At 46.9% G+C, this 115,388-nt stretch overlaps 6 protein-coding genes and 1 pseudogene across 8 annotated transcripts; 2 read left to right on the top strand and 5 right to left on the bottom strand.

The window, feature by feature from the left end:
• Positions 1-5,886: 5,886 nt before the first annotated feature.
• Positions 5,887-27,836, bottom strand: CCDC47 (coiled-coil domain containing 47). Of its 2 annotated transcripts, XM_062215525.1 has the most exons (14): positions 27,665-27,836; positions 27,050-27,389; positions 21,168-21,448; positions 20,361-20,468; positions 19,702-19,876; positions 18,237-18,358; positions 17,953-18,018; positions 16,689-16,790; positions 16,366-16,476; positions 15,229-15,314; positions 11,479-11,537; positions 10,927-11,036; positions 10,519-10,686; positions 5,887-6,641 (listed from the first exon to the last, which is right to left on the bottom strand). In XM_062215525.1, exons 3-14 carry the CDS (start codon positions 21,429-21,431, stop codon positions 6,561-6,563), a joined length of 1,452 nt encoding a protein of 483 aa, XP_062071509.1. In that variant the 5' UTR covers positions 21,432-21,448; positions 27,050-27,389; positions 27,665-27,836; the 3' UTR covers positions 5,887-6,560. The 2 variants fall into 2 exon arrangements, with proteins under 2 accessions (XP_062071509.1, XP_062071508.1); XM_062215524.1 differs by lacking the exon at positions 27,050-27,389 and having other exon boundaries at positions 27,665-27,835.
• Positions 27,837-28,466: 630 nt separating this feature from the next.
• Positions 28,467-78,277, top strand: DDX42 (DEAD-box helicase 42). Of its 2 annotated transcripts, XM_062175452.1 has the most exons (18): positions 28,467-28,590; positions 43,469-43,703; positions 46,531-46,681; positions 57,730-57,791; positions 59,109-59,145; positions 59,981-60,130; positions 62,790-62,894; positions 64,921-65,040; positions 65,834-66,010; positions 66,574-66,702; positions 67,273-67,372; positions 67,947-67,994; positions 69,393-69,490; positions 70,402-70,678; positions 70,961-71,187; positions 74,327-74,437; positions 75,621-75,722; positions 76,729-78,277. In XM_062175452.1, the coding sequence occupies exons 2-18, from the start codon at positions 43,483-43,485 to the stop codon at positions 77,446-77,448; spliced, it is 2,835 nt and encodes a 944-aa protein (XP_062031436.1). In that variant the 5' UTR covers positions 28,467-28,590; positions 43,469-43,482; the 3' UTR covers positions 77,449-78,277. The 2 variants fall into 2 exon arrangements, with proteins under 2 accessions (XP_062031436.1, XP_062031437.1); XM_062175453.1 differs by lacking the exons at positions 28,467-28,590; positions 43,469-43,703; positions 46,531-46,681; positions 59,109-59,145 and having other exon boundaries at positions 57,739-57,791.
• On the bottom strand, positions 34,391-35,149 carry LOC133746788 (elongation factor 1-beta-like; annotated as a pseudogene).
• On the bottom strand, positions 42,381-42,998 carry LOC133776856 (large ribosomal subunit protein uL6-like). Its single transcript, XM_062216129.1, has one exon. The coding sequence runs from the start codon at positions 42,978-42,980 to the stop codon at positions 42,402-42,404; it is 579 nt and encodes a 192-aa protein (XP_062072113.1). The 5' UTR covers positions 42,981-42,998; the 3' UTR covers positions 42,381-42,401.
• Positions 78,278-78,379: 102 nt separating the features above from the next.
• FTSJ3 (FtsJ RNA 2'-O-methyltransferase 3) lies at positions 78,380-86,300 on the bottom strand. The gene is made up of 20 exons (XM_062175454.1): positions 86,055-86,300; positions 85,792-85,897; positions 85,494-85,540; positions 85,276-85,355; positions 84,814-84,913; positions 84,533-84,727; positions 84,037-84,152; positions 83,828-83,932; positions 83,644-83,744; positions 83,384-83,464; positions 83,143-83,295; positions 82,694-82,829; positions 80,374-80,555; positions 80,159-80,276; positions 79,820-80,085; positions 79,550-79,635; positions 79,368-79,467; positions 79,091-79,274; positions 78,914-79,008; positions 78,380-78,831 (listed from the first exon to the last, which is right to left on the bottom strand). The coding sequence occupies exons 1-20, from the start codon at positions 86,119-86,121 to the stop codon at positions 78,639-78,641; spliced, it is 2,511 nt and encodes an 836-aa protein (XP_062031438.1). The 5' UTR covers positions 86,122-86,300; the 3' UTR covers positions 78,380-78,638.
• A 324-nt stretch (positions 86,301-86,624) lies between these two features.
• On the top strand, positions 86,625-92,441 carry PSMC5 (proteasome 26S subunit, ATPase 5). Its single transcript, XM_062175456.1, has 12 exons — positions 86,625-86,731; positions 87,275-87,346; positions 89,985-90,054; positions 90,290-90,387; positions 90,521-90,577; positions 90,656-90,886; positions 91,316-91,442; positions 91,524-91,714; positions 91,796-91,894; positions 91,971-92,081; positions 92,162-92,248; positions 92,338-92,441. The coding sequence occupies exons 1-12, from the start codon at positions 86,708-86,710 to the stop codon at positions 92,389-92,391; spliced, it is 1,221 nt and encodes a 406-aa protein (XP_062031440.1). The 5' UTR covers positions 86,625-86,707; the 3' UTR covers positions 92,392-92,441.
• Positions 92,442-92,482: 41 nt separating this feature from the next.
• Positions 92,483-101,148, bottom strand: SMARCD2 (SWI/SNF related, matrix associated, actin dependent regulator of chromatin, subfamily d, member 2). Its single transcript, XM_062175455.1, has 13 exons — positions 100,680-101,148; positions 96,610-96,794; positions 96,389-96,431; positions 96,156-96,278; positions 95,343-95,498; positions 94,892-94,987; positions 94,673-94,774; positions 94,368-94,529; positions 94,141-94,238; positions 93,848-93,983; positions 93,552-93,674; positions 93,328-93,429; positions 92,483-93,255 (listed from the first exon to the last, which is right to left on the bottom strand). Exons 1-13 carry the CDS (start codon positions 100,896-100,898, stop codon positions 93,202-93,204), a joined length of 1,599 nt encoding a protein of 532 aa, XP_062031439.1. The 5' UTR covers positions 100,899-101,148; the 3' UTR covers positions 92,483-93,201.
• Between the last annotated feature and the right edge of the window lie 14,240 nt (positions 101,149-115,388).

Here is a 115,388-nt window from a genome sequence, read left to right as displayed (position 1 = left end):
CGAGGCTATTTCCGCTTCCTTTTGTGTGGTAGGGCTTCAGTGAGAAACACATCTCCAACGACACATCTCCAACGCCCTTCCCTTTGACCTCTCCGGCCCCAAATAGCTGTAAAGAGGAAGCCCACCTTTTCTCTGTGCCCCAGAGCTCAACTAATGAGAACCATCATCCCCCCCCCCCCACCTTTTTAGATCTTCTCGTCCCTGTACCCTTACTCATTCACAACGCTAGAGGCATGCTGTTTGCAGAAAAAGGTTTGCCTTGATGGGCAGCCTAGCGCCAGCCAAGGCCTGCGGAGCTTTGAAGCAATCAAGCGATGGAGCTAGACTCTGCTGTGACTGGGTTCTCAGTGACAAACTGACTGATGGAAATACATCTCTGAAAATGGATTGCCTGGGACCCCACCGACACACACCTGAGGGCCTCCTGCAATTTCCCATGCACCACTTTACCTGTTGCTTTAACATTCTGCAACACAATCACATTCCCTCATACATTTTGAGATTTATTTATATACTTATTTGAAAGGCAGAGTTAGAGAGAGAGGGAGGGAGAGACAGAGATCTTCCACCTGCTGGTTCACGCCCCAAATGGCCGCAATAGCCAGGGCTGGGCCAGGCCAAAGCCAGCAGCCAGGAGCTTCACCAAGGTCTCACACGGGTGCAGGGGCCCAATGTTTGGGTCATCTTCTGCTGCCTTCTCAGGTGCATTAGCAGCAAGCTGGGTTGAAAGTGGAGCAGCCAGGACTAGAACCAGCACCCATACAGGATGCTGGTGCCACAGATGGTGGCTTTACCTGCTGCGTCACAGCAGTGGCTCCTGGATGGCATACTTTTTAAGTTGGCCAAAGCTAAAAGATCATTCCAACTTCATGACTACCCTCAATGTCTCAATGAGCAACTTTTGTTTTTCTTGCAACAGTGGCAGTGTCTTCCACATACCAATCCAAATACCTTAGATCAAGTGGTAGGATGAAAGGTCAACTTTCAGAGTTTACAAAATGTCTTTTCCTGCTTGCTTTTAGCTTATGAGCCCTGGAATGCACAAACTCGGTATGGGTTAAGACTCTCCAAGATTTCCGGAGTCTTCTACAACTGGCTTAAAGCCTAAAAAGGAATGGAGATGCTGGGTTTTTGTTTTTAAATCTCTGAGTATCCATTTTAAATGAAGTACACTAGCTCCTTTATTATATATATTGCATACTGTATATATTGCATGTATATTAACTATGCAAAACTAATAGCCTATAATACTCAAGTGAGAAATACATATGATATAAACAAATTGAACAAGACTAATTTACATTTCAAAGGCAGCCTTTAGAGAACAGGGGAGAAAATAATGCCCACATACAAAGCACTAGGACAGCACCTGGGTCTCTGCCCACAAACCTGGGACTCCTTTCTGGAGCAGAAAACTGGCTTCCATTCTACCTTTGCTACAACCCTGTAAGTGACAGAGCTACAAACAAGAAAAATATGCAGAGAAAGCTATAGAAGTACTTAAAATGTAATGGAAAGGAAGTTAAGAGTTCTTCCCTAAGCAAAACTGATACAACTATAACCCAGGCAGATGTACAACTGATTTCCAAATAGCTCCCATGAAAGTGAATATTTAAGAAGGCCGGAGTGTCTTTTAAATAAAAAGTTATACTTTTGGCCGGCGCCGTGGCTTAACAGGCTAATCCTCCACCTTGCAGCGCCGGCACACCGGGTTCTAGTCCCGGTTAGGGTGCCGGATTCTATCCCGGTTGCCCCTCTTCCAGGCCAGCTCTCTGCTATGGCCCGGGAAGGCAGTGGAGGATGGCCCAAGTGCTTGGGCCCTGCACCCGCATGGGAGACCAGGAGAAGCACCTGGCTCCTGGCTTCGGATCAGTGAGATGTGCTGGCCGCAGCGACCATTGGAGGGTGAACCAACGGCAAAAAGGAAGACCTTTCTCTCTGTCTCTCTCTCTCTCACTGTCCACTCTGTCAAAAAATAAAAAATAAAATAAAAAAAAAAAACAGGAAGACCTTTCTCTCTGTCTCTCTCTCACTATCCACTCTGCCTGTCCAAAAATAAATAAATAAATAAATAAAATAAAATAAAAAAAGTTAGACTTTTTGGGTAGGTTAAATTATGTGAATTTAAAGAGGATGGTTGGAACTGACATTGGGGTGCAGGGGGCTAAGCGGCTGCTTGGGATGCCCAGATTCAATACTGGAGTGCTTCTGATCCAGCTTCCTGCTAAATGCACCATGGGAGGCAGCAGATGATGGCTCAAGTGCTGAGGCCCTGCCTGACACGGAGAGTCCTGGCTCCTGGTCCAGAGACCTGGCCCAGTCCTGGCTGTCGTGGGCATTTGGAGGATGGAACCAGTGGCTAGAAGAACTCTGAAATTCTGCCTTTCAAATAAATAAGCTTTTTTTTTTTTTTTTAAAGATTTATTTATTTACTCGAAAGTCAGAGTTACACAGAAAGAGGAGAAGCAGAGAGAGAGAGAGGTTTTCCATCCGCTGGTTCACTACCCAGATGGCTGCAATGGCCATCTGGAGCCGATCCAAAGCCAGGAGCCAGGAGCTTCTTCCGGGTCTCCCACACAGGTACAGGGGCCCGAGGATTTGGGCCATCTTGTAATGCTTTCCCAGGCCATAGCAGAGAGCCGGATTGGAAGAGAAGCAGCCAGGACTAGAACCTGCACTCATATTGGATGCCAGCGCTTCAGGCCAGGGCATTAACCTGCTGTGCCATAGCACCGGACCCATAAATAAGCTTTAAAAACTAGTAATAGTCACTTAAAAGTAGCATAGCGGTATATACACATCCTTTTGAGAAAAATCCCACATCAGTTTTCTTCTGAAATTTGTATTATTTTTCAGTTCATGGAGCTGAGAAGATGGCATTTAACTTTCATCCTTATGTATTTAAATCTCTGGCTGATCAGTAAACACCAGAAACTGAGAGAGATGTTTTTGCTCTTCGGTTTCAGTAATCTCAGATGGAGGCCACTTCTATAGGTATATTTGTTTTCTGTCTCATATCCTTTCACATCACTCAAAATGAGAGAGGGCAGGAGTAGCAAGGAAACCAGAGAGGGCAAGTCTTTCACTCCTCCCCACACCATGATTCTAAATAATGTTCATATTGCCAGTTTCCATAGGGTGGATGGAAAGAGACTATCAATGTTGCTCTTTGTTCCAAGCCCCATTTAAAGAAACAGGGGGCCAGCGCCATGGCTCAACAGACTAATCCTCCGCCTAGCGGCGCTGGCACACCAGGTTCTAGTCCTGGTTGTCCCTCTTCCAGGCCAGCTCTCTGCTATGGCCCGGGAAGGTAGTGGAGGATGGCCCAAGTGCTTGGGCCCTGCACCCGCATGGGAGGCCAGGAGAAGCACCTGGCTCCTGGCTTTGGATCAGCGCGATGAGCCAGCCGCAGCAGCCATTGGAGGGTGAACCAACGGCAAAGGAAGACCTTTCTCTCTGTCTCTCTCTCTCACTGTCCACTCTACCTGTCCAAAAAAAAAAAAAAAAAAAAAGAAAAGAAAAGAAACAGGGAAAGTAATAGAAAAGGTTTCCTATTATTAAGGAAACAGCACCAGGGGCCAGCTTTGTGGCACAGTGGGTAAAATTGCTGCCTGTGATGCCAGCATCCCAGATGGGTACCAGTTTGAGTCCCGTTTGTTCCACTCCAGCTCCCTGCTAATGTACCTGGGAGGGCAGTAGAAGATGGCTTAAGTGCCTGGGCCCTTGTATCCATGTGGGAGACCCAGAAGAAGCTCTGGGCTCCTGGCTTTGGCCTGGCTCAGCCCTGATCATTCCAGATTTGGGGAGTGATCCAGTGAATGGAGGACCTATCTGTCTCTAACTCTGCCTTTCAAATAAATAAAATAAATCTTAAAAAAATAAATAAATAGGCCGGCGCCGTGGCTCACTAGGCTAATCCTCTGCCTTGCGGCGCCAGCACACCAGGTTCTAGTCCCGGTTGGGGCACCGATCCTGTCCCGGTTGCCCCTCTTCCAGGCCAGCTCTCTGCTGTGGCCCGGGAAGGCAGTGGAGGATGGCCCAAGTCCTTGGGCCCTACACCCACATGAGAGACCAGGAGAAGCACCTGGCTCCTGCCATCGGATCAGCGCGGTGCGCCGGCCGCAGTGCGCCTACCGCGGCGGCCATTGGAGGGTGAACCAATGGCAAAAGGAAGACCTTTCCCTCTGTCTCTCACTGTCCACTCCGCCTGTCAAAAAAAAAAAAAAAAAAAAATTAAAAAAAATAAATAAAAGGAAACAGAACTATCAACTACTCCTCTCTTCCTCCCAAAATACCCTACCAAGTTTTGCTGACAAAGTTCGAGAACTCTGAAAGGATCTGTTTGGTGTCCATTCGGTGAAAAAAAAAGCAAAAGAGGGTAAAGTGTACCACCTGAACAGCAGTCCTAGATGACACCTGCCTATGTAAAGTGCTTAACAATTTTATAAAACAATTTTATCTGTATTCTCTCTTGGGGTTGAAGTACTTGCAAGGTAGGCAGGGAAAGCAATTACTATCCTCATTTTAAAAAAGGAGCAGAGAGCAGACTTAGAGCTTAATGACCTGCCAAAGTCAAAGGACTAGTGATTGGTTTTGCTGCACTGAAAGCCAGGTCTCTGTCTTTAAATCCAGTGCTTATTTCGGCCTTGCTGAGGGAACAGGCATTGCAGAATTGGAGGGCTCAGTGGTTTTCCAGCGCGTGCCAGCAAACAACACTCTCCTCTCTTTGTGCTCTCATTCATGGGAGAAATAATGGGGTCTTAATTCAAGATTGGGACTGCAGTGAGGAGCCCATTCTAAAAACATAAACATTCTGAAAGGGAAAGCTGGTAACAACAACGTGAATTTTCAAGATCAAGTCTTCTGAGGGAAAAGCATTTCAGTGCTGGCTTTTAACGAATAGAAAGAACTTTCTACGGGCAACTCCAGAAAAGTCAAGGCGGCACTCTGAGATTTTGTCAATCAGTTTAATATATGTCCATTCGTAGGTTCATATGAATGCTTAAAATACAAAATTAGCTGCCATGGTCCAAATGTGTGGGACTCTTAAGAAAGCTTATATTACTCAAAAGATAGCTAAGCATATCAACTTTGATTTCTAAAGTGTATTGTAAAGGTTTGTAAAACAAGGCTAATTCTAGAATTATATATAGCATTAAAGTAATTAAATTTTGTTATTTTAATAACTTACTTTCATGAACTGTTAAAAAATATTACATTTTCATCTCTCCATTTACATATTTGTTTTAACCTAGAGAAAAACTAGTGTGAACATTTTCCATGCAGTCGCAAAGGCAGCAGCACATGCTGTTTTCACAGCAACTCACTGTGATTGCCTCAGAGACAGACTTGCACGTAAAGCATCAACCAAAAATACCCAGCACCCCACCCCCACCAAAAAGCCCAACCCGGTCCCATCCCCGGCAAAAATCACCTGGTACAATCGCGACTTTAAGAAATGCTTTCTTAGTAGGAAGCATTTATAAAATGCACAGATCTGAACAAGCTAAAGGCTTGTGCAGATAGATGGGCCTCTCCCCCAAGAGTTTCTTCCTCAAGAAGCAGAACTCTCAATGGTTTAAGAAAGCTCATTTTTAAAAGTATATTTATGCATATCCATGGCTATTTCTTTGAAAGAACATACCTAGCCTCAACTGTGGAAGAGATAAAAGCAGAGAGGGAAAAGCAAAGATACACAGCCAATACGGAAAACAGAGCTTCTCCATCAACATCCAATGGGTTGCAGCAACAAAGAGAAACATTTGTTACTTCACACAGACCAATGACCTGATAGCTAATCTGACTTAGGTGAAAAAGTTAATTTTCATGCACTTGTTAAGAAAAATAAAATATTCAACCACTTAAAACACAGCATTCACATTGTCATTAGCTCATGGCATCAGGGAAGGAGAAAACTGGGCTCCTGTCCTACCTAGGATTTTCCATGTCAGTATACTAACACCTACAGATTTTTTATAATACTGTCATCAGCACCTCCTACCCACAAAACATTATGTTTTGAGTCTCCGAAATCTCACTACCACATATAGTGTTCTAAATTTTACTTTTTCACAAGTTTAATGTAGACACAGAAGAAAACACCAAGCAATGTTTATTGTGTAATTCCAGGAGTTAATTGTGAAATCTTGGTTTAGAGTCAGTCTTCATAGCTATTTCAACTGCCTTATTTAAATAAAAGCAACAATCTAATTACCCATCTCTAGATTTCATATTTCTTCAAATATCATAGTACTAAAAGCACTGATGATTCATATTATAGTTTTTAAAACACTGTAGAACTACAGATTTCAAATATCACTCCTTTTATAAAATAATCAAAAAAATTTGATTATCTGAAAGGAAATACGGAAACAGAGCCCTTGCAATGTATCTACAACTTCTGTAAAATTCCAAACCCAAAACAGAATAGAGGATGAAGTAAGGATTTCTCAGTTGTTGGGAACATCCGCACTTTAAGATGCGTAATGGACTGGTGTTGTTTGTTTCCTGTGAATTCAGAGCTTACAGATGGCACTAGGATTGCGATCTCTGGAGTGACTTTACATGGCTTTCACTTTGATTTGTTTCATTTTCATCTGCTTCTTCTCCAATTTCTTTTGCTCTCGTCTCAAGGCAGCTTCCTGGGGATGGAGGGAGAGGAGGGGAGAAAAGATAAGAGAATCCAAAGTAAGTTCTAAGAACACATTTAAACAAATCAAAACTATTAATATTCACAAACAGGGTTACACCATAAATAACACTCTAAAAAAGTTATAAAAATAACTGAAAATTAAATTAACTTGAAATGATGTAAAAGTAAATAAAAAATGAGTTCTAGTTATTTCTTTTCTGATGCAGCTTCCTGCTAATACACCTGGGAGGCAGCAGATATGGCCCAAATACTTGGGTTTCTGTCACCCATGAGGGAGACTCAGATGGAGTTCCTGGCTCCTGGTTTCAACCTGTCCCAGCCCCAGCAGTTGTGAGCATTTAGGGAGTAAACTAGCAGATGATCTCTTTCTCTCTGCCACTCTGCCTTTCGAGTATATTAATTAATTAGAAGGAGTCTTGTTATTCATTGTAAATATCTTTTTTTTTTTTTTTTTGACAGGCAGAGTGGATAGTGAGAGAGAGAGACAGAGAGAAAGGTCTTCCTTTTTGCCATTGATTCACCCTCCAATGGCCACTGCGGCCGGCGCATCGCGCTGATCCGAAGCCAGGAGCCAGGTGCTTCTCCTGGTCTCCCATGCGGGTGCAGGGCCCAAGCACTTGGGCCATCCTCCACTGCCTTCCCGGGCCATAGCAGAGAGCTGGCCTGGAAGAGAGGCAACCGGGATAGAATCCGGCACCCAAACCGGGACTAGAACCCGGTGTGCCGGCGCCGCACAAACAGCATACCTGAACACAATACTTCAACTCATAGCTTTCAATTGGGACTTTATATTTAGCAATTAGGAGGCTATCGGATTCAAGAAGAGGAAGCAGCTTCAGGTCATTACTACATGTACTGAAGGAAGCCTTAGATGCCACGTCAAATTATGACTTCACTGCTGATCATTAGTGGTCACCTGTGATTGAAATTTATTGCAGAGGCCCACACTGCGGCATAGCGGGTAAAACCACCTCCCGCAGCACTGTTATTCCACATGGGTGCCAGTTTGACTCCCAGCTGCTCCTCTCCTGCACCTGGGAAAGCAGCAGTGATGGCCCCAAGTGCTTGGGCCCTGTACCCACATGGGAGACCTAGAATAGGCTCCTGGCTCCTGACTTCGGCCTGCCTAGTCCTGGCCATTTCGGACATTTGGGGAAGAGAATTAGTGGATAGAAAATCTCTCTCTCTCTTTGCCTCTCCTTCTCTGTAACTCTGACTTTCAAAAAAATAAAAAAAAATTTAAATAATAATAATAAAATGTGTTTTAGCTACAATCTCAAATTTCCTGTGTTTAGGGAATTGTTGTGGAAACATTCTGACAAATATACTCAACTGGAGTAGGGCTGAGAAAATACAGAAGAGGAAACGCAGGAGAATACAGCATAAAGGAGAGTTCTTGATAACGTAACAGTTAAATTTCAAAGCATGATGTATAAATTCTAGATTTTGAAGCTATTGACTGTGTTAGGTTTCTATTCTAGGTAACAAAGAATGCTCCACCTATATAATAGAGTAGGCCTGAATGTCTATCCATTCATAGCTGTGCTACTGTGTAAGTGGCCTGAAGAACGCAACCACCAATATTAATGCCACTCTTGCAGGAAAATGCATTCGGAGTCTGGATTCATCTACTCTGGCAGTGCTGCGGCCTTCTGTGAGGGCCCAGTAGCAAGGAAGTAGTAAGAGCGCACATCTCAAAAGCTATCTTATTCCAGGGCAGCTACATAAAGTAGTCGAAGTATATTCCAGTGTCCTCTTGCCATCTTCCCAACTCTTACCTCTACCATATTCATTCTTTCCTTTCTAGTACTAAGGAGAGGGAGAGAGAGAAAAAGAGAAAAAGAGAGGGAGAGACGGAGAGGGGAGGGGGGAGAGGGAAGGGCGGGGGGGAGGTCCTTCCATCCGCTGGTTCACTCCCCAATTGGCCACAACAGGAGCTGTGCCAATCTGAAGCCAGGAGCCTGGAGCTTCTTCCAGGTCTCCCATGTGGGTGCAGGGGCCCAAGGACTTGGGTCATCTTCCACTGCTTTCCCAGGCCATAGCAGAGAGCTGGACAGGAAGTGGATCAGCTGGGTCTTGAATCAGCACCCATATGGGATGCCGGCACTGCAGGCAGCAGCTTAACCCACTACTTCACAGTGCCGGCCCCATTATTCATCCTTATTCTCTATACTGATACATAGAATACAGTGCCATAGCAAAGAAATATATTTATGTTAATATACTTAAGAAATATATTTATGTTAAGGCCAATACATATGAAAAATGTTCGCCTTTAATAATTAAAAAATGTAAAATGTGGGACCTGGAACTCTAATTAGGTCTCCCACATGGATGGCAATACCCAAATACTTGGGACATCATCAGCTGCTTTCTTAGGCATATTAGCAGGGAGCTGAATTGGAAACAGAGCAGCCAGGACTTGAATGCATACTTGGATATGGGATGCCAATGCTGCAAGTGGTACATTAACCAGCTGTGCCAGAATGTTGACGCTGTTCTCTTTTTAAACAGTATTAGCAAGGTAAATTAAAATTCCAGAGCTGGGGGCAGGTATTTGGCACAGTGGTTAAACGCTACCGCTGCAGGGGCACCTGCATTCCATATCAAAGTGCCTCTTTTGGAGTCCTGGCTCCACCATCATTCCAGCTTCCTGCTAATGTGTACCTTGGGAGGCAGCAGGTAATGGCCCCAGTACTTGGGCTCTGCCACTTACATGGAGACCCAGATGGAGTTCCTGGCTCCTGGCTTTGGCCTGGCTCAGGCCTGGTGGTTGTAGCCATCTGGGGAAAGAACCAGTGGATGAAAGATCACTTTCTCTCTCCTGCTGCCACCATTAATCTCGTGCTGCAGATGGTGGCTTTATTCACTATGCCACTGTGTTGGCACCACTCTGACTTTCAAATAAATAAATCATTTGTTTTAATCTAAAGACATGTAAACCTTTCTAAGAATGTTTTTAGGGGCTGGCGCTGGCACTGTGGCGTAGTTGGTAAGGCCACCGCTTGCAGTGTCGGCATCCCATGTGGACGCCGGTTTGAGTCTCGGCTGCTCCATTTCCAATCCAGCTCTCTGCTATGGCCTGGGAAGCAGTAGAAGATGGCCCAAGTCCTTGGGCCCGTGCATCAATGTGGGAGACCTGGAGGAAGCTCTTGGCTCCTGGCTTCGGATTGGCGCAGCTCCGGTCGTTGTGGCCAATTGGGGAGTGAACCAGCGGATGGAAGATCTCTCTCTCTCTCTTTCTCTCTCTCTCTCTCTCTCTGCCTCTCCTCTCTCCCTGTATAACTCTTTCAAATAAATAAATAAATCTTAAAAAAAAAAAAAGAATGTTTTTAGAGCTGGACTATGGCATCCTATTTCACAAAACAATCAGAACATGCTGAACTTTGGAACATAAAAAACTGAAGCCTAAAACGCTTTTGAGCTTTTCTAGTTATGAAAAAAAAAAAAAAAAAAAAAAAAAATTTACTCCTCTAATTCTGTAATCAAATTTTACACTTAATGTATCGAGTTTATTTAGCCCATAAGGCATATGTGCTAGTACTATTAAAATTCATAATTTCTTTCTATAGATATTTGGCTTGAAAGAGGACAGTGGAACTTTGAAAAAGAGACTATGCTGGGGCAATGGATAATTCAGAGCACTTGCCAGGTTCATAGATTTCATACATCATGGCTGAAGAGGAAGGATTATTTAACCATCTTTGTAGAGCTATCTAGTGACAAAATGTTCCAAACACTGAGAAAATGCTTAACTTTTAGGCTGTTTACATTCCTACACAGAATCACCTTAATATCCACTGTGTTACAAACAGGCCTGCGTCCAAGTTTCAGGTTCCCCCGATGGGAGGGAAAGTTTTCATTACCTCCAGCCTGCGCTGCTTCTCAGGATCTTCCTCATTCATGATTCGCTCCTTCTCTGCTCTTTTCTTCTCCTCTCGCCGGGACTGTGCAGCCTCCTGTCTCTGTACATGAGTTAGCTTCAAGAAGTTCTCTTCCACTCGAGCACGGTTCTTATCTGCTTTCTGTTTGCCCTTTCCCCAAGAAACAAAGTTTTCTATAAGAAATCCATTTTTACCCAACAATTTCCTGCTTAACATTCTTTCATAAAACTACTCCCATTTAGTACTTTCAAGTAAACTAGCAAAGATTCAATCACTGAAATCAATGACAGCCGCTTCCCACAAGGCAAAAAAATAAAGAAAGGAAAATAAAATAAAACAAAGAAAAAACAATAAAAGGTGCCAATTTATAACTCAGGCCTTGGGACTTACTTCTCTGTTGAGTCGGAACTTTTTGGCTTTGTCAATAGAATAAATCACCATGTTCATTAGGGGTAGCAAAGCCTCCATATCCTTTGGGTAAGTGTTACCTGAGCCAGGCACTGGAAAAGAAAAGCCATTTTCCCACTGAGTTAATGGCAGCATTAATACTTCTATGTCACCCAACTATTTTTTTGTTGTTAATAATAACATCCTTTTCCCTAGTTTCTTAGATAGTTAATATGCAGTAGAAAAATGGGAAATTAAAGGGAACCAGTTTAACCTGTTGAGGTACAACAGGTCAAGCTGCCGCCTATGACACTGGCACCCACATCGGAGTGCCAGTTCAAGTCCAGGCTACTCTGCTTCTGATCCAGCTCCCTGCTAGTGCACCTGGAAAAGCAGAAGAAGATGGCCCAAGTACTTGGGCCCCTGCTACTCAAGTGGGAGATGCATCACAGCCATTTGGGGAGGAAACCAGCCGATGGAAGATATCTCTGCCTTTCAAATAAATACATAAATAAATCTTAAACTTCAAACCCAAACAAGCCCAAGAATACTTACCATTAAATGTAAACAATAGTGTCCTCTTAGTGTCAGGTAGCTTTAAGGGCTGACCTTCCCTGTCATAAAAGAAAAGGCAATTAGGAAGCAACATAAGAAAGATAATTTCCATGCACACAAACCACCTAGTTCTCTTAGATGAACAATACCTACAAATCATCAGGACAGTATTTCGTTTGGCATCCTCAAGACAAACATGATCTGAGGCTGAAGGAACTTCACAGGTTACCTGGTCTACTTGTCTATCAGATGAGTGCATTCCTAAGTGATTGTTATCCTATCTTTGAACATCTCCCTGCAGGTAGGGTAAATACAATCTCATCTGGGGAGGCAGAAATGATCCTATATTTAAGAGTGAGGCACATATTTTAATTAATATTTTTGCTTATTTTGATATTTTCTAATTTTATTTTTTTAAAGATTTACTTATTTGAAAGGCAGTTACAGAGAGGCAGACCCAGAGAGAGAGACAGAGAGGTCTTCCATCCGCTGGTTCCCTTCCCAAATGGCCGCAGTGGCCAGAGCTGAGCCAATCTAAAGCCAGGAGCCAGGAGCTTCTTTCAGGTTTCCCACGCAGGTGCAGGGGCCCAAGGACTTGGGCCATCCTCCACTGCTTTTGCAGGCCTTAGCAGAACTGGACCAGAAGTGGAGCAGCCAGGACTCAAACTGGCGCCCACATGGGATGCCGGCATTGCAGGCAGTGGCTTTACACCACAGTGCCGGCCCCCATACTTTCTTATAACAAGTAATCTTATCTTAGATCTAAGACTCAGAACAAACCTACGGATAATCCACTACAGCATATGTAACTTAGTTCTGCCATAGAAGATTGCCTTTGTAGTCTTTGACCACCAACCACCCTCTCTCCAACATAAAAGGCTCTAGAAATGCCCTGATTCTCCCCTAGTGCTATTACTGAGTTTAGCAAGCAAAGGAAGCAAAGGATGATGCAACACCATACACAGGCATAACGACCTGAGTTATCTTGACATACAACTAAAATCAAGACTGGCTTTAAAAAACAATTTATTTCACTTTATTTATTTATTTGAAAGGCAGGGGCTTGGGGCCGGCGCTTTGGTGTAGTGGGTAAGGTTGCTGCCTGCAGTGCCGGCATCCCTTATGGGCACTGGTTCAAGTTTCAGCTGCTCCACTTATGATCCAGCTCTCCGCTATGGCCTGGGAAAGCAGTAGAAGATGGCCCAAGTCCTCAGGCCCTGCACCCACATGAGACCCAGAAGAAGCTCCTGGCTCCTGATCAGCGCAGCTCTGGCCGATGCGGCCGATTGGGAAGTGAACCAGCAGATGGAAGAACTCTCTCTCTCTGCCTCTCTTCTCTCTTTGTAACTCTCACTTTCAGAAAGATAAATAAATCTTTAAAAAAAAAAAAAAGAAAAAGAAAAGAAAGGCAGTGGCTGGCATTGTGGCATAACAGGTAAAGCTGCCGCCTTCAATACCAGCATCCCATATGGGTACCAGTTTGAGACCCGGCTCCTCCACTTCCGATCCAGTTCCCTGCTAATGTGCCTGGGAAAGCAATGGAAGATGGCTCAAGTGCATGGGAGATGTGGAAGAAACTCCTGGCTCCTGACTTCAGCCTGGCCCAGCCCTGGCCATTGCAGCCAATTGAAGTGTGAAATAGTAGATGGAACACCTCTTTCTATCTGATAATTCTGCATTTCAAATCAATAAATCAATAAAAATAAGGAAGAAAGGAAGAAAGGAAGAAAGGAAGAAAGGAAGAAAGGAAGGAAGGAAGGAAGGAAGGAAGGAAGGAAGGAAGGAAGGAAGGAAGGAAAGAAGGAAGGAAGGAAGGAAGGAAGGAAGGAAGGAAGGAAGGAAGGAAGGAAGGAGAAAAGAAAGAAAAAGAAAAGAAAGACCCAGATCTTCCATCTGCTAGATCACTCCCCAAATATCCACAATGGTGGCACTAGGGTCAGGCCCAAGCTAGGAGTTGAGAACGTAATCCAGGTCTCCCTCATGGGTGGCAGGGACCCAAATACTTGAGTTATCACCTGTTGCCTCTTAGAGTTGTGTCTTAGCAGGAAGCTAGAATGAAGAGGAGAGCTGGGGTTTGAACCTAGGCACTCTGATACTGGATGCAGGCATCTCAAGCAGTCTCAACCCCTATGCCAAATGCTTGCCCCAAGGCAGACTTTTAATCTCAACTCTACCATCCATGAGAAGGTAATCTTTAATTAAAATTTCAGGACACCAAGGGTAAACCTGAATAATTGGGCTCTTCTGATATAGGCTACAAATTCAAAGAAAATGTTCAAGCCCAGAATATGTACACCTGAACAATATACTACAAAGCAGAAACTATGGGCCTTGGGGACATCTGATAGTATGTTAGGAAAAATACAATCACTCAATTATTCAAAGAGAAAATCCAGGGTGGGTGCTGAGACTGGTGATTAAGATGCCTGTAGGCCGGCACCGTGGCTTAACAGGCTAATCCTCCGCCTAGCGGCACCGGCACACCGGGTTCTAGTCCCAGTCGGGGCGCCGGATTCTATCCCGGTTGCCCCTCTTCCAGGCCAGCTCTCTGCTATGGCCTGGGAAGGCAGTGGAGGATGGCCCAAGTCCTTGGGCCCTGCACCTGCATGGGAGACCAGGAGAAGCACCTGGCTCCTGGCTTCGGATCAGCAAGATGTGCTGGCCGCAACGGCCATTGGAGGGTGAACCAACGGCAAAAAGGAAGACCTTTCTCTCTGTCTCTCTCACTATCCACTCTGCCTGTCAAAAAAAAAAAAAAAAAAAAGGATGCCTGTATCTAGCTCCTGATTCCATCTTCATGATACTGCAGACCCTGGGAGACAGCAGGAGATGGCACATGTACTCTGGCCCCTGTCATGGGAGACCCATGATTGAGTTCCTGGCTCCTGGTTTCAACATGGCCCAATCCTGACTGTCACAGGCATTTGGGAAGTGAACCAGTGGATGTTAGATCACTCTTTGTCTCTCTGCCTTTTAAATAAAACAAAAATAAATTCAACATATCAAAAAAATTAAAAATTATAAGACAGATTTGCAATCAAACGCCAAGTCAAACATTGCGGACCAATGAATAACAAATAAATAAAGGAACCTAATCTACAAAGGAAAAAGGGAATAGCACTTGCATTTCTCATAGTATATCATTCTGTTAGAACCTGCTCTGCATCACTGAGTGGGTGGTACAAATGTGTAGGGACACATGCAAACTAGGGGAGGATAGGCTCATCTGTATGCCTCCCATAGGTTTCCTTTTTTAAAAAAATTTATTTATTTATTCGAGAGGAAGAGTTACATACAGAGAGGGAGAAAGAAGTTCTCCATGCACTAGTTCACTCCCCAAAATGGCTGCAACAGCCAGAGCTGAGCTGATGTGAAGCCAGGAGCCAGGAGCTTCATCCGGTTCTCCATGTTGTGCAGGGGTCCAAACACTTGGGCCATCTTCCACTGTTTTCCCAGGCCAATAGCAGACAGCTGGATTGGAAGTGGAGCAGCAGGGACACGAACCAGCACCCACATGGGATGCGGGCACCGCAGGTAGAGGCTTAACCTACTATGCCACAGCACCGGCTCCTCCCATAGGTTTTTAATGACCTCTTACCATGCATGCAGTCAAAGCAAAGGAAAATCTGGAGGCCCTTCACCAACTTCCCTCCCTCTCTGGTAAGGGAAATTGCAGAAGCACCTTGCCAGTGTTTCAACACAAAAAGCCAGCGAGGAAGATTAATTTCAATAGTTTCATCCCATACGTACTCTTGCATAATTTTTGGACCAGAGAACTGGTCTGAGAAATGAACGGATTCAATCTTGTCAGCATAATGCGTAAGAAAGTGAACCATCTGAAAAGAAGAAAACGTTCTTTTTAAAAGTACAGTCTGATGCATTTCCCTTTTTTCATAATGATATTCATCCTTTACGCTTTACTTTTACACATCATTAAAGTAAAACTTCTTAAGAATTACATTTATGTGTCTAAAATGAAACTAGTACCTGTCTTTGGTCATACCAATGATTAAATTTCTTACTGAGCAGCAGAAAATGTCTCAAAGTAACATTCTAAATAAGAATAAAAGTATAAAGATAAAAAAATCTAAAATAATTTTACGGGATTCTTTCTAAAAGGGGAAGTACTTTATTTTTTTGACAGGCAGAGTTGGACAGTGAGAGAGAGAGACAGAGAGAAAGGTCTTCCCCCCAAGTGGCTGCTACAGCTGGCGTGCTGCGCCGATCCAAAGCCAGGAGCCAGGTGCCTCTTCTTGGTCTCCCATGTGGGTGCAGGGCCCAAGGACCTGGGCCATCCTCCACTGCACTCCCAGGCCACAGCAGAGAGCTGGACTGGAAGAGGAGCAACTGGGACAGAATCCAGTGCCCCAACCAGGACTAGAACCCGGGGTGCCGGCGCCACAGGCGGAGGATTAGCCTAGTGAGCTGCGGAGCTGGCTGGGATTCTTTCTAAACATGTCACCTCGAACTTAAATTTATAATTATCATCAAGTTTTCCTGTATTTTTACGATACTGAGATGTATGTGACCACTACACAACCAATTTAAAGAAACAGCTCTTTACATCTCTCTCTCAACTAAATGAAGGTCAAAACTACGGATTATATGACATGGTAAAAAGAATTAAAGTTATCTTCCTTTCTCAAAAATCCTCAGTCATTAACAACACCAAGAACAATTTGCTCTTGATTTAGAGGGAACTTCTTGACAATCAAACTGTGCTTTTGACAAGTTAACCTACTATTTAAACGAGGTATTTTAATAACTGTGTGGGAGAGGAATATGCAAGAGTGCTTTGCCATACAATGAAGCCTCGTGCAGCAGGACTGTCGGGGAGTGCCCCATCAACACCACGGTCCGGGAAAGGACGCAGTCTACTGCACTCACCTTGGTATCCATCATCCCCTCTGTCACTTCTCCCATCTCTGACAAGATGGCCAAAGAATCGGGCAGTCCATACTTTGCTCCAGACTTAGGTTTATCACTACAAAACTCACTCTAGAAGAGGAAATAATTGGAACACTTCGTTATGCACACACTTATTTTTTTCTGAAAAGAATATGTACTGACTTATTTCAAAGTGGTTCTCAACACTTTGAAGTGATAATTTATCCGTCTATAAAGTTGAACAGCTACATAATAAAGAGGCTCTCTCTTTCTCTGCCTCTCTCTCTATATATATATATTTGGGTGGGAAACACTTGACATACCAGATCCTGCATCTCTTTCTGTAGTCGTACCAAAGCTTTCCGTGTGCCAACAGCAAACACATAGGTATCCATGTCTTCATCATTCATGGTTACTTTTATTTGCTTAAAAAAAAAAAAAAAAAAGAGAGAGAGAGAGAGAGAATTTAAAAAAAAAAAAAAAAAAAAAAAACAACCCCAACAAAACTCACTTGTTAGTTTCTGTGGCAGGAAAATTTATAAATGGCCCTTAAGATTTCCATCCTTGGGGCTAGCACTGTGGTACAACAATACTAGCATTCCACGAGCAATGGTTCAAGTCCAGCTGTTCCACTTCTGATACAGCTCCCTGCCAATGTGTCTGGGAAGGCAGCAGAAGATGGGCCCTGCCACCCACTTGGGACACCTGGATGGAGTTCCAGGTTTCTAGTTTCAGCCGGCCCAGTCCAGATCATTGTGGCCATTTGAGGAGTGAACCAGTGGATGGAAGATCTCTTTCTCTGTCTCACCCTCTCTGTAATCTGTAATTCTGCCTTTCAAATAAATAAATATTAAGAAAGAAAGAAAAAAAAAGGTTGCCATCCTCTTGTATATAAAGCATCCTCCTTAAGTGGGATATCAAGCCCATAATTGTGTTACTATATGGCAGAAAGTCTATAATCAGTTGAGTTTCCCTGAAAGGCCCACGAATTGGAGGCAATGGTCCACAAAGTCTTAATTAATGTTAACGATGGATGAATTAAGCTGGAGGCTTCCTTCCCAAGTAGCTCCTCTCAGGTATTTTGGTTTTCAATATTTACTTATTTATTTGAGAGGCAGACAGAGATAGAGCCAGAAAAGAGAGTAAGAGCTCCCATCTGCTGTTTCTTTCCCAAATGCCCACAATGGCAAGACCTGGGACTGGGACAAAGCCAGAGCTGGGAAAGCAATTCAGTTCTCCCATGTGGGTGGCAGGAACTCAACTTGCTGAGTGACAGGAATCCAATTACTTGATCCTTCACTGCTGCCTCCCGGGACCTCCACCAGCAGGAACCTGGAATCCCGAGCCAGAGCTGGTCATCAAAGTCAGGCCTCAGATGTGGGATGTGAGCATCGTAACTGCTAGGCTAAATGTCTGCCCCAAGTATTCTAGTTAGAGTAACACAAAGCTTACTAATAAAATGTCTAAACAGAAGAGTCACTTTTTGGCATAGACACAGCTACCAGAAACTCCAAACATGACGTAGCAGAAATGGAATAAGCTCTAAGAATTGTTTGTTTACAGAAAACCAACAGGAAGAATACATACCACTTGATCACTCACTGGCCTCATCATCCGGGCCAGGACATTCAGTAAGTCTTGTCTCTTGAGGAACTAAAAAAATGAGGAGGAGGAGTTAATACAGTTACATCTTCTACTTACTATGAAGAGGGGACATCAAATACCTTATATCAAATATATTCTACAACACCTTTGCCAATTAAGAGAAACAGTTTTTAGGACTCATTTGTCTGAAGCAATGAGACGCTGAATTTGGAGGATTAGGAAGAAATTGAGAGAAGATACAATTGTATCCCAACTTCCCTACTTACCCTCAGCTGGATAAGCATTCCTTCGCAGCACACCCGCCCAGAACACCACAGGTTGTAGATGTGCTCATTCTCCTGGTTTAGCTTCCCTGTGCTTGTGGCTTCTTTATTTGTTCCATCATCCCCTAGGGGTAAAACCAATCAATGGGATTCACTGAAAATGCTGGGGCCTAACTGCCACACCTCCTATGTCCTGACCTGAGAAGGACCGTAGCTTCAAGGCAGCCATACTTCACTAGTTTATAGAATTCTCATTTGGACAGAGATTAAAATAGATCAGCACTACTGCTTTTATTTTTTGAAACCCTGTTGTCCAAAAATAAAAAGATTAACTTGGCATTACTTCTATGTCCCTTTTAGTCTAATGATGATCAGCTCAGAGAATGAATCTAAGTAAATAAAAAATGAGACAAAATAAAACTTCTACCCAGTGAATAAAAAAAAGTACCATTAGTACAAACTACTCAACACTCTCTCACAGGGTCTTCAATGAGTTAACTTTAATGACATTTTCTTTCCCAACAGCAAAATGATAACTGGGACTTATCAGTGGTAGTAAGAGTTCTATTTTAGATCAATAAAAAGCTCAAATTCCAATAATTTCCTTGTTCACTTAATTCATTAACCATACAAAAGAGACTGTTTAGCCTCACCAGGTAAGGAGGCTGACAAGCCAAACGAAAACAAGCTGAGGGGAAGTGTGAGGAGCAAAGGGGGCTCCTCACTCTAAACTGACATGGTACAGGGGAGAAAGCAGGGACTTTGGAAATAGGCAGACAGGTCCTACTCTTGTGGTTGCAATTTAATAGTTTAGATAAGTTTCAACTTGTATGTTCTTCAGTTCCCTTAAGGAAAATAGAAACCATCTCCATCTAACAGTGTTGTGACAAAGAACAAATAGGAAACAAAGTATGTAAAGTAGCTAGCATAATAAACAGTCTGCTAGGGAGTGCAGCAGTAGACACGCGCTCACTCTGCAAGCCCTGAATGCCAGGCAGAGGTAAATGTGGCCTCCCTACAACACAACTACAGACATTGCTCAAAGGGCCTCAGTTCACCTCGTCAGGGGCTCCAAAACTAAAGTGCCTAGAACCTGAGGGAATTCTGAGGGAGTCCCAATTTCTAAAAGATGAACTGAAAGCATTTATCAAGCTACATAAAATATAAAAATGTCTTGGTTTTAGCCAGAATTTTGTAAATTTGTTTTGAAAACACTGATTATACTATTTTCATCAGAGGCTGTTTAGCAATTATACTGTTGATTAACAGTATAACTAGAATGAAAGATGAGGAAATAAATGTAAATTATTCAGTATATAAATCTAACAAAATGGGATCCGTGGGAGAAAAAAAATACCACCTCTCCAGCAGTCGATGAAATCAGTTAGAGGCGCATACTGAGGCATATAACTGTTCTTACCACATAATTTTTCAAGTAGGCAGCTGGACTTGCAATGGCCTAACTTACCCACTAATGTAAAGTTGCTCTCCAAAAGCTCTCTATGAGTGTTAAACCAGGCCTGTGCAAGACGACTATTTTTATTCTTTCCAATGATGTAGTTCATGATATAGGCAAGCAGACCAGTCACCATCAAAATTTCTAGATAATAACTCTCCCAACTGTTCTGGAGGTGTGCAGGAACCTAAAGAAGCAAAATCATTTATGTTGGCTGAGGCTAAAGGATGGAGTGTAACTCATGGGATGAAGAATGAGAAAACCTATAAATATAAGTGATACTTTATATAACTGCCCCAGAATATGGTTAAATTTTGAAAAATATGCCCATTTTGCTTTCCTAGGTCAGCTTTATAACAGAAAATGGAAAAACACTTGGTTGGGATGAAAAGCTGAAAAATTGTACTAAACTTGATTCTGAGTCCTATCCTAAAATAAATCCAAGGTATATCCATTTGCCTATTCCTTAGTATGAAAAATGACAAGGGCTACAATAAAAATAGAGTCACTTCTTTAGATGTGAATTTTAATCATAAGAATGGCTGTCAAGCACTTTTCCAGCTCTCACTATTGTATCAACACCAGTTCTATGTCAGCAGTTATATTTCTGGGATTAATGCCAGCAAGATATTTTGTTGATCAGTTTGGAACTCAGAATCTTGTATACGTACATCAACAATTGTTATTGGGTCTTTATTTTTGCTAGAAGTAGTATCTGGTTTGTCTTCATAACCTTCAAATTCTTCATCATCATATGGCTCGCTTTCTGTATCTCCCTCCTACAAAAATGAAGCACAATCTGTTTTGTTCCACAAATGTCACCAGCAGTCATGTCTTATTTGTGGGCAACACTTAACAAAAGAAAACATGCAGCAAGCACAGAACAAACAAATATTACATTAAAAATTGATCAAAGGCTAGAAATTTTCAGTTATAAGGTAAATAAGTTATTGAGACTCAATATACAGCCTGGTGACTACAGTGAATAATAATGTATTGGATACTTGAATTCTGCTGAGAGTAGAACTTAAGTATTCTCACCAGACACACAAAAGGCAACCATGTGAGGTGAGTTGTTACTTAGCTTGATTGTGGTAATCATTTCACATGGTGTGTGCATAGCAAAACACCATGTTGTACACCTTAGATACAAACAGTTTTTACTTGTCAATAATACCTCAGTAAAGCAGGGGCAAACAAAAACACCCAAGTGATGGCTCCCCATACTTTTGAATCCAAAGCTGTAAATGACACCGTTCTCACCCACACACAGTATCCACTCCCCAGCCCCTCTCCCAGCTAGGAGAAAAGTTTGCTCTATCAATATAAAAGGCAGGAATACGCCACCATTTAGAAGACTTGCTCTTTTCATTGAACAAAAATGAAGATTCCAGAGAGGTTTCTCTAGACCTGAGTCTTAGTTTAAATGTTTGTAAATCCTTCTGATTCCCCAGGAAATCAATAAAAAGGAACGTCACCTGAGTATCTGCATCTTCAAAGTCTCCCTCTTGGTTTTCGTCCTGGCCTTCCAATTCGACAGTTGTCTCGTCTTCATCATCTTCAGCAGTTACCACTCGTTGAGGAGACTCAGTAACTGAATCTTCCAGGACATCCTCAAATTCAGCAAAGTCGTTATCATCATACTCCACTATGTCTTCCTCATCCTCAAAATCATCAAACTTGGCTTCAGAGACACTCCCGAACACCAAGAGGACAACACAGAAAGCATGGAAGGCTTTCATTGCACCTTAAAAACAAGCTTAAGAAAAAAAAAAAAAAAGAACCCTAAAATAGATCGACTTACCATGTATACTGATCAAATTTGCAGTTAGAAAAAAAAACCTCACAAGTATCCCCTACTTTTCTCATTAATTCATATTCAATTCAGGTAACATTTATACAAAGAACAATGAAGTGAGGTCAAAAGGCTTGGGATCTAAGCTAGATTCCGTCATTAGTTTTCAGAAGAATCTTGGACAAGTCATTTACTTTCCTTACATCATGTCCTCTAAAACTGCTTCCACTTACACTGAGTATTTAAAAAGCATTTTTTGACAGCTTACAAGAGTCTTTTCATTAGAAACCAAGAAAGGGATATGATGAAGGCATAAGATGCCACCCATCCTTAGATCACCGTCATGTGGTCATTATTACCAAAAGAGCAAACACGTAAAACACTAAGTGCTAAGCGTGGTTCTAAACGCCATAGAAAGCAGCCAAACCAAACCACAAAACAAAAAACAACAACAAAAACAAACAAACAAAACCTCCTGGAGCTGGCACTGTGGCGTAGCAGGCAAAGCCATGGCTTGTGGTGCTGGCATCCCATATGGGCATTGGTTCAAGTTCTGGCTGCTCTACTTCTTCTTTTTAAGATTTATTTATTTGAAAGTCAAGAGTTACATAGAGAGAGAAGAGGCAGAGAGAAGGAGAGGTCTTCCATCCACTGGTTCAGTCCCAAATTGGCCACAACAGTCAGAGCCGAAGGCAGGCACCAGGAGCTTCTTCCGGGTTTCCCACACGGGTGCAGGGGACCAAGTACATGGGCCACCTTATACTGCTTTCCCAGGCCATAGCAGAGAGCTGGATCAGAAGTAAAGCAGCCAGTACTCAAACTGGCACCCATATAGGATGCTGGCAATGCAGGCAGAGGCTTTACCCATGATTTAGTAAAGATTTATAAATAAAGATTTATTTATTTATTTGAAAGTCAGAGTTACACAGAGAGAGGAGAGGCAGAGAGAGACAGACAGAGAGAGGTCTTTTATCCGCTGGTTCACTCCCCAAATGGCCGCAATGGCCAGAGCTGCACCAAACCGAAGCCAGAAGCCAGGAGCTTCCTCCGGGTCTCCCACGCGGGCATGCACCACTTCTGATGCAGCTCTCTTCTATGGCCTTGGAAGGCAGTGGAGGATGGCCCAAGTCCTTGGGCCCCTACACCTGCATGGGAGGCCCAGAGGAAGCTCCTGACTTTGGATAGGCTCAGCTCTGGCTTTTGTGGCCATTTGAGGAGTGAACCAGCGGACGGAAGATCTCGCTGTCTCTCCCTTTCTCTGTCTGCAATTCTACCTCTCAAATTAATAAATCTTAAAAACAAAACAAAACAAAATACCTCCTTTCATCTTCCCAACAACCCTTTGAGGAATGCAGAGTTAATATCTCCATCCCACAGATAAGGATATAAGGCCAAGAGTTGCTAAGCAGTGTAACTACCAACCAACAAAGCTGGGATCTGATTTGATTTTCACCTCAAGAAGCTACTCAGGCTGCTTCTCAAATGCAAGCTGATAACTGCAATTTTTATATCACTTACTTAAATTAGTAATTTTCTGCTATCTAACATGATAGAATTCAACATGTCAGCATTTTATAGCTTTCAGAGAACACTAAGTATTCTAATAACTGAATGAGTTTTTTAATAGATTTAATGAAATCACAACGACAAAAATATGTGCTAAATGATAACAACACGGAGGCCAATACTACCTTTTCACCAAGCAGGTAAGGAATTTGAGATGGAATTTGAAAAGAAGTCAGATTTTAATCATCAAAAAATATTTAGGCTGTATTTCTTTTTTTACATTTTTTTTTAAAGATTTATTTATTTACTTGAAAGTCAGAGTTACGGGGCCGGTGCTGTGGCGCAGCAGGTTAAAGCCCTGGCCTGAAGCGCTGGCATTCCATATGGGCGCTGGTTCTAGTCCTGGCTGCTCCTCTTCCGATCCAGCTCTTTGCTATGGCCTCCGAAAGTAGTGGAAGATGGCCCAAGTGCTTGGGCCCCTGCACCCATGTGGGAGACTCCAATGAAGCTCCTGGCTTCATCCTAATCATTGCAGTCATTTAGGGAGTGAACCAGCAGACAGAAGATATTCTCTCTGACTTTCAAGTAAATAAATAAATCTTAAAGAACAAAAAGCAAATTACATAAAGAAAAAGGTTTAGAATAAAATACTAGTATAAAATACTAGAATAAAATACTAGTTTATATGATAGGATTGTGGATATTTTGTTTTTATTTTTTTACAACATATTTTTGTAATAAAAAAATTGTAAAGTTTACTCATTTTTATTTATTTGAAAGACAGAAGGAAAGAGAAAGAACCTTCTATTTGTTGGTTCACTCCCCAAATATCCTCAACAGCTCCGGCTGGGCTAGGCCAAAGCCAGGAGCCAGGAAATCTATCCAGGTCTCCCACAAGAGTGACAGGGACTTTTCTACTTAAGCCTTCATCAGCTCTGGATGAGAAGTGGAGGCAGAGCTTGAACCCAGGTATTCCAACACGGGATACAGGTATCCCAAGCAGTGGCTTAATACACTATGCAACAATGCCCACCCATAAAAGAAACCAACTATTAAATAAAAATAAAAGTATGGCTCCTATACTAGAGAAGGGGCACTGCAGAATAAGGAACAGCTATGGCAGAGAGGTTTCCCGAAATACCACATGAGGAATTAACGGGATAGAGTACTGGGTCTGTAGACCCAAGTAGGGGAAATGAGCTTGGAAAGGCAATAGGGGCCAGATCATAATTAACCTTATTTAAATATCACACCAAGGAAGTTCATATTAATAGAACACTAAAGCATTTTTTTTAAAGTTTATTTGAGAGTCAGAGTTATACAGAGAAGGAGAGGCAGTTGGCTGCAATAGCTTGGAGCTGTGCCAATCTGAAGCCAGGGGTCAGGAGCTTCTTCTGGGCCTCCCACATGGTGCAAGGGCCCAGGGACTTGGGCCATCCTCTGCTGCTCTCCCAAGGCACATCAGCAGGGAGCTGGATCACAAGTGGAGCAGTCGGGACTCATATCAGCACCCATATGGCGCTACGCCACAGCGCCAGCATTTTTAAAAAAGATTTATTTGAAAGACAGAGTTACAGAGAGAGAGAGAAATAGAGCGCGAGAGATCTTCCATCCATTGGTTCACTCCTCAAATGGTCACAATGGCTGGGGCTGGGCCAGACTGAAACCAAGAGCCAGGAGCTTCTTTCAGGTCTCCCATGTGGGTGTAGGAGCCCAAGCACTTGGGCCTTCCTCTGCTGTTCTCCCAAGGCACATCAGCAGAGAGCTGGATCAGAAGCGGATCATGGGGCCGGCACTGTGGCATAGCCAGTAGAGCCCCTGCCTGCAGTGCCGGCATCCCATATGGGCACTGGTTCGAGTCCTGGCTGCTCCATTTCCAATCCAGCTCTCTGCTCTGGCCTGGGAAAGCAGCAGCAGATGACCCAAGTCCTTGGGCCTTTGCAGCCACATGGGAGACCTAGGAGAAGCTCTTGGTTCCTGGCTTCCCAACAGCACAGCTCCAGCAGTTGCAGCCATCTGGGGAGTGGACCAGTGGATGAAAGACTCTCTCTGCCTCTGCCTCTTTGTAACTCTGCCTTTCAAATAAATACATTTAAAAGAAGAAGAAGAAGTGGACCAACAAAGACTGGAACATTGCTCATATGGATGCCCGTGTCACAGCGGGCAGCTTAACCTACTTCACTACAATGCTGGTCCCTGCACTAAAGCATTTTAAAATACAAGAGTGACACTACCCAGTTTGTAGCTTAATCCTGACAGCTTATAAGTCGAGTGAACCTGAGAAGAATACTTGAGGCAGGCAATGTAAATGGCTAAGATAAATAGGTAAAATAGTATTAAACTGACAGTGTGGGAATGATGAGGAAAACTGATCTGACAATAGAATGATATAAAGTGACTGGAAATAGGAAACTCCGGGAAAACTTATATGAATAGGTGGATAAAGCCATCTTTTATTTATTTATTTATTTGACAGGCAGAGTGGATAGTGAGAGAGACAGACAGAGAGGAAGGTCTTCCTTTTTGCCATTGGTTCACCCTCCAATGGCAGCTGCAGACGGCGCATCTCGCTGATCCGAAGCCAGGAGCCAGGTGCTTCTCCTGGTATCCCTTGCGGGTGCAGGGCCCAAACACTTGGGCCATCCTCCACTGCCTTCCCGGGCCATAGCAGAGAGCTGGCCTGGAAGAGGGGCAACCGGGATAGAATCCAGCGCCCCAACCGGAACTAGAACCCGGTGTGCCGGCGCCGCAAGGCGGAGGATTAGCCTGTTAAGCCACGGCGCCGGCCTTTTTTTTGTTTTTGTTTTTTTTTTAAAGATTTATTTATTTATTTGAAAGAGAGTTACAGAGAGAGAAAGAGATCTTCTATCCAATGGTTCACTCCTCAACGGCCCCAACAGCCAGGGCTGGGCCAGGAGCCAGGAGCTTCTTCCAGTTCTTCCACGTGGGTGCAGGGGCCTAAGGACTTGGGCCATCTTCTTCTTTCCCAGGTGCCTTGGCAGGGAGCTGGATCGGAAGTGGTCGGTGCCCATATGGGATGCCAGCACTGCAGACGCAGCTTAACCTGCTATGCCAAAGTGACAGCCCCAAAGCCATCCTTAACAGAGATAAAGAACAATAAAGGTGGGGACCGTGTTAACAGTGGATGAAGCTGCCACCTGCTACGCTGGCATCCTCTATCCAGGCACCAGATCCAGTACTGGTTGCTCCATTTCTAATCCAGCTTCCTGCTTATGTGTCTGGAAAGGCAGCAGATGATGGTGGAAGTGCTTGGACTCCTGCCACCCATGAGGAATGGATGGTATCCCTGGCACAGACCTGGCTGTTGTGGCCGCTGGGGGAGTGAACCAGTAGATGGAAGATTCTTTCCCTCTAACTATCATTCTGACTTTCAAATAAATACGAAGAAAATAAATAAACTTAGAAGCTTTCTTTTGGGGCTGGCACTGTGGCGTACCAGGTAAAGCCGCTGCCTGCAGTGCCGGCATCCCATATGGGCACCGGTTCAAGTTCCAGCTGCTCCGCTTCCAATCCAGCTCTCTGCTATGGCCTGGGATAGCAGCAGTGGAGGACAGCCCAAGTCCTTGGGTCCCTGCAGTCACATGGGAGACCCGGAAGAAGCTCCTGGCTTTGCACTGGCCTAGCTCTCTCCAGTACGGCCAACTGAGGAGTGACCCAGCGGATGGAAGACCTTTCTTTCTCTCTGCTTGTCCTTTTCTCTCTGTGTAATTCTGACTTTAAATAAATAAATCTTAAAAAAAAAAAAAAAGCTGTCTTTTAATTTAGTGATTCCCTCTTTACAGATCCTAGTCTTAAGCTCTTCAGATAGAAGCAACAAAAGGTTAACACTGGTGTAGTCAACGTGACTAAGTCTGACGAATCAAAGGTCTGATCATTCTAACCCAGTTTCCACTTGGAATGTCCACACCACAGAAGCATTTCTAAGATAACTCAGCTCTGTACCAGGGCTCCTCCAAGGTTATTTAGGTTAAAGTTATCCACACCATCTGTGCCACGGCCTTCCCTCCTCCGTCTCTGGGGCTGCACCTGTCAACTCACTTCTCAAATGCACGACTCCCTGCCAGGCTACCCGGTCTCCAACAAGGGTGCAGGGGAACAAGTCAGGCCGAGTAGTCGCCCAGCGGCTGAGTCCGGACGAGAAGGGGAGCGCTCACTCCGTGTTGCCGTTAGAGACGAGGCCTTCCTGACAGCGGCCACAACACGGGACTCGCAGGAATCACGCTGACAATCCTGAATCCTTACACGTGCTGGATAAAAACACGACTGCTCCTGTCGTCCAGTCTCTCTCCAGCACGGAGAGTCAACTCGTCCTGATGTCGAGCTCCGACCCCGCTGCACCCTGTGAATTCCTCTACAGCTGCGGCACTGGCTCACCGCTCTGCAGGAAAGATCCCGAAAACCACCAAAATTACCCCGGCCCCTAACCGCCAACAGAAAACAGGCACGGAAAGGGGGACCCGCGACTCTCTTGCCCTTTTTTTTTTTTTTTTTTTTTTTAAATAAACGAAGACCGGAGAGGTCAGAAGGCGCGGGGTGCGGTGCTTGTTACCACCGGCCGGACTTCAGGGCCGGCCGGGCTCTGGGACGCGCAACTCAGCCACCGCTCGGCCTGGCCGGGCCGCACCTACGAAGACGTCAGAGGCCACTACCTACCTGCGCCCGAGGCTAAAACCCGGCCCGGCACTCCTGCGGCCGCCACTTCCACCCGCCTGCCTCTCAGCCTGGCCACTGTCGCTACCGCCGCTGCGGTCTTCCTTTCCGCGACGCCTCCAGGACCCTGGCGGACAAGGTAGCGCAGTCACGGCGCGCCACTCTTCACGTAGCCTCCGCCGTCCGTTACGTAGAATGCGTGCGGCCCGTCCGCGCCTGCGCGCGGCTGGGGGGCGGGCACGCGCTCTATCTCCCGCGCCCAGTTGAGATGAGGTAGGACTGCTGGGAAAAATTACATAATCCCCGCCCCTGGGCCGGAACTACCCTCTCCGGCCTTAGCCCTCTCCGCTCGGGCTCAGTCGAGTGACGGCGCTCTGAACCGGTGCTCCGGAAGCAAAAGGTGGCCATGCTGCCTTGGACCACGTGGTCACAGCCGTGTGGAAAAATGTTGCTCAAGTTGTGTCTGGAAGGGACCAGAGTGAAGGGAATCGACATTTTTATAAAAGTGTTTCCGACCAAGCCTCTTTTCACTTGGGATTTCTGGGTGGCTGTCTGGCAGTCCTACTCTTATTTCCATACCCACTTCCTAGGCAAGCCATAAGCGCTCTTCACCAAGCAGCGGTCTCCTGTCAAGGCGTGAGGAGCCGCGAGCCATGCCGGAGCTTTAAGAAGGGGAGTCAGGACGCCTTCCGGCGCCGTAGCCTCAGGCCCCGCCCTTCGGCCGCACTCTCCCCACTGCGCATGTCTGGCGAGCGTTCCCCTCCCCCTCCCCGTCAGCAACGGGCCGTGAGGCGGCGGCGGCGGCGGCTGCGAAGGGGGCGGAGAGCGCGGAGCGCGGCGGGACGGGGTCCAGCCCGCGCGCACTTGGGTCCGTCGGATTCTCTCGGCGGCGGCTGTGGTACCGGCTGCCGCTGCAGCCCTAGCAGCAGGTTTGTGCGAGCGGGGTCGGGACGCGCGGCCGCTAACCCTTGGGGGCACTGGAGGCAACTGTGGGGCCTAGCGAGAGACCTGGAGCCGCGGCCTCGCTTAACAAAGAGTCGGCGGAGCCTCGGGCAGCGGCGTGCGGGGGCCCGGGAAGGAGTGGGAGTGCGGGCTGAGGCCTTTAGGGAACCTTGCGATCCGCGTCTGCCTCCCGCGGCTCCCGCTTCTCTCTCAACTCTGAGCGAGGCCCAGTTGGCGGCTTTCCGGAGGTGGCGCCTGCCGGGAGAGGGAAGGGATTTGCAGGGTGCCGGGCTCCGAGGCGGGGAGAGCCTCGGGGAGGGTCTGCCCTAAGCAGGCGTCATTCGGACCATGCAGGTCCCCAGGTCGGGGGCTTCCGACAGACCCAGATCAGAAGACTGTGAAAGATACAGTCGGTGCTGTTTGGGCAGTCTGGAGTAGATCAGTGATTAGCATCACACAGAGTTTTTTGCGGCCTGCTTAAGATTTAGAGCCTGCCTGATGTGAGTAAATAAAGCAAGTATGTGTATAAAGAAATGTAAGAAAAACTAGTGTACCTGTTAGAGTTTGGGGAAATCGGAGGCTCCCTACCACCTTAGGGGGGCATTTTCCTCTTTGCTGCCACTCTTTTAGGCTGTCATTCACTTTCCTGTGTCTGCCTTGCATGTTCTTGTAAATGATGTTTCTGTATGGGTTCTCTCCAGTACATACGCACCCAGGAGCTCCTAAAGGGCAGGTCCTAGGTCTTAATTCCCTTAAACTTTTCAGAGCCACGCCCAGTTCTGGCACAAAGAAGGTGAGCAGTAAGTGTTTGTACAAAAAAATGATGTGGAGGCCTTAAGCTGGGTAAGAAGGTGGCATTTTGCCGTACCTAAAAGGAGTATTATTTACCTAGTCCTAATTTGTAATTCGTTAAAGGAATACTGGAATTGGTGCATAGTGTGTTCTAGGTGTTAGGGAAAGCCTCTTCCCCCATGAAAGTTACCTTCTAGTGAGGGCAAGAGAGACCTGTGTGTATCTGACGGTGCGCTAGGAACGGGATCAAAGATGGAAGTAAAGCTAGAAAGGGGGTGAGGGATGTTGCAGTTTGCAGGCTCCGTCAGGGAGCCCGTTGCAGGCTGGCTGGAGGAGGTGAGGGAATGTCTGCATCTGGGGAAGGGAGCAGGGAGCACAAGGGCCTTGGGAGGACAAGGCTGGTTTGTTGGAGGAACAGTAAAAAGATCAATGTGTTGGGAGCAGGAGATAAGGCCAAGGAAGCAGGGAAGAGGATGGACAGAACAACCAGGGCCTTTTAGGCTAATGGGAGGATTGCACCTTTCCTTGCTGCGGGATGGGAGCCATCTGAGAATTTTTGAGCAGAGGAGTGATAAGGTCTGGCTTACATTATAGTAGTAGTAGCAGAGTACTAGCATGGTTCTGTAAATTTGCACTTTATCACAATGATAGTTGTATAATCAACTCTGTATCTTTAAGCTAAGGTATACTTCTAAAATATACTTCTAAAGGTATACTTCTAAAATAACTATACTTCTAAAGTATAGTTATACTTCTAAAATAACTATAACTCAGCAATGACTTATATTCGACCTTAGGAGAAGGATGAAATTCCTAAATTTTATACAGATCCTCATTAAAGCACTGACAGCATGCCAGATGTTCTCAAGGATAACATTTTCATTATTAGGTAGAGAAGTTGCTAATCAGCTGTCACTGTGATTGTCCCAGCTATGAAAATACAGGTGATGATATGGTTGATATAATCAGATGTTTCTGGTCCACTGTTTTCTTCTTTTGATTATCAGGGAGACAGTGTGCTAGCTCTCATCTGCTGGTTCACTCCCCAAATGTCTGGGACAGCTGGTTTGGGCTGGGCCAGACCAAAGCCAGGAGGTGGAAACTCAGTTCAGATCTCTCCTACAGGTGGCAGGAACCCAACCACTGCTGCCCCTTTGGGTCTGCGTTAGTAGGAAGCTGGAGTCAGGAACCAAAGCCAAGTATAAAACACAGGTGATGCCTGTGTGGGACGTGGGTTTCTTGAACTTGGGGCTAAATGCTCACTCTAAGTCTTCTGCCTTTATCCTGTCTAATTTCCACTGTTGCCCAAAACACAGTTACCATCTTGTATTCTACTCTTAGTCTCACTTCCTAGCCCTCACTAATTCCCTCCTTTGCATATCTTTTCCTAACTTGTATATTTCTGTGCTTTGTCTGGGTTCGAGTTACCTTAAGATGGTTACCCTCACTTGTCAACTCATAGCTATCTCTAACATCTTCAGTGTTTTGTGGGACTTTGGTATGAAATTCTTGAGTTGAAAGAGGTCTGATGGAGAAACTGGCTTCCAGAGAAGTATTGATAAACATAATGGCAGCTAACATACATACTTACTATGTGCCAGGCGTTGTTAAGTGTGTTCTTGTGTGTGAACTCTGTTTCATACTCTAACCTTTTAGTTAGGGGATGGTCTCACCATTTTACAGATGAGGACACTGAGGCTCAGAGAAGTCAGTTTCCTTGGAGTTCACATTAAGTTGGTGGCTAACCCAGAGTTTGAACGGAATTAGTCTGTGCTTTACTCTTCTTCTGTTAGGCATTTTAGTGCCAAGAACTACACCAAGTAGGGCTGTTGCCTTTTTAAATTTTTCTGCTCAGCCAAGTTCTGTGTCTTGAGTCTCCTGTATATTGAAGAAACATGAATAAAGAGCACCTACTCTGGAAAACGTGCTGTACGGGATTTTTTAAAGAAGCTTGAGCCAGTTGGAGGAATAAAACAAGAACACAAATTATTAAACATCAGGTGTTTAAGACCAAAAAGGGAGTTTGAGGAAGGTGATACCATTTCTCTGGGGATATAATATTCGTGTCATGTTCTACTTGAGATAGGCTTTGAAGGATAGGACCTTAGTAGATACAGTGAGAAGGGAATCCTCACTGCATAGATAGTGAGAAGGATATGTAGAGAGCAGAACATTTCACTGAGGTGCTTGGTTTTCTTGGAATACTGAGTGCCTGTGAGAAAACCCTGGGAAACACAAATGGTAAAGCAGTTTGTTGCCAGGGTACAGGGTCTCATTCAGGCCCAATTTGTGATAGAATCAGAAATGTGGGTCTATTCTTGAAGAAGAGGGTTTCCCCTGAACATCTGACTGCTTACCTCCCTTTGGTGTGACTTTCCCTAGAACAACAATATGTTCTATTGAAGTATTGCTTAACAGAGACAGTGCTGCTATCCACCGATCTCTTCCCAGTTGCCCCCCAGTAGCTTGGGCTGGCTGGTCCAAAGCTGGGAACCAGGAACTCAATCCAGTTCTTCCACGTGGGTGACAGGGACCCAATTATCAGTTTTCCTAGAGTGTGTACTAGCAGGAAGCTGGAGTCAGGAGCCAGAGTCAGGTATTGAACCCTGGTACACAGTGTGGGATGTGAGTGTCATAACCGCCAGGCCAGATACCTTCCCTTATTTCCATGATGCTACTTTGCCGAAAGAAGTTGGAATTGATTTCCTTATTTCGTTGTTTGTCTCACTGCTATTTGTTCATCTTATACTTTGCTACGTAGAATCACTTCTCATAGGTTATGGAACGCTTGCTGCCTGTAGCTGTAGCCTCTAGATGTACATCGTCACGGCTTTTCCAGATAAACAGAATAGTGCAGTTGTGGGTAGGTGTTACCTGTCAAATGTCAGGTCATTCACCTTGGAGAGGTCTTACCTGACTGCTTTCTTGCTTTGCTGTTGTTGACCTCCTGTCCTGCTTGCTTTCATTTCGTAGTGCATTTACTACCTGAAGTGATGTGATTTGGTTTTTCTTTCTCCTGGACCAGATTGAAGTCCCTGAGGGTTGGGGTTTTTTAATTCTGTTCTAAGCACCTAGAGCAGTGCCTGGCACAATGCAGATGCATAGTACATTCTGATTTAGCTAGTCGTGACATGGAAGCTGGATGACAGTGAAGAGACTTGTTAGGAAATTATTCCAATAGTGGAGTTTGAGAGAATGGAGGGTATACATGAGGGTGTTTTCTGTACTATGGGGCACGTAACAAAGTGGTTAGTGGATTAAAATTTATATTCTGGAGCCAGTGTTGTGGCATAGCTGGTAAAGCTGCTGCCTGCGATCCCATGTGGGCACTGGTTCCAGTCCTGGCTGCTCCACTTCTGATCCAGCTCCCTGCTAATGTGCCTGGCAAAGCAGCGGAGGGTGGCTCAAGCACTTGGATCCCGGCACCCACATGGGAAACCCAGATGAAGCTCATGGTTCCTGGCTTCGGCCTGGCTCAGCCCTAGGCATTGTGGAAATTTGGGGAGTGAACCAGCAGGTGGAAATTTCTCTCTGTCTCCTTCTCTCTCTGTAAACACTGCCTTTCAAATAAATAAATACATCTTTAAAAAAATAAAATTTACATTGCAGCTGATTCTTTTCAAATTAGGTGTTTTATTTTTTAAATTTTTGTTTATTTATTTGAAAGGCAGATCTTTTCATTTTCTGGTCACTCTTCAAATGCTGTAATGGCTGTGGCTGGGCCAGACCAGAGCCAGGAGTCCCACATAGATGTCAGGGACCCAAGTACTCAAGCCATCATCTGCCTCCCAAGGTATGCATAAGCAGGAAGCTGGAATCAGAATTGAAGCCAGAATGCAAATCTAGGGGCTGGGGCTGTGGTGGGGCTGTGTTGGGGCTGTGGTGTAGGGGGTAAAGCCACCACCTGAGGTGCTGGCATCCCATATGGGCGCCGGCTCAGCTGCTCCACTTCCGATCCAGCTCTCTGCTATAGCCTGGGAAAGCAATAGAAGAGGGTCCAAGTCCTTGGGCTCCTGTACCCACATGGGAGACCCAGAAGAAGCTCCTGGCTTTGGATCGGTGCAGCTCCGGCTGTTGCGGCCATCTAGGGAGTGAACCATCGGATGGAAGACCTCTCTTTTCTCTCTCTCTCTCTTTCTCTCTCTCTCTCCCTGCCTCTCCTCTCTCTCTGTAACTGTGACTTTCAAATAAAATAAATCTTAAAAAATAAAAATTAAAAAAATGCAAATCCAGATACTCCCAACATGTGAGGAGGGTGTCCCAGGCAGGATGTAAGATGCCTACCCCAGTTTTTAAAATTTTTTTTTCAATGAATCTTTTTTTTTTTTTTTAAGAATTGTTAACTTTTACTTCAAAGTCACAGTTACACCGAGAGAGAAGGAGAGGCAGAGAGAGAGAGAGAGAGAGAGAGAGAGAGAGAGAGGTCTTCCATCTGTCGGTTCACTCCCCAGTGGGCCGCAGCAACCAGAGGTGTGCTGATCCGAAGCCAAGAGGCTTATTTCAGGTCTCCCACGCGGGTGGGTGCAAGGGCCCAGCCATTTGGACTGTCTTCCACTGCTTTCCCAGGCCATAGCAGAGAGCTGGATCAGAAGTGGAGCAGCCAGGTCTTGAACTGGTGTCCATATGGGATGCTGGCACTGCAGGCAGCAGCGGTTTTACCTGCTGCACCACAGCACCGGCCCCAAGGAATCTTCTTTAAAGAGAAAAAAATGTAGCTAGTTTTTCACAGGTATGTTTGTATTTCAAAGTAGAGACAGATCTATTCAGTCTCACAGCTCCCTCATAAATTGCACAATGTTACAGTCTAAAAATGCATGTCCAAATGGCATTCTAAATCTGTAATTTTCAGTTTTATTCTTGTTTTAAATTTATAAAATATACATGAAAATGTGAACCATTTTTAAGTGACATTGGGATCATGTTGTTCTGCTACCATTACCATCATCTAGCCAGAGAGCTCTTTTTTTTTTTTTCCTTCGTAAATCTTTCCAGCTTTTATTTAAGTAAAATGATCCAAAGTAGATTGTAGATCTTGTTGAAAGCATCCATGTCCATGGACTGCACATGGTCCTCAAAAGCAGTGATCTGTTCCTCTAACACCTATGTTCCAACGTTATCATCTTCAAGTTTAGTTTTTAAATCCCAGACCCAGTAAACTAGTTTAGTTCGAATACTATGGTTCAGTCCTTGATTTTGCCATATCTGTCTCATCTTCCCAAAGATTCACATCTAGTAAGATGGAAGACTTGGCAATAAGTGCAGGCTTTCTTTGATTTATACTGTGCAAGTTGCTCTCTTAACCTCTTCACTTTCTTCTTCAGATCTGAAGAGAGCAGAGTCATCCTTGTCTTTATTATCTGTAGCTCCATTTCCTGTGACATCTTCCATATTGGCAGGACCATACTTGGCCAAAACTTACTTTTTTTAGATTTATTTTTTATTTATTTGAGAAGGACAGACAGAATAAGCAATCTTCTATCTGCTGATTCACTCCCCATGGGGAGGCTTAACCTGCTACACCACAATGCCGGCCCCCAAAACTCTTTACTCCTGGCAGGTTGGCCTTTTCCTTCACTTAGGCTTGATGTGTTTATACCAGCTTAGGACATGACGTAAGTCATCTGGTGAAGGGCTGGAGCCTGCTTTGAATACTACATCTTGTGATGGCGCATACTCCTTGATGTAGCTTTTGTCCACCATATGATCATTGAGCACCTAGAGACCAACTGGGCTTTACATGCCTCTAAAACCCATGGTATCAGCTACATTGGGAGCTGGGAGCAATGGAGGAAAAGTGCATATATAGGGGGCTGGTGCTGTGTCTTGGTAGGCTAAGCCTCTGTCTGTAGTGCTGGCATCAAATACAGGCGCCAGTTCATGTCCTGGCTGCTCCTCTTCTGATCCAGCTCTCTGCTTGTGGCCCGGGAAAGCAAAACATGGCACAAATGCTTAGGTTCCTGCATCCAAGTGGGAGACCTAGAAGAAGCTCCTGGCTCTTGGCTTTGGATTGACGCAGCTCCGGCTATTTGGCCATTTTGGGGAGTGAACCAGTGGATGGAAGACCTTTCTGTGTCTTTCCTTCTTTCTGTCTGTAACTCTACCGCTCAAATGAAATAAAATCTTTAAAAGAAAGAAAAGTACATGTAGCTAGTACTAAGAGGGAGAAGGGCCATACAACTCTGTCTTGTGAAGTTGAAACTTTATACTTAATAAACGGTAACACATTCTCCTTTTCTCCCAGCCCCTGGCAACCAGGGTTCTACCCTCTGTCCCTGAGTTTGACTATTCTAGGTACTTCATGTAAGTGGAATCATAGAGTGTTTGTCCTTTTGTGACTGTCTTTTTTTTTTTTTTTTTGACAGGCAGAGTTAGACAGAGAGACAGAGAGACAGATCTTCCTTCCATTGGTTCACTCCACAAATGGCTGCAATGGCCAGTGCACCGCGCCGATCTGAAGCCAGGAGCCAGGTGCTTCCTCCTGGTCTCCCATGCGGGTGCAGGGGCCCAAGGACCTGGGCCATTCTCCACTGCCCTCCTGGGCCGCAGCAGAGGGCTGGACTGAAAGAGGAGTAGCCGGAACTAGAGCCCGGTGCCCATATGGGACAGTCACCTTTTGTGACTGTCTTACTTCACTTAGCATAATGTCCTCAAGGTTCATCTGTTTTACAGCACATAGCATGACTTCCTTCTTTTCTTAAGGCTGAGTAATATTCCAGTGTATGTATAAACCACATTTGGTTATTCATCCATCAGTTGACAGTTGGGTTTGTTTCTGCCTAGTGTGAATACTGCTGCCATGAATATGGGTGTACAAATACCTGTTCAAGTCTCTGCTTTCAGTTCTTCTGGTTATATATACAGAAGTGGATTTGATGGATCACATAATTAGTTTATATTTAATATTTTAAAGAGCTATCATACTGTTTTCCACAGCAGTTGAAAAATGATATATTTCTATCAGCAGTGTGTGCTGAATCAGTTTCTACAGATCTTTGCCAATTCTTACTTTCTGAATTTTTTTGTGGTAGCCATCCTAATGAATGTAAGGATGATACCTCACTGTGGTTGTGATTTGCGTTTCCATAATAATCTGTTTTGTTGAGCATCTTTTCATGGGCTTATCAGCCATTTGAATATCTTTGGAGAAATGCCTACTCAAGTTTTTTGCCTATTATAAAAATTGAGTTGTTTCTTTTTTGTTGTTGTTGAGTCTGGGTTTTTTTTTTTTTTTTTTTTTTTTTTTTTTTTAAAGATTGATTGATTTGAAAGGCAGAGTTTGAGAGAGAGGCAGAGACAGAGAAATTTTCCATCCACTGGTTCACTCTCCAAATGGCCACAACAGCCAAAGCTGGGCCGATCCAGAGCCAGGAGCTTCTCCAAGGTCTCCCATGTGGGTGCAGGGTCCCAAGCACTTGGACCATGTGCTGCTTTCCTGGGTACATTAGCAGGAGCTGGATCAGCAGTGGAGCAGCCGAGACTTGAACTGGTGCCAGTATAGGATGCCAGTGCTGCTGGCAGTGACTTCACCTGCTACACTGCAGAGTCGGCCCTTGCAGACCTATTTAAAATGAGTTTGCCAGTGTGGTGGGAAGGATGATGTTCCTGGTATATGTGAGCTTCTCTTCCCCTGCCAGTTCCTGATATTGACATACTCTAAGATTGACTTGCCCTTTTTCACCCTCTTCCTTCTCTGCTGGCTTATCTAAGCTACAACCTCAAATGCAGATGCCTTATATCCTATGAAATCTACAGTTCCACCCTAAATCCCCTTCTACAGTTTCAGACTCTACTTGGCACTACTTTGTAGCTCTCCCATAACCACTGTGACCTCATCTCACCTTCTGGTTTTCTAAGCCTGGCTTATTTCAGGTTTCTGTTTCTGTTAATGGTACCACTCTTCATCTGGTTTTTAAAGGCAGAAACTTTTTTTTTTTTTAAGATTTATTTATTTATTTGAAAATCAGAGTTATGCAGAGAGAGAGAGGTCTGCCATCCAATGCGTCACTCCCCAATTGGGCACAGTGGCTGGAGCTGTGCCGATCCAGACCCAGGAGCTTCTTCCGGGACTCCCACACGGGTACAGAGGCGCAAAGACTTGGGCCACCTTCTGCTGCTTTCCCAGGCCATGGCAGAGAGCTGGATCAGAAGTGGAGCAGTCGACTCTTGAACTGCCCATATGAGATGCCCATATGGGATGCCAGTGCTTCAGGCTAGGGCCAGCCCTAGCCCGAAACTTTCAGAGTTATTCTAGACTCTTTGTCCCTTCACCCTTTGGTCATTAATCCTGTTGATTCTTACAGATACCTAAACAAACAGTTCAGACCCTCCCCCTTCTTCCTCACAGACAACTCCTAAATTTAAGACTTATTACCTTATATTTGTAGTTCTATGATAAGTCCCTTTGACTTTTCTTGCTATCTCTTAGCCAATTCTTCTAGAACTGTGATGTGAAACAGTGGGGCCCCCCCCCTTTTCTTAAACTAATCATTTTGTGGGTGCTGGAGTATAGTTTTATATGGTATATTAGCATAGCAGGGGCTGGTGCTGTGGCGCAGCAGGTTAACGCCCTGGCTTGAAGCGTTGGCATCCCATGTGGACGCCGGTTTGAACCTGGCTGCTCCACTTCCGATCCAGTTCTCTGCTGTGGCCTGTGAAGGCAGTGGAGGATGGCCCAAGTCCTTGGGCTCCTGCACCCACATGGGAGACCCGAAAGAAGCTCCTGGCCTCGGATCGGTGCAGCTTCGGCGTTGCAGCAGACTGGGGAGTGAACCAGTGGATGGATGACCTCTCCCTCTCTCCCTCCCTCCCTCTCTCTCTCTCTCTCTCTCTCTCTGTCCTCTCTCCTTTCTCCTGTCTCTGCGTAACTCTGACTTTCAAATAAAATAAATACATCTTTAAAAAAATATTAGCATAGCAAACTAAGCTGTTCGTCTTGGCCTAGCCTGTCCTGAATGTGAGCCCTCCAGCTTTCCCGCATGGTCTCCTGTACGCTCTCTGCACTGAACTCTTCTCTGCATTAGTACTGATGGTTCCATCTAAAATACCCTCCTCTGACACTTCTATGTGTAACACTTCTTCAGATTTCAAAACTTAATTCCAGTGACAGCTTCAGGAAAACTGTGCCTTCAGCTGTACTCATCTCAGGTCAAATACCCCTTTCCTGGACAACCAAGGAAAAAAACACTTTTTATAGTGTCTGTGTTAAAAGACATCATGGTTTGTTTTGTTAAGATTTATTTCTTTGAAAGACTGATTTGCTCCCAAGATGGCTGCAACAGCTAGATCTGGACCAGGCTAAAACCAGGAGCCAATAACTCTTGGGTCCCAGGCCAGCTTCTGCTGCCTTCCCAGGCATATTAGCTGGCAGCTGAAGCTGAAGCAGAGCTAGGACTTGTACAGGCATTCTGTTATGGGATGCAGGCATGAGCTTAACCTACTCTGCCACAGCCCTGGCCCCATGTGTTTTGTTTGTTTGTTTTGTTTTTTATTTGAGAGGCATAGAGAGCCACACAGAGTTCCTATCTGCTAGTTTGCTTCCCAGATGCCTGCAATGGCTAGGGCCAGATCTGGGGGCTATTTCCCATGTGGGAGGTAGAAACCCAGTCCCTTCAGCCATCAGACTACCCTGTAGGGTCTGCATTAGTAGGAAGCTGAAGTCAGGAGCTGGAACCAGGTATTAAATTTAGGTACTTTGGCCGGCGCCGTGGCTCAACAGGCTAATCCTCTGCCTTGCGGTGCCGGCACACTGGGTTCTAATCCTGGTTGGGGTACCGGATTCTGTCCCGGTTGCCCCTCTTCCAGGCCAGCTCTCTGCTATGGCCCGGGAAGGCAGTGGAGGATAGCCCAAGTGTTTGGGCCCTGCACCCGCATGGGAGACCAGGAGAAGCACCTGGCTCCTGCCTTGGGATCAGCGCGGTGTGCCGGCCACAGTGTGCCAGCCGCGGCGGCCATTGGAGGGTGAACCAACGGCAAAGGAAGACCTTTCTGTCTCTCTCTCTCTCTCTCTCTCTCTCACTGTCCACTCTGCCTGTCCAAAAAAAAAAAAAAAATAGGTACTGTGGACATAGGGCATCTGAACCAGGTTTTTTTTTTTTTTTTTTTTTTAAGATTTATTTATTTATTTATTTATTTGAAAGTCAGAGTTACACAGGGAAAGAAAGGCAGAGATATATAAAGAGAGGTCTTCCATCCGCTGGTTCACTCCTCAATTGCCCACAACGGCCAGAGCTGTGCCAGTCCGAAGCCTGGAGCCAGGAGCTTCTTCCAGGTCTCCCGTGCAGGTACAGTGGCCCAAGGACTTGGGCTATCTTCTACTGCTTCCCAGGCCATAGCAGAGACCTGGATTGGAAGTGGTGCAGCCAAGACTCAAACTGGTGCCTACATGGGATGCTGGCACTGCAGGCCAGGGCTTTAACCAGCTACACCACAGCTCCGGCCCCCTCCTGTGATTCTTAAAATCCTGAACCAAAGTCTGTTTCCACCATCCTTCCTTTGCTTGCCTTCTGGCTTTTATGCTTGTTTATTAGCCCCTCATCATCTATATACAAGGAAAAATAAGATTAAAATTCAGAATGTAGGAGCCGGTGTTGTGGTGTGGCTTGTTAAGCCACCTCTTTCGATGCCAGAATCCCATGTGGGTGCTGTTTCAAGTCCCAGCTGCGCCACATCTGATCCAGCTCCCTGCTAATGTGCCTAGGAAAGAAGTGGAAGATGGCCCAAGACCCAGATAAAACCCCTGGCTTCGGCCTGGCCCAGCCCCTGGCTATTGCTATCATTTGGTAAATGAACTAGCTAATGGACTATCTCCTCTCCCCCCCCCCCCACCTCTCCATCTCTCCCTCCCTCTCCCTGTAACTCTACCTTTCAAATAAAATCTTTTTTTTTTTTTTTTTTTTTTGATAGGCAGAGTGGACAGTGAGAGAGAGAGACAGGGAGAAAGGTCTTCCTTTTCCGTTGGTTCACCCTCCAATGGCCGCTGCAGCCGGCGCACCATGCTGATCCGAAGCTAGGAGCCAGGTGCTTCTCCTGGTCTCCCATGCAGGTGCAGGGCCCAAGGACTTGGGCCATCCTCCACTATACTCCGGGGCCATAGCAGAGAGCTGGCCTGGAAGAGGGGCAACCGGTACTAGAACTTGGTGTGCCGGCGCCGCAGGCGGAAGATTAGCCTATTGAGCGGCGGCACCGGCCCAAATAAAATAAATCTTAAAAAAAATTCAGAGTATATAATTTTTACTGCTTAGGAAGAACTTTTGTGAAAAGACAGGCTTACCGAATAGTTGAAAACTATGATCAAATGCTACAATGTTCCTGGTTATGAATAGTCTCGTTAAGTCTCATCTCACTAAAATTGTGTTGAATCCCTGTTTGAAGGAATCCTCTTATGGGATTTCTAAAAGGAGCAGGAGGAGGTCTTAATTAAGTTCAAGTAAACTAGTGTTTATCTTAGCAATGCTCAATCACTATATGAATACTGAGTAACTAAAATTTAATACTAAGCAGACTGAACTAAGTGCTATATAACAGTTCAAAGAAAATTTACAATGTATGTATTGGTAAAGGGCATAGAACCTGAAATGTGTAGAACATGTTGTTTCTGGTCCCTTCACTGAAGCCATTGTGAAAAGCCATTTTTGGAATTGTTTTCCCATTTGTACTTTAAAGCCCATCATGGAAATGTTTCTTACTAACATAAATATTAACACAGAGAAAAAAAGTGAAATCAAATCATTGCTATTAGTATTTTCATATACAGCCCTCCAACTATCTCTGTGTATATAACATGCTTGTATATAAGCAGAATCATACTGTACTGTGTGTTTGACACAGCAATTAAGTTACCACCTGGGATGCCTGCATCCTGTATCAGAGAGCCTGGTGTGCATCCTGGCTTGAACCAGCTTCCTTCTAATGGACATCCTGGGAGGCCGCAGATAGATGGCTCAAGTACTTGGGTTCATTGAAAACCCGAATGGAGTTCCAGGCTCATGGCTTTGACCTGTTCCAGCCCTGGCTGTTGTGGGCATTTGAGGAGTAAACCAGTGGATGAAAGATCTTTGTCTGTTTGTCTCTCTCTTTGCCTTTCAAATTAAATGAAAATAAGGAAATAAAAAGTAAATTGAATCATACCACTCACCTTGATATATACCTTTCTTATTTTACCTGGTGTGTAATGGACACTTTCATAAATTTTAGAAGTAACTCACATTTTTAAAACTTAAAATGTTTCTTCTCTTGACTAAACAATTACATTTTAAAAATTGATTCTAAGGAAATTAATAAAGGTGTGAACAAAGATACCTGGTGTGATACTAGAGGTGGTTGTAATGATGCTTCACAACTTAAAACAATGATGGAGAAATATACAGACATTGAAAGATAGTGTAGTATTAGGTGAGGAAATCAGTAACTAAAGTAATGCACTTTATGGTTTTAGTTTTAGCTTTCGTGTGTTTGTGTATATGCACAAGCATAGAAAAGGATACAATGGAAGTGTATTTTCTGGGACAGGAAATTTCATGTAGTTTTTAAATTTTGTTCCATTTTGAGTTTTCTGCTTTTCTATAAGATTTCAGTAAATTTTGTCATTTAAAAAAGCTTTCTTTGAAGCTAACACTAATAAGGTATAAGGTACTGTTTGTAAACTGGTTTTCTTGATACTCAAGAAATATTTTTATAATCTTCATCTGTGGGCTAACTTCAGGCAACATATCATTGAATCATAGTTCCTTTCTGGATAAGTGTTCTGGGCAGATGCTCAACATTGCATGGCTGATAAGTGCCTTTCAAAGACAAATACGTGGATCCTTTCTGCAAATAACTGATCTTTTGAGTCTTTGATTCTTTGAGATTTGGTTACCAGACAACATCCTCTAGTTTGAGGACACTCTTGCTGATAAACACCTCAATCTTTTTTTTTTTTTCAAATCAATAGTCTTTTATTGCGTTATTAAAATACCACAAGACACAATTTGGGTTCTTGTTTCTGTAGCCGGACAACTTTTAGATCTTATTCATCAGCCTGCTGAACTGTTCCTTTTTCAGAGACATAGATACCATCCAAAAATTTTCTGATATCTTTATTTTTAACTGTTGTTGCCTGCTGAATCAAAGCAGCTGAATTTGAAACAAGTTCAATATCATTTCCTTCAAGCACTAATTCATCTTTCTGGGCTTGAGACACTGAACAGGCAACACCTGGCCTCATCCGAACCCTTCGGATGTATTTTTCACCCAAGAAATTTCTGATTTCAACAAGAGACCCGTTCTCTTGAATAACCACGTTGATGGGGAAGTGAGCATACACAGACCTCATCTTGTAACGGAAGCCCCGTGTAACCCCCTTGATCATATTCTGTACATGACTACAGATCGTGCGAACAGTTGCCAGTTCCTTTCTATTTCCCCACCATTTGTCAACCCGGAGCCTCTTCTTTTTCTTTCCCAGGAGACTGAGTTCCACATTGATGTGATTGAAGTCCCTCCGCAGGGTTCCTCTGGGCCCCTTCACAATGACTGTGCGCCCCTTCAGACTGATGTCGACATTTTCTGGAATGTCGACAGTCTGATTGCTGAGAATGGTCTTCATTCTCGCAGTAGATGCGGCAAAGGACCTCAATCTTTATTGTAGCAAGAATCATTAAAATTATGGGTTGTTCTAGTGGCCCTCTCTCTGCCCCTGGTTTAGGCTGTGAATTACCTGAGGATAAAGGTTAACAAATCAAATCATTTGGTATCTGTGATTGCCTGAAAAAATGCCTGGTACATGTCAGAGTTCCAAAAATACTTGCTTTATGAGCATTTTTGGTAGCTTAATAGGATGGTAACAAACAAATCTTTTTAAAGGGGATGATATTAAATACTGAATTCCTGTTTAGATTGTGGTCCCAATAAAATCAATAGCAATTTTATAGAAAATGTATGGCAGAAATTAGCATAATGTATATCTGGAATGCAACATTATGGTTTTAACTGAGAGGCAAAAAGTTTAGAATAAAATTATAGATAGAGGTTAAAAGAGAAAAATTGTTGAGACAAGTTTATAAAGTTTGTGTCTATGTATCTTGTGCCTACTAGATTGAATTGGCATCATGAACTGGAATAAAGGTGGCCCTGGCACTAAGCGAGGATTTGGCTTTGGAGGTTTTGCCATCAGTTCTGGGAAGAAAGAGGAACCCAAACTCCCACAACAGTCTCACAGTGCCTTTGGGGCAACCAGCTCTTCTTCTGGATTTGGAAAGTCGGCTCCACCACAGCTCCCTTCTTTTTATAAAATTGGATCTAGACGAGCCAACTTTGATGAGGAAAATGCGTAAGTGATAATCCTTGGTAATTTAGCAAAGGTTGTTTTGAGTTACTCATTCCATCAGCAAGAATTGAGGCAGCGAAACTTTGTTTTCCACATGATGACTTCATAAATTGGTTATCCTGCTGAATTGCATAGTAAGTTACCAAGTTTACTCAGTTATGAGGAATATACTACTTGACAGTGTTTACTTTTACCTTTACTAAGTCGATAAATCATGCTTGCTTCCAGTGTAAAGTTTTAGTGGGCAGTTCACTCAGTAAATGTGTAGTTGCCGGGTTTGAGTCCATTAACATTATTAAATATGAGTCAAGAGTTTTATTTAATTCATGTAGTTCTTTGTGGGCCTTACTGCAATGGTTTATTGACACCATATAAATTGTTTTATAAGCATATCCAGTGTCAGAACTGTTAGAAAACATAGTTTGCCTCAATACCTAAATCCTTAAAAAACCATTATAATATTTTATAGTGACAGAAAAATCTACTTAGATTTTTCCCCACAGTTCTCAAGAGACATATTTAGCAGTTATCATTTTACAGGTTTTTTGTTTGTTTGTTTTAATTAAATTTGGGAGAGAAAGAGAGATTGAGTCCTTCCCATCAACTAACTCACTTAACAGATGTCTTCAATGGCTGAGGCTGCACCACAGCCAGGGCCAGGAGCTGGAAACTCAATCCATGTTGTCTGCGTAGGTGGCAGGAACCCAGTTCCTTGAGCTATCACTGCCACCTCCCAGGGTCTTGCAACAGCGGGAAGCTGGAGTCAGAAGCTGGAGCTGAGTGTAGAACCTGGATTCTCCAGTATAGGATATAGGCATTTTAACTGGTAGGCTAAACATCTGCTCCTCTCTGAACTTTTTGAAGTACTCTCATGTGAACATGTATGCCTATGGGAAAGAGTATGTGCTGTGGGAAAAATAGCATGTGTATGTGCGTACACATGTGCACTAAAACTACATTAAGGTAGATTCCTATATACTGCGTAACACTATATAAGAACGTATGCGTTAGTATACATGCATGCTCTCTCTCTATATATATATATTCGCATATAGTCATCTTTCATGCAGAGAATTGGTTCCAGGACTCTGCAGATAACAAAATTTGTAGACAATCAAGTCTTTTCTGTTAAATGGCATAGTTTTTTTTAAATGTATTTATTTATTTATTATTTGACAGGTAAAGTTATAGACAGTGAGAAAGACAGAGAGGAAGGTCTTCCTTTCCGTTGGTTCACCCCCCAAATGGCCGCTATGGCCAGCACTGCGCCGATCCGAAGCTAGGAGCAAGATGCTTTTTCCTGGTCTCCCATGCGGGTGCAGGGGCCCAAACACTTGGGCCAACCTCCACTGCCGTCCCGGGCCACAGCAAAGAGCTGGACTGGAAGAGGAGCAACCGGGACTAGAACCCGACGCCCACATGGGATGCCGGCTCCACAGGAGGAGGATTAGCCAAGTGAGCCACAGCACCAGCCCCAAATGGCATAGTATTTTTATACAGTCTTTCCAGATACTTTAAGTCATTTCTGAATTACTTTTAATATCTGATATAGTGTAGTTGTTATACTGTATTGCTCTTGGCTCCTGGCTTCGGATTGGCACAGCTGCAGCCATTGCAGCCATCTAGGGAGTGAACCAGCGTATGGAAGACCTCTCTCTCTCTCTCTCTCTCTCTCTCTCTCTCTGCCTCTCTGTAACTCTGCTTAATAAATAAATAAATCTTTTAAAAAGTAAATAAAAAATGTTTCATACAAAAATCTTTTCCCAGTGCACATACTCTTTTTAATATTTGGTATATCAATTTACAATGAAATACTTAATTTGTACTGAAAACAGAACTAGGAATGTGTTTTGAACAGACACTGTCAACACAGAATCTGTTGTGACTGCTTTTTTGCAATATTAGAATTTTTTTTAAAGATTTATTTATTTATTTGAAAGTCAGAGTTACACAGAGGAGAGACAGAGAGAGAGAGGTCTCCCATCCACTGGTTCACTCCCCGATTGGCCGCAATGGCCAGAGCTGCGCCAATCTGAAGCCAGGAGCCTGGAGCTTCTTCTAGGTCTCCTACGTGGGTGCGTGAGTGCAGGGGCCCAAGGACTTGGGCCATCTTCCACTGCTTTCCCAGGCCACAGCAGAGAGCTGGATTGGAAGTGGAGCAACTGGGTCTCGAACTGGCGCCCATATGGGATGCCGGTGCTTCGGGCAGGGTGTTAATCTACTGCGCCACAGTGCTGGCTCTTGATTTTTTTTTTTTTTTTTTTTAACTTTTTAGGGGCTGCAGTTTTGTTTTTTTTTTTAATATTTATTTATTTATTTGAAAATCAGTTACACAGAGAGAGGAGAGGCAGAGAGAGAGAGAGAGAAAGAGAGAGAGAGAGAGAGGTAGGTCTTCCATCCACTGGTTCACTTCCCGATTGGCTGCAACGACCAGAGCTGCGCTGATCCGAAGCCAGGAGCTTCCTCCAGGTCTCCCGCATGGGTGCAGGGGCCCAAGGACTTGGTTCATCTTCTTCTGCTTTTCTAGGCCATAGCAGAGAGCTGGATTGGATGTGGAGCAGCTGGGACTCAATGGGATGCCAGTGCTTTAGGCCAGGGCATTAACCCACTGTGCCACAGCACCGGCCCCATTACAATATTAGAATTTTAGTTATATTAAGCAGTACTTAATTAAGTAGTTGATGTAGCCAAAGCCTTGGTGGGGTCTCTAATTTGACTAGGATAAATCTCCTGAGAGTAAAATGTAGCTTACCAAACTTTCTGTTAAATGAGAGATCCATTGACTCTATACTAAACATTTTATTTTATAAGTCTGCATTCTTAATTTCAGATATTTTGAAGATGAGGAAGAAGACTCTAGCAACGTTGACTTACCTTACATTCCTGCTGAAAACTCGCCTACCCGCCAGCAATTCCATTCCAAGCCAGTGGATTCTGACAGTGATGATGATCCCTTGGAAGCATTCATGGCTGAAGTGGAGGCATGTGCCAAATCTTTGATTCCTTAAAACATGTAGCAATTAGAAATAGATCAAGTTAGCTTAGTACTTCAGACCTTGTTCAGAATTTGTTTTTTAGCCTTAATTTTTGATTGGAGAATTTTGCTTGCTTACTCTTTAAGATTTTTTATTTGGGAGGCAGAGTTACAGAGAGATCTTCCATTTGCTGGTTCACTCCCCAGATGGCCATAACAGCCGGGGCTGGGCCTATCTGAAGCCAGCAGGAGCCAAGAGTTTCTTCTGGGTCTCTCATGTTGGTACAGGAGCCCAACCACTTAGGCCATCTTCCATTGCTTTCCCGGGCCATCAGCAGGGAGCTGAATCAGAAGTAGAGTAACTGGGTCTGGAACCAGTGCCCATATGGGATGCCTGTGCTGCAGGAAGAGGCTTATTAACCTACTGCACCACAGCGCTCATCCTTTACTTACTTATTTATTTTAATTTTATTTATTAGCGAGAGGGAACGAGATAGTTCTTATCCACTGTATACTCCCTAAGTGCCTGCAGTAGCCAGGCTGAAGCTTGGAATGAGGAACTTAGTATATGTCTCCCATATGGGTGATAGAAACCCAATTACTTGAGCTATCACCACTGCTTTCTAAGGTCTGCATTGGTGGGAAGCTGGCGTCGGGAGTTGAAACTGGGAATCTAACCCAACTATCCTGACCCATGTAGGATGAGGGCATCTTTGTCATTAGGCCAAATGCCTGTTCCCTCATCTACTTTTTTTTTTTTTTTTTTAAATTTATTTATTTGAAAGGCAGAGTTACAATGAGAGAGAAGGAGAAATAGAGAGAGAGATCTCCTATCTGCTGGTTTACTCCCCAAATGGCCACAGCGGCTGGGGCTGGACCAGGCTGAAGCCAGGAGCCAGGAGCTTCTTCTAAATCTCCCCTATGGGTGCAGGGGCCCAAGTCTTGGACCATCCTCCACTGCTTTCCCAGGTGTGTTAGCAGGGAACTAGATCAAAAGTGGAGCAGCTGGGACTTGAACTGACGCCCATATGGAATGCCAGCACTACAGGCATGGCTTAACCTTCTGTGCCACCGTTCCAGCCTCCACTTTTTTTTTTTTTTTTTAAGATTTATTTATTTATTTATTTGGAAAGTCAGAGTTAGAGATGAGAGTTTGGGAGAGAAAAATCTACCTGCAGGTTCACTGGCAGCGTCTGGCACTGGGCCAGTGTGAAGCCAGAAGCTTCATCCACGTCTCCCATTGGGTAGCAGGGGCCCAAACATTTGATCCATCTTTTGCTGCTCTACCCAGGCCATTAGCAGAGAGATGAATTGGAGGTGGAACAGCCAGGACACGAATGAGTACCTGTATGGAATGCCAGCATCACACATGGCAGCTCTCCCCAGTATACAACAATACCAGCCACTCTCATCCACTTTTAATTCAAAACTTGTGTGTGTGTAGTTCATGTTTTCAGTCTTGTACTTTAGCTTTGGTTTTAGCCCTGCTTTTCAACAAGCATGTTTATCATTTTTACATGATTGTGTCCCACTGGCACCTCAAACCCAATTCATCATCTTTCCTTCTCAACCAGCTCATTCTGTTGTCTATTTTTTATTTTAAGATGTATTTGGGGCTGGTGTTGTGGCATAGCGAGTAAGACTGCCACCTGTGATGCCAGCAATATGTGTGGCAGTTCGAGACCTGGCTGCTCCACTTCCATTCCAGTTCCCCGCTAACGTGCCTGGGAAAGGAATGGAAGATGGCCCAATTGCTTGGGCCCCTGCACACACGTTGCTTTCGCCTGGCCCAGTCCTGGCTGTTTTGACCATCTGGGGAGTGAACCAGCAGATGGAAGATCTCTCTACATATATATCTCTTCCTCTCTCTGTGTAACTCTTGACTTTCAAATAGATAAAATTTTTTAAAAGATTTATTTATTTATTTGAAAGTCAAAGTTACATAGTGAGAGGAGAGGCAGAGAGAGAGGTCTTTCATCCGCTGATTCACTCTCCAGTTGGCCCCAATTGTCAGAGCTGTGCTGATCTGAAGCCAGGAGCTTATTCCAGGTCTCCCAAGTGGGTGCAGGCACCCAAGGGCCTGAGCAATAGCAGAAAGCTGGATTGGAAGTGGAGCAGCAGGGACTTAAACTGGCGTCCATATGGGATGCTGGCACTGCAGGCGGTGGCTTTACCTGCTATGCCACAACGCTGGCCCCAATAAATCTTTTTTTTTTTTTTGACAGGCAGAGTGGACAGTGAGAGAGAGAGACAGAGAGAAAGGTCTTCCTTTGCCGTTGGTTCACCCTCCAATGGCCGCCGCAGCCGGCGCGCTGTAGCCAGCGCACCGCGCTGATCCGAAGGCAGGAGCCAGGTGCTTCTCCTGGTCCCGACCGGGACTAGAACCTGGTGTGCCAGCGCCGCTAGGCGGAGGATTAGTCTGTTGAGCCACGGCGCCGGCCCCCCAATAAATCTTTAAAAAATTTTTTTTGGGCCGGCGCCACGGCTCACTAGGCTAATCCACCGCCTTGCAGCGCCGGCACACTGGGTTCTAGTCCCGGTCAGGGCACCAGATTCTGTTCCGGTTGCCCCTCTTCCAGGCCAGCTCTCTGCTATGGCCAGGGAGTGCAGTGGAGGATGGCCCAAGTGCTTGGGCCCTGCACCCCATGGGAGACCAGGAGAAGCACCTGGCTCCTGCCATCGGATCAGTGCGGTGCGCCGGCCGCGGCGGCCATTGGAGGGTGAACCAACGGCAAAGGAAGACCTTTCTCTCTATCTCTCTCTCTCTCACTGTCCACTCTGCCTGCCAAAAAAAAAAAAATTTTTTTTTTGAAAGAATACAGAGAGAAGGAAAAAGATATTACATCTGCTGGTTCACTCCCCAGATGGGCACAGTGGCTAGACTGCCCAGATCTAAGCCAGGAACTAGGAACTTCATCCTGATCTGTCACATGGGTGGCAGGGGTCTAGACACTTGGGCCATCTTCCACTTTCTCAGGTTGTTAACAGGGAGCCAGATCGGAAGTTGCACATAAACTGGCATGCATATGGAATGCCAGCATTGCAGGCAGTGGCTTTACCTGCTGTGCCATGACACCAGCCCCCCACATTGTCTCATCTCTTAATGGCAGCAGTATTGCACAGTCCGTTTGACATGAAATCTTGGCTTTAACTTCTTTTTTTTTTTTTTTTTTAAGATTTTTATTTATTTATTTAAGAGGTAGAGTTAACAGATAGTGAGAGGAAGAGACAGAGAGAAAGGTCTTCCGTTGGTTCACTCCCCAGATGGCTGCAACAGCAGGAGCTGTGCTGATCTGAAGCCAGGAGCCAGGAGCTTCTTCCTGGTCTCCCACGCGGGTGCAGGGGCCCAAGCACTTGCGCCATCTTCTATCTACTGCTTTCCCAAGCCATAGCAGAGAGCTGGATTGAAAGAAGAGCAGCCGGCACTCGAACTGGCGCCCATATGGGATGCCGGCACTGCAGGCGGAGGATTAACCTACTGTGCCACGGTGCCAGCCCCGGCTTTAACTTCTTTTTAACACTTGCCCCTCTTTTGCTCTTGAAGCAGATTATCAAGATTGTTCCTGATACATTTCATTTAATCGTCAGAATAACTGTGGGACATAAGCACAAAAAATGTATGTGAGAAGTCATTTAAAAAGTTATGAAAAGTTATGTGGTTTTTGAAAAGCCTATACATGAATTTCAAAACTGTTCTGCACCAAAGTAAATTCATCTTTTTTTTTTAAGATTTATTTAGTTATTTGAAAGAGTTACAGAGAGAGAGAGAGAGAGAGAGAGAGAGAGAGATCCTCCATCCAATGGTTCACTCCCCAATTGGTTGCAATGTCTGAAGCTGTGCCAATCCAGAGCCAGAAGCCTCCTTGGGGTCTCCCACGTGGGTGCAGAGGCCCAAGGACCTGGGCTATCTTGTACTGCTTTCCCAGGCCATAGCAGAGAGTTGGATCGGAAGTGGAGCACCCAGGTCTCATACTGGGGCCTATGTGGGATGCTGGGGCTCCAGGCCAGGGCATTAACCTGCTGTGCCAGAGTGCCAGCCCCAGTAAATTCATCTTTTAATTCCATTTTCTCACTAACTTTTTGAAGTACCCTCATACAAATAATCATTTTTAATCAATTTTAATTGATGAAAAAATTTAATAAATTTTTAATTGATGAAAAAATTTAGCCCTGAAATAATTGCGATCACTTGCGTTGCATCATATTGATGTTATTTGGTCCACCTGGGACCTCTTTTTTTTTTTTTTTAATTATTATTTATTTATTTGACAGGTAGAGTTACAGACAGTGAGAGAGAGAGACCAAGAGAAAGGTCTTCCTTTCTGTTGGTTCACTCCCCAGGTGGCCGCAACAGCAGGAGCTATGCTGATCTGAAGCCAGGAGCCAGGTGCCTCCTCCTGGTCTCCCATGTGGGTGCAGGGGCCCAAGCACCTGGGCCATCCTCCACTGCCCTCCCAGGCCACAGCAGAGAGCTGGACTGGAAGATGAGCAACTGGGACTAGAACCTCGCACCCATATGGGATGCTGGCACCACAGGCTGAGGATTAAACTAGTGTGCCACAGCGTAGCCCCATGGGACTTTGTTTTAATTTTTCTTGAGTAATAGTCCCAAGATCCTAGCTTTTCCCAGTGCATCATGATGCATTTCGTCTTGTCATTTGCTGAGTTCTGTTCATCTTTTCTGTTGCCACTAAAGTCATCCTACTTGATATCTTCATACTTTTTGTCTGATCCAAATTCTTTCTGCTTTCTTACTTGCATGATACACAGCTATAGGTTAATTATACCAAAGTTTGTTTCTTTTGTTACTCCCTTTGCTTAAAAATTGTCACTTCATTGTTTATGAAATACAGTCCTTCCAGATTCTTTAGTTACTTTTTTTCAGCCAGAATATTTGTGTCCTCTCTCAGGAAAGAAAGAAGCAGTCTAAGATGGATGTAGGGTCTTTTTTTCTAAGAGTGACTTATTTGAAAGTCAGAGTTAACAGAGAGAGATGGAGGGAGTGAGGGAAGGAGGGAGAGAGACAGATAGCACTTCTTCTGCTGGTTCACTCCCTAGTTGGCTCCAGTGGTGAGCCCTAGGCCATGCAGAAGCCAGGAGCTTTATCCATGTCTCCCACTTGGGTGGCAAGGGTGTAGACATTTGGCCCATCTTCTGCTTTTCCCAGCCATTAGAAGAGAGCTGGATTGGAAGTGGAGCAGCCAGGACATGTTCTGGCACCCTTATGGGATGCTGGCATTGTAGGCAGTGGCTTTACTTGGTACATTACAATGGTGGCCCCTAGGCTTTGCCTTTATTTATCTATTTATTTATTTATTTATTTATTTGAGAGTCAGAGTTAACAGAGAGAGAGTTCTTCCATGTGCTGGTTTATTACCCAAATGGCCGCAATGGCCAGAGCTGGGCCAGTCTGAAGCTGGAAGCTTCCTCCAAGTCTCCTGCTTGGGTGCAGGGGCCCAAGCAACTTGGGCCATCCTACATTGCTCTCCCAGGCACATTAGCAGGGAGCTGGATCAGAAGTAGAGTAGCAGGGCTAGTGCTATGGCACAGTGGGTTAAAGCCCCAGCCTGCAGCGTCGGCATCCCATATTGGCACTGGCTTGAGTCTTGGATGCTCCTCTTCTGGTCCAGCTCTCTGCTATGGCCTGGGAAAACAGTAGAAGACGGCCCAAGTCCTTGGGCCCCTGCATCCAGGTGGGAGACCCGGAAGAAGCTCCTGGCTCCTGGCTTCGGATCAGCTGAGCTCTGGCCGTTGCAGTCATTTTGGGAGTGAATCAGTGGAATGGAAGACCTCTCTCTGTCTCTACTTTTCTCTGTAACTCTGTCTTTCAAATAAATAAAATAATTAAAAAAAAAAAAAAAGAAGTAGTGGAGTAGCTAGGGCGAGAACCAGTACCCATATGGGATTCCAGCACTGCAGGTGGAGGCAGTCACAGCACCAGCCCTTAGACATTGCTTTTAAAAAAATATGGAATGGTGGCCGGCGCCGTAGCTCAATAGGCTAATCCTCTGCCTGCGGCGCCAGCACACTAATTCTAGTCCCGGTCGGGGCGCCGGATTCTGTCCCGGTTGCCCCTCTTCCAGTCCAGCTCTCTGCTGTGGCCCGGGAGTACAGTGGAGGATGGCCCAAGTCCTTGGCCCCTGTACCTGCATGGGATACTGGGAGAAGCACCTGGCTCCTGGCTTCAGATCAGCACGGTGCGCTGGCCGCAGCACACTGGCCGCAGCGGCCATTGGGGGGTGAACCAATGGAAAAGGAAAACCTTTCTCTCTGTCTCTCTCTCTCACTGTCTACTCTGCCTGTCCAAAAAAAAAAAAAAAAAAAGGCACAGATAGATGTTCAGATGCTGGTTTAAGATTCTCACATCCGGCCGGCGCTGCTGCTGACTTGGCTAATCCTCTGCCTGTGGCGCTGCACCCCAGGTTCTGGTCCCAGTTGGGGTGCTTTATTCTGTCCAGGTTGCTTCTCTTCCAGTCCAGCTCTCTGCTGTGGCCTGGGAAGGCAGTGGAGGATGGCCCAAGTGCTTGGGCCCTGCACCTGTATGGGAGACCAGGAGGAAGCACCTGGCTCCTGGCTTCAGATTGGCACAGCGTGCCAGCCATAGCCATTTGGGGAGTGAACCAACAGAAAGGGAGACCTTTCTCTCTGTCTTTCTCTCTCACTGTCCACTCTGCCTGTCCACAAAAAAAAAAAAAAAAAAAGATTCTCGCATTCAGGACCTGGGTTAGATAACCAGCTGCAGCTCCTGATACCAGCTTGCTACTAATGTGTACTTGGGCAGGCAGTGATGATGCCTCGAGTGATTGGGTCCCTGCCACTCACATGGGAGGCCTTGGTTCAGTTACTAGCTTTCTGTTTTGTCTCAGCCCAGCCCTAGCTGTTGGAAGCATTTGGGAAGTGAAGTTTAAAAACTATCAGAACTGGAGCCGGCACTGTAACATAGTGGGTTATGCCTCTGCCTGCAGCACTGGTATCTCATATGGGTGCTGGTTGGAGACCTGGGAGCTTCATTTCACATTCAGCTCCATGCTAATGCAGCCTGGGAAAGCAGTGGAAGATGACCCGTCTTTGGGTCCCTACACCCATGTATGAGACCTGGAAGAAGCTCCTGGCCATCACAGCCATTTGGGAAGTGAACAAAGACCTTTCTCCCTCTCTGCCTCTTCCTCTCTATAACTCTGCCTTTCAAGTAAATAAATCTAAAAAAAAAAAAAAAAAACAACAACAACTTTCGGCACTTCAAAAATTCAGACTGTTGGAAAGTGAAAGATTTTTTTTTTATTTGAAAGTCAGAGTTACACAGAGAGAGGAGAGGCAGAGAGAAAGAGAGAGAGAGAGGTCTTCCATCTGCTGGTTCACTCCCCAGCTGGCCACAACAGCTGGAGCTGTGCCAGTCCGAAGCCAGGAGCCAGGAGCCTCCTCCAGGTCTCCCATGCGGTTGCAAGGGGCCCAAGCACTTGGGACACCCTCCACTGCCTTCCCAGGGCACAGTAGAGAATCGGATCAGAAGTAGAGCAGCCGAGTCTTGAACTGGCACCCATATGGGATGCTGGCACTTCAGGCCAGGGCATTAACCTGCTGTGTTACAGCACAGGCCCCAAAAGATCTTTCAATAATAAGCCAGCCTCCATACTTATGTGGTTGAGCAAATGGCTGCGTGCTTTAAACAAAGTATGTTTTTCCTCCTTCACTGTTGTTCTATCAATCCGATTATTGTCTTTTGATGTTGAGGCCACTGTTTATCATCACACTTGCTTTGTGATTTTTCTTACGATGGAGAAATATTTTTTAACTTGAGTCTTTATCAAATATTAGAAAATCAGACATAGGGTGCTAACAAGAAAAAATGAAAGTGTGTTTTAGAAGAATATGCCCACTTACTGAAGTGGAAGCAGAGCATGATTGTGTCAGAAGCATGCAACTTTTCTTATTCTAGCTGATTTCATTCGTTACCAGCTTGATACCCATCGAGCACCGTTTTCCTGTCTTTGATTTAGAGCAACTCAGGTTACTTGTTAAAGAGTATATACCTGGGGCCAGCGCTGTGATGTAGCGATTAAAGCCACTGCCTGCAGTGCTGGCATCCTACATGGATGCTGGTTCAAGTCCCGGCTGCCCCACTTCTGATCCAGCTCTCTGCTATGGCCTGAGAAAGCAGTAGAAGATGGCCCAAGGTCTTGGTCCCCTGCACCTGCATGGGAGACCTGGAAGAAGCCTTGGCTCCTGGCTTCGGATTGGCGCAGCTCCGGTCTTTGCAACCAGTTGGGGAGTAAACCAGTGGATGGAAGTTTGCTCTCTCTCTTCCTCTCCTTCTCTCTGTGTGTGTTACTCTGACATTTAAATAAATAAATAGATCTTAAAAAAAAAAAAAAAAAACGCTTAACATGTAAACAAAAAAAGAGTATAGACATAACAGAGTCAAAACTTGAATTCACCTCCAAACCCAAGTTCTTTATGCTGTATTATTCTGTGTCTTGAGTTTTTAACCCTGTGTATTCCTGCCACCTATCCTACTATACTGAACACTTACCAGAACTATCCAGGACATAGTATCATAGCAGATATTTGGAAAATACAATAAATGATTCATGGAGCTGGCGCTGTGGCATAGCGGGTAAAGCTTCTGCCTGCAGTACCAGCATCCTATATGGGTGCCAATTTGAGTCCATGCTGCTGTACTTCCAGTTCAGCTCTCTGCTATGGCCTGGGAAAGCAGAAGAAGATGGCGCAAGTCCTTGGGCCCTTGTACTCATGTGGGAGACCCAGAAGAAGCTCCCGGCTCCTGGCTTCTCATTGGCACAACTCTGGCCATTGCGGCCACCTGGGGAGTGAACCAGGGGATGCAAGGCCTTTCGCTCTGCCTCTCTGTAACTCTGCTTTTCAAATAAATAAAAAAATCTTCAAAAAACTGAATAAGTGATTCACTCTAGAAGTAAAGGCAGTTTTGTTTTTCCTTTATCTTGTTGAAATCGGGACATTTCCCACAGGGCTGTATTTTCCAAACAATGTGGTCTCATTATTTCTTGAGATCTCTAGTAATGAATTATTTATTTAAGAGGAGGAATGGCAGAGAGCTGTCTTCCATCTACTGTTTCACTCCCCAGATGGCTGCAGTGGTTGGGGCTGAGCCACACCAGAGCCAAGAGCCAGGAACTTCACCTGCATTTGCCATGTTGGTGGCAGGGGCCAAGCATTTGCCAATTTCCACTGCTTTCTCAAGGGCATTAGCAGGGATCTGGCCCAGAACCAGAGCATCTGGGCGTCAGACTGATGCTGGTGTCCCAAGCGGTACCTTAACCTGCTGTGCCACGGTGCATACACCCAGCCCTACATTTAAATTTAGTTTTTGGTAATCCAAGCTGGAGTAGCCTTTTTTGAATGAGAGTGGCCCAAATTCTCTTGCTTGGCATTTCAAAAGTTGAAGTTCTTTGGAGGTTAAAATCTGGTTTAGTCATTCTCCTGGGTATCTTTTTGGTGTAGTTTCAAGGCGGGTGGGGGTTGCTTATTTTATGACAGAGCTTATTGTCTGATCTTAGAATATTGTACCTAAGTGTTGGCATTAATTCCTGATCTCAGATATCAGCTTTTTTAGAACAAACTAACTTTCCCAGTGCTTGAACTAGGTGAGGATTTATTTTTAGGCAGTGTTCTAAAAAAAATGTATGTTGGTTTAAAAAATACATTCTGTAAGTAGAATTGTGACCTGTTTCTTATGTTATATTGCTTATGCCATCTGCAGTTTATAGTTTTAAGTATATGATCACCTAACTCAACCCCTTGAAAAGTAGATTGTGTATAATATCTTTTTTTTTTCCAGAAAAATTATTCTTTTTTTTTTTTTTGCTGCAGGGAAGCATGTGATTTGATAGAACATATGACCATGCCGTAGTATATATAGTGACATTTTTTTAAAAAAAATATTTTATTTATTTGAGAGGTAGTTACAGACAGAGGGAGAGAAAGAAAGGTTTTCCTTCTGCTGGTCCACTGCCCAAATGGCTGCAACAGCCAGAGCTGGGCCGATCAGAAGCCAGGAGTCAGGAGCTTCCTCTGGGTCTCCCATGTGCGTGGAGGAGCCCAGGCACTTGAGCCATCTTGACTTCTTTCCCTGGCCGTAGCAGAGAGCTGGATCACAAGAAGAATTGCCAGGACACGAACTTGCGCCCATATGGGATGCCGGCACTGCAGGTGGAGCCTTATTAGTCCGCGGGTAAAGCCACTGCCTGCAGTGCCAGCGTCCCATATGGGTGCTGATTTCAGTCCTGACTCCTCCACTTCCAATCCAGCTCTCTGCTATGGCCTGGGAAAGCAGTAGAAGATGGCCCAAGTCCTTGGGTCCTTGCACCCACATGGGAGACCCAGAAGAAGCTCCTGGCTCTTTCGATCCGTGCAGCTCTGGCCATTGTGGCCAGTTGGGCAGTGAACCAGTGGATGGAAGACATCTCCTTTGCCTCTTCTTCTCTCTGTGTGTAACTCTGACTTTCAAATAAATAAATAAATTTTTAAAAACAAATGAAATCCATGTTGCTTTTGTAGTAAAAAACATATGTGCAGATTGTATAGAACTTTCAGTTGTTTTGCTTTGAAAAATAATTGTCAGATTGTAATTTGTATTAAAATAGAATTGTCAAATCACAAAGCTAGAGCTACGATTGCACTGGTTTGAATCTAAAAAATTCTTCTTAGCTGGCGCCGTGGCTCAATAGGCTAATCCTCTGCCTGTGGCGCTGGCACACCGGGTTCTAGTCCCGGTCAGGGCGCCGGATTCTGTCCCGGTTGCCCCTCTTCCAGGCAAGCTCTCTGCTATGGCCCGGGAGTGCAGTGGAGGATGGCCCAAGTGCTTGGGCCCTGCACCCTCATGGCAGACCAGGAGAAGCACCTGGCTCCTGGCCTCGGCGTCCATTGGAGGGTGAACCAACGGCAAAAAGGAAGACCTTTCTCTCTGTCTCTCTCTCTCACTGTCCACTCTGTCAAAAAAAAAAAAAAAAAATCTTCTTAATTTCTCTTTAAATGTCATTAGTTAATGTCATTCTGTACGGCCTTTTGTTTCCTTAGGATCAGGCAGCTAGAGACATGAAAAGACTTGAAGAAAAGGACAAGGAAAGAAAAAACGTAAAGTAAGTTGTTTTCTTTTCCCTCACAGAGGTTACACTAAAATTGCTAAAATGTTGCAGAGCCTATTCCTCCAGTTTCTAGAGGAAAGAGATGAAAGTGTTCAAATGTCTTTACTTGAAGTTATCCCCATATCTTGAGTATTTCTGTAGGTAATAAAGATACTGCCTTTGCAGTAATTAAAAGTTTTGATTGATAGAATAGTGTTTGGTCTTTAGCTGTAAATAGTTGTTCAGTAAATACAAGGAACATATTTCATTGGGATTATGGGAGCATAATTACTGAAAGTTTGGATTCATTGTTGTGGGTTTTTTCCCTTAATTAATATAAAATAGATTGATGCTTATATGATTGATTATGAGACGCAGCAGTGATTATATTACAGAAACTGTGTTACTAGCGATCAAATTGAATTTCATTCAAGGTGTAACATGCTTTAGCGATTGTAGTTGGAACTTGAAATACTTATTTTCTGGGAAAGAGGTCTTCTCTTTCCTTTGCTGTTTTACTCCTAAGGCTTTTTCTACCAGGCATGGTTGGACTTTTTTCTCCCTTTGCTTGGCAGTCAGTGTTTCAGGCCTTTCCCAAGGTTCCTGTGACATGTGGAGGTTCAGCCCTCTTTTTGGTGCTTACTGTGTGTTGCATCCTCTCCCAGCTGCCCTATGCTGGTGGTGTTGCTTGCTGGTTGCCTTAGGAGTAGTAAGTGCGCCAAGTTAGAAAGTCTGATTAGAAAGAGATGGTTGTAGGAACTAAGCAACCATACATTTCTATTGCTCCAGAGAGATGCAGCAAGTGGCAGTGCTCCCCTTCTCTGTGTGACCTGCTTAGGGAATTTTAGTCCCAAACTCATGAAATAGTGAATGTAGTTTTCCTTTCTATCCCTGTCCCTAAGGTAATTACTCTAAAGTTAGAAATGTTGGGGAACAATAAGAAAGTTGTCAGTCTTTCTAGTATATACCAAATACAGTCTTTTTTTTTTTTTTTTTTTTTTTAAGAAATGCTTTTCACAACTGCATTGTGTTTGTGTGGGTTGACAAAGCTAGGATCCTTTGTTATCTATCTTCAGAAAGTATTTACTCTTTACATCTTTGTAAGTAATTGATGTTTCTAGGGCTACTATATTGTCTCATTCAAAAGAATTAGAAACTGCAGCTTACAGACCAAAACCACACATATTTGATGGGTTGATAGTGTGCTTATTGGTGCTTTGCTATGGTTAGTGTTGAGAGTTCCTGTGCTGTTTGGAATTCAACACTAATAAGTATGGAGCTGGGTATGTGGAACATTTGCAGGGAAGTTTGTTTCTCCGCTTGTTTTTCCAGGGGTATTCGAGATGACATTGAAGAGGAAGATGATCAAGTGAGTTCCTATGCAGTATTTCTATCTTTTATTTTTACCCCACGAAGTCTATACTGGGACAAGCTAGAGCTTGTCTGCACTGAAATGGCCATTCCTGACATTCAGCAGGGAGTGTCATTTGACTTGCTCCTTTTCTATCTTTGTGACCAATTGGCAATATAAAGATTCACATGACCTTCCCCCATGTTGAAGATGGAACTTCCAATCAGCCAACAGTAACACAAATCTGAGCTTTATTCAGCTTGCTTTTTTTAAAGTCCAAAATTAATGTTTATTCTGACAAATCAGTTAGTAGAGTAGTGTGGGATCTATCTATGGCCTCTAGCAACATCTGACCTCTACCTCTTTCTAAAGGTTCTGTTTGCGCTTCTTGTATTTCAAGATGGAACATTAGTGACTGTTGTTAGCATTTTTTTTTCCATTGTTCAGTTGTGGGATGGTGAGAACTAGAATGAGAAGTAACCCTTTCCAGGTTTGTGATCTTTCTAATTAGTATCCAGTTCCAAACTTGGATTTGCAAAGCCACAGCATGTGTTCTACAGCTCTGGGCAGGGTAGGTAGATATCCCACCCCAGGAAGGCTGTAGAACAGACAGATTTTGTAAGTCTTGGTTAAAAAGTTAAATCATTTTGTAGTACTAACTGCCTCATTAATCTCTCCTGATTGAACTTAAGAATACTGCTGTTATAAAAGGAATTGTTGCTAGTACAAGTCTTGCCTTACTTGGTAGGTATTTAAACTGTATAGATATCTGTACTCTGTGTGCACTAATTACAGGAACAGACATGTTCTCGGTTGTACTTGAGTGTGATTAGGTTCTTGTGCTTTCCTGCAGGAAGCTTATTTTCGCTACATGGCAGAAAACCCAACTGCTGGTGTGGTTCAAGAGGAGGAGGAAGACAATTTGGAGTATGATAGTGATGGAAATCCAATTGCGCCTTCTAAGAAAATCATTGATCCTCTTCCTCCTATTGATCATTCAGAGGTATGGTATTTCTTACTGAACTTGATTTTTTAATTAATTATTTTTTACTTTATTTAAAATGCCAAGAGATAGATGTCTTCCATTCACTGGTTCATACCCCAAATGCCCAAAACAAATGGGCCTGGGCCAGCCTGAAGCCAGGATCCCAGAACCCAGTCCTGGTTTCCCACATGGGTGTCAGAGCCCCAGTACTTGAGCCATCACCTGCTGCCTCCCAGGTGTGCATAAGAAGGAAGCTAGAATCTGCAGCAGAGCTGGGACCTGAACCCAGGTATTGCAATATGGAATACAGGCATTGCTATGCTGTCTTAACCACTGCACCAAATGCTTGCCCCAAGATCTGATTCTTCCTTCAAGATGATGCAGTTCTCCTGTTTAAGCGTTTTCTAAACTCTGAGTACTCCTGAGCCACGAGAGTGTTTATTTATGTTTTGGGATCGTGTCATCTCTGCTAAGTGGTTGAGTTAGAAATTCTGTGAGACTCTTCTGCAGCCTGTGTTATTGAAAGCCACAGCTCAATCACTTGCTCACTTTTAAGTTCAGAATTTTTTTCCAAGCAATTATACTTGTTTTCTAGAGCCAATACTTACCTTTTTTTTTTTTTTTTCTTCAAATGGGTTCTTGTGTCTGCATTTGTGTTTTCAGTTGCTCTAAACCTTTGTTATTGCCAGATCTGGGGCAGAGGAGAAACTGTTTTTTCAAAATGGAGCCAGGAATTATATTCCTTTAATCAGGAAATGGAAATGAGGATAACAGTGTACCCACTTGAAAAAATACTAGTTACCACCCAGGTTAAATGTCAGACTAGATCTTGTGTATGAAACAGTAAAAGTTATTCTGTCTTAAATCTTATCCTTTGGGTTATATGACTTTTATTCTGTGTGAAAAAAATGAAAAGTACATATGAAGCATTTGTGTTGCATACCAAAAAATGGAGAAGCACTTATGTGTTTGAACTGTAAAGTGAACTGTAAAGTGACCCCTTTTTTTTAATGGACCACTATTTTCACTTGAAAATAAATGATATTTCAAGGTAAAGAATCAAAGTATTGTCAGAGATAGAAATTCAATCTTTCAAGCAAAAATTAGAATTTGGAAAACATATCCAGTGAACTTGAAAGCTTCTCAATACTTGAAGACCACTGTGATAAAAATGATGATGATATTACTAACCATGATCTTTAAAATTATGTATTATGTAATAAAATATATCAACATTTGGATGATCTGTATATTACCTCAGTGAACCATTATTTTTCAAATGACCAATGCATGATGTTACAGAGTCATGCCTGAGTAAAAGCTTCATCAAAATACATGTTAGACCCATGAATTATAACTTTGAACAGAGTGCAAAATGCAATGATGTGGTTTCAGGCTATACAATGAAAATAACCGCTAGGAAATGTATAGATAGTATCAGAGAAGAATAAAAGTTCACAAGTATCAAACAAGGTATTCCAATACTTTTCCATCTACAGTTTGCAGGCCTGATTTTCTTCATGAGCTTAGGTTAAAGCAACCTATCAGAACAATTTGAATGCATTAGGAGCTATTTTCTTCTAAGTCAGTATTAGAGATTTGCAAAAATGTAAAACAATGCCATTCTCAGCAGTTGGATAGTATCCAAAATTATGAAATTTGGTTTATACTTCCCCCCAAAAATAAATTTATTAGATATTTCATGATATGTAAAAGAGAATTGTTTAGCCACATTCATGAGATGATGGGTGTGCTTGTTTTGTATCCTTGCTACAGTAAGCTAGGAAAAGAGCAGAGAAATGACTACTTTTCTCTTTGGAATTGATATTGTTTAGCTGTAAGTTTTTGTTTTTTGTTTTTTTGTTTGTTTGTTTGTTTGTTTGTTTTTGACAGGCAGAGTGGACAGTGAGAGAGAGAGACAGAGAGAAAGGTCTTCCTTTGCCGTTGGTTCACCCTCCAATGGCCACGGCGGCCGGTGCACCGCGCTGATCCGAAGGCAGGAGCCAGGTACTTATCCTGGTCTCCCATTGGGTGCAGGGCCCAGGACTTGGGCCATCCTCCACTGCACTCCCTGGCCACAGCAGAGAGCTGGCCTGGAAGAGGGGCAACCGGGACAGAATCCGGTGCCCCGACTGGGACTAGAACCCAGTGTGCCGGCGCCGCAAGGCGGAGGATTAGCCTGTTGAGCCACGGAGCCGGCCCTAGCTGTACGTTTTTTAAAGGCTGTATTAGCAGTTTCATATGTTTAAAAAAAGAATACAACTTCCTCTAAAGGCAGAGCTGTTTCCAAAGGAAATATTAAAAATATTTAGATACTTAAAGGAAGATGAACATCTTAATCTAAAATGTGCTATAGGATGAAATGCCTTATATAGAATGCTTGTCCCAGGAGGCCTTTGGCACTATAGAGATTCTTTGATTTTTTCAAAGTTCAAATTTAAGGTGTCCTTACAAGTCACTTTGGAAAATAGGTTTGCATTTGCATTAAAATAGGAATAGGGAAATGTATTGGTTATACTTTCTGAGATGTGTTTCTAGAATAAATGAGTTCCTTTGTTTTCTCTAGCTGGAATGGCTTTACTTGTATTATATTTGTAAAAGGTTATTTTGCATTAAAATCAAACTTACAAGATTGACTCTTGAATTCTAGACTAACTTTGAATAATTGGACCTGCAGATTGATTATCCACCATTTGAAAAAAATTTTTACAATGAGCATGAAGAGATAACCAACCTCACTCCACAACAGTTAATAGATCTCCGGCATAAGCTCAATCTTCGGGTAAGACAGTCATTAAATCAAGTGTTCTTATGTTAATATGAATTAGCCCAGATTTAATTGCTTATCCCAACTAACAGTATTTTTTTTTTTAATGGTTCTTGAAATGTCTTAGATAGGGTAATAATTTTATTCCTTGAGTTCGTGTGTCTGGATTCAATTCTTTTAGTCCTCCAGATGATATTTTAGAATATGATTTCTTTCATATGTTCAATTAATTTTATATGTTGTGTACTGGGTAGATCAGTGAAGAAGAAGGATAGGAGTTTGGCATCTTAAGGAAGAGGAAATGATTAATAGATGTGAACAACACATGAAATTTTTTTTTTTATTTAAAGGTATTTATTAGAATCAAAGGCCTGCAGCCAGAGCAGCATGAAGGTTTTCAAAGAGAAAACCCTGAAATCTTAAGATAGTTCGAAATCAGTTAACTTGCTTCTCTAATATATACAGTATACTTTTTTTTTTTTTAAGATTTATTTATTTTATTTGAAAGATTTACGGAGAAGGAGAGGCAGAGAGAGGTCTTCCATCTGCTGGTTGGCCACAATGGCTGGAGCCGGGCCAATAGCCAGGAACTTCTTCCGGATCTCCCATGAGGGTGCAGGGGCCCAAGGACTTGGGTCATCTTCTGCTATCCCAGGCCAAAGCAGAGAGCTAGATCGGAAATGGGGCAGCTGAGACTTGAACTGGCACCCATATGGGATGCCAGCACTTCAGGCGGCAGCTTTACCCCACTACTCCACAGCGCTGGCCCCATACAGTATACTTTTTTAAAAAAGTAAACACATTTTCAAAATATGCATGCACTAATTTCAGAATAATAGTTTCAATTGCCCACCAAAAAGTTTTGGGTTGCTCATTGCCATATTGTTTAAGATACTGCTAGATGTTCCATGAAGTACACGTAGATAGTATACTAGTATCCTTGGATATGGACAGCTTTTTAGCCTATACTCCATGATTTTTGACCTGACAGGATGTTTGGGTTTGTGGTGTATGTGCACATGCACTCCTGTCTGTTTTCCAAGAGATTATCTGCTCTACCTCCTTGGCCCCTGCCCCCAACTAATTGTAATTATCAGCCTCATTGGTGAAGCATTGTAAGATAACCAGTGTTGGACACAAAGTAGGAGTTTTTGTTTTTTTGTTGGTTTTTTTTTTTGACAGGCAGAGTGAACAGAGAGAGACAAAGAGAAAGGTCTTCCTTTACCGTTGGTTCACCCCGCAATGGCCGCTGTGGCCAGCACACCGCGCTGATCCGAAGCCGGGAGCCAGGTGCTTCTCCTGGTCTCCCATGCAGGTGCAGGGCCCAAGGACTTGGGCCAGCCTCCACTGCACTCCCGGGCCACAGCAGAGAGCTGGCCTGGAAGAGGAGCAACCAGGACAGAATCTGGCGCCCTGACCGGGACTAAAACCCAGGGTGCCGGCGCCGCAAGGCGGAGGATTAGCCTATTGAGCCACAGTGCCAGCCAAAGTAGGAGTTTTAAGTAGCACTATTCACCTGGCCACAGTTGGAGCAATATTTGCCAGTGACTGGACTATCACTAAGGGAAGACCTAACTCTTTAGAAATAACAGATATTGAAAGTGACAGATCATAATCTTTTACCAATGGTATAGACTTGTCTTATTCAGAGCTCAATGCACTTTTATTTTATATGCTTTTATTTTTTTTCTTGCCATCCAGTTAATAATTATGGCAAAAAAAGGAACATTAATGGCTTTTCCCAATTTTTTAAGTAGTTTATCTTTATTTGTTTTGAGAAAATTAATTTTGATTTAAGATATTTGTAGGTACTTAATCATTTGAAATCAAATGATAGAATTATCTCAGGAATATTTCTCATGGAGGTATTTATGGTTTTATATTTGTTATTTTAAGATTTTGGCTTTTCATTTTTGACTACAGATTTATATTTTTACTTCCTGCACAAGCTAAAATGCTAGTCTGGGTAAGTATTGTTGAACTTCAGATGCTGTGTTATATTGAAGTAAAAGTCATTCTTGGGAGTTGTCTCTATCTGTAGGTCTCTGGTGCTGCACCTCCTAGACCAGGAAGTAGTTTTGCTCACTTTGGGTTTGATGAACAACTTATGCACCAGATTCGGAAATCTGAATACACCCAGCCCACTCCAATACAGTGCCAGGTAAGTAGAATGTAATAAAAGTGAAGTAGAATGATATTCCATGACTGTTTAATTTACATGCAAATAAAGGCAGTAAGACAGTATTTGGCCTAGAATTACAGTGGTGTGGATAGAAAATTTCCACATGTTTCCTCTGTGACTTAATCTTCCACTTTTGTTTCAATTAAGAAAAAAGTATATACATGAAATCAAGAGTATTTTTGAAACCTTTAGATACTAAAGTGCAAATATGAATTATTTAGCACTTTAAGAAGTTGCTAAGTGGCTGGGGAATGTTCTGTGGTATCTGACAAATACCTTGAAAACACAATATAAAGAAAATAATTTATTAGGTCTAAACCTAACAAAAAGGATTTGTGGACAGATACATTTAGTATTGTTAGTGACTGAAATTCTTTTGCCCATGACCTCTAAAAATTCTTATTTATTACTGAAAGTAAAAGCTTCTCTTTGCCATTCATATATGAGATACTCTCTATCTTTCCAAGGAAGAATGTTCTTTAGTTTTAGCAATTATTGCCATTATAAACTGCAATTTTTATTTTCTGTATTTCAACCAAAGTAGTGTAATTCTATAAATGATATCTGATCCACATTTAGAGAATGTTATTTCCTGTAAATTTATGAGAATACCAGGGATTTCTCACTGTTTCACAGCTAGTCTTGTCTCCCAGGATATTTAGTTCCATTGGAAATGAATGTCATTAATAGTCTTTTATGCTTCCCCAGAATTTCCTTCCATACATCTTTAAGATTGAAGTTTTGAAGTGGATTTACTTTATTTTTTATATAGGGAGTGCCTGTGGCACTAAGTGGTAGAGACATGATTGGTATTGCCAAAACAGGCAGTGGGAAAACTGCAGCGTTTATATGGCCCATGCTGATTCATATAATGGACCAGAAGGAATTGGAGCCAGGTGATGGACCAATTGCAGTAATTGTGTGTCCTACTAGGGAGCTTTGCCAGCAGGTATGTGCTTTGTATAGAATACCCCCTCCTGGGTGTGGACTGCAGGGCACTAGCCAGGCATGAGTAGAATGGTCAGGAAACTTTAATTAAAATTCATTATGATAAAATACACACAGAATTGACCATTTTAACATGTACAAGCGTTAAGGATATTTAATTGTGTTACAAGGAACATTTTTGAAATTGTATGTATTATATTTTCTGTATAACCAAAACATTTCCCTGAAAACTGTTCTGAGAGGAAAAAAATATGATGCATGAATTATTTGTATATGCTCACAATGTTTTTACCAGGGTGAATTCATTTTTCCTGGTAGAAAAGAAGGAAAGATCAGGAAAAAAAGTGAGAAAATTAATAATCAAGGCAAGAATTTAGATAGCCTATGAGCTGTGTTAATGGTACTGTACAGTTACACCTTTATTATTGACATTGTGATTTTAAAGCATGTTCTAGGTTTTGGTTTTCTATGACAGCAGATGTCTTTTTCAGAACTCCTTTTCGGTTGTAATAGAGATATTTGTTAATGTCACAGTTGGTTAATACGTTATTAACAACTTTGTAGATCCATGCAGAATGTAAGCGGTTTGGGAAAGCATATAATCTTCGATCAGTGGCCGTGTATGGAGGAGGGAGCATGTGGGAACAGGCCAAGGCCCTTCAGGAAGGGGCAGAGATTGTTGTGTGCACCCCAGTAAGTATGTCTTGTGCTTCAGTGGCTTCTCAGCCTCTCTTGGTATGGAAAACATGGTTAGTTTGGAGGGAATCTTCCCCAAAATATGGTAAAGCAGGATTGAGAATACCCTAGTGAATGACAGCCTCTGGTTTTGTTTTAGTACCTACAAATTCTCTATTTCAAATAGCTTTTTACATTCTCCTGGGAAATAGATTCATAGTTATCAAGAACATCAAGAATTAGATATTTGGTGTATGGTCAGAACTTCCCAGAAGAGTGTGGGCTAAACATTAAAATCCATCAGTAAGGCTTTAAAGACCTATCAGAATGCCTCACAAAAATTTGGTGCTGACCAGTCTCCCACATAATTTGAATCACAATTAATAAAAGGGGAGAATCTAATTGAGTTTTCAAAATTTCTTTTTTCCTGGGCTAGTGGTGGTGCATAAAGTCTGGCTGTGGAACCAGTATCTGTTACAATCCAAGATAGAAGAATTAGTGCTTTTGTCAGGAGTCCTTGTGTGTGTACAAGGAAGTCCTTGTCAATGCCTCTAATTATACTGACTGTTCACTTTATGGATCCTGTAGGGTCGACTGATTGATCATGTAAAGAAGAAAGCTACCAATCTTCAAAGAGTCTCTTACCTTGTGTTTGATGAAGCAGATCGAATGTTTGACATGGGATTTGGTATGACTTGAATACCAATATCTTCTGCCCTTGTCCTTGTGATAATCCCTTCTCCATGTCTTTCTAGACTTAGCCAATCTGCTGTTTTAGCATAAGAGAAACTAAAAATACTCCTGGTTAGGGTTAAACTGTAAAGATACAATTAAGACACTAGAAGTTTTCTCAGGGAAAGTATGGCAGACTTGATTGAGTTGAAGAAATTTGAAAGTACTTTTTATATAGGGGGTATTTTCTCTATGCTTTCATTTTTATTTATATGCCTTTAATAATGTGTTCCTGGGTAGGTAAATGTCAGATCATTGAAGGCCTTGTTTCTCCGACCTCTGACATTTACCCCACTGTGTAAAAATTCAAAATAACCATTATTACTCACAGACATACTGCCAGGTCCAAGCCATAGGGAGGGAAGGGAAGTTTTTGAGTTTCATACTCAAGTGATGTGTCCAGGAATTTCAAAATTGCCTTAATTTTTTATAACTTCTTGTGAATATCTTTAATAAAATGACATTTTCCAAGCTTCTCAAGTTGTTTTATTAACAGAGTTATAATATTAATTTTACTTTTCTACTTTCAGAGTACCAGGTTCGATCCATAGCAAGTCATGTCCGTCCTGACAGACAGAGTATGTATGAAGCAACTTTATTATAAAAACACATTTTTACTCAGAGTGAATACTTATTTATTTTATGAGGGTTCATATAGTTGTGGAAACAAAAAATGGTCATATGTGTAGTGGTGAGAATCATAAAGAGAAAGACAGTGACTGTATCTAAACTGGGTAGGACCTTAGAGATCACTAGATATAACTTACTCATTTTTGTAGGTGATAAAATAAGGCCTCATATTTTGAGTGCCTCACCCCCAATTTATACAGTTTTTTTTAAAATACGTGAAACTTGTATAACTTAACAAAAAAAAATTTTTTTTGACAGGCAGAGTGGACAGAGAGAGACAGGGAGAAAGGCCTTCCTTTACCATTGGTTTACCCTCCAATGGCTGCTGCGGCTGGCGCACCGCGCTGATCCAATGGCAGGAGCCAGGTGCTTCCCCTGGTCTCCCATGCAGGTGTAGGGCCCAAGCACTTGGGCCATCCTCCACTGCACTGCCAGGCCACAGCAGAGAGCTGGCCTGGAAGAGGGGCAACCAGGACAGAATCCGGCGCCCCAACCGGGACTAGAACCCGGTGTGCTGGCGCCTCAGGCGGAGGATTAGCCTATTGAGCCGCGGTGCTGGCCACAAAAAATTTTAAAAGCAAAAACTAGAAAGCATACAATATGTTACTTTTTGATGTATAAATTCAGCTATTATTGCAAGTCATGACCACAGTCAATATAATGAACATAACTATCAACTCCAAGTTCTTTTGTACCTTGTCATCCCTCACACTCCTTTTCCCTATATTCATTTAACCAATAATCTGCTTCAGATCACTACAGATGAGTTTTCATTCTGTTTAATTTTATAAAAATAAATTATACAAAGTGTAAAAAAAAAAAAATTTATTTATTCACTTGAGAGGCAGAGTTGCAGACAGACAGATCTTCCATCTGGTAGTTCACTCCCCAAATGGCCACAACAGCCAAAGCTGAGTTGATCTGAAGCCAGGAGCTTCTTTAGGGCCCATGCAGGTGCAGGGGCCCAAGCATTCAGGCCATCAGCAGGAGGCTGGTTTGAAAGTGGAGCAGCCAGGACTAGAACCAGCATCTATGTGGGATGCCAGTGCCACAGGCACATACTTAGCCTGCTATACCACAGTGCCCGCCCCAATTTGTACAGAATTATCAGTAGGTACAGTTAATGCATGATACAGATAGACTGATTTGTGGTGAACTAATTTCTTAACTCAAAATGTAATAAAAATAAATGAAGGCAATTTTTTTCTCTAGTGAATCAATTTTTAAAGTTTTGATGGGTTTATGTTTAAAGAGAACAAGGGAATAATTTTGAATGTCAAGGAAGCTTAATGGGTGTTCAATAAAGAAGTCATACTATTTGTTTAACAGAATATTTTCCCTTCTAGCTCTCTTATTCAGTGCAACTTTTCGGAAAAAGATTGAAAAATTGGCCAGAGATATTTTGATCGACCCTATTCGAGTGGTGCAGGGAGATATTGGAGAGGTAACCCTAAGCAGGGCTGGGAGGGACCACACCCAGTAGGTTGTTTCTCATCTTACGGAGAAATAGAATTAGTTTCTCACTCTTGATAAAAAAAACATTAAAATTTTGGTATATTTACAGATGAGGCATCTTGTTTCAGATTTGCACTCAAATACACACATAGATGCAGTAAGATTTGCAAAATGTTGGCAGTTATTAGAACCGGATGGTGGATACTTAGTAATTGATTATGCTAATTCCACCATTTTTAAGCTTGAAAATTTCCATTATAAATTTTTTTATTGTAAAATTAAAAAACAAGGCTGTTTGGATGACTGACTAGCAATGAGTTAGGATGGAACTGATATATTAAATGATTGTAGAAGGAGGCCTGCAAAAGATAGAGTAGGGTGAGCTGAAAAACCTAGCAAGAAAGGTTTCATTTTCTTAGCTGTACCTATGCCCTGTGTGGAAATTTCTATTAATTGGGCTTTTGGAATTCAGTTAAAGCTGCTTAGCTTAAGTTGCTTGTCATGTTTATTGTTAAAGTCCGTGTATAGTTAATGTTTGACATTGTCTGGTTTTCACTTTTGAATGTCTCCTATGAGCAAGAATGAATTGTACTAAGAGCAGTGAGTGGGAGGGACCAAAAAGGAGTTTATTTAATTAGAAGTAATCATAGTCATATAGAAACTTTTACAAAATGTTGGGGTCTGCAAATTAGGTGGGTATGTGTACATGCCAGTGGAAGGGGAAGAACAAGATGGTTTGAGTATAGGTAAGTTGTGAGCTATACTTGCAGGGGGAAGGTCCCAGGAAGATAGGAGTTCATAATAATTCTGCATGCAGGTAGAAAATGTAAGGCCTAGTCCTTGTTTAGGTGCCCTGTGGCAACCCTGTCACAATCATTTGTTTTGTTTCTTTCCTCTCAGGCAAATGAAGATGTGACACAGATTGTGGAGATTCTCCATTCTGGGCCTAGTAAATGGAATTGGCTCACCCGGCGCCTGGTGGAGTTTACCTCCTCAGGCAGTGTCCTCCTGTTTGTCACTAAAAAAGCTAATGCTGAAGAGCTAGCCAATAACCTTAAGCAAGAAGGTCATAATCTTGGATTGCTCCATGGGGACATGGATCAGAGTGAAAGAAACAAAGTGATTTCAGACTTTAAGAAAAAGGATATTCCAGTTCTGGTGGCCACAGATGTTGCAGGTAGAGTGTGAGTTTTCAGTAACCGTTGGTCCCAAAATGCTTGTAAGGGACTTCTTTCTTACTATACAAGACTATACTAGAAGGCCTGGCATCATCAAATCGATGGTGGTAACTTTTGTTCTAAGGGAGTACCATGCGTGCCTGTATCTCAGCCCAGCAAACTCGTGCACTTTGATCAACTAGATAAGGATATGTGTGTTCTTGGAATGCTTGTGTCTCTGTTTACTTTGCTCTATTGATTCCAGATGGATCAGAAGAAAATTTGTTTGCTTTTTATTTCAGCCCGGGGTCTGGACATTCCTTCAATTAAGACTGTCATCAACTATGACGTGGCACGAGACATTGATACCCATACTCATAGGATTGGCCGCACAGGAAGAGCGGGTGAGAAGGGTGTGGCCTATACCTTACTGACCCCCAAGGACAGCAATTTTGCTGGTGACCTTGTCCGAAACTTGGAAGGAGCAAATCAACATGTTTCCAAGGAGCTCCTAGATCTGGCAATGCAGGTGAGGGTCTGGGAACACTTTAACTTATAAAGCTTAGCAAGAGATTTCAGCTAGCCTGAAGCAGATATCAGAAGCCTGGTAAGAAAGTGATGTGAGGCTTAGATACAGATTGGAATTATGGGATATTGATATTCATTTAGTCTAACACCAGTGTTGAAAAGCTGTTCTGTCCTTTATGCTAAGATCTGTCCCTGAAGTTTCTACTTGCTTACCCCATAGCACACTTATGAGTAAATTTAATCTCAAAGATGGCTGTTATTCTCCCTACAGCTCTTTTGTTTTAGGGGGCTAAAACTGTGATTTTTTTTTTTATTTAGGATTTTATTTATTTATTTGAGAGGTAGAGTTACAGGCAGTGAGAGGGAGAGACAGAAAGATCTTCCTTCTTTTGGCTCACTCCCCAAATGGCCGCAACGGCTGGAGCTGTGTCGATCCGAAGCCAGGAGCCAGGTGCTTCCTCCCGGTCTCCCATGCAGGTGCAGGGGCCCAAGCACTTGGGCCATCTTCTACTAGCTTTCCCAGGCCACGGCAGAGAGCTGGATTGGAAGAGGGGCAGCGGGAATAGATTCAGCACCCAAATGGGATGCTCCACAGGCGGAGGATTAACCTGCACCATGGCACTGGCCCCATCTGTGTGATGTTTTTAAGAACACAATTTGGGCCGGCGCCGTGGCTCATTTGGCTAATCCTCTGCCTGCGGTGCCGGCACCCCAGGTTCTAGTCCCAGTTGGGGTGCTGGTTCTGTCCGTTTGCTCCTCTTCCAGTCCAGCTCTCTGCTGTGGCCCGGGAGTGCAGTGGAGGATGGCCCAAGTCCTTGGGCCCTGCACCCGCATGGGAGACCAGGAGGAAGCACCTGGCTCCTGGCTCCAGATCAGCGCAGCACGCTGGCCATAGCAGCCATATAGGGGGGTGAACCAACGGAAGGAAGACGTTTTTCTCTGTCTCTCTCTCGCTGTCTAACTCTGCCTGTCAAAAAAATAAATAAATAAATAAACACAATTTGTAGTACCTTTTAGCCTTTCATTGCAGTTAATGATTGTCTTTCAGATGTGCTATCCAGAACTGAATGAGGCATTCTACCGAATCAAACCTTGAATTTTCCTAATACACAAAATCTCCGATCACAGATGGGTTTGATGTTTGTTAAATTCATAGGCCAACCCTCATAGTTGATAGCAGAGTTGTAGCCGATTAGCACAGTTGCGTTGTGGTGCTGCTCATCTCTGATCTTAGGAGGAAATGACTGCAGTATAGGAGGGGCAAAGAGGATAATGCTTCCATTTCCTTTTCTGGCTAGAGACTCAGTCCTAAACTAATCGTTTTCAACCTTTTGTCTTTGGCATTTTCTTTTTTTAAGATTTATTTATTTGACAGGCAAAAAGAGACAGACTGAGATCTTCCACCCACTAGTTCACTCTTCAAATGGTAACAATAGCCAGGGCTGGTACATTGACCAAAGTTAGGAGCCTGGAACTCTACCTGGATCTCTCGTATGGGTAATAGGGGCACAAGCACTTGGACTACCTTCCACTGGTTTCCCGGGTACATTAGCCGAAAGCTGGATCAGAAGCGCAGCAGCCAGGGGACTGGTGTGGCACAGCAGGTAAAGCTGCTGCCTACAATGCTGGCATCCCATATGGGTACTGATTTGTGTTCTGACTGCTCCACTTCCCAATCCAGCTCCCTGCTGATAGCCTTGGAAAAACAGCAGAAGATGGCCCAAGTTCTTGGGTCCTTGCCACCCATATGGGAGACCTGGAGGAAGCTCTTGGCTCCTTGGTTCAGCCTGGCCCAGTCCTGGCCATTGTGGCCATTTGGGGAGTGAACCAGTGGATGAAAGCTCTCTCTGTCTCTCCCTTTCTCAAACTCTGACTTTGAAATCAATAAATAAATCTTAAAAAAAAAAAAAAAAAAAAAAAGTCGGGGGGTTGGCATAGCCAGGACTTGAACTGGCTCGGCTCTCATATGGGATGTGGGTGCTGCACCACCATGCTGCTCCCTGTCTTAGGCATTTTCTTAGCTCTCTCTTTTTGTGCCTCAGGCCCTCTGCTTGGGTCTTTGCCCAAGCCTGCCTTACTTCTCACGTACTTTAATTCATGGAAAGATGGAACTTAAAAATAAGTTTGTTCTGGTGTAAAAAAAATTGCAATCCATGTATAGTTTTTTTTTTTGTTTTTTGGTTTTTTTTTTAAAGATTTATTTATTCATGTGAAAGGCAAAGGTACAGATGGAAAGAGCGATCCACTGGTTCACTCCCCAAATGGCTGCAATGGCCAGATCTGGGCCACTCAAGCCAGGAACTTCCTCCCAGTCTCCCACATGGGTGCAGGGGCCCAAGCACTTGAGCCATTCTCCACTGCTTTCCCAGGTGCATTAGCAGGGAGCTGGATCAGAAGTGGAGCAGCTGGGACTTCTACTTGCACCCGTACGCGATGCCATTGTGGAAGGCAGTGGCTTCACTCACCATGCCACAACCCCAGCCAACCATGTGCAGTCTTCGTGATAGGCATTTTCCATGAACTTTTTGAAGGCCTCCTGTATGTGATTGTCAGATAGTTTTAACCTCCCCAGAGATGTTTGCTTTCTTAAGAGAATGTGAATAAATCTGGTGAGTAGTACTTTAGTGGTGGCCAAGTTCAGTGAATACTTGTAGGCTCTGTGGGGAAATCTAGTTTTCAGTTTAGCTCCCCATCCTTTCTGGGAGTCTGCCCCTGGAGTCGTAAAAGGCTTCTCTCCGCATGCTTTTTCTTTTCTTCCACTTCTGAACCCACCAGTTCTTAAAATTTAAGTTCCAAATTTTTTTGTTCAGTGGTTTATGTAGGTTGTTTGAGAATCAAAGAATAAATTCATTTGCCTCAGGTAGAAGTGGCCAAAGGAGTCATTTCCTTTCCAGAAGAGCTTGAAGGGAAAAAGTAAATGAAGCCTTAGATAAGGATCTAGATATTTGACAAATTTCATGGATTAAACTGCCAGAAAGAAGCCATTTTATGGTTCTTGTGAACAGTACCCCGCTTGCCATAAAAACATCAGCTAAAGATGAAGCAAAAAGTTCTTCCCATTTAATTTCTACTTTAACCTTGTCCTCTGCCTCTTGCCTTCTCCCCTTCCCTGGCTTAACGTTGAATTTTGTTCAATGCAGAATGCCTGGTTTCGGAAATCACGCTTCAAAGGAGGGAAAGGCAAAAAGCTCAACATTGGCGGAGGCGGCCTAGGCTATAGGGAGCGGCCTGGCCTGGGCTCTGAGAACTCGGTGAGTTCAGACAGCTGTGAGGTTCTTAGGTTTGGTCTTGGGTCCTGAATGATGTTAGGATTATTGTGATCTATTGAAGACCTCACTGAATTCAAAACTCTGACAAGAAGGGAGCTTATATTGGATCTGTTTATTTGAGTTTTAGTGCAGTGCTGGTTCTTAATGCAACTTTCTGTTGAAGATATATTTGTGTGCTTACATCAGATGTACTCAGGAAGTTAGTCTTAGGTTAGCAGAGGTTCTCAAACTGTGTTCCCTAGACCACCAGCACATTCAAACTGGTCCTCCACCCCAGACTTGTGAATCAGAATCTCTGGAGATGGGCCTAGCAGTCTGTTTTTCACAAGCCTTCAACACTGGCTTAGATCCTGTTAGGGAAACATTGCCAGAGGGTTACTGTAAATTCTAGCCAAATCATGCCACTAAACTCAAGAGTGATCCTTACACTCAGGGAAATTGCATCAGGCAGAGGTGACAGCTAGTTTTTCTCATAAACCACGTTCAAGTCATCCCCCCCACCAGCTTAACTGGGTTTTCTGTCATTTTGAGCTAGGGAAGCAAGCTGTCAGTACGCTTCGCTGGCATGTTAGTTAGCTTGCCATCTTTGATAAATATTCTGTTCCCATATTATAGTGACGATGATGCAGATGATAGCAGTAGTTAGTATTTATTGATCACATTATCTGTGCCAGAGTCATTCCAAGTATTAGCTCAGTGTTTACAGCAGCCCAGTGTAAGTAACTGTACTTATTAACAAAACTGAGACACCTCAGGTTACAGATTAGTAAGTGTTGAAGTAGAGATTTCAGGTCCTCAATGATCTTCATTCAGAACTTGAGCTATCACATAATAATATGCTGTGTTCATGGACTTTTTAACACAGTTTCTTGTTAAATAAATGCATTCATGTATATACATGTACTTGTATGCAGATAATACATGGTCAACTTTGGGCATACTCTGACTGCATTTCTGATTCTTAGGGTTAAATCCCAGGACAAGTATTATAGGGTTGAAGGGCATAAACATTTTTAAAAGATTTTTTGTTTCTGTACCTTTCCTCACAGAGCGTAAGTATCTTTCTAAGTCACCCAGTTGCCACTACAGCTCCCTCTTCACTTTTCAGTATAATGAGGCCCACTCATTTTCAGTTCTCACAGCTGTCTATGTTTGTTTTTTTTAGGACCGAGGAAATAATAACAATGTAATGAGCAATTATGAGGCCTATAAACCCTCCACGGGAGCTATGGGAGATCGGCTGACAGCAATGAAAGCAGCTTTCCAGGTCTGAAACAAGCCTTTTGTTTTTTGTTTTTTGTTTTTTGTTTTTTTTTTTTAAACCTTTAGCATTAGCTCCTGGGCAGTGGATGAGGGTGCCCTTGTCTTCGGAGATGGTGACTAGGCTTGTAAGCTTGATACTAGATTCCAGCCCTTCTCTTTCTTGGGTTTCAAGTACAAACTTAGTAGTTTATCCAGAGCTGCAGGTAGAGAGCAACAAAAACCCCTCGTTCTGGTTGATCACCTGCTGCAGTCACCCCCAGAGCCCAGGGCCGCTTTCCTTCCCTGTCTCAACAGCCTGTGGTGTTGCCCACCTCCGGAACTGTCACAGAACTGGTTGAGAGTAATTGCCATTTTTTGCCTAACACAGTTTTGATTCAGTTATCTTGTGAACTCTGAACCTATTTTTCGTGAACACCTTCCATTCTGGTCGCTAGCTGGCATCCAGTTAGCTACCTGGGCCTTAATGTGTACATTTTATCTGTCTCCAGACTGATGGTTTCAGTTTGGCCTCAAGACTTTTTCCTATATCATTAGTAGAGGAACACAGAAATCCTGGCTTAGACTTCAGGATGTGTTTTTCAGATTGGAGAAAGGTAATGTGATAACAGAATTCATGTTTATACCCCACCAAGGTATGGAGCTGGGCCCTATCTGAGCAAACTTCTGACGCCCAATACATTCAGTTACACTAAGCTGAGTAGATAGAAACTAAATAGCCTGTTCATTTCAGGGTCTGCTGTCAAACTGAAAGGTTTTGTTTTGTTTTGAGTGTTTAGATTTTTGAATTGTAAACAGATTGTAGACTATAAATGTTGAGCTGCTGTGTACATAGATGCTTTGTTCTACCAGTCAGGCAGTAGAAGTAAATTTTGCGACATTGAGCTGTGCTGTGGGGCCATCGGGATAACCTAGTCACTTTGCCAGTATAGTGTCTGTGTGCATTTGTCAAGCTTATAGACTCAATTTTCTTGGACTTGCTGTCACACCCATTCCTGGTCTTTCTCTTTCAGTCACAATACAAGAGTCACTTTGTTGCAGCCAGCTTAAACAACCAGAAGGCTGGAAGCTCTGCTGCTGGGGCAAGTGGATGGACCAGTGCAGGGAGCTTGAATTCTGTTCCCAGTAATTCAGCACAGCAGGGCCATAACAATCCTGACAGCCCCAGCCCCAACACCACCAAGGGTATCCCAAGCTTTGGCAACAGCGGGAACGTCAGCAGTGCCCCGGTGACCTACCCTTCTGCTGGAGCCCAGGGAGTCAACAGCACAGCTTCAGGAAGTAACAGCCGAGAAGGGATTGGGGGTGGCAATGGGAAGAGAGAGAGATACGCTGAGAACTGGGGTGGCAGCCGTCATAGCCATGGAGAAAGCAGCAATCGGCATGGTGATAGCCTTCGTCATGGAGATGGTGGTCGCCATGGAGATGGATACCGCTACACAGAAAGCAGCAGTCGTCATACTGATGGCCATCGGCATGGGGAAAACAGGCATGGAGGAAGTGCAGGCCGGCATGGAGAGAACCGGAGTGCAAGTGATGGTCGGAATGGGGAAAGCAGGAAAGAAGGTTGTAATCGTGAGACCAAGATGGACCCCAAAGTGGACAGCAGCAAGCTAGACAAGGTGGACAAGACGGACAAGACAGACAAGACAGACAGCAAGACAGATAAGACAGCTGATGGTTTTGCTGTCCCGGAGCCACCTAAACGCAAGAAAAGTCGATGGGACAGTTAGAGGGTGTGCACAAAAGCGTGAATCAGTTGTCTTTAATTTTATTTTTAGAAAGATTTTGGAAACTAGGTGTCTCAGGGCTGGGTCGGGGTAAAGTATGAGGACCCCCTGCCCTTAGTGGAGAGCTGGAGTTTGGCGACTATCCCTTCATCTGAGTCATTTTTCGGATGTTTCTGTGAGAAGCTGCTTTGGTCCCTGGATGCAGTGAGAGCAAGCTGGGAAATTTGTTTGGGTTCTGGGTGAGTTGTCATGAGGGTAAAAGGAGGATACCGTGGGAGAAAGGGCCTTATATAGGGCACAAAACTCACTCTAGGTTTATATTATATGTAGCTTATATTTTTTACTAAAATGTCACCTTATAAACATCTATAAAAATCAAACCTTTTCTTAGCTGTATGGCCAGGCAGTCCCTTTTAGGAGTTGCTTCTGCAAATCCAGTTGAGATGCTGAAGGGAGAAGTGTGATTCTGAACAACTGTGGGTGCTCGTGTTCCCAGCCAGCTCTGAGACATGCAGAAGATGCAGCCTGCAAGACCTCGGCTTGGAGGAGCCCCAGAGCCACTGTGCTGCAAGGGATTGCTCCAGGCCTGAGATGTTGCTAAATTTAAAATGAAACCCAACAATGGCTTTTAAAGTGTCTTCTATTTCATTGTTTTGTTTTTTAAACTTGCCCCAGTGGTAGAAAAGTCTTTTGCTGAAATGATTTTGATGATTTTTGTTCTATCTTGTTTATAAAAGGAAAAATACACAAACTTCAGATTTTGTGACTTTGTGAAGGTTTCTTTAAGATGTGCATTCCTCTGCTTGCTCTCTAGTAAATGTTTTACTACTGAGACCTGTGGATTGTTGTCATTTCTACTTCACAGTGAGCCAGCACATGGAAACAGAACAGTGCAGCAAAGTGTGAGGGAACAGCCTGGGAAGGCATTTCATCTCCTCTTTGTTTTATTCAGGTAATGGGGTAGGACAGGGGAAGACTTGGGAGACCACCTTAGGAGATTAGAAAGTTCTGACAGTTTTATCCAGCACCCCGCATTCTTCATGGAATGATTGCAGGGTCATTGTCCTCCCTGCCCAGCTCTAAGCAACCACCCCAGTGTCTCCAGACGGCTGCGATGCAAGTGTGCGCTCGGCTGGCAGCAAGGAGATGGGGAGCCACTCCAGTCTGTTCTGGTCCTAAGGCTGGGCCTGTGCTCACTTCCGTTTGTGTTTTTTCCTCTGTTCCTTGCGCTGCTGTGCTCTCTGGTCCTTCTTCATCCTTGAGTCCACCACTTTGAAGTGGCCTCTGACTCCAGCTGGCCGCCGCACCTTGCGGCCCACACCTTTTTTGGCTACAACATAGGTGACTTGGCGTTTCTCCTTGCCAAGCCCTGCTTTCTTGTAGAGACTACAAAGAGAAGACGACAGGTTAGAGGGTCTCTTGCCACCCTTTTTAAACCTATGCCCTTGGGGTGCCCTCCCCCGATTACCTTCGCAGCTGTGCCACTTTCTCTCGCTCTGAGATGTCCACGGTGTTCACCACAGCTTCTGCCTTCTTCTTGGTCTGCTCCAGCTTCTTCAGCATCTGGGATTGTATTTCAGTCAGATTACCTCTTCCTCCTCCCTGCTCCAGCCACCCCTCACCTCAGCCGGCCCCCACCACTTACCCTCCGTTTCTTTCTAGCCTTGGCCTCAGCCACTTTCTTGATGGGACGTGCATTGATTTCCCTCCAGCGTTTCCGGTAATGCTCCACGTCCTTCTTGTCAATAGGCAGCTGCCGGATCCGGTGCTGTTTCTCCTCCTGCACAAACCACTCTGGAAGTTCCTCTTCATCCTCATTGAAGGTATACCTGGGCATGTGAGGGCACCAGGCTAACACCAGCCACTCCCCGTGTTTTAAAAGAAACCACCCACTTAGCCGCTTGACTGTCTGGCCCCGTTACCGGTTGAAGGAGTTATCTATGAGGTCTCGCTTGGCCTTTTTAGAAGAGGCTATCACAGCACCTAGAGCCAGGCCTTCAGGGTCCAGTATCCGACGTTTCGCTAGACACAGGGAGAGAAAAGTCAGAGCTTGATTTCGAGCGCTGATGTCACTGGCTTCATCTCATCTGTACTGAGCTCTCACCTGGGTCCTCGATAGGCACCACCTCGAACCCAGCATCATCTGACTTCGGCCCCCGGCGTCGCTTCTTACCATGGGATGGTTCCCAACTGTGGTGGGGAGAGACTGTAAGTGAATTCTACTGTTACCCACACTACATGCCCAGCTGACCTCAACCCTGCTTCTAAAGACCACTTAGGGAACCTACAGAAACCACGCCGTCCAGGCTGTGCCCCAGGCCTTATGAGCGTCCAAACCACTGCTGCCTCTTCCCCATCCAGCTGCACCACTCACCTCCCTTCATCCTCACTGCTACTGCTGTCACTGTCTGAGCTGTCCTCTCCCCTGCCAGGGCCAGGGGCAGCGTCTGTCTCCAGGGGAGCCTTCCTCACTTCAGAGGCCTCATCCGGGCACCGAGACTCTCTCTGACTCTTCAGACTGGAAGGTGCTGGTGGTGGTGCTGGCTGCTGCTGCGCCTTCCGACGGCTCTCGTTTAACAGCTGAGCCTGCCCGATCTCCAGGGCCTCATCCGCATCGTCTTCGATCCCACTGAAGCCGTCCTGCGGTAGGGGACACTCAGCCATCTCTGCCGGGAATGCCAGCTTCCCATGAGTCTTGGCCTCAGCACCTCACCTTTGAGAACCACAGGTTAGCCTGTTCTTCCTGCAATACTGTCTTTTCCTCCAGTGACACCAGCAGTGGATTCTCTCCTTCCTCTTCTTTATCATCTTCTACTTCAGCAAACTGCACACTGTAGACCCAAAGGGAAGCTCAGGGATCCTGAGTGCTGGCAGGCCCTGCCCTGCCTGCACCCGGGCTCTGGGTGAGGGTGGCTCTCACACTCTTACCGCTTCTGTTCCTTCAGACCCGGAGGTCCCCTGACTCCTGCCAGCTCCTCTGGATCCAGGTCACTGTCCAGAGACACATCCTCATCCTCCTCCTCCTCTGACACATAGATGTCATCCCTTGGCAGATCGGACAGAAATGTGTCTGCAGTGCTCATATCCCCTTGTGTTACTTCCTCTAACAACTGAAATTTAACAAAGAGGTCAAGTGTTTTAAAGGAACAGGGTGCTTCTTTCCCATGCTCATGTCTTAGTTATAATCAACACCGTGGCAATCCATTCCAAGGTACTAACCTGTCTCATTCAGTTGTCCTACTGTCAGTGGTAGCACAAGGAAGTGTTATTGGGAAAGTACCCCATGGCCCACATAGCAGCAAATCTTAAAATGTTCTAAAACATTGGTGTGTGTGGTTTTTTTTGACAGAGTGGACAGAGAGAAAGGTCTTCCTTTACTGTTGGTTTACTCTCCAATGGCCGCTGCACCGCGCTGATCCAAAGCCAGGAGCCAGGAGCTTCTCCTGATCTCCCATGCGGGTGCAGGGCCCAAGCACTTGGGCCATCCTCCACTGCACTCCCAGGCGACAGCAGAGAGCTGGCCTGGAAGAGAGGCAACCGGGACTAGAACCGGGGTGCCGGCGCCGCAGGCAGAGGATCAGTCTATTGAGCTGCGGCGCCTGCCTGGTGTTCCTTTGTTTTTAAAAATTATTTATTTTAGGGGCTGGCACTGTAGGTTAATCATCCACCTACAGCGTTGGTTCATGCCCCAGCTGGCTCCTCTTCTGTTCCAGCTCCGTGCTATGGCCTGGGAGAGCAGTGGAAGATTGGGCGGGCCCCTGCACCCACGTGGGAGACCTGGAAGAAGCTCCCGGCTCCTGGCTTTGGATTGGCTCAGCTTCAGCCGTCGCAGCCATTTGTGGAGTGGAGCAGAGGATGCAAGACCTTTCCTTCTCCCTCTTCTCTGTCTGGAACACTACCTCTCAAAAAAATAAAATAATCTCTAAAAAAATTATTTATTTTACTTGAGAGGCAGAGAGAACTCTCATCCGCTGGTTCACTCCCCAAATGCTTACAGTGAGTTGCGCCAGGGTCAAAGCAGGGAATTCAACTCAGGTCTCCCATATGGTGACAAGAACCCAATTACCAGAGTCATCACCACGCCTCCCAGGGTCTGTATTGGCAGGAGATTGGAGACAGAAACCAGAGTCAAGTCCAGGCACTCCAACGTGGGGCGTGGATGCCTTAGTCTCCAGGTTAAATGCCTACTCCCCGGCTTTCCTTTAAAATTACTCTCAGAAGGCACCTCCGTCACCTCCCAGGAAAAATCTCATATATGCGTCTTGATTCTCTACCAAATAAAGGTGGGTAGGTAACATAGATCTAACAGAAATGTTTCACATAGATCAACTTAGAGGAGCCAGTGCTGTGATGTAGTGGGTAAAGTTGCCGCCTGCAGTGCTGGCATCCCATAAGGGCGCCAGTTTGAGTCCAGGCTGCTCCACTTCTGATGCAGCTCTCTGCTATGGCCTGGGAAAGCAGTAGAACATGGCCCAGGCGCTTGGGAGACGGGGAAGAAGCTCCTGGCTTTGGATCGGCTCAGCTCCGGCCGTTGCAGCCAACTGGGGAGTGAACCAGCCAGCGGATGGAAGACCTCTCTGCCTCTCCTACTCTCTGTGTAATTCTTTCAAATAAATAAATCTTTTTAAAAAATCAACTTAGAATAACCTCAAAATGTATTTTCCTCATGGCAAAGATAGCTTTCATTTGTATGGCCACTGTAGGTACTGACAAAGATAGGTGCTGTATGCCTGACTACTGCCTAATGGAGCTGGGACGAGAAGTGAGCCTGCGTCTCTCTAGGGCCTCCACGTTCTGCCTCGCCCGTAGGGGAAAGGTGACTTGGTTAAGACGTTCCCACATAAGAGCCAGAAAAGCTCTCCTTGCCATGACGTCATTTTATGAGAAAAGATGTTCTCCAGGAGGCACAGAGTAGCATCTGGCAGCCCAGTGCAAGGCTAACTTGGTCTCAGAAATCCTCTCTACTCGTGCTTATAACCCAGGTGCCCAGGTTCCCTGTATTATAACCACAACTGTTGGTCCTAATGTTCCAGCTCCAGGAGAATCAATCCGCACACTCATAAACCCTGATTTCATCATTTTAGGTGTATGTTTCTTTTGGCCTTTGAGCTACTGTTTTGTGCCCCAGTAAGCCCCTCACCAAGTGATTTAGTGGGAGAATAGGCACCTGAAGCCCAGGATCATTGCACACAGAAGACATCGGTCCCTCCACTTCAGTCTCCTCAGGCTGTCCCGAGCCCCTGCTCACCTGGTGGCCCCGGATGGTACGCAGTGAGAACATGCCAGTCTCCCCCTCATCTGCAATGGAGACCCCAGGCAGATCCATCTTCAGCTCCACACGCTCCCGCTGCTTTCTCTGCTCACGCAGCAGCTTCTTTTTCTTCCTAAAGGGATAGGTAGAGGGGTTACACCTGCCCAGCGCTGAAAACTCCCTTTCCATGTCTGTCCTCCTCCCACCTTCACACTCTGCAATTCTGCAATGGGGCTCCCCCCGCCCCTCCCCACACCATTTCTTAGATTTTTCTTAGACCTCCCATCCACTGGTTCAACTCCTCAGATGCCCATAACAGCCAAGACTCCACCCAGGTCTCCCACACGGGAGACCTTGACCATCACTGGGTATTCATTAACAGGAAGCTGGAGCCAAGCCAGGCGTGAAGCCCACGCACGGCTCTACCACTAGGCCGGATACATCACCTCTTTAATTCTGCCACCTCCTGGGCTTTCATCTCTGCCAGAGTCCGGTTTAATTGCTCCTCTTCCTCCTCCTCTTTAGAGGGCTGCCTTGGGATCCCAGCTGCTGACGCCGCCTCCTCCTCCTCCTCCTCTTCTTCCTCTCCTGAGCTGAGGCTGACAAAACAGTCCAAGGAATCACGTCATTTCCCTAGGCAGGGGCTCCTTCAAGTCGACATCCGTCTTGGTTTAGCTCCGTCCTCACCTGATGTCCAGCGCCTTTGCTTGCTCTTTCAGCTTCTTGGCTACATGTCGCCGAAGCTTTGTTCTCCAGTTCAGGAGGGACCTGCCGCAGAAACACCATGATTGATCTCAGCTCTCCCTTTGTGCCTGCGCTCTCCTGCCAGAGGCCCCCAGCTCACACCTCTAGCACAGCACAGCCTGTGTGCAGAGGTCCAACATGGCTTTTCCGGGCCTTTTCCTCTCTCCAGGGTTCCTGGCCCCTCCGGCCTCCCGACCGCATACCTGAGTTCCTTGCGCCCCAGCACCTTGATGTCCTGACAGCATGCCCGTATGTCCTCGGTGGTCGCCGGATGCTGTGCCAATTCTTCATCATCTAGCGAGATCTGTTTGGGGGAAGGAAAGGAGCTGGAAGATCTTCAGGCAGTGTTTCTGGGGTTCTTTCGTCCCTCAATGTCTGGGAACTCACCTCACTGGCTTTGGAGAGGAAGTCGACGGGGTTGGCAGCCCGGAGGAAGTCAGTGACGGAGGCACGGTGAAAGAGAGTGAGGTCGCCCTCTGCATAGCCTTCAGCCTTAGGGAGGGCAGTAAGAATGGCTGGCAGTCCCTTCCAAGGCATCCCTAGGTCTGCCAGGCCCAGTCTCTCCAGAGCTCCAGGACCCTACCCCCCAAACACACCTTTGGCTTCTTCTTAGTCACCAACTCAGTAACAGTTTTAGCCTGAACTTCAACCTCCTTGAAGGCAAATTTAGGATCGAAGAATTTACTGTCAACCTTGTCAGGAGCCAGGAATCCTACAGTGATGAAACACAACAAAAAGTGTGCTTTAGGGGCAGGCTTCGTGGTACAACGGGTTCAGCTGCCACGTGGGACACTTGCATCCCACATCAGTGCCAGTTTGAGTCCTGGCTATTTCACTTCCAATCCAGCCTCCCGCTAATGCATCCTGGGAGGCTGAAGTGGCTCAAGTGCTTGGGCCCTGCCACCCCCAGGTAAAGTTCTGGGTTCCCAGCTTTGGCCTGGCCCCAGCCCTGGCTGTTGTGGCCATTTGGGAAGTGATTCAACAAAAGGAAAATCTATCTTTGCAGCTCTGCAGATAAAAATAAACACTTCAAAAACCATGTGCTTCAGTAATTACGAGGCTAAGTCAACAAAAGAAGGAAGTGAAGCCCACCTTGGCATACAACAAAGATCTCTGCAGATTCATGGCGAGAGGCTTGGGGCTTGGTAGCCTGGACACGGCGGAACAGCTGCTGGAAGATCCACAGCAGCGGCTGATAGTCACGGGAACGGAAGACCTTTGTGATGAAGTAGCCACCGCGGGCCAGAAAATCACAAGCCAGACGCAAAGCCATCAGGGTCAAGTGGGCTGTGGGAAAGAGCCGTTCAGCTGAGAACCTCGGCAGCCTGAGAGGGCACGCCCACCCTCACCTCCAAGCCCCACACTCCCTGCACCTTGCGAGTAAGCATCGTGAACCCAGCTGGCCCCAACGTTGGGGGCCCCGTCATTGAGCACGACATCAACCTTCCAGGTCTTCAGCTCCTTTCTCAGGGCCTACAGAAGGAAGGGGATTACTGCAACGGAAACACAGGAATGGCTACAAATGGAGTCCCTGGTTCAGCCTCTGGTGCCTCCGATCATTTGTTGAGTGCCCACTGTGGGTCAAAGCCCATCACAGGCACAGGGAACACAACAGTAACAACAATAACAGACCTGTCTTCACGGAGCCTACAGTGTGACAGTGAGTCCTCTGGGAAGAACCTCACTGGAGATCTGGAGTGGACACCAGGACTGTCACGGTCTTGTCACAGAGTTGCCCAAAGTACGGTAAATGGGGACCATTTCACCTCTGCGGCATCTGGGGGACGCTGAGTGTTTGCACATCACGGGGACATGAGGATGGGGGTTCTCATTACCTGCCTACAGCGTTCTGTCGTGATGTCCTCCTGCAGTGTCACCACATTGGGGAGAGGCTTGATTGGAACCAGGTCCACTCCTGGAAGACACGAGGTCAGAGCATTCTAAAGGCTTAGCATGCTACAGGGCGGGAAGGAGGGACATGGAGGATCAGGTTAAGGCGCGTACACCCACCCCTACCATCCATCTACCCCCCGGAGAGCCTCCAGTCACTCACCCACAATAAGACTGGACACAGGCATAAACTTGGCAGCCACCTGCAGCCTATGAAGGAAGACAGACACATGTAGGACGGTCCCTTCCCGTCCCCTGGTGTTAGGAGCCCTTGCCAAGTGCAGCGGTCTTCTGATGTCCTAAGTACACATTCCAGACAGTCCCTAAGGTTTAGGAGATCTACACTCTCAGACGCAGAGGAATCGAGCTAGGACGACCGCACTGGAGGCGGGCGGATCCTAAAGCCCTCCCAAGCCGCTCCATGGTCCACACCCGGAGCGAGCGCGCACAGGGATACGCACCACCCTCCTGGCGCCGCACAGAGGTCCAGCAAGGCCCGGGCCTTCTGCAGGAACTGAAAGCGGCGGTTCAGCTGGATCAGCTTGAAAGCCGAGCGGGAACGGTACCCTGCGGGCGGCGACGGGACACATCAAGCGGCGGGGCGCCTTCGCCCGCAGGATCCCTCCGACCTCACAACCCACCACCCCAATGCTGGGAGAGAGGAAGCGAACCGGGCCCAGCTCGTTCCCTAGCTCGCTCGCGGACGCCGCCAACCCTGACTCACCCGTCTCCTTTGCCAAGTGATAGAACTTGTCTCGCCGGCTCTTGCCGACTTTGCCCTTCTTGCCCATGGTGGGACGGCAGAGTGTCACTCAAGCTGAGGAGAAGCAAGTTGTTGGGAACGCCTCTCCCGGACGCACGGCATCCGCCTTCCTAGGAGCCCGTCCCGCGGCAATCACCGTGCGACAAGCGGCCCACACGCTCACGGCGCCTCCGCACCGCGCCCGCCACACTGGGAGCCGCACATGCAGGCAGCAAGCACACTTCCACTTCCGCTTCCGCTTGCGACCCTGCGTCCCTGGCTCCGAGTTTTCCGCCATTTCGGGAGTGGCCGTAAGTTTTTCTCTGCTGCTTATCCCAGTCATATAAATTGAACGTTGGCACCAGAAAGGCAGATTACAAGAAATAAAGTTTCAACAGAGCAACATTTAGAAGTCCTACTCCTTCTTCACGCCGTTCCCAAGCTCCAGGACTTCAGTAGCCGCCCTTCCCAACATGTCTCCCTTTAGTTATTGTCGCCTCGTCGCTCACACCCTTCCCCCCGCCCTTTGATCCGGAACTTCTCTTCCGGGTCATCAGCCCCTGCCCGTCGGCTCCACTTCCGCGCCTGCGCGCCACGGCACCTCGGAGGCCGGCGGTCTCCGCTGAAGAGGGAAGATGGCGCTTGACGGACCGGAGCAGGTACGGCGGCGGCGGCGGCGGTGGCGGCGGCGGCCGGGCGGGGCGGGGGCCTGATGCCTTGGCGGGCATTGTCCGAGGTGGGAGCGGGCCAGGGCCAGAGGTTCGAGTCGTCATCCAGCCCGGGCCCTGCTTGGGCCCGGATCTGCTGTGTCAGCGCCGCCCCCCGCCGGTCGCCCGTGCTGGGAGCGAGGCTGTTGTAGACGCGGAGCCCTGGAGAGCAGTGGTGGGCGCGGGAGCCAGGGCGCCCGTCCTCCGCTTTCTCCGGCTGTGGCGGTGACACCTTTGCAGAGTGCTTGACTGTGTGTGTGAGCTTGATCTCCTGAACGTCGGGGAGGTAGGCGGCGTTCTCACCGGCCGTGGTTACCGGAAAGCGGGGGACCCGGAGGCGAGGGACTGAGGGTTCGGAACCGGGTCGCAAGCCGCCGAGGCCCAGGCTGATCGTGCGGCACGGAGCTGCTTGCTTTAAGCTTTCTGGTGAAGTGCCCTGGAGTAGCCCTGCCCGCTGGGTGTGCGGTCTTTCGAACACCTGCCCTGCGTTTTCAGATGGAGCTGGAAGAGGGGAAGGCAGGCAGCGGACTCCGCCAGTACTACCTGTCCAAGATCGAGGAGCTGCAGGTGAGGGCAGGCGCCGGCTGGAGCGCCGGGGGGCCGGGGGCCCGGGGCCCGGGGGCCGCTCTCCTCAAGCTCTGGGCCAGTGCGGGAGGGCGTGGAAGGAGCCTGTTGGGATGCGTGCGTGTAGGAGTGTAAGCCACAGGTTAGCCTCGCGTTCGCAGCCAGGAGTCAGATTTTCACAGAAGAGGGGCTGTTGGCCGAAGCCCATCCCTTTTGGAAGAAACCTGGATGAAAGGCTTTTTGATTTCTTCATTTCATTTTACTTGAAAGACAGATCTTCCGTCCACTGGTTTACTGCTAAGTGCCCACAACGGCCAGAGCAGGGCCAGACTGAACCCCGGGGCTGGAGACTCCATCCAGGTCTCCCACGGGGATGGTAGGGGAGTGCTTGAGCCACCAACCTGCTGCCTTCCTCGGTGCACGTAAGTGGGAGCTGGAGTGGAAATCGGACCCCAGACTCAAACCAGGCAGAATCTCTTACCAAAGGGAAGACGTGGGAACCGGTGTTGTGGCCTAGCGAGTAAAGCTGCCGCCTGCAGCGCCGGCATCCCATATGGGCGCCGGTTCAAGTCCAGGCTGCTCCACTTCAGATCCAGCTCTGCTATGGCCTGGGAAAGCAGTAGAAGATGGCCCAAGATTGGGCCCCTGCACCCGCTTGGGAGACCCCAAAGAAGCTCCTGGCTTTGAGTCGGCCCAGCTCCAGCCGTTGTGGCCATTTGGGGAGTGAACCAGTGGATGGAAGGCTTCTCTTTCTGCCTCTGCCTCTCTGTAACTCTGCCTTTTAAATAAATTTTTTAAAAAATGCAACAAGTGCGCTTGTCCAAATTGCTATGCCATAGAGATTAGGGAACAGAGAATAAGGAAAATAATATAAATGGCATAGGGGAAGCCACAAGGAAAACTTCTGAACTCTGGGTGCATTTGCAGGTATTATATGGGTATTTGGTTTTCGTTAAGATTTTATTTAGGCCAGCGCCGTGGCTCAACAGGCTAATCCTCCGCCTTGCGGCGCCGGCACACCGGGTTCTAGTCCCGGTCGGGGCACTGGATTCTGTCCCGGTTGCCCCTCTTCCAGGCCAGCTCTCTGCTATGGCCCGGGAGTGCAGTGGAGGATGGCCCAAGTGCTTGGGCCCTGCACCCGCATGGGAGACCAGGAGAAGGACCTGGCTCCTGCCATCGGATCAGCGCGGTGCGCCAGCCGCAGCACGCCGGCCGCGGCGGCCATTGGAGGGTGAACCAACGGCAAAGGAAGACCTCTCTGTCCACTCTGCCTGTCAAAAAATAAAAAGATTTTATTTAGGGGCCAGCGCTGTGGCGTATCTGGTAAAGCTGCTGCCTGCAGTGCCGGCATCCCATATGGGCGCTGTCGAGACCCAGATGCTCCTCCTCCGATCCAGCTCTCTGCTGTGGCCTGGGAAAGCAGTAGAAGATGGCCCAAGTGCTTTGGCCCCTGTACCTGTGTGGGAGACCCGGAAGAAGCTCCTAGCTTCGGATCAGCGCAGCTCCAGCTGTTGGCAGCCATTTGGGGAGTGAACCAGGGGATGGGAGACTCTCTTTCACTCTGCCTCTCCTTCTCTCTATAACTCTTTCAAATAAATAAATCTTTAAAAAATTTATTTGAGCCGACGCCGCAGCTCACTAGGCTAATCCTCCGCCTTGCAGCGCCGGCACACCGGGTTCTAGTCCTGGTCGGGGCGCCGGATTCTGTCCCGGTTGCCCCTCTTCCAGGCCAGCTCTCTGCTGTGGCCAGGGAGTGCAGTGGAGGATGGCCCAAGTGCTTGGGCCCTGCACCCTGTGGGAGACCAGAAGCACCTGGCTCCTGCCATCGGATCAGCTGTGGCGGCCATTGGAGGGTGAACCAAAGGCAGAAGAAAGACCTTTCTCTCTGTCTCTCACTGTCCACTTTGCCTGTCCAAAAAAAAAAAAAAAAATTATTTGAAAGGTAGAGTTACAGAGAGAGGTCTTCCATCTACTTGGTTCACTCCCCAAATGGCTCCAACGGCTGGAGCTAGGCTGATCCGAAGCCAGGAGCTCTTTCTGAGTCTCCCACACTGGTGCAGTGGCCCAAGGACTTGGGCCATCTTCCACTGCTTTCCCACACCACAGCAGAGAGCTGGATCGGAAGTAGCCATGACACAATCCGGCACCCATATGGGACGTTGGTGCCATAGGTGGAGGCTTAGCCTGCTACGCCACAGTGCCAGCCCCCATTGGGCGCTTTTGTGTGTGATTTTGTTTGTTCATCTCAATAGTCTGACAGCAGAGTAGTTGATGCCATACCCTTGTGAGCCTGTTAGCAGGTCCCTTTGACAGCAGCTGGGCTAGAACTTGGGCTTCTCCCCCTACAGACCTTCCCACTGTATCCTGTTGCCTCCCCGACAAGAAATTCACTAATTAAGTGGATTGAAGTTAAATTACAATGAAGTCAGCTGTAACTTTTTCCCATTAGATTCTGTTGGAAAGCAGCCCTGGGCTCCAGAGGGGCTCTTGGTGGATGGGACAGGGCGCTGGCATCAGACAAGAGAACCAGCATGCAGGTGCCTGTACCCTGCCCTGCTCACACCTGTCTGAGGGTCTGGGCCAAGATCCTCCCTTCTGCCTCTGCCCTTGGATAATGGGATTTGCCTCTTGTTCTCCACAGCTGATTGTGAATGACAAGAGCCAAAACCTTCGTCGGCTGCAGGCACAGAGGAATGAGCTAAATGCCAAAGGTGAGGGGGAGGACGGGGGGCTGCACGAGGGCAGCGCGTCTGAGCCCTGACCCGCGCCTTCTCAGCCGTGCTCGTGGTTCCTTCCAGTCCCAGCAGGCTCCTTGTAGCCCCTTAAAGACGTGACATGGAGGGGGGGGCTCAAAAAGGCTTGCTTCGCAGCTTCAGAGTGGCGTTTACTTTATGCTAAGTTGAACTGAGGCGGAGGCTGCAAGATTGCTGTTTGTTTGCTGTCTAGTTCGCCTGCTGCGGGAGGAGCTACAGCTGCTGCAGGAGCAGGGCTCCTACGTGGGAGAAGTCGTCCGGGCCATGGATAAGAAGAAAGTGTTGGTCAAGGTAAGAGCAAGGCCCCAGGTCCGGCCCCTTGCCCACTGCATTCCCGTGTGCCCTGTTGGCTCCAGGACTCCCACGGGTCCTCTTGGGTGGGGCCGTGATCCATGGGCAGGGAAGATCACGAGCCCTTTCTTAGGTGCATCCCGAGGGCAAGTTTGTCGTAGATGTGGACAAGAACATCGACATCAATGATGTGAGTGCAGCGGGTCAGGAGGTGGGGAGGGAGGGTGGCCCCTGTCGCCGCACTTCCTGAAGCTCGCTCTCCACTCAGGTGACGCCAAACTGCCGGGTTGCGCTCAGAAATGACAGCTACACTCTACACAAGATCCTGCCCAACAAAGTGGACCCTCTCGTGTCACTCATGATGGTGGAGAAGGTGCCAGACTCCACCTACGAAATGATCGGGGGACTGGACAAGCAGATCAAGGAGATCAAAGAAGTGATTGAGCTGCCTGTCAAGCACCCTGAGCTCTTTGAAGCCCTGGGCATCGCACAACCCAAGGTGAGAGGACTCCTGTCCAGCACAGACCAGACGCAGGGCGGGAATAAGCTGTAGCCCGCTTGGACGGCCTGAGCTGCTGAGGAGCTGCTGGGGGCGATGTGGGTGTGTCTGGGGGCGGTGGGGGCAGGGTTGGATATATAGGCTCTAGGAGGGACACTGGTGTGTTCATCTGCTCTTCTGCCAAGAGCCCTTCAGATGTTTATAACATCATTTGGGGGCCATACAACATGATCAGCTTAACAAGTAGTCTGCTCTAGGTTTTTTGAATTTCATGTCCCACCTGTGGTTGCCTTGGCAGGGCCAGACCAAACGGTGCCACACAGGTGCTGTCCCCTACCCCTGCTGTAGCATCTGGTAAGGTGTGCAGCACTCAGTACCCACCAGATGGGACGCAGTGGTTTCCTGCCCTGAATCCTGCTGCTTTTCTAGGGAGTGCTGCTGTACGGACCCCCAGGCACCGGGAAGACTTTGTTGGCCCGCGCTGTGGCTCATCACACCGACTGTACCTTTATCCGCGTCTCCGGCTCTGAATTGGTACAGAAATTCATCGGAGAAGGTAATGGCAGCTAGGAACACTGAGTGAGAACCAAGGGGGGCGGGGGACTCTAGCTCCCTGATGCCCGGCTTCTCTGCTCAGGGGCAAGAATGGTTCGGGAGCTGTTTGTCATGGCACGAGAACACGCTCCATCCATCATCTTCATGGACGAAATCGACTCCATCGGCTCCTCACGGCTGGAGGGAGGCTCTGGAGGGGACAGCGAAGTGCAGCGCACGATGCTTGAGCTGCTCAACCAGCTGGACGGCTTCGAGGCCACCAAGAACATCAAGGTGAGGTGGTCGGGGCCGTGGCCGAGCCAAGGATGGCCCTCAGGGAGAGCGTATGCGATTTCAGCCCCTTTCTCTGTGCAGGTCATCATGGCTACTAATAGGATTGACATCCTGGATTCCGCTCTGCTTCGCCCAGGACGCATCGACAGAAAAATTGAATTCCCACCCCCCAATGAAGAGGTTTGTGACGGGCAGTGCCTGGGCACAGCTCTGGGACAGGCTGCAGGGCTCAGTCCTTTCTCTCTTCCATCTCTAGGCTCGGCTGGACATCTTAAAGATCCATTCTCGGAAAATGAACCTGACCCGGGGGATCAACCTGAGGAAAATTGCTGAGCTGATGCCAGGAGCGTCAGGGGCTGAAGTTAAGGTGATCAGACTGAGGGAAGGGGGCGGGGTAGGGAGTGCTGGGGCCCAGTGGTAGAGCCTCAGCTCCCTTCTCTTGTTCAGGGTGTGTGCACAGAGGCCGGCATGTATGCCCTGCGGGAACGGCGAGTCCATGTCACCCAGGAGGACTTCGAGATGGCAGTCGCCAAGGTAGACGCCCCTGACTTCCTGCATTTGCTAATGATGGCTCTGGAGCAGTGGGCCGGCGCCTGTGCTCATTACCGGATTCTCTCTCTCAGGTCATGCAAAAGGATAGTGAGAAGAACATGTCCATCAAGAAACTATGGAAGTGAGCCCTGCGTCCTTGGTGTGGACCCCTCAAATAAAGCTCTGTAGGACAAGCCTCTCTGCTCTGTTCAAATGACCAGGTCTGGGCACCACCAATAAACAAAAGGATTTATTTGGAAATTTCCAAACCTGCCAGAAGTGGCACTTGCCAAACCCTAGGCCCACCCTCCCTACCAAGCTCCAGAGGGCAGCAGAGGGTCCTCACGGGCCCGCCCCTGCCCTCCAGCATCCTAGGAGATGATGGCGGCTGGAGCCGCTTGCATAGATTGAGGAAAGAAAGGAAGGAGGCACCAAACAGGGCTCCCTGAAAATTCCCGACATACGCCTGTACAAAATAAGTGGCTCCCACATAGAAAATCCTGCTCCCAAATAGTGCAAATACCCAAAGAAAAGGAAAAAAACCAGCAACACAGCTGGGCTTCTAGGAATGACATAGAACTTTGGTTTCAGAAGGTCAGGAAGAGTCTGGGCTGCGCCTCATCTTCCTTGCCCAGCTCCCCCAGCCAGCTCTCTGCTCACCTCGGGGAGGGGCCTGTAAACATGCAAACCCAGCGCCTTTGGTTCCAAAACAAAGCACAGCCTCCAGGCCTGCCTGCAGGGGGCAGAGGAGACGTCCTGCGGACCCAATTAAAGCCAACATGGAAAGTAAGGAATAAGGCTTTGGGAACCAAGCAACAAGGAATCCTATCACTACATTTATGAAACTACAGTTGGGGAGTAGAGTGACAGACAGCCCTGGCCCCCCAGCCAGGCCCCGGAGGATGGGCCCCTCCTAGGCTCCTGGGCTGGGAAGAAGGAAGCGATCCCTGAGCAGCTTAGGTCAAGCGGATTCCCAGCACCTGTTCCAGTTCCTGCCGCCGCTGCTGCACCTAGAGGAGGAGGAGACCATGCTCAGGCCCCTGCTGTTGGCAGCCGAGAAGGGCAAACAGGCAGTGCCTCACCTTGGCAAAGATGTGCCTCCCCACTGCTTCCTGGGCCCAGGGCTGGTGGTAGAAAGCAGCTCGCCTCTCCTCCTCAGGATTGCCGATCACATCAGTGATGATCTGCCGAGAGCCAGGAGGAAAGCTATGACATTGGTCTGATTGCCCCCGGAACTGGGGGAAGTGGGGGGGGAGCATCACCCCAAGCATCATGGGGGCTTCCCCTTCAGGAAGGAGGACTACACCTTGAGGTCGCGGCGCTGGGAACGGAGCCACTCCTGGATGAAGTCCTGGGGGTCGGTGCTAAAGCTCAGCATGAAGTCCCTCTGGGTTTTCAGCTGGTTGATGGACTCTATGGTCTCATGGATCTGGGAAAAGGGGTGCATGTGTCAGACTGGCCCTCAGCTTTGGGGGTCTGTTCCCAGGCCTAAAGTTGAAGGGCAGCACCAGAGAGCCCATCCTGCAGGTGCTACAGGCACAGAGGCCAACAGCTGCCTGCCTGCACCTGAGCCACACAAGCTTGTGGAGGCGGAGGGCCCACCTTGACGTCAAGGGAGGCGATTTCCTGCTGATTGGTGGTAGAAGCCAGAAAATTGCTCATCTGGGCTTTCAGTGGGTCGTCCACTTCCACATCTATGTCATAACAGGCCGTCTTCTTCTGGTCGTTAGGATCCACACTGAGAGCACACACAGGGAAGGGGTGTCTGTCCTGTCCCCCTGGGCCACACCAGTCTATACACACACTTGGGGAGCAGGAAACCAACCCGTAGCGTCTCTGTGGCTTTAGATCAAAGCAGAGGTGAACCTGCTTCCCATCCCCCTCCTTCCAGTTACCTGATGACGTGGTTGATAACAATGGGATCTGGATGCTGCAGCAGCCCAGCCAACTTCATGGGAATCTCAGAGAAACGGAGTCGGCCACAGCTGAAGATCTGGAGAGGGAGAGAGTCCCAAAGGCTTGGTGATACCCGAGAGTTTGACAGGTTCTAGGACCAGTTGGGCTGTAGGGCAGCAGCCTCCAGACGGGGGCTGAGAGAACAGGATGGCAGCATCCGGCTAACCTGGCGGAAGTAACGGTTGCAGTTGATGTACTCGCGCTCGTGCCCATCCTGTAGCTGGTTGTGTTTGATGTAAAGCCACAGGGCCTGCATGATGGCAGCCCTGGTCTGTGTGTGCACTCCTAGCAGCCTTGCCAGTCGGGGGTCCAATTTGTACTGGGGAGGCTGGAGAGAAGGGAGGGAGGGGGGGTTCTTGTAAACAGACCAAGCAGGAGAGTAACAGGACAGGGACAAGAAGGGCTTAGAAGCGCCTGCTCCCCTCCCATGCCAGTCCCCAAGGCCCCAGCCACACTCCGGGCATCTGTCACCTGATGATCCAGCATGAGCAGGAGGGTGCACTTCACATTGAGGTCTCCAGGCCGTTTCACCTGGAAGCCATCTGTCTCCTGGGTGGTGGGCATCCGGTGCCACTGGCAGGGAGGAGGGAAGCGGCTGAGCGTAAGGGGTGACCGTGAATAAACACCCGGCCCTCCAAAGGCACCCAGGCCATTTCCCTGCTGGCGTGCCAGCCCCAGGTTCCTTCTCACCTCCACCAGGTGGTTGTCAGGCCCGTACAGCTCCTTGTCCAACTCAATGACGAGGCTCTTAAAGAATGAAGAGAACTTCCTCTTCTGTTTGCTAGGCTGGGCATGGAAGAAAGCGTGAGGGTGTGCTGCTGGGCTCTCTGACAAACTATGCTAAGTGCACAAAGAGGAGCAGTTGTTGCGGCCTGGAGCTCAGGGCACTAAGGACTCGGGAGCCCAAGGGGAGCAAAGACAGGCAGAGCGGCTGCAGGCAGGGAGAAAGCAGTGGATGCTGCCTGCTGCCAGCCAACAAGGGACGTCCTCAGGACGCTTGACTGCCATCTGCACGGAAGGTGTTGTAATAGTCACACACACCTACCCCAGGCTGACTTCCCTGGGAGACCCCAGGTGTCTGGAACCAGTCCTGACCCTCCCACAGGCCTCTTCCCTTCCAGATGCCTCCTTCCCAACTCACATCATCCAGCAGTTTTCCTTCCACTCGGAGTTCCCAGGAAGCCACCTTGTCTCCTGCGGGGGCTGCCCCAGGGGTCCCGGCAGTTCCCCCACTATCCCCTTCGGCTTTGCTGGGACTGAATGTGTTGGAAATGTAGATCCGAAGCTTTCGCTTTTGCTAAAGAGAAGGACGATCAACTAGAGGCGGACCAGCATGATGGCAAAACACTACACAACCCTCCCCTGCGAATGCGTTCACGTTGAGCACTGTGGGCTGCACTGGTAGGCCCGGGGAATCAGAAGTAGTTAACTCCCAGTCCTGGCCTTGATGTTGTGGAGCAAAGACAAGCATCAACCACAGTGCCACCGCGGTAAGGTCGTCGTGTGACAGATGTACAGGGCACTAGCAAGTAAATCAGACACATCTGGCTCTTGTTTCAAATGAAACCCAAACATCTCCCCAGCCCCCAAAGATCCTGGTCTGTGGGAAGGCCTCACCGTGTGGAGGGCTTGGAAGGGAAGGGAACTACGCTTAGCCAAGCTCCCGGCCAGCAGCTTTCAAACTTTTGACCACTATCCGTTAAGACTGACATTTTAAACCATGACCCAGAACTCACATACAGATACAGAAATCTCCGAGTGGCATGAAATACCACCTTCACTGTTACGGGAAGTACTTCTGTATTTTTCTATTTCATATCCATTAAAAACAAGCTGGCCCCCAGCACACTGAGTTCACGCTCTACTAACAGGCTGCATCCTGCACTTGAGAAACCCTGCTGTCGGCCTAACACAGACCCCGGCTCGGCCCCGGAAAGGGCGGGACCGCACGTACCGTCAGAGGCTTCTTGATGGCCTCCTGGATCTCCATGCGCTTTCGAGCAATGGTCTGGTCCAGCTTCCGCTCAAACGCCAGGAGATCCATGTATGCCTGAGACTCTGGGACCAGCTCCCGGATCTGGAGGGAGGCAAAGGAATGCATCAGCCTGCTTCGGCCGCTGCTCTGGCTCTCCCCGCCCTCCTTCCCCTCTGCCAGGGTCGGCAGAGATGGCCTCCCGGCACACTCACTCGCTGAGGTAGAACCTTATCTGCCATCTTCCTCCTCTTCAACCTGGGGAGGACAGGAAGCCATTTCAGGGCTCAAGAGTCCAAAAGACACTCGCCCCCACCAGCACTTCCAGTTCCCAGGACCCTCCCCCAGCCAGCCAGGAATCCTCCTCAGACATCAGCTCCCTTAGGAGCCACCGCTAGAGCTGGCTAAACAGGAAGAGAAAAATGGACGGTCTTACCCTCGGCGCTGGGCAGGCATCGGAGGCTGGGCCTGGGGCACGAGCAGGCGTTTTCGGAATGGATCCATCATGGTGGGTGGCATGCCGGGTCGCAGTGGAGCCGCTGTGCCGAACGGGGAGCCAGCAGGGGGTCCCACCTGTAAGCCAGCCATGGGCATCCGGCTCCCTGGTGACATGCCAGGCCGCTGGGGGAAGTGAGCCAGTGGGGGCGCATAGGTCAGTGGCGGGGCACTGCGGGGCCAGCAGCCCATGCCGTCCATCCTCCACCCTGCTAGCCCAGCCCTGAGCAGCACACACAGCCCCACTGGAGTGCCGGAACAAAGGAGAGCAGGTGCCTGAGAGCAGGGCGTAAACCACACCTGCCCCGCTCCGCCCCGCCCCGCCCCCACCTGGCAGCTCTGCCAGCAAATGAGCCCAGGGGTGGGAGGAGAACCCTGCTTGCAGAGGGACGGGCCTAGGGAGCTTTCCTGGGTCCACAGCCACCTTCTAGCCCTGGCATGCTCTGCCCACTTCCTGGGACCAGCCAGCTTTGAGGCACACTTGAGACCCTCAGAGGATCCCGCTAAGCACCCCCTTCCTTGTCTGAACCCATCTCAGGGTACAAGTACAGCACGGGAAGTCTGGAGGCAGTGGCACAGCCAGGCAGAGGGGGATACTTGGATATAAGCAGGTTGACAAGGCAGAGCCCCAATGCCTGTGCTGTGTCCGAGGGAGAGAGGCAGCCGGGGGCCTGGTAAGCCCATGAGGCAGCAGCACCCCGGGTAAGCAACTGCAGGAGGATGGACTGGACGTGGCTCAGCCAGTGGGGGTGGCCTCCAGCACAGCGTGCAGACCATCTGGTCACCATATGGCCCTACTCACAGCCGGGAACTGGACTCTTCTCTTGCCTCCCCACTATCTCACCCACATCCCTGTGCCAGAAGTCCCCGAAAGGGGAACTGCAGCTCCTGTGGGAGTGAGAGCAGCTGGCATCTGTGGTCCAGGCACTACCTGGCAGCCAGGACTGGCTCAAGTTCAACTGAGCCCTAGCAATCCCAAGCTAGAGGATGGGGAGATTATCCTGGATGCAAGGGTTAGTCAAGAAAGAGTCCACAGCAGGAATCTGGGTGGCAGAGAGCCGCTTCAGAGTCTGCAGAAGGATTTCCCACCCAAGGCCCAGCTCCCCAACATTTCTGTGGCGCCCATCTGGGAGTAACCTCTGCCCCCAGCCCCCTTCTCCATGGCTGCTGCCTGCAAGGCCTGTTTGGCAGCTCTGCCTTGCACACACTGTCCCTGGCAGCTTCACAGGGCTGGCCCCAGGGCCCAGATTATGCAACGAGCACAACCAGCCAACCGAGCCAGGCTGGGTGGAGCCTCACGCCAAATCACAGGACCCTCCCCCATGCCAGCATCCTGGAGACGAGATTCTCCCCCACCTCTCCTTCCAGCCCGCAACCCATGTTCCCAACACAGAGGGTCAGATACTTGACCAGATGCAGAGGAACACACCCCAGAGCTGTGGGGGGAAGGGCGGAGGGAGAAGGAAGAGGTGAGAGCAGAGCGGGGGGCTCTGGGATCGGAGTCCTGCCGCAGTCTCGCTCCATCAGGAAGGGATTCATTAGAGCTGTTGAAAGCAAGACAGCCTACTTCTCCGCTTTAATGAGCCACAGCCAGAGATTACGGGGCGGGGGTGGGGGTGGGGGGCAGCACTCAATGTGGCCACAGCTGTAAGCCCAGGCCCCACACATGTCCCACACTCCAACTTTTTTTTTTCCAGTGCCTGAGACAAGGGAGCGAGCAGCAATTGCAGAGGCGAGCTAGGGCCCTGCGGTCCCCACAAAGCCACTCAGTAGGGCGCTCACCAAGCCTGCACCACCACCGAGCCCTCCTGAGCAGGTGCTCCGGGGACAGGAAGTCCCAAGACAAGGCCGCACAGGCAGGACCTGGAGCAGGTCCCGCCCTGACATCTGCTGCAGACGTCCCGGGCTCTCCCGGGCTCAGGGCCCCGGCTCACCCTGGGCCCCGGGGAAAGGCTGCTTCGCAGCTAATGAAGTCCCAGCTCAGCCTTGCCAAGCTCCACACCTGGGCTTTGAAGCCCCAGTAATTCCAACCCCTTCAAACAACTCAGGAATTCTAAAAAAAGACCTACAACCTACAGCCCAAAACTCTCACCCTCCCTGACCCCCGACCTGAAGCAGGGTGAGGCAGGCCTGGTGCGGCCCCCTGAACCCCGAACGTGTGCAGTGACCTCATCCCCCGCCCTCCACACCAGCTGTTCCAAGACAGGCTCTGCCACCACCACTGGAGCGCAGGGCCGAGGCCGGCCCCTCTGCTGCGCCTCCAGGCGAGCACGTGGGCCCCGCCCCCCAGCTGTGGCCCTGATGCTCAGGGTGTCAGCTGGAGCATCCTGAATTCTCTAGAGTAAAGCCAGCACCTGAGGTTTGGCTTTGAGCTTCTCTGCTGGCGGTGACTAGCAGGCCCCCTCTGGAGGGAGGAGGCCATCACGGCCCTTCCTTCAGCAGGCTCCCTACCTGCCCAGCGTGGGCCCTGACTCCTTGCTCTTCAGCTCCCTCTGCCAGAGCTGACAGACAGGAACCCTTGTGTTGCCCAGATCTCAAGCCCCTTCTCCTGGAAGTCACACATGGGACCTGACTCAGCCCGGGAGCCGGGTTCCCCTTCCCATCTCTCCGGAGGGGAGGAAGGCAAAGTGGTGGACATGAAAGCCAGCCTCAGTGCCACTCCTGGTGGCCCACAGCTAGGCAGCTAGGCACGTGCACACTTCCCACGGCCGCACTGTCTGTTCCAGGTCCCTCCAAGGCCAAAGGCCCCCAGGAGGTCCCGGGCCAGGTCTCAGCAAACAGGCCCGAGGGCTGGAGTAACTGATGCGGGGACCCCTCAGCCACACCCTGAGCCCAGGAGTCCCCTAGGGAGTAGAGCAAGATGGGAGAGGAGGAGCCCAGCGGGGCCCCTGGGACCAGGTCTCCCTCTGCGCACACCCTGACCCTGTTTTCTTTTAGGAAGGAGAGGGAATAAGGGAATACAAAATTCACTGTCCCTGGTAGGCATCGCCTGGGGATGTGAGCGCTCGGGGGTCCTGGAGGATACTCCGTGAGGACCCTCTGAGACCCCTGGCCGGGAGACACAAGGAGGGAAGAGACCTTGGGAGACTAGCAAGCGGCCAATGCAGGGTGCACGGTTAGGATGCGGCGTTGTCAGAACCCGGAGGCTAAGAATATCGGAGAGAGGGCGGGGAAAAAAAAAGACAGGTATAATCCCTAAGCATTTGGGGTAACCTAAAATAACGGACCGGGAGACCAACCCCGCAGCAGGGCCAGGCCGAGTGCTCACGCGCCCGCCGTAAGGACTGTCGCGGCTCTGCCTCTCGGCGGCCTTTCGCGCTGCAACCCGAGCCTCTCTCGGACGTCAACCCCGCAGGCGTCGGGACAGCGCTGGGAAGCAAACTCCTGCAGCCCCAGCCCGGCTCCTCCAACCAACCTCCCGCCACCAGGACACGGTCTGGCCGCGATGGTCTCTCATTGGGCTGGGTCCTCCCTCCAGCCTGGTCGTCACCCCGAGTTAGCGTCTGGTCTAACCCGGAGTCAAATCCAGTGAAAAGCTCCTGGATCTGCCCCTGCACACAGGCTGGACTCCCCCGGCCCCAACCTCAGCCTCCCTGGCGGTGGGCAGCCAGGCCTCCTGCCGCCTCCTTAGCAGCTGGGAGCCATCTCAGACATGCTCCAGCCCTGCCAGCTCCCAACGAGAAAAAACAGGGCAGACTTGGAACAGGACCAAGGCCAACGCAGGGTAACCCCGGTCGCGCAGTGGGAGCCTTGTCCCAAACTTTCCCATCACATCCCGGGACCCCCCCGACACGGGCGGCTCGGCCACGGCTCACCGCCTCCCACAACTCCATCGCTCAGCTACTCGCAGCGCCTCGGAGCCTCCGAGTCCCCCTCGCACTCCGCCACCGCCATAACCGAGCCGCGGGCCCTCCCCGGCCCCAGCGAGCTCCTCCCGCAGCCTCTGCGCCCCCGGCCCAGGGGGCTCCCCCAGGGGCCCCACTCGAGGCGCCCTCGCTCCTCTCTGCTCACCTGGTACTGCGCCGCGGGGCCCGCGGGGCCCATGGGGCGGAAGGCGGCGGCCCCGGGGCCCCCCACGCCGCCAGCCGGCCCCGGGCCCCGGAGCGCCGGGCCCGGCAGCATGCCGGGTCCCGCCGGGGGAGGCGGCGCTCCCAGGGCGGCTGCCACGGCGCCGCCGCCGCCAGGGCTCAGCGGGGGCAGCGGGAACCCGCCCGCGCCACGGCCCGACATCGCTCCGTCCCGTGCGGGCCTCCGGGCTCCGCGTCGAGTCCGCTCCGCGCGCTGCGCTCCGCGATCCGGGACTTTCCGATCCTAATTCCGAGTTCCGGGTTCCGGGATTTCCTAGTCCAAGTTCGCGAGTTCCTTTCTGGCCTGCTCTGGGCCAGGGCCGACCCCGATTCCGCTCCTGGCCCGGGAGATTCCGGATCCGGGATAGGCTGCGGGCCCGCCTGCCGCCCCCGGCCTCAGGAGGTTTGGCCGCCGGAGTCCGGTTACCCAAAGGAGGCGACTAACTCCCGGCCCCGCCCCTCCGTCGCCGTCCAATGAGAGACTGCCTCCTCAAATCCCGCCCTCGCGAGACGCACCCCTAGCAGGCACCGCCCCTAACCGCCGGCCTAGGGCACCGCCCACAACCCGTGGGCCCGCCCTTCGCGGAGAGGCGGGAGCGGAAGTGCGAACGGAAGTGCCGAGTGAGGCGTGGGGTCAGAAGTCGAAGGTCAGCGAGGTCCTGGGCTCTGCTAGCTCGGGTGTAGCCGCTAAAGCGGATTAGTCCGCTGCTCCCCCTGAAACTACATCTGTTGAGTCTTTCTACAATTGGGCATTGAAGGCTGGGCTTGGAGCCGCCCTCTGACATGGACGGCGCCAGGCCCGGGCCAGCTGTGTGAACCGTTGACTTGGCGAAGCGCCCGGTTCTTATCGCACATTTTTAACATGGCTCTGCTCATTTTAAAGACGCCTGGTACTTGACTCCACAGGAAATGGTTCTCGGCGAAGGAAATTTGCCCTGAGAACCTCCCCCCCCCCTCAGTTAAACAAGTTCTTTCTCCAGTATTTATAGCACTTTATCTTCAGACGTTCAGTACTACTGACCTGTATCAGAAGGTATTCAAAATAAAGCGCTTCAGCTGTGCCAGGTTCCCACCCCCGAGTGGGGTCTCCCCAGGACGTAGACCAGTGCTTAGACTTTAATGAGCACACAGCACACCCGGGCTCTCACTATAAATGCAGATTATGGCTCATTAGGGCCGCGGCAGTCCTCCAAGCCTTTGTTAGAAACTAGTTCCCATTTGTACCTCTAGCATTCCTTAGGTGACAAGCCCTGCTGCTGCTGCTGCTCTCCTGCTAAGATCCCGCTGCTCTTCCTCCCAAAAAGCTGGCCACCTGTCGTATGGGGACAGACCCCTGCCACTGTGACAGTTACAGCCATCAAACCACGCCCCTCCCTACCTCCCCGAATGGGTTGGTGATGAGGCAGCGAATGTCCCCTTCAACTCTGAAGCTTCCAGACCAGAGGTAGTTCTTGAGGAAGTGGTAGCCATTCCAAAATATCCCTGCCAGCCATACCTCCAAACCAACGACCTCCAGCGTTGCATTTTAAAAATAAGTTAGGTAATTCTAATACCCCTTGATGAGAACTACTGTAGAAAAGAAATAACTATTAAGTGCATTTAAAAACAGATTGTTAAATATAATCAGGTCGCATTAATCTGTTACTTAAAACTCCCCGGGTCCCCAGTGCCCTTAAATTGAATGTCATACTCCCTCCCATGATACAGAAGGCTGCAAAGAACCGGGTTACAGCTTCCTCCTTGGGCTCATTTTAAATCACTGCCTTTGGTTAAGTGCCAGCCCAGCTGGTGGCTCTGCAGTTTCTCAAACCGCCAGGCCCCTTCCCATCTCAGATACTCTATGCTCCCAGCTCTTCCTTAACTTTTCTTCTCTCTCCCCTTACTTTACTTCCCACCAGGTATGTAATTACTTTTTTATGTGTGTACTGATGTATTGTCTGATCTGGTGCACCCACTAAAAATATAAACTTTATGAAGGCAGGAACAAACTTTCTCTATTGAAGTGAGATTCATATAAAAATTATCTATTTGAAAGTGGACAGTTCAGTGGCATTACATTCACAATGTTGTGTAACCAGCATCTCTGTCTACTTCTAAAACATTTTTATTTCCCCAGAAGAATACCATTTAAATAGTTTCTCCCTATTCGTTCCTTCCTCCCAATCCCTGGCATCCACCAATCTTCATTCTGACTCTATAGCGTTATCTATCGTGGATATTTCATATAAATGGAATCATAACTTGTGGCTTTCTTCCTTTAGCATTATGTTTTTGAGGTTCATCCATGTTGTAGCATGTAGCAATACTTCATTTCTTTTTATGGCTGAGTAATAGCCCATTTTATGTATATACCACAATTAGTTTACCCATTGGTAGACATCAGAGTTGTATCTGTTTCCTGGCTATTGTGACTAATGCTATTATGCACATGTGTGTACCTGTGTTTCCTTGAGTATCTGTTTTAAATTATTTTGGACATATACTGTGTCTCTATTGGTAATTATTATAATCTACTCAACAGATGTGTGTGGACAAATGAAATGATTGAGTGTAGTGGGAGAGTGACAATGTCAATAGTGAGTTAATTGATATGGTAAAATATCCTTCTGCTATTAGGGAAAAAAAATAGAGATATCTAAGGCATGTAGGAAAAAAGAAAAAATTTTTTTTCCAGGTAGAGTTAGACAGTGAGAGAGAGAGAGACAGAGAGAAAGGTCTTCCTTTCGTTGGTTCACCCCCCCAAATGGCTGCTATGGCCAGCGCGCTGTGCTGATCTGGAGCCAGGAGCCAGGTGCTTCCTCCTGGTCTCCCATGCGGGTGCAGGGACCCAAGGACTTGAGCCATCCTCCACTGCCTTCCCAGGCCACAGCAGAGAGCTGGACTGGAAGAGGAGCAACTGGGACTAGAACCCAGTGCCCATATGGGATGCCGGCACCGCATGCAGAGGATTAACAAAGTGAGCCACGGCACTGCCCCCCAAAAAGAGATTTAATAGCTAACATTTATTGAGCATGTTAGCTCATTTAATTGTCACAACACATATGAGGCAGTCACTATATTTACTTATATTTTAGAAATCAAGGCAGAGAGATTCAGCCACCCGATCACTCTCACTGTGATGGTGCTAGGATTCTAGTCTGGTTCCAGTCTGGCTCTAGAATCTTGATTCAGGAATTTAACTACTCTTTATCAGTTTATTGGTAGCTGTGTGTCTGGTCTGTTATTACTTGCAAAGAAATAATGTTCAAACTGAAAAAGCAAGTTTCATGGAGACTCAGAGAAAAAGAGGTTGGTAGGCAGGTCCCGACTAATCAGCGAGATGCTATTGGTAGTCACACAGTAGGCAAATGGGACCTGATGTTTCACTTTAGAACAGTCCGGGACCTTGTGAAATGAGCTGACCATAGAAAATAGACGTGGGAACAAGGCGAGGAGATGGCACTCCTCCTGCAGTCCTCTTGGGACTTAATAGTGTGGCCAATTACAGGACCCAGTGTCATGGAAGCAGCATTCCCACACCCTTGCTCCCTCAGCCTGGAATGCCTTTTTTTCTCCTCCCTTCCTCTTTGATACTCAGTGCTCACTTTTCAGGGATTTCATTCAGCAACTTTTACTGAGACCTTCCATGGTGCCACCCAGACAGTCCAGAGAAGGACCTCCTGCAACCTCTGGACATGGCTACCTCTAGAGATGCTCAGAGAAACAGGATGGAACTAAATTTTTTTAATTTAACAAATTATTAATAATAAAGTATTTAATACAACCAGAGTCAAAGGGCCAATTCCAAGCACTGCTCTGTGGTTCCCCATCCGGCTGCTCAGTGGGAAAACAGTGCTCAAAGAGTCCACAAGAGCAAGGTCATGGGAGGAAAACAGCTCAGTGCTCACCCTCAGGTAGGCCAGCAAAGGCTCATCTCGCTGTGGGTGTCCCTTAGGAGGCTGTAATTTCAGGAGAAGCGATGTGGGTAGCCAGATTATGGTGCGAACGCTTTACCAAGTTGCGGCTCTCTGCGACTGGACCAGGAGCCTGTGCCAGCTGGAGCATCCAGGCAGTTCAAGCATCCGACTCCCATGTGGATGTAGTGGGAGGCCATAGGCCCAGGGCATTGCCTAGTCACAGTAGCAGAAGCACTGGGCAAACCTGTAGACACTATTCACAGCATTATATATAAATACAACACAATTGATATGTAATATGTGTATATTTATTTGAGAGGCAGAGAGATTGAGGGTGGGAGCGCTTATGCACTTGTTCACTCCCTAAATGTCTGCAACAGCTGGGGCTGAGCCAGTCTGAAGCCAGGAGATGGGAACTCAATCCAGTTCTCCCACATGGTTGGGGGAGGGAGCAGGAACTCAATAATTTGAGCCATCAGTGCTGCCTGTATATTAGCAGTAAGCTGCAGTTAGGAGTCAGGGACAGGTATGAAACCCAGGTACTTCAACATGGGACAAGGGCACCCTAAGCAGCATCTTAACCACTAGGCCAAAGCCTGCTCTCTTCTCCACATTTTTGAAACATTTATTGAGCCCGTTGTATGTACCAAATCCCTGACATATGCTAGAAAAGAAGGTAAGTACATAAGTAGATAATTTCCCCACATGACAACTGCTAAGATAAAAGTACTCACTAAGTAATACTGGGAAATAAAAGAAACCTCTAATGAAGAAGAGGGATTGATGAGGACTTGCTGGAGAGAGTTTTGGGTGAGTTAGGCATGAAGCAGTACAGGGTGACAACAATCAGAATCAGTGTTGCTGAATCAAGCGTATGAGAGCTCGTCTTGTGTGTGCCTATCATGGTCACAATTCTCACACATATTTTCAGAGTCAATAGTCTAGCAGGTAAAGTGCCCAAAGAGTAGAGATTTCCAAGAGTGGGAGAAGAAACTAGCATATAAGAAATGGGCCAGTGTTGTGGTACAGCAGGTTAAGCTGCCACCTGATGCCAACATCCCATAGGAGCACTGGTTCAAGTCTTAGCTGCTTCACTTCCAATCCAGCCCCCTGCTAATGTGCCTGGGAAGGCAGTGGAGGATGGCCTGAGTGCTTGGGTCCCTGTCACCCATGTGGGAGACCCAGATAGAAATCCAGGCTCTTTTTGGCCTGGCCCAGACCCAGCCATTGTGGCCATTTGGGTAGTGAACTATGGAGGAAAGATCTTTCTCTGTCTCTGTCTATAACTCTGTCTCTATAACTGTGCTTTTCAAATACATATATCTTTTTTTAAAGATTTAAAAAATTTTTTTAAATTTATTTATTTACTTGAAAGTCAGAATTACATACAGAGAGAAGGAGAGGCAGAGAGAGAGAGGTTTTCCATCTGCTGGTTCACTCCCCGGATGGCCGCAATGGCTGGAGCTGTGCCAATCCAAAGCCAGGAGCCAGGAGCTTCTTCCGGGTCTCCTACGCAGTTGCAGGGGCTCAAGGATTTGGGCCATCTTCTACTACTTTCCCAGGCCATAGCAGAAAGCTGGATTGGAGGTAAAGAAGCTGGGACTCAAACCTGTGCCCCTATGGGATGCTGGCACTGAAGGTGATAGTTTTACCTACTATGCCACAGCACCGGCCCCAGTAAAATAAATCTTTAAAAAAAAAAAAAAAGAAAGAAAAGAAAGTTTCGGCCTCAGAGCCCAGCCCTCTGGAGCAGAATCTCATGAGAAACCTCAAGGGTTTCATTTGCTTCTGGTGCTGCCGTGACAAGGAGTTGGCAAGTAGAACCCTTGGAAATTTGGAAAGGCTCTTCTGGAAGGAAAAACTGAGAGATGATGTTTACGGCTCGGCTTGGGTGCTTCCATCAGATGTTTCTCCAACCAGATGTTTTCTTCTGGTTTCTAAGCAAGCAACATCCAAGAGTGTCCTTTGCCCAAAGATAATGAAATGACGGTATGCACAGCTAAGTGTGAGCACATGGGCAAGTGAATCCTGTGCCAGGCCAGAAGAATCTGACTTGCTGCGGTGTGGATCCATGGCTTTGGTGTTATGATTCCAGTCTTTTTCTTCAGTTATGTAATATCAGCAGTGTCTGACAATAGAGGATTGGCCAGATAATCCATGTAAGATGATGTTATGTAGCCTTCAAAAGGATTTTTTTTTTTTTTTTTTTTGGACAGGCAGAGTGGATAGTGAGAGAGAGAGAGAGACAGAGAGAAAGGTCTTCCTTTTTGCCATTGGTTCACCCTCCAATGGCCGCTGCAGCTGGCGCATCTCGCTGATCCGAAGCCAGGAGCCAGGTGTTTCTCCTGGTCTCCCATGCGGGTGCAGGGCCCAAGGACTTGGGCCATCCTCCACTGCCTTCCCGGACCATAGCAGAGAGCTGGCCTGGAAGAGGGGCAACCGGGATAGAATCCGGCACCCCAACCAGGACTAGAACCCGGCGTGCCGGTGCCGCAAGGCAGAGGATTAGCCTGTTAAGCCACAGCGCCGGCCCAAAAGGATTTATAAAAGGCAAAATTATAGACAAGGTAAGAAGACGGGCAGTTGCCAGGGGTTGGAGACTAGAGATGAATGAGTAAAGTACAGGCATTTTTAGGACAGTAAAAATTCTGTGTGAAACAGTAATCGGGACTACATGACATTATGCATTTGTCAAAATCCATGGAATTACATAACACACAGAGTAAACATCAGTGTAGGTTATGGGCATTAGCTAATAATGCATCAAATGTTGGTTCATTAATTGTAATAAATTACCACACCAGGGAAAAGGTGTTAATAATAAGAAAAATGGACGGGAGGTGAGGAGTATATGGAACTATCTGCTCAATTTTTTTCATAAATCTAAAATCATTCCAAAAAGTCAAGTCTAAAAAGGGGGGAGAAAAGGAGGAGGAGAAGAAAGAGGAGCAGGAGAAGGCAGAAGAGGGGAGGAGGCGGCAGCTCCAGGACCAGAGTCAAGGTCTGGGGTGTGACTCTACCACTTGTTCTTGGCAAGGAGAGACCTGGACAGCTGTATGGTCTCGGACTCGCCAGAGGTGCCCTCCTGACTTTTGAATGCCATAGAGGAGACATAAGGGGTGGGGCTCCCCTGGGATCTCTGTCTTAGCCTCTCTCACTGTCTTGTTCCTAAATGTCCTTGTCCTCTGGGTTTATATCATTAGCTTTTTTTTATACCTGATCTTCCCAGACATACTCATTTACTTCCATTACTTCAATTACTGTCTGTTTTCCCAATGACCTTAAATCTCTGTCTCCAACCCCAACCTCTCTCCTGAGCTCCAGATCCATATTTCCAGCTCCCTGCTAGATGCTCCGTAAGTTATTTAAACCCATCTGGTCAAAATCAATGTCTCATTGTCCTCCCAGTCTGCCTCCTCCCCAGTGTCTGTCTTGGTTAATGGCATAAAGAAGTTGGCAAAGGGCCAACGCCGCCTTGCTGACATGTTCACACTGGTTTTGCAGGCAACCGACAGCCGAGGAAAGTGGAGTGAGCCAACCAGACACCTGGGGTGCTTGCAACCAAAAGCAAAGAGAAGACTGGAGAAAGCCTTAAGGATGTTCATTCTGCTCTCACTCGAAATCAATTTTCATTCCTCCCTCTCCTTTTCCACCCAATCCATAGTCATCATGTTCTAAGCATTTTGCCTCCTGAATCTTTCTTGGATCCATTCTACCCACCTTCAGTCAAGTCCTAAGCATCTCTTCCTTAACCTACCCAGCCAGCATCTGCTAACTGGCCATCTTGCCATCTTGCGCTGTCCTCCCCAGTTTTGTTCCAGGACAGCAAGTCTGATCACATCCCTCCATTTACCCATGTTTGCATGCCCTCTGTTACCTCCAGCCATGGGCCTTCCATCGGCTCAGGAATGCCTCCAGGGCACTTACAGATTGTTGAGAAGGAGGTGAGAGGGCAGAGCCAGGAGCTCCCCAAGCCCTGCCTCAATCGAGTAGCTCTGCTTTTATTGTTTTATATATTGAACAACCAGGCAGGATTTCCTTTGAAGAAAGGGTTCCACAGCTCTAAAACATGTAAGAGCCAGTGGCTTACATGTCGAAATGTTTTAGCACTGGGGCCAGCCCTGTGGCATAGTGGGTTAAACCCCGACTTGTGATGCCAGCATCCCATATGGGCGCCAGTTCTAGTCCTGGCTGCTCCTCTTCCTATCCAGCTCTCTGCTATGGCCTAGGAGAACAGTGGAAGATGGCCCAAACACTTGGGCTCCTGCACCCATGTGGGAGACCTGGAAGAAGCTCCCAGCTCCTGGCCTCGGATTGGCCCAGCTCTGGCCATTGTGGCCATTAGGAGAATTGAACCAGCAGATGGAAGACCTTTCTCTGTCTCTCCCTCTCACTGTCTGTAACTCTGCCTCTCAAATGGATGAATAAAATCTTAAATAAATAAATATTTAAAAAATAAATGGTTCAGCACTGACTATTATATGCTCTCACCTTCCCTCTCTAGCTTAATTTCCCACCAACAGCCCATCTTTTCCACCAACAGGCTACATGAACTCACCCTCTCCTGAACACACCAATCCCTTTTGTGGCTTAGTTCCTTCTGCCTATGACATCAATAGGATATAAGCTCCTCCACGGCAGGGGCTTTGACTCGTTTGCTGCTGTGTCCCCACTACCTAGAACCCACAGTTGGTACAATGTTAGACACTCAATACATATTTATTAAATAGTCTGTTGTCCTCCCCAAGTTGTCTGCCATGTAAGATATCTGTTTATCCTTCAAGATTAACTCAAATGTCACTGCCTCTGGAATTTTCCATGACTTCTTGTCCCTACCCTCCAACTGCCACCATCAATTTATTGCTCTTTTCTTTTTGCTGTAGCACTCACTCTGTTTCTCTAAGAATATTCATCATATTGCACTGTGGCTATTTGGTTGGAATTTTGTCTCCATCCATACACCCCTCCACTGTGAACTCTAAGCAGAAAAAATGCCTGCTGAGGAAATAACTGATTAACCTTAACTCTACTCTGCACCCAGACTCTGTTCCAAGTCAGTCCTGGCCTGCAGTTAATCCATCAGGTCAGAGTTAACACTAGCATAACAGTCACAGTTACCTCTGGCTACAAAATCTTCAAGCTTTACGTCCTCACTCTCTTGGACTTACTGGTGTGCCACCCTCCACCTGGATTTTCTTAGTTTATTCTCTAAGCCCAGATCTTAGTCTCACCTTGACTCGGATGGGCCAGCCAAGGTTGAGTCACGGTACTGACACTTGATTGATCCCTTCATCTGTCTGTTCTAATGCTGATTAAGATCAAACCCATCCTGACAAATCATTGAGCCTCTGTAAACAATACGTGGACCCTGAGCCAGGCACTGACAACCCCAGGAATGAAGATAAAGTCAGGAATAGAAGGTCTTGAAGGGCCAGGAAAGAGCACATTTGCAGAGCCCAGAAACCAACCAAGGAAAGCATCATAAGAGAGACGCAGCTTTCGTCACATTTACAGCAGCTGCTTGTACAACCCAGCCCCACAACTGTGATCACTTGGAACAGAGCAATGTCCATGTGAAGGAATGCTTTCTCTACTTCCCTAGGCAAGCACCCTTTTTTTTTAAATACTTATTTTATGTATTTGAAAGGCAGATTGAAAGAGAGAGAGAGAGAACCTTCCACCTACTGATTTACTCTCTAATGGCCGCAGTGGTCAGGGATGGACCAGATCAAAGCCAGGAACCTGGAACTCCATCTGATCTGCTAGAGGATAGCAGGGGCCCAAGTACTAGGGCCATCTTCCACTACTTTCCCAGACACATTTTCAGGGAGCTAGATGGGAAGTGGAACAGTCAGAACTCAAACTGGCACTCCCATATGGGATTCCAGCATTGCAAGTAGCAACTTAACCCACAACACCAGCCCCAGGCAAGCACCTTTCACATCAAGAAGTGAATCAAGGGCAGGTGCTTGGCAAGTGGTTAAGCCACCGCTTAGGACACCTCCATCCCTGCTGGAATACCTGGGTTCCAGTCCTGGCTTGGCTTCAGCTTCCTGCTAACGTGCAATCTTAGGGGCAGGCAGGTGATGGCTCAAGCGGCCGGATCCTGCCACCCATGCGACAGACCAGGGCTGAGTGGCAGATCTCAGCTTTGCTTGGCCCAGTCCTGGCCATCGCAGGCGTTTGGGGAGTGAAGGAGCAGATGGGAATGCTACCTATGCTCACTATCAAATTTTTTTAAAAAAGGCAAAACAGAATAAAAACCTTACATCACAGAGAGCAGTCACCTGTTGCTCACTCTGTTGTTTCTAAAGCAAGATTCTTTCGTGGATATAAAGTACTCTACCTAAACTATCTCTAAAAAATCACATTGTTCAGGGCCGGTGCTGTGGTGCAGTGGGTTAAAGTCCTGGCCTGAGGTGCTGGAATCCCATATGGATGCTGGTTCTGGTCCCAGCTGCTCTTCTTCTGATCTGGCTCTCTGCTGTGGCCTGGGAGAGCGGTGGAGGATGGCCCAAGTCATTGGGCTCCTGCACCCACGTGGGAGACCCAGAGGAGGCTCCTGGCTCTTGACTTCGGATCACCTCAGCTCCGACTGTTGTGGCCATCTGCGGAGTGAACCAGCAGATGGAAGACCTCTCTGTCTCTATCGCTCTCTGTATCTCTGTCTTTCAAATAAATAACATAAATCTTAAAAAAAAAAAAAAATGTCTTGGGGCTGGCGCTATGGCGCAGGGGGCTAATGCCCTGGCCTGAAGCACCAGCATCCCATATGGGCACCAGTCCCGGCTGCTCCACTTTCAATCCAGCTCTCTGCTATGGCCTGGGATAGCATTAGAAGATGGCCCAAGTCCTTGGGCCCCTGCACCCACATGGGGAACCCGGAAGAAGCTCCTGGCTCCTAGCTTGAGATCAGCGCAGTTCCAGCCATTGTGGCCAATTGGGGAGTGAGCCATCGGACGGAAGACCTCTCTCTCTCTCTGCCTCTCCTCTCTCTGTGTAACTCTGACTCTCAAGTGAAAAATAAATAAATCTTTAAAAAAAAAGTCTTAAGGCAAATTGTCACCTTAAAAAATTAAAAAAATAAATCACAGTGTTCTTTTGCCTACTGTCAAAGTAATTATACCAAATAGAGTGATTATTAATGAAATTATTGGAAATCAGGCTTGATGTTTAAAAATAAAATATAAATCCACTTTAAAGAGGTAATGTGGGGGTCGGCACTGTGGTGTAGTGGGTAAAGCTGCTGCCTGTAGTGCCAGCATCCCATATGGGCTCTGGTTCAAGTCTGAGTCCTGGATGTTCCATTTCTTTCTTTCCTTTTTTTTTTTTTTTGTTTGTTTTAGAGACATTTTATTTAGACAACTAAAAACAATTAGATGTTCTGAAGCAGGTACAATGAAAAGAAATCAAACCAGTTACTTTATCATGTATTCCCTCTTCTTTGCCAGTGGACGTTCCATTTCTAATCCATCTCCCTGCTAATGTGCCTGGGAAAGCAGCAGAAGATGGCCAAAGTCCTTGGGTCCCCGCACCCACGTGGGAGACTGGGTGAAGCTCCTGGCTCTGGGCTTCAGCCTGGTCCAACTCTTGGCTGTTGTGGCCATTTGGGGAATAAACCAGCAGATGGAAGACCTCTCTGTCTCTGCCTCTGCCTCTCCTATGTAGTACTAACCTCCAAATAAAATAAATAAATCTTTTTTTGTTTGTTTGTTTGACAGGCAGAGTTAGACAGCAAGAGAGAGAGAGACAGAGAGAAAGGTATCCTTCTGTTGGTTCACCCCCCAAATGGCCACCACGGCTAGCGCGCTGCGCCGATCCAAAGCCAGGAGCCAGGTGCTTCCTCCTGGTCTCCCATGCGGGTGCAGGGCCCAAGCACTTGGGCCATCCTCCACTGCCTTCCCAGGCCACAGCAGAGAACTGGACTGGAAGAGGAGCAATTGGGTCTAGAACCTGGTGCCCACATGGGATGCTGGTGCTGCAGGCAGAGGATTAACCAAGTGAGCCATGGCGCCGGCCCCATAAATAAATGTTTTTTTAAAAAAAAATTTAAGAAAAGGTAATGTTAATTTTCCACCAAACTTTTGATGAACTTTTGTACTTCTTAAAAACTGTAAATTATGACATAACATCAGATAAGTTAGATTCATTAAAACACTAATGTGTTTTAATAAAACAAAAATTCATCAATTAAAAATTCTCAGAAATCTCCAAAAGCTATAAAAAACCAGCCACTCACTAACACAAAGGGTTTTCCAAAAATTCATAGGAAATATGTATTATGACAAAACTATTCATAGATTTTTAAAAAATTCTATCAAACTAAACTCATCTTTTAATTCCACTTTCCACCAAATTTTTGAAGTTCCTTGAAATCACTGGGAACTTTATGAAGGGCTATAAGACATATGTGTTTTAGAGAATTTGTATCAGAGGTCTTCTCCACTTTGTCCTTTTTAAAATATATATATTTATTTTTCTTTATTTATTTGAAATGCAGAGAGAGAGAGAGAGAGAGAGAGAGAGATCTTCCATCTGCTGGTTCACTCCCAAATGCCTGCAACAGCCAGGACTGGGCCAGGCCAAAATCATGAATCAGGAACTCCATCTGGGTCTCCCATGTGGGTGGCAGGGACCCAAATAATCAGACCATATTTGCTGTCTCCCAGGGTCTGCATTAGCAGGAAGCTGGATTGAAAGTGGAGGCAGGGTGCAAACCCAGGCACTCTGATACGTAACACAGGTATCCCAGGTGGTGGCTTAACTGCTATGTCACAACAGTTGCCCTCCCCAGTTTGCCCTTTTGAGGGTTGAAATGAGTTGAGGGCAAATCTCCCACAAGCATAGTTCCTCCATTCTCTTCTGAAGGAGGATGCCAGAGAGAGGGACGATGAACAATCATATTGGCCAGCAGAGGGTGGTAGTGATGTCTTCTCTCATTACCTTTGGAGACAAGGGGTAGAAAAACAGAATGAAAGTAGAAAAGAGTTTAGAAGGTTGGTGTCACAAAACTAAGAGTCCTCAGGGTTAGTGTCTGGTCCAGTAGTTCAGATGTGGCTTGGGATGCCCACATCCGGTGTCAAAGTGCTTGGGTTTAAGTCCCCAGTTATACTCTAAATTCCAACTTTCTGCTAATTTGCTCCCTGGGGGTGGGGAGGGGGGAAGGCCAGGTGATAGTTCAAGTACTTGGGTCCCTGCCACTCACTTGAGAGACCTGGATTGAATTTCTGGCTCTTGACTTTGGCCTGGCCTAGCCCTGGCTGTTGCAGGCAGGCATTTGGGGAATGAACCAGCAGATGGAAGATCTCTCTCTCTCTCTCTCTCTCTCTCTCCTTTAAAATAAAACAATAGAAAAGCTAAGAGTTCTCACACCAGCTAGGATGCCTGCATCCCACACGGGAATGTCTGGGTTTGAGTCTCAGCTCCACTCCCAATTCTTGCTTCCTACTAATGTGTACCCTGGGAGGCAGCAGGTAATGGTTCAACTAGTCGGGTCCCTTCCACCCACACAGGAGACCCAGATTAAGCTTCCTGTTCCTGGTTTGAATCCAGCCCAGCCCTAGCTCTTGTCAGCATTTGGGGGAGTGAACCAGTAGATTGGAGCTCTGTCTGTCTCTGTCAGCTACCCTAGGTGGCCCGGAGTTAGCCCAGAGAAAAGAAGACCCTCACTTTCCATTGAAACCAAATATATGGATGGATACAACATTCTTTTAGGGCAAGAAATACAGTTTTAAGGTTTGGAAACTAAAATTGCCAATAATTCCCCTGCCTGCCACTCCCATATAAGAACAGTGAGAACTCTCTAAATCTATTCCCTCATCCATAGATGTGGTTAATGGCTAAACCCCAATAGACAGCAAAGAATTCCCTGCATGTAAGCAAAGACATAGCTGGCAAGGGCAAGCTGAGGTCAGCAGCCCCTCCCTGCAGCTTCATCTGTAGCCTTGTCTTGCACTGCCCAACACCCCACCTCCCGTGCATCAGAAACTGCAGCTTTCATGAAACCACCACTTAGAACTAGCCAAAAATAACCAATATGGCTGCCAATCGCATCTCTGTGATGACCTTTAGCTAATTACAACGCCATTATAATAAAACTACCTTTAGCTAATTACAATGTCATTATAATAAAACTACCTCTAGCTAATTACAATGTCACTATAATAAAATTGCCATGGCTGACACTCCTACTTTCACCATGAACCTGACACCATGACACTTGGAGAGTTCTAGAGAAGGGCAAGGAAGCAGCCCTACTCGAAGCCTTTCCCAAACTCCACCCACTCCGAATATCCCACGTATGTTGCAACATAAATCTTCACGACTTCATCTAGACTCCCACATGGGTGCAGGAGCCCGGGCACCTGGCCATCTTCTGCAGTTTCCCCAGATGCTCAGCTGGGACTCCAACCAGCGCCCATACAGGATACTGGTGTTGTGTGCGGCAGCTTAACCGGCCTGCGCCACAGCGATGGATGGGAATAAATGCCTTCTGTAATATTGCCAACCTGCCCCCCCCCCCCCCCCCAGCCATGAAGCCTATCCTAAGTTGGCCCGGAAACAACTATAAATGCTTCTGGAATTCTGAGGGAGTAACCGACCGAAGCACGAGACCACACGACTCACGCTTGCCAAGGCGGGAAAGTGGTTGCGCATGCGCAGATCACTGCAGGCGGATGTATCACGTGTGCAGGCAGCACCACTAGACAAATAGGCACAGGGGTGGACAATCTCTAGTTTTTCTTACAGAGCCATTA

Source organism: Lepus europaeus, chromosome 18 (genome assembly GCF_033115175.1).
Source record: "Lepus europaeus isolate LE1 chromosome 18, mLepTim1.pri, whole genome shotgun sequence".
Taxonomy (NCBI): Eukaryota; Metazoa; Chordata; class Mammalia; order Lagomorpha; family Leporidae; genus Lepus; species Lepus europaeus.
Note: the sequence above shows the minus strand (reverse complement) of the source record. Positions and strands in the feature narration are given on the sequence as shown.

Bases quoted from the DNA above. Each gene is read 5' to 3' on its own strand.
- CCDC47 (XM_062215525.1), bottom strand. From the start codon at position 21,431: ATGAAAGCCTTCCATGCTTTCTGTGTTGTCCTCTTGGTGTTCGGGAGT. The intron at 19,877-20,360 runs GTACGTATACAA...TTGCTTCTTTAG, and splicing joins ACCCAATAACAATTGTTGAT to GTTCCTGCACACCTCCAGAA. The intron at 18,019-18,236 runs GTAAGTAGGGAA...TCATTTTTTTAG, and splicing joins GAATGCTTATCCAGCTGAGG to TTCCTCAAGAGACAAGACTT.
- LOC133776856 (XM_062216129.1), bottom strand. From the start codon at position 42,980: ATGAAGACCATTCTCAGCAATCAGACTGTCGACATTCCAGAAAATGTC.
- DDX42 (XM_062175452.1), top strand. From the start codon at position 43,483: ATGAACTGGAATAAAGGTGGCCCTGGCACTAAGCGAGGATTTGGCTTT. The intron at 57,792-59,108 runs GTAAGTTGTTTT...TTGTTTTTCCAG, and splicing joins AAGGAAAGAAAAAACGTAAA to GGGTATTCGAGATGACATTG. The intron at 70,679-70,960 runs GTAGAGTGTGAG...TTTTTATTTCAG, and splicing joins GGTGGCCACAGATGTTGCAG to CCCGGGGTCTGGACATTCCT.
- FTSJ3 (XM_062175454.1), bottom strand. From the start codon at position 86,121: ATGGGCAAGAAGGGCAAAGTCGGCAAGAGCCGGCGAGACAAGTTCTAT. The intron at 85,898-86,054 runs GTGAGTCAGGGT...CGCCGCCCGCAG, and splicing joins TCACTTGGCAAAGGAGACGG to GGTACCGTTCCCGCTCGGCT. The intron at 80,556-82,693 runs GTGAGCAGGGGC...GTTAAATTTCAG, and splicing joins GTACCATCCGGGGCCACCAG to TTGTTAGAGGAAGTAACACA.
- PSMC5 (XM_062175456.1), top strand. From the start codon at position 86,708: ATGGCGCTTGACGGACCGGAGCAG. The intron at 86,732-87,274 runs GTACGGCGGCGG...CTGCGTTTTCAG, and splicing joins CGCTTGACGGACCGGAGCAG to ATGGAGCTGGAAGAGGGGAA. The intron at 91,715-91,795 runs GTGAGGTGGTCG...TTCTCTGTGCAG, and splicing joins AGGCCACCAAGAACATCAAG to GTCATCATGGCTACTAATAG.
- SMARCD2 (XM_062175455.1), bottom strand. From the start codon at position 100,898: ATGTCGGGCCGTGGCGCGGGCGGGTTCCCGCTGCCCCCGCTGAGCCCT. The intron at 96,279-96,388 runs GTGAGTGTGCCG...GCCTCCCTCCAG, and splicing joins ATAAGGTTCTACCTCAGCGA to ATCCGGGAGCTGGTCCCAGA. The intron at 93,430-93,551 runs GTGTAGTCCTCC...GGCTCTCGGCAG, and splicing joins CCCAGCGCCGCGACCTCAAG to ATCATCACTGATGTGATCGG.